General features: G+C 41.7%; 2 protein-coding genes and 1 long non-coding RNA gene across 7 annotated transcripts; 1 reads left to right on the top strand and 2 right to left on the bottom strand.

Moving 5' to 3' along the window:
* Positions 1-26,602: 26,602 nt before the first annotated feature.
* Irak1 (interleukin 1 receptor associated kinase 1) lies at positions 26,603-36,077 on the bottom strand. 5 transcript variants are annotated; one of them, XM_034485380.2, is made up of 15 exons: positions 35,818-36,077; positions 35,574-35,741; positions 35,277-35,408; positions 35,060-35,163; positions 34,684-34,875; positions 34,370-34,434; positions 34,033-34,147; positions 33,111-33,229; positions 32,492-32,699; positions 32,039-32,104; positions 30,422-30,672; positions 30,206-30,320; positions 29,436-29,817; positions 29,024-29,173; positions 26,603-28,007 (listed from the first exon to the last, which is right to left on the bottom strand). In XM_034485380.2, the coding sequence occupies exons 1-15, from the start codon at positions 35,951-35,953 to the stop codon at positions 27,946-27,948; spliced, it is 2,265 nt and encodes a 754-aa protein (XP_034341271.1). In that variant the 5' UTR covers positions 35,954-36,077; the 3' UTR covers positions 26,603-27,945. The 5 variants fall into 5 exon arrangements, with proteins under 5 accessions (XP_034341271.1, XP_034341269.1, XP_034341267.1 ...); XM_034485378.2 differs by lacking the exon at positions 30,206-30,320 and having other exon boundaries at positions 29,436-29,736; positions 30,436-30,672; positions 34,684-34,872; positions 35,818-36,076; XM_034485376.2 differs by lacking the exon at positions 30,206-30,320 and having other exon boundaries at positions 30,436-30,672; positions 34,684-34,872; positions 35,818-36,075.
* A 2,935-nt stretch (positions 36,078-39,012) lies between these two features.
* Mecp2 (methyl-CpG binding protein 2) lies at positions 39,013-101,686 on the bottom strand. Its single transcript, XM_076918362.1, has 3 exons — positions 101,518-101,686; positions 49,450-49,800; positions 39,013-48,977 (listed from the first exon to the last, which is right to left on the bottom strand). Exons 1-3 carry the CDS (start codon positions 101,622-101,624, stop codon positions 47,897-47,899), a joined length of 1,539 nt encoding a protein of 512 aa, XP_076774477.1. The 5' UTR covers positions 101,625-101,686; the 3' UTR covers positions 39,013-47,896.
* Positions 101,687-104,508: 2,822 nt separating this feature from the next.
* On the top strand, positions 104,509-112,831 carry LOC143435447 (uncharacterized). Its single transcript, XR_013105768.1, has 2 exons — positions 104,509-105,576; positions 111,908-112,831. It is a non-coding gene; the product is annotated as an uncharacterized LOC143435447 (long non-coding RNA).
* Positions 112,832-144,179: the final 31,348 nt, after the last annotated feature.

The raw sequence follows: 144,179 nt of genomic DNA on the forward strand, positions 1-144,179 counted from the left end.
GCACGTGGTAAAGAGTCTTCAGCTGTGTTCCCCTGCTTGTGCTTATAAATACCCAGGATTTTCTTGCAAGGGAGTGAATGGGAGACAGTAAACGAGACTTGACTACACACTCTGGTTTGTCTCCATTCTTCGAGTCTCTTCCCCTTCTTCCCCCCCCTCTCTCTCTCTCTTGCTAGACCCTGACCCGCGGACCAGAGCAGCAGAGCAGTCTGGGGCATTTTGGCCCCCAAGCGTAGGGCAGCTCGGGGCGGGACAAAGCTCAGACCTTCCCAACTCTTTGTTTGTTTGTTTATTTGTTTGTTTCAAGACAGAGTTTCTCTGTGTAGCCCTGGCTGTCCTGGAACTTGCTCTGTAGACCAGGTTGGCCTCAAACTCACAGATCTGTTGGGGTAGAGGATGGGTTATGCCAGCCATGCCCTGTAATAGGTAGGGACTGAGGGATTCTGGGAGAACCTGGCAGCCAGGTCCATTTTGATATGTTAAATAGGCATCTCAGACATTTGTCCCAGGGTTTGAGGCTTAGCATTTTACATATACAAATGTTTTGCCTGCATCTATGTATATGCACCACATTTGTGCTTGATGCTCACAGAGGTTGGAAGAGGGCATCAGATCCCCAGGAACCAGAGTTAAAGGTAATTGCAAGCCACCATGTAAGTGTTGGGAATGAAACATAGGCCACTGAAAAGAATAGCAAGTGCTTTTAACTCCTGAGTCATCTCCCCAACCCAACATGGCAGTTTACTTCAGAATATGAGCTAGTGTATTTAGGGAAGAGCTGTCTTTTCCTATTGGATTTTCTTCATGAACATGACTACTGTTCCAGGAAATTCTTGTCTAGGAAGAGGAAGTTTCAATTAACTTCCTAAAATACATTCATTCATCCAAACATCACATTATTCATTTCATATTTACCTGGGTAACAACAGCTGTCTAGAACAGATTGCTCAATGTAGCTTTTCAAGGTGATCTTCAAAGTGGTCACCTTGCCGGGCAGTGGTGGTGCACGCCTTTAATCCCAGCACTTGGGAGGCAGAGGCAGGTGGATTTCTGAGTTCAAGACCAGCCTGGTCTACCGAGTGAGTTCCAGGACAGCCAAGGCTATACAGAGAAACCCTGTCTCGAAAAACAAAACAAAACAAAACAAAACAACCCAAAAAACCCCCCCAAAACCAAAGTGGTCACCTTGTTTTATCCCATATCCCCTAATTGAAAGGCCTACTCTAAACTGGACCTAAAAAAATACTATTAAAAAACTACCATGCTGGGAAAAAAAAAAATATATATATATATATATATGTGTGTGTGTGTGTGTGTGTGTGTGTGTGTGTGTGTGTGTGTAAATAATAAGGGATGAAGAGATGGCTTAGCAGTTAAGGGCACTGTCTGCTCTTGTAGAGGGCCTGGGCTCTATTCCCAGCACCTACATGGCAGCTCAAAATCAGTTCCAGTAATTCCTGTTCCAGGGGATCTGCCACCCTCTTCTGATCTTTTTGAGCACTGCATACATATAATACACATATCAGACAAAAAATTCATAAACATAATATAAATAATTTAAAAAATAAAAATACATATTTTACAAAGTAAAAAGAGGGCTGGAGGTGTAAGTTAGAGCTAGAGTACTTTCCTAGCATTCTTGAGGTCCTCAGGTAAAGCCTCAATATTACAAAAGAAAACAAAACTATAAACCTGTAGTGACATTTTTGAGAATTCTGAAATTTTGGTTTCTTTTAAAAACACAGAAATATTATAAGAATATGCTTTTGTTTTCATCCCAGGTATAGGGATCTGGGGCTGCTTTGGACTGTCTGCAGTGACTATGATTTGCTTCATGTTCTAGCAGGGGCATGATTTTGCCAGCTTCAGATAGTTTCTGCAATTGTGTGTGACATTTGGAATTCTAGGCATTTTTCAGAATGTATGTAAATGCTAGAGGCCCATAGGCAGAGTTGGTGGTTGGTGGTCATTTGGTGGTGGTTAGTTGTGGTTTGTTTGTAGTCATGCTCAAAGAAGAAACAAAAGGAAAGAAATTAGATTCAGAGATCTCTTTTTCTCTCTTCCACTCTCTCTATTCTTATTTCTCTTCTGTCTGGTGAGAAATAGGGGAGTGAAATAGGTGGAGATAAAGAGTGGGAAAAAGAAGAACCCACAAAGTAGCAAAAGCCAGCTACAATGGAGGCTGACCTTGAACTCCTGATCTTTCTGCCTCAGCCTCTAGAATGCCAAGATTAAAAGCATTCACCACATGTTTACTTTCATTTTTAAAGGGTATTTTACTGGATCTAGAAATCTAGGATGACAGTTTTTTCAGCACATTTAAAGACATCTATTACCTTCCATTATTTCTCTTGAAATGTTAGAGTCTTTCCTTCCAGGTACTTTAAATAGTTCCTTGTCTTTGATTTTCAATAGTTAAACTGTGATGTGACTAAGTGTGGTTTTCATACTTATTTTGCTTAGTGGTTGTAATCTGTGGTTTTGATATGTTTGGGGAAATTCTCAACTAATACTTCAGCAAATACTGTTTCTATCTTTCTATCTTTTCCTTTTGTGTTTGGAGGAATAAGCATGCCCCTGCTAGAACATGAGGCAAATCATAGTCAGTCACTGCAGACAGTCCAAAGCAGCCCCAGATCCCTACACCTGGGATGAAAAGAAACACACATTCCTATTTCTGTGTTTTAAAAGAAACCAAAATTACAGAATTCTCACTACAAAGGATCACTTCCCAAAACTAATCTTTGTCCTTCTTATCTCAGATGTTAAACTCCCTTTGAGACAGGTCTGGCCCCAGTCAAAGCAGAACATCGAATCAAACCTATGCTCCTTAGTTTTTCAGTTGAATTGTTTATTCCTAGGGTTCAGGTTTGTTTGTTTGTTTGGTTGGTTGGTTGAGACCGAGTTGGCCAAAACTGGCCTCAAACACTCATGATCCTCCTGCCTCTGCTTCCTAAATGTATGCACCACCTCACCTGGCTTTCTGACTTTAAAAATGACTGATAACTCATCAACAGGGCCAGTAATGTTTTAGTAATATTTCATTTTCTCTTTCTTTCTTTTGTTCGTTCTTTCTTCTTCTTCTTCTTCTTCTTCTTCTTCTTCTTCTTCTTCTTCTTATTCTTCTTCTTCTTCTTCTTCTTCTTCTTCCTCCTCCTCCTCCTCCTCCTCCTCTTCCTCTTCCTCTTCTTCTTCTTCATTATTCCTCCTCCTCCTCTTTCTTCTCCTCCTCCTCTTCTTTTTTGAAAATCTAATGTGGTCTATAGGACACCAGTTGCTGTAACTGTCTTGAACAAACCTTTGTAAAAGAAAGCTTGTTTTACACTGTCAGCAGGAGGGTCTAGAATGAAGCTGTAGTCAGTAGAGGTTGCATATTAAGTAGAGATAAGGTCAATCTGGCCCTGGAAGGGGCTGTTAATCTATGGGAGGACAGGAGAGGGGAGCTACTCTGCTCACTTAGAAACTGTAGAAACTTAGAATTAATTAAAAAAACTCTGATTTTGGTTTTAAACTCAAACATTAACTTCCCCCAGGGACACATCCCAGGAGAAGCACATTTCAGAGGCTCAACAAACATTTCAGAGGAAGAAAGAACCAAGATAAGAGTTTATTAACCCTTAACACAGTAAAACCTGGGTAAATAGAAGCTACTTAAGCTGACCTTCTTTGTTAGTTACTTAGCAACTGAGCCTGACAACTGCTGTTGGAGTTTGGCCTTTATGGTTAATGTTTAAGAAGTAATTGTATAACTGCCTTTATGAGCACTGTGAATATGGTATAAATACTGCCCTCAATTTTGGCTCAGGGTTCTTCTTGCCTTCATACAAGGGAACCCCTGTACTGGCTATTATCGATTCATCAATAAACCTCATGTGATTGCAGCGAGTCCCTTCTGTGAGTATTTCTGGGGGAATGCTTCCCATGGGTTTGGATCCTCAGAATCCAACAAAACCAGAAGGGAAGGACTGCATCTTTCTACCACCTTTACTCATTTTTAAAAATCATAGCATCAAGAATGCAGCTGTCACACTGGAAATATGCCCTCACTGTTGCTCTTCTCAGAGAGAAAGTCAGGCAAAAAGCAGTGACTGGAAGTCTCCCTCTTGGATTGGGTTTTCTGCTGAGTCACTGTTTTAATGGCTGCTGGAGATAACTGACTCCCCCTCTCCCCAGCTTGTTTCTAAGGCAACCATTTTGAGCAAGACAGCAAGACAGCAGCAGTGAAGCCAGCTTGGGTCAGAAGCAGCTCCTATGCTGCCACCATGTTGCCTGCTTTCTTTTACTGTCCAGAACAAGTATATGTTTAGGAAAGAGAATGCTGGCTCTTAGTAGATGTAGCTATAATGGCCTCTAAAGCATTAGACATTACCAAAAGGATCAACCTTTGCAAATCTAGAAAGTTAAAAAGCACATTGTTGTTATTTATTTGCATTTTATTGAAAGGGTTAAAAATTTTCAAAAACTTCTAACAGGCTGAGCAGAACCAAGAGTGCAGGTCAGGTTGGTCGTGAGCTCTGTGTTTCAGAAAGTTGGCTGACCACAAGATAGATGGTTGAGTGCGAATAGGCTCTTGAGAATAGCCTATACAAAATGTTCCCCATGACTGTTCCTTGGACCCTGTCACAAACTGAATAATGGGCTGGGACTTTCCACAGGTACTCTCCTTCACTCCCCCTGGGTTGTGATTACCTCCTGGGTTGTGGGTTTTTTTCTTGTGGTTTTTGCCTTTAAATTTTCTCTATCTCCAAAGCCCAGGGGTCAGACACCACTGCCCCTGCCTGGGTCATGGGTCTTGACCTCAGCATACTGATCAAAATATACCTCTTGCTGATTACATAGAGTTCCGGTGTCTTATAAGTTATTGGGTGGCCACAATACATTTCCTGAGGCTTGCGTGAGGTCCTCCCTTCCTGGGGGCCTTACATTATCAGGGGTTTGGGCATTCCCTCTCCCTCCCCTCCCTCTTCCTCCTCCCCCTCCCTATCTCTCTTCTCTTCTCTTCTCCTCTCTCTCTCTCTCTCTCTCTCTTTCTCTATCTCCTCCCCTCCCTCCCTTTCCTTCTTCCACTCCTCTTTTAATCAGCTTCCAAAATAGGAGGTGTAAGTGGGCATAGTAACATTCCTTTAATCCTAAAACTCTGGAGGCAGAGGCAGGTGGATCCCTGTGAGCTTGAAGCCAGACTGGTGGTCTACAGAGGGAGTTCCAGGACAGCCAGGGCTATACAGAGAAACCCTGTCTCAAATATAAATAAAAAATAAAAAGTCAGCAGGTTTCCTTGTGGCATTTTTATTTATCCTTGCCTTTTTGGTGGTTGTTTTGAGAAATGGTTTCCTTGTTACCCAGGCTAGCATCTAGCTTCTTATGAAGCTGAGGGTGACTTTGAAGTTCTGATTCTCCTGCATCCTTGAGAATGCTTTGTGCTGCCTGGTTTGTGCAGACTGAGGGCCTTTGAACCCAAGGCCTTGTGTAGCTACTAGGAAGCACTTTCTGAATTGAGCTACATTCCCAGGTGAAGTGAAAACTTAAGGGTTCTTAAGAAAGTCAGTTGTGTTAGATGGTGTTTTGCTGGGGCAAACACATGGAGTGTTTTCCTGAAGCAGACACAGGTGAAAGGCTAAGGCAGACTTGTGAAGGAACGTTTAGCTGAAGCAGACAGGAAGAAGTATGTTCTGCTAAAGCAAGCACATGAAAGGACATGTGATGAAGGATTCTTTGCTAAGAACACACATGTATTGGTCCGCCTTACATTGTGTAGTTGAGCTGCATTTGTCTGGACTCCACAGAGAGAAACACACCACAAAAACTTGGGATGGTGTGCTGCAGTTTGTTGCTACTTCCAAGGACTTAGGATGATTGGCAGGCTGAGAGAGTCACAGCCTAGAACTTATCTTGGTGTCCTTTTTCGTCCTTCCTGCTGATTTGTGTCTAGACAGAGGCCTGGTTGTCTCTGCTAGTTCATGTCACCACTGTTGCTAACCTCACTCTACTGAACTGTACTGCTAGTGTATCTGTGAGGTGTTTGCAAGTGGATCGATCTGCCACTGCCTGCTAACCTGTGAACTGAACTGCTGATTTCCAGACAACACAGACAGGAGTTGCTCCAAAGAACCTTTCTAAACAGGTCCATTTCCCCTTTCTTTTCCAATACATCTGGTGGGGTTTGGGCTAAAAGATGGGTTAAAACATTTAAGAACCATCATTTAAAATAAGGTTTAAAATAATTAAAATGACACCGAGGTTCCTTTCATTGTCTTCACTGTTACATACTTAATACTTAGTCTGATTTTCCTTAGTATGCACTTTCTTCTTAATAGTGGGTCTAGTTCTTTCCATACTTTCAGATCCATAATCCTGAACTATGCATATATGTTGAACTATTCTCTTCTGATTGGTAACATGTCTTTGATACTTTCTACATAAAAACTAATATTTAACAGCTCTGGCCTGCATACCTGGCTTTTAAAAGCTTTTCTGTACTTCATGATTATTTTATTTCTTTATTTTTGATTAATTTATTTTTATTTTATGTGTAGGTCTATGTACCACATGCCACTATGTATGTCATGCCTAGTGCCTGCAGAGATTCATTTACAAGGGAGATTCTTTTCCATTTTCAGCAGTAGATTTTCCAGGGAGAGGTTATTTATTATCTTTTCTTGGTTAATCTGGTTTTTTTTTTTTTGTATTTCAATGATAATTTGATAATGCTATCAAATTTCCAATTCTTACAATTTATCAGCCTTTTCTTTATGGTCTACCATATGATATTACCCTATTTCATGTATGTTTGAAAAAGTGTGTTGCCTCTGTTAGATATAGTTCTCCATGTGTATCTATCAGTCTGATGCTCTTCTGCAGAAAATATGTTTAAATTTTTGGTGCTGGAGCTTGAACCCTGGATTCTATACATGTTAAACATACACTCTGACACTAAGCAACACTCCCGTCCCTTAGAAAACATGAGTGGCTTTTTAAAACAATCATAAGAGTATTTACTGTTATTACAGAGGACCTTAATTCAGTTCTCGACACCCACATGGTGGCTCACAACAATTTTTAAATAAAAATATTAGATGCTAGCCATTTATGTCCATGAATGCCTGTAATCCTAGCATTTGGGATGTAGAAGGAGTTCAAGACTAGCCTCAACTACATTAGACATGCCTCACCAAAAAGAAAACAAACCTAAATACTGTGTAACTGTATACCAATACATTTGAAAACCTGCATTAACTAAACAGCTTTCTATGAAAAATAGAAAACTTCAAAGTCATGAGGATCTATACAAGCCTGGCATAGAGGTACCTGCCTGTGGTTGCAGCAACCCAGGAGGCTGAAGTAGGCAGATGATTTGAATCTAGAACTTAGACATCAGCCTAGGCAACACAGCCAGACTCAGTGTGGAGAAAGGCCAGAGAAGAGTAGAGGAAAAACAGAATACAGAAAAAGCAATAACAAAACACATACCTGTTAAGGGCTTCTACAGGGTCCAGGCACAGCCCAAGGAACAGGCACCTTTTTTAGTCCATTTGCTTTTTCTGATTTTTTTTTTTCCTTGAAACAGGGTCTCATTCTGTATCCCAGGTAGGCTGGTCTCCAAGTCTTAGCAATTGTCCTTAAACCTTTTCAATTCTGGAATTTCAGGCCTGAACTTGAAGAACAGATTGTTTTTATATTGCATGAGGTGATGATGGCTTTCACTTACACAAGCTATGTGTCTCTCCCATTTCTGAGAGGCCCTGTGCTGCATCTGCCCCTACTCCGTGTCATCAGGTAGATTTGGACTCTATTCTGTACTTGGCAAAATTATGACTCTATTAGTAGCCAGCAGAGCCACTAAAAGATGCTGAAGAGGATCCACCCAATCCTCTGTTTCCCAACTGAGGTCTTAACTGTAGACTCTCCAAAATGACCATCAGAAAGGCCTACAGGGGCTGGAGAGTTGGCTCAGCAATTAAGAGCACTGAATGTTCTTCTAGAGGACCCAGGTTCAATTACCACCACCTACATGGCAACTCACAACTGTTTATAACTCCAGGATCTGACATCACCTCACGCAGACATACAAACAGACAAAATACCAATGCACATAAAATAAGAATAAATAATTTAAAAAGAAAGAAAGATCTACAGATGAAGCCAAATAGTTGAGCTTATTGGATTCACATCTACAGGAAAAAAAACACAATTTACAGCTGAGGAAATCACACTAGTAACTGCCTAAAGCTTTTGAGAAGTAGGTGGGATTTTGAGATGGGTGAGACCTGAGGGAGGTGGTGTTTCTAACAGGAGTGTTTTGAATTGGTCCACCTAAGCCTTATTTTTCCCCAGAAGAATTTTCTGGCCCCTGAAGCTAATTTGCTAGTTCCCAGTATTGTTTTGTTAACCCCACCAAAAGAAAGTAAAGACCATTACCTAAAGCCTTAGGTCAAATTATACAAATTTTTTTTCTTTTTTCTAATTTATTTTTTATTGGATATTTTATTTACATTTCAGATGCCATCCCCTTTCCCCATTTCCCCTCTCTAGAAAACCCCTATTCCATGCCCCTTTCTCCTTTTTGCTTTTATACAATTTTTTAAAATGTTAACCAAGGGCTTTATAAAGTTTGGTAATGCTCAATATCAATCAGAAGTGTAACCTAATACCCAACCTAGATATATCAACTATCTTTGACTGGTGGAGACATGTGAACATCTGCCTCCATGTCTGCCCCCCTTTCTCTCATCATCTAGCTTCTCCTCTCCTTACTCCAACTCTTCCTCTCCATACTCCTCCCAAGTTAGCTCCTCCTACATATATCATCTTTCCTGTTAAAATAAAACTTTTCTCTCAAAGTACAATTAGAGCATAACTATGCCAATTTGTGTCAGTAAGGTGCAAGATAGACCTTGTTCCTTGCGCCTCCCGTGTCCCCTTTCACCCGCGGAAGAGAGACACGAGAAACGGAATTCGGGTAGTTACCACAGCGAGGGTTTAATCGTATCAGCAAACATGAAAGACCGCGGAAGGGCCAAAGACAGGAAGAGGCACAGCTTAAATACACCCTAGAGTGACGTGTTCACTTCTGATTGGCTGTTCACTCATCACCCCATATTACGCCCCGGGATGGGCAGTGACTTTGGCAGGCTTTTGCCTTTTTGCACCTGCACAGTTAATTGTTTACTACTGGGAGGACAAGATGCCCGCGCCATCTTGGAATGGCGAATTATATCACCGCTAACAGCGGCTTCCTACATCTCCCCCTGTTTAAATTATTAATATGGAACAGCCTTTTGTCTATTAAGCGCAGCACCAATCAAGATTCGAACTCAAACCCGATCAAGCAAACTCCATCTTGGGGGAATAAGCGATCAAGAGCTTATAGCCCGAAGATTCTCCCTTACCCTACCAGGTGCAATGGAAACAAGTCCTCTGGGTGCAAGGGCTAAGGGGATGTAAAGAGGAATTGACACCCGTCCCTGTGCAATGGAGTATAGCTCCCAGGAGTGCAAGAGCTGTCAACCTACTATTCAGGTACCACAGCTATTTAGGCAAGGGCTGGCTGGACTTAGACCTCTCATCGACCCAGTGCAATGGGCTGAACCCTTGGGGTGCATCGACTGAGGGTCTCAGTCATCGGCTACTTTCTTAGCCTAGATAGTCAAATTTCAGGGGGAGATCTTTGCTCCAAGGCTGCGAGTGCTTGGGTGCTAGCAGCCTTGTCACGTTTTTGTTGGGCTCTGAGCTTACAGACCAACCATCATGAACACTAATCCACAACATAGGGCTGTACCAAACAGGCCTATCCCCACCATTTAAGAAAGAAGGAAAAGGCAGAAGAAATTCAAGAAGTAAAATCGCCAGGGGTAATGAGGTCCATCCGCACTTCATCAAGGCTCAAGATCCGGATCTGCAATTGCTGTTGCACCTGGTCCAACTTCCTAGTCCAACTCCCCTTTAAATAAGCAGAAAGATTATGGCTTTGAATAAATGTATCATTTACAAATCTCAGAGGTGTAATACCTAGATGTGGGGTTGCTGACAAGCAGCTTATTTGAGCCACATCCGTGAGCTGCTCCACATGGGCTTGGAGCAAATCAACTCTCTGATTGACCAACAGGATGCCTGATATGCATCCACTTTCTGTAAAATGGTCAAAGCCTTAGAGGTCTTTTCTGAAATTTGATTAACAACAGTAGCTGCTGTAACTTGATTAACCATGGCTAGGTCTAGTGATCTATTCCAGCATTGTGTCAAAAGGCATGCAACATTCTTACAATCTAAGATATCAGAATTATTCTTAAAGTTGGATAACATAAAGAAAAATGGGGGGGGTCCACACACACTGACACCGGTTGTGCAGATGCATTCTTAAACACCTTATTAATTTTAATGTTATTCAAATGGCTAGAGATATTAAATCTTGTAGCCGAAACATTCAGCACTTCATGAAGCACACCATTCAACAAAACAAAGGCAGATACACCCTTTTTAACATTCTAAACAGTGGCTACAACACATAATTTAATTGTGTTGAAGCAGGATAAACTCAAGAAAATACACATATGATTTAATTTAGGACTTGTATCCCTTTGAAAACTTTAGGTCTAGCCTTTAACGGCTGAGCCATTTCTCTAGTCCCAATTTGTCTCAAATATTGAAAAGACACTGTCTTTGAATCCTTTTTTGGAGTAACAAGTACTCTAAAAATTTTTAAAGCTCGTTATATTGGAGCAATGGCTTGCAGAAAAAACTTCTTTAAAGAAATCCACTAATAAAGTATCACACAATGAATAATACACACCAAAAGATTTAACCTCTTAATTTTTTGTATTAAAGCAACAACAATATTTATATATATAAAATGTAAAACAATTAACCATTTTTTGAAGCAATTATTTCTAACAAATATCGCTTCATGGGCTCTTAAAAATTATGAATAAATTTACTGCCTGTAAACCTTTCACCTTTACCAGAAATGTAAAGGGATGGTATAAAAAACATCTTTTATATAAGCATTTACTGAAATGGCAGCTGGAGTAGGCGAGTTAGGCTGTATAAATCTTAAATTTGAACTTTATTTTGGATTAAGTTAATAACCAATCTTTTTAGTCCCATGAGAATATCAGATAAAAGCCAAACTTATTCTCTAATAATTGTTGCATACATTAGAGGAATCCAAAGCATCTCATTTTTAACAACTTTAAATATAAAGGAATTAAAACAATTTGAACCATATTTTATCAGTAGGTACAGTTATACTCATGGAGGGAAGTAGACATAATTTTGATTTCTCCAGCATAATCATAACTTTTAGCCCACAGACTGTGGTAAAGTCTTTGGGTTTTAGATTTACCCCTCTTCTCACAAGAAACAATGAGGACAAAAGACAAATTCCGGTAAGCACATTTCTAGGACCAGGTTGTAAAGACCCAGGACAAAAGGGAATGCTTAGTACCTGGGCTTCTGCAGCTAAGTCTGCATTGTCTTAATTCAAATGTAAATGTAACCTCCCTCCGGCCTGTTCTCTGAGGCTTGGCTAGTCCTGAACTGTGTGATTTTGACCTTAACTTTAAACCTTAAATTTAAACTGTAAACCTTAAAAGATACGTGTTGTATCTTTTCTCTATAAACATAGGCAAATCAAAAAACCAATCTTTAACAATGTAAGCAATCTATTTTTTCTAAAATCAACACCAAGTAGATTACCTTTATGCTGTAAAGTTTTGCTGCCACAAAACAAAGTGTAAAATTTAATGGAAAACTTGTAGCATTGTATAACTCAGGCTGCTGGAGGGTGTGGATGAGGCTGGGGCAACCAAGTAACACTCAATAGCTGTAAACAATGGAGGTGCTTCAGCATTTGAATGTACTGGCAAGGGAACAGGCCAAGATCTAATTATGCCCCATAGTGGTATACTTATCCCCAAATCGAACATCAGTATCAGGAGAATCAGGGCCGTAATCTTGCAATCTAGCTTCATTCTTCACAATCTGCACCAGCCTCTTAGGGACCCAAATTGAATTGTTTTCACCTGTGGAATAAGCACAAACAGCCTCCCACCCCGGGCCACATCAGGCCCTCAGCCAATCTTGTAGCCTCTTGACTTACGAGGGACAATGGCTGCACGGCATTCAGCTGTGGTATTTTCAAAGATCATCTGTTCTATCACTGGCATTGTTTGCTCTAAGCTCGCGGGGCACTCCCCGTGTGCCTGTCGGCGGTATGCTGTTTCCCAGAGCAGACTGTCTCCCTCCTCTGCCTGCCTTTCGCGCCACGCTCTCTTGCTCTCGCTCTGCCGGGCTGCAAGCCGCTGCACGTAGCAGAGCGCAGATGCTTCCCCAAAGATTCTGTCATAAAGGAGGATCCTTTTGTCCTCTGCTCTCTCTCCACCCGCCGGTGAAGGTTCCTTAAGCTTAATGAGCTCTGCAGTAGCCCTTGTTCCTTTTGAGTACTCAGTCTCCCTAGGCTCTCTGGCCTGATCCCCAGGCCCTTTGGCCTGATCCCCAGGCCCTTTGGCCTGATGCCGGCTAACACGCCCTGGTTCTGATAGCCTGGAGCGGACCAGTCTTGAAACCTCTTGACTTGCACTAATAGCTGAAAGCAACGCAAACAAGAGGCTAGCTATTGCTGCGGTGGCAATGGGTGTATATCCACCCACAATAAAAGCTTCTACCCCAGGCATACCTTCCAGAAGTGTACCTCGATCCTGTAGTCTTTTAACCTGCCCCAGAACTTGGGGGGGCCTTCCGCCAGCGCCTTGAAATTCTTGGGTTTCGGCTCCAGTTGTTCCGCGCCCCTCCCGTGTCCCCTTTTCACCAGTGGAAGAGAAACACGAGAGGCAGAATTTGGGTATCACCACAGCGAGGCTTTACTTGTATCAGCAAACGTGAAAGACTGCGGAAGGGCCAAAGACAGGAAGAGGCACAGCTTAAATACACCCTAGAGTGACATGTTCACTTCTGATTGGCTGTTCACTCATCACCCCATATTACGCCCCGGGATGGGCAGTGACTTTTGGCGGGCTTTCTGCCTTTTTGCAACTGCGCAGTTAATTGTTTACTACTGGGAGGACAAGATGCCCGCGCCATTTTGGAATGGCGAATTATATCACCACTAACAGCGGCTTCCTACAAGACCTAATACCCAGTCCATCATTTTGTTGACTAAGCAGAACCTCTGTCATCTCTCCTAACTAAAACACTTAGTTCTGAACCTGGCCTTTTTTTCTTGGCTTTAGAATGAATGTCAGCTGAAAACCATCCTCTTAAATCTTTTCTCTCAAAGTAAATAGCAAGGATTGGCTATGAGACTGTAACTTTTCAACCCCGCAGAAATCCAGAATGACTGAGTTAACTGAAATTATGGGAAGCACAAAGCATAGCTTCTAAAACTTAGCCAATTTATAGAGACTGCTGAACACCTGGACAGTCCCTATACTACAAAATGTGAGCATCTGATCTTCAGCCTTCTGGCCCAGGAACATCTGACAGACCTTAGTGATGCAGAATTATTAAAGACTGATTACTCTGTCTTGGCAGAAATAATCAGTTGACTATTCTTCAAGTGTGTCCTTTTCTGGACAGTAATTTGTATGTAGATGGAAAGAGGCAATTCTTGTCTAGTGGCTGTCTCACCACAACTGGAGTAACTCCAAAGATGCTCAATTTCTTCTTAGAATCCAAGGCAGGAAGCTGTCAGGAGCAGACAGGTCTCTAATCAAAATGAACATTACTACAGAAATGTTTGTAACATCAATTCTGTGGACTTCTGACGTTTTGAAAACCAACTATCCATGTAAGGTAATCTGGACTATTGTCTGTTAACTCCTCTCAGCTATTTCTAAATAAAATATAGAAAACACCCTAACAATAAACTCAGAGCCATGAATTTGCTATAGGCCCTTAACTCACAGGCTAACCATATCAAATCAGTTAAAAAAGTTAAAGAAAGTTTGGGTCTAAGCCTTGTGTGGGGAGCTGACAGAAGGCGGCTATCGTCCTTGCAGCCATCTTGAGCCTTATACTCTGACAACAGACTTGTTTATAATAGCCTACAACAGCCGAGCATACTCTGATAACATCTTGATTAGATACCCAGGATTTTCCCTTGGGTGTGTGAGATTTAAGGTGTGATTTTGAGATCAGACCTAAGGGCCTGACTTAAAGGCGTGACTTAAAGGTGTGGCTTAGAAGAGAGACATATAAAAGGCGAGAGGCAGACAGAAGAAATTATTAATAATTATTAGGTATTAGGCACTTGGAGAAGAACTTGGAATTAGAGTAGGCACTTGAGACACTTGGAGGCACTAGGGACTAGGAACTCAAGACTTGGGACTTGGACTAGGAAGAGAGACTGAAGAATAAACGGGATTGAATCACACTCTGTCTGGTCTCCATTCTTTGTGTTCATCCTCATTCTCTCTCTTGCTGAACCCCAACCCGTGGACCAGAGCAGCTTGGGGCAGTTCAGGCTTTAATAATTTAGCCCCCAAGGCTTTTGGCAGTGCGGGTTCCAACATTGACAGAGCGGTCCGTGACATATTGGCCCCCCAAACTTGGGGCAGCTCGGGCAGCAACAGCCTTGTATTCCTAAATGTGTTATACAGGCACAATGCCTATGATAGTAACAATATTTATCTCACTTTTATATTAATAAGAAGCTCATAGCAATAAAAACCTTAAATTTGAAATCAAAGTAAATTTTGTACCATTTAAGAAATTATAACTTCCAGTACTATATTAAATAGGTGAGAGTGGGCAGCCTTGTCTAGTCCCTGATCTTAGTGGGATTGCTTCAAGTTTCTCTCCATTTAGTTTGATGTTGTCTACTGGCTTGCTGTATATTGTTTAGGTATGTATTGTGAATGTTTAGGTATGGGCCTTGAATTTCTGTTCTTTCCAAGACTTTTACCATGAAGGGATGTTGAATTTTGTCAAATGTTTTCTCAGCATCTAGTGGGATGATCATGTGGGGTTTTTTTTTTCTTTGAGTTTGTTTATATAGTGGATTACATTGATGGATTTCCGAATATTGAATCATCCCTGCATTCCTGGGATAAAGCCTACTTGATCATCATGGATAATATGTTGTTGGATTCGGTTTTCAAGAATTTTATTGAGTATTTTCGCATCAATATTCATAAGAGAGATTGGTCTGTAGTTGTCTTTCTTTGTTGGGTCTTTCTGTGGTTTAGGTACGAGCGTAATGGTAGCTTCATAGAACGAATTGGGTAGTGTTCCTTCTGTTTCTATTCAATGGGATAGCTTGAAGAGGATTGGTATTAGGCCTTCCTTGAAGGTCTGATAGAATTCTGCACTGAAACCATCTGGTCCTGGACTTTTTTGATGGGGAGACTTTTAATGACTTCTTCTATTTCTTTAGGGTTTATAAGACTGTTTAGATGGTTTATTTGCTCCTGATTTAATTTTGGTATCTGGTACATGTCTAGAAAATTGTCCATTTCATCCAGATTTTTCAATTTTGTTGAGTATAGGACTTTGTAGTAGGATCTGATGATTTTTTTTTTAATTTCCTCAGTTTCTGTTGTTATGTCTCCCTTTTCAGTTCTGATTTTATTAATTTGGATACTGTCTCTGTGCCCTTTGTGTTTTTTTTTTAACTTTTTTTTCCCCACGAGACGCGGAAGGAGGCAGGCAGGAGCGAGCAGGATTCGAACACACACACACACAGAGAGAGAGAGAGAGAGAGAGAGAGAGAGAGAGAGAGAGCGCACGCGCGCGTGCAGAGGGACCTGCGCCACTGTCGGTTCGCTGCCCTTTGTTTAGTCTAGCTAAGGGTTTATCTATCTTGTTGATTTTCTCAAAGAACCAGTTCAGAAATATTACTTGGAGTGGGATCAAGCTTTAGGGGGTTGAAGAGAGAATAGAAAGAAGTAAGAAAACAGACTATAAAAAGGAAGATCAGTTTGATCTATTCTGCTTTCTATTGCTCTGATAAATACAGGACCAAAAGCAACTTGTATATGAAAGGATTTAGTTCATTTTACAACTCCCAGATTACAGTCTGTCCGTGAGTGAGGTCAGAGTAAACTCAAGGCAGGAACATAGAGGCAGGAACTGAAGCAGAGGCCATGAAGAAACAGTTTTACTAGCTTGCTCTTTATGGCCTTTTCAGTTTGCTTTCTTATGCAACCCAAGGCTATTGGCCCAGGGGTGGTACCACCCATAATGGACACCACCCTCAACTTTCTTTCTTATACAACCCAGGACCACCTACCTGGGACTGGCACTTCTCATATCAATCTTAAACAAGAATATATCCCAAGACTTGCCCACAGGTTAATCTAATTGAGATAATTTCTCAATTGAGATTCTCTCTTCTCAGGTAACAAAAGTTGACAAAAACTAATTAACACAATGGACTATTTGTCAAATTGATATACCAATAAGCAATAATCTTTCCTTTCTTATCTCCAAGATCTCATATTATCAATAAAAGATAAAACTGTTACAAATGTTCAAAATTTAAAATATTTTAAAACTCAAAACACAGCTATATGGCAATGGCATATGCCTTTAATCTGAGCACTTGGGAGGCTGGTGGATCTCTGTGAGTTCCAGACCAGCCTGGTCTACATAGCTAGTTCCAGAACAGCAAGGGCTACATAAAGAAACTGTCTGGGAAAAACAAAAACAAAAACTAAAAAGAAAATAAAAAATTAAAACCCTTTAAAAATCTTGTTTCTCAATTGTGGGCTCTTGCAAAATTGTGAGCTCACGTACTTTTTTACTCCAAGAAGTAAGAACCAAGGCACAGCGGATCAATTCAAAGCAAAACTAAACTACAACAGTGTAGACTATGTGATGTCTGATGTTCAGGATTCAGAATCCAGGTACCACAGGGCTTAGGAAGCTTCACTTCTCTAGTTCTGCCCTCCACAACACACACAGCTTGTCTCATAAGCTCAAGCCCGAATCAATTCCATACCTGTCATTGTCCTTGGTGGTCATTCCATTGTCCTTAGAATCTCCAGTATGCTAGTGTCTCCACTGCTCCTAAGGTAGTACCTTCACCAATAGCCTCACCTACATTCTCTTCAGGGACTCCAACACTGTCACATAGTGAGTCCCTTATACATTAGCAAGTTGGACTGCCAGCTTGAGATGCTCCATCTGGACCACAGCTTTTGTTTGCTGACCTCAAGGAAATACTTCCCAGATTTAAACTCACTGATGCTAGTCTCTTCTTAATCATAGCTGATTCTTTAAACCACACATTCTGTTTGTTGGTTTGTTTTAAGACAGTGTTTCTGTTTTGTCTGTTTCAGCCAGTATAGCCCTGGCTGTCCTGGAACTCACTCTGTAGATCAGCCTGGCCTCAAACTCACAGAGATATGCCTTCCTGTGCCTCCATAGTGCTAGGATTAAAGGCATGTGCTACCATGCCTGCCTTAGCTTTTGAGTCTCACAGAACAGCCCATTAAGCTTTGAGCACTCAATGACTTTCTAGCCCAAAGTTCCAAACACTTTCACAATATACCCATAAACATCATGGTCAGGCCTGCCACAGCAGTATCCCATGAACCTGGTACCAATCTCTGTTCTAGTTTGCTTTCTATTGTTTTGATAAACACCACAACCAAAAAACAACTTGGGGAAGAGAGAGTTCATTTCAGCTTATAGTCCACCAAGAAGAGAAGTCAAGTGAGAACTCAAAACAGGAACCTGAAGGCAGCAGGAGCTGAAGCTGAAAAGTTCTGTTTACTGGCTAGTTCTTCATAGCATGCTCAACTTGCTTTCTTATACAATCCAGGACCACCTACTTGCCCGGAGATGGCATTGTCCTCAGTGGACTGAGCCTTCCCACATTATTATTGGTTAAGAAAATGTTCCACAGCTTTGACCATAGGCCAATCTGATGGACATATTTTATCAATTAAGGTTCTTCTTCCCAGATAACTCTAGTTTGTGTACAAGCTGACAAAAAAAAACTAATGAGGAAAGGGTATTTTGTCAGTGGAGTTCCTCCTTCTGACTTTCCCTTTTCTTCATTGTCCTCATCTGTTCCTTCTTTCCTTCTCCTCTCTCCTTCTGGAACTCAGCTATGCCTTAGGAGTCCTGCTAGTACAGTGGTTCTCAACCCTTATGAGGGGGTACCCCTCAGAAAACACAGATATTTATATTACAATTCATAACAATAGCAGAATTACAGTTATGAAGTAGCAACAAAAATAATTTTATGATTAGGAGTCACTACAACATGAGGAATTGTATTAAAGGGTAACAGCATTAGTAAGGTTGAGAACCAGTGCCTTAGAGGATGCTTCTGCATCCTACACCCATCCCTCAGGTATACACTCTCCCCAGGGATTGGGTCCTTTGAGGGAAATTCTGAGTGCTTTTGACATAACTCCAAGGTTTCTTGTCTTGTTGTTCTTTAAAACATGGTGTAGCATTTACTTCAGATTACCATTATTGCTTGCTGATATTATTCAGTTAAATTCTCAAACTATCCTTTATATTCCTTTATGGAAAAACAAGTTTTTGTCATGTGTGGCTTATTCTTCTGATTGTATACGACTTGTATTCTTGAGAACTTTACTCAGGTGACTTTAACTCTGAGAATAAAATGTCTGAGGTGCTGCATAAAGTTGGCTATTGCCTCTAGAGCAGTAACAATGATCCTCCTGCCTCTACCTCTCAAACACTGGGATTACAAGTGTGTGACATCATACTTGGCTTAAATTTTTTTTATTTTATTTTATGTGTGTGAGTCTTTTGCCTACATGTTTGTTTATGTATCCCACTGGTGACTTCAGATGCAGAAGAAGGCATTTGATCTCCTGGGACTGGAGTTAAAGATGATTGTGAGCCACCTGATAATTGCTTAGTATTGAACCGTGGTGCTCTGAAAGAATAGCTAAAGCTCTTGACTACCAAGCCATATATTCAGCTCTGTTTTTTTAAAAACCTTTTTACCTTTTCACCTTTTCAGAGACAAATCTCAAATTTAAAAGCTAGCCTAGCCTTGAACTCTTGGTAATCATCCTTCTTCAACATCTCAAGTGCTGACATTGCAGGTTTGAGCCACTGTGCTTGGTCATAAATGGTCTTTAAATATAAATACACAAATACATTAAAATGGGGAAAGTTAGGCTGATGAGATGGCTCAGTGGTTAAGAGCACTGACTGCTTTTCCAGAGGTCATGAGTTCAATTTCCAGCAACCACACGGTGGCTCACAACCACCCATAATGAGATCAGATACCCTCTTGTGGGTGTCTGAAGACAGCTACAGTGTACTTACAAGCAGGCTGGAGTGAGCAGGGCCCAGGGCAAGTTGGGGTCAGAATGAGCAGAGCCGGAGCAAGAGGGAGAAGGGAAGCTGGGGAAAAAAGGAGTAAAACAAAAAAAAAAAAAAAAAAAAAAAAAAAAAAAAGGAAAATTTATACCATAAAAAACCCTATATCTAAGAAAAGTAGAGTAGCCAAGTGGTGATGACATACACCTTTAATAGCAGCACTCAGGAGGCAGAGGCAGGAGGCACTCTGAGTCTGGTCTATATAGTGAGTTTAAGGACAGCAAAGGCTACACAGAGAAACCCTGTCTCGCCCCTCCCTCCAAAAGAAAAGAAAGCTAGAGTGCCAGATAAAGCCAACTTCTGAAGGGACATTACCAGGGACAAAAGGGTACTTTATAACAATAAAAAGATAAATTAAGAATAAATATATTCAATATATTCAGCTTCAAAATACCTGCAACACAAATCTAGCAGAGTGGGAAGAAATGTGAACCAATAGTTACAGATAAACACTGCAATAACTTTCTCAGTCTGTAAGACAAAATGGGGAGATGGAAAATTATTCAGGATATTAAGACTTGTATTGCTCTAAGAAGTACTTTGACATACTCAACACAGAACATGCTACTCAACTACAGAATAGGGACTCATCAAACACACAGGGCACCTTGCAAAACTGACCATATGCTATGCTATGCCTTAAAACAAGTCTTAATTAAATTAATAAACTGTAACTACAATGGAATCATATGAAAAATCAATAGCAAAAAAATAATTTGAAAACCTTACAGCTGTCCTTCTGTATTTATAGTTTCATATCAATTGATCCAACCAACCAACATTTCTTTTGAAGCTTCGTGATACTTTTATAATATAATTGTATTAGGGTTTAAAAATTTTCAGAGCAGGCAAGATATAAATTTCAGCAGGTACACAGAGAATAGAAAAGAAAAGACAGGTATTTCAGTTGAGTTAAGCTAGCTTGGAAATCAAGTACATGGTGGACAGATAGTCACATGGCCAGGAGAGGAGCTTTAGAGAAAAAGTAAGGAAGCCCAAAGTACAAGAAAAAGCATATGTAAGACCTAGCCAGTATCCAAAAGAAAGAGACAGAAAAGAACTTATGGTTCGGACTCAGAAAGGTGGGCAAAGCCAACAGGGTTATGTGGCAGGCTGTAAGGACTTTGCTCAGAATGAATATATATATTTCGGTTTTTCGAGACAGGGTTTCTCTGTGTAGCCCTGGCTGTCCTGAAACTCACTCTGTAGACCAGGCTGGCCTCGAACTCAGAAATCCACCTGTCTCTGCCTCCCAAGTGCTGGGATTAAAGGCGTGCGCCACCACTGCCCGGCAACAATATTTTTTTTTTAAATCTCATTTATACTACATTTTCTCCTTGCTATTATTCTCTATACAACACAATATAAATAATATTTTCATAGCACTTACATTGTATTAGGTATGGTAAGCAATTTAAAGATGCTTTCAACTGTAAAGGAGCACTACTAAGTCACTCACTCATACTCCAGAGAACAACCCTCACCAGTGCTCATGCAGGTAACCTTCATTAAACCCAGTAGAGTATAAAAAGCCAACAAAACAAGTCAAGTACCAGGGCAGAATTCCATTTTCTGTGTTCCCTCCTTTGTCAAGACTATCAATTTGCTTTCAATTTGAATAAAATTTGGTTTGCAAACCTTTCTTGCTTTCCTTTTGAAACAGGATCTCCCTGTGTAGCTCTGACTGTCCTGAAACTGTAGATTATGCCAGAGATCGGTCTGCCTCTGTATCCCGGAGTGCTGATATTAAAGCCATGTGCCTCCACTGCCTTGTCATTCCTGACTTTTTAAAAAGAAGGAAGTCACAGAGGAACTTGTTGGTAAGAAGGGGTTCAGCAGTAGTGGGAGACAGAAGAGAGGAAAATGGGGGTGAAGTGACAAAATTGCATTATAAACTGTAGGCATAATGTTGTAAAGATTATCCTTGTATTATTCAGTAACTATAAACATGTATGAAACTGTCAAAGGATAAAACAAAAATAAAAATGGAGATTGTTAGTTAAAATAATAATAAAGTCAAGTCCCCATGGTAAAAAATATTGTAAAGGATGATGTGTATACATTATATGTCTGTTTATAGCATTTTATACAAGGACATTTTTTAAAAAGACATGTATTTAAAAGACATTATATCGCAGGCTCCCTTCAAAAAACTACCTAGCTGAGGATGACCTTGAACTTCTGATCTTCCTGCTTCCACATCTCAAGTACTAGAATTACAGATGTATACCACCAGGCCCCATTTATGAAGTGCCTAGGACTTTGTGTATGCAACTGAGCTTCATCCCTATATAATGGACTTAACCTTCCATGGTTTTCTTATCCACAGAGTGTCCTGGAACCAATTTTCTGTGGATGCCAAAGAATGGCTGTACTTGTAAATTAAACACTAATGCTTCTAAGCAAGTTATTGGTTAAAAGAGAAATTAGAAAATATTTCAAAGTGAAAACAGAAACAACACATTTAAATGTGTAGAAGATAGTTGAAGCTATGCTTAAAAGTGAAAGATCTAGCTTTAAATGCTTACATGAGAGCAAAAGCTGTGGTGGAAGTACACAGATACAGCCTCAGCTAGTTGGGAGACTGAGATGGAAAAACTGGTTAAACCCATAAATTTGAGATCACCTTAGGCAATATAACAAGATTTTGTCTTAAAATAACACCTTTAAGGCTGGGTGTGGTGGTCTATGCTGCTTATCTCAGCACTCTAGAGGCAGAGGCAAGTTAATCTTTTTGAGGCCAGCCTGATTTACACAAGTTCTAGGTCAGGCCACTACATGGTGTGTCAAACAAACAACAAAGAGTTTTAAACGACAGGTAAAATGGTAAGTGGTTCTTAATCAGTGGGTCATGACCCCTATGAGGAGAGTCAAATGACTCTTTCACAGGGGTTGTCTAAGACTGTCAGAAAACAGACATTTATAATTCATAACAGTAGCTAAATTACAGTTATGAAGTAGCAACAGAAATAATTTTATGGTTGGGGGTCACCACAGCATGAGGAACTATTAAAGGGTTTGAAGCAGTAGGAAAGTTGAGAACCACTACAAATTGTTTTCTGAGTCCCACAACTGTGCTGTGGCTCAGTTGCATAATACACCATCACCACTACCACAACCAAAACACCCAAGCAGGGGGCTAAAGAGAAGGATGAGTGGTTAAGAGTGAATTCCTAGCAATTCCTAGTTGAATTCCTAGCACCTATGTCAAGGTGGCTCAAAACTGCCTCTAACTTCAGCTCCAGGAGGATCTGATACTTCTGGCCTCTGAAGGTACCTGTGTTCACATGCATATACTAGCATATAGACACAAGAATACATAATTAAAAATGTAAAATAGGGCTGGAAATACTGCTTAGTGATTAAGAGCACTTGTCACAAGTCCTACATGGTGGCTGTGGTGGTTTGAATAAGAATGGTCCCTATAGATTCATGTATTTGAATGCTTGGCTCATATGAAGTGGCACTATTTGGAGGTGTGACCTTGTTGGAGTAGGTGTGGCCTTATTAGAAGAAATCTTTCAGGTAGAGAAGGGCTTTGAGGTCTCAAATGCTCAAGTTATGACCAGTGACACAGTCTCCCACTGCTGCCTGTGGATCAAGAAGTAGAACTCTCTCAGCTCCTTCTCCAGCACCATGTCTGCCTGTGTGCTGCCATGCTTCCCACCATGATAGTGGACTAAACCTCTGAAACTGTAAGCCAGACCTAATTAAATGTTCTTTATAAGAGTGGCCTTGGTTATAGTGTCTCTTCACAGCAATAAAACCCTAAGACAGTGGCTCACAACTCACTGTAACTCCAGTTCCAGGGGATCCAACGCCACATTTTGACCTCTTCTAGCATTAGGTAAACACATGGTATACATACATGCATTCAGGCACTCATAAAATAAAGACAATATTTTTTGAAAAATAATAGTAAAAGTAAAATCTCAAAACCACAAGCACTTTTAAAATCGTTGAGGCTATACCCAAACTAACTGGGGAAAATGACCAAATTATACTAAAAAAAAAAAAAAAAAAGCTAAAAAAAGAAAATTAACAGGAGTTATTTAAAATTATCATTAAAATTGAAAAGCCTTTATCTTAGGATGATTGAGAAAATAAGGAAGATAGGTACATTGGTATACCTGTAGTCTCAGTTATTGGGGAGACGGGGTTAGGAGGACTTGCTTATGCCCAGAAAATAAAAAAAAAATAAAAAAAAATAAACCAGAATGAAAGAAAAAGAAACATTACCAGTACTTGGAATGACAGCTATCACAACAGAGCCCATAGATGCTAAAAGGATGAGTTGATATTCCCTTTATTAAATGAGATGGACAAATCCCTTAAAAGAGGTTAAGTATACAAACATAACCCTGACTTAAAACACAACCTGAATAGCCAAATATTTAAAGACATTGAATTTCTTTTAATTTTTTTTTACCTTTTTTCTTTTTTAGACATGTTCTCCCTAAATGGAATTCTGTAGGCAAAATGTTATTGTGCACTATGTAAAGATTATTCTGGTATTATTCAAATGCTGATTTCTCTGCTCCCATATTTAGCTATAATCTGGTCATGGTATTGTAACACTTATTCTAAGAATTTCTCATCTCTTGTTTGTGTAACTTTAATTTTTTCAATGTCTTAATGATGGCTCTTAAATGCTTTAACCCTCCTTTTATTCCACCACCCACCAGAGGTAGTGGGAAAGAAAGAATACAGGGTAAGGGTGAGGGTGGGCTTGTTTAGAAAGGTTCTTTGGAGCAACTCTCATCTGTGTTGTCTAGAAATCACCAGTTCAGTGTTGGGAGCTGACTTTTAGCAGAAAGCGGCTATCATCTTTGCAGCCATCTTGAGCCATATACCCTGGCAAGAGACTTGTTTTCAACAGCCTACGACAGCTGAGCACACTCTGATAAACATCTTGTTTATCCCACATATCTTGTTTTGTTGTTAGTGCCCCCAGCTGCATGGTGCACGTGGTAAAGAGTCTTCAGCTGTGTTCCCCTGCTTGTGCTTATAAATACCCAGAATTTCCTTGCAAGGAGAGACACAGAAAACGAGACTTGATTACAGATCCTGTCTTGTTTCCAGTCTTCACGTCTCTTTCCCTTCTTCCCCCACTCTCTCTCTTGCCAGACCCTAACCCACGGACTGGAGCAGTAGAGCAGTCCGGGACATTTTGGCCCCCAAGCGTGGCGCAGCTTGAGCGGGGCAGTTCAGTTTACAGGTTAGCAGGCAGTGGCGGCTCAATCCACTGGCAAACACCTCAGGGATATACCAGCAGTTCAGTTTGGTAGTCGGGTTAGCAACAGCAGTGGCACTACCTAGGAGAGACAGCCAAGTCTCAGCCTCAGCTTGAGTCAGCAGGAGGGACCTGGAGGAACACCAGTTAAGTTCTAGGCTGTGCTTCTCTCAGGGAAGCGAAGAACAAAGAAGACCCACAAGTGTTGCACAGCTAGCTCTATAAGCAAGCCAAGCTCAGCCTCTGTCACTGTCTGTAGAGTGCTATGTATACCTTCCAAAAAGCATGTGTCCTCCATGGGTCTTGCCTCAGCACGTGTCTCTGTCTCAATTGATATCATTCTGCCAATCAGAGTCCTTAGAAGTGGCAAGAAACTACAGCACACCACCAGAAGTTTTTTGGTGCATTTCTCTCTATAGAGTCCTGACAAATGTAGCTCAACTACACAATGTAAGGCAGACCAATACATGTGTGTTGTCAGCAAAGAATCCTTCACCACATGTCCGTTTTTTCTTTTCTTTTTGTTTTTTTTTGTTTTTTGAGACAGGATTTCTCTGTGTAGCCCTGGCTGTCCTGGAACTCACTCTGTAGACCAGGCTGGCCTCAAACTCAGAAATCCGCCTGCCTCTGCCTGCCAAGTGCTGAGATTAAAGGTGTGCACCACCATTGCCCGGCCATCATGTATCCTTTCTTGTGCTTGCTTTAGCAGAACATCCTCTCTCCTGTGTCTGCTTCAGTGAAATGTTCCTTCACGAATTGGCCTTCACCTTTCACCTGTGTCCACTTTAAGGAAACGTTCCTTCATGTGTTTGCCCCAGCAAAACACCATCCAACCGACTTTCCAAAGAACCCTTACGTTTCCACTTCAAGTTTGTATAGATATTGCTCCCCATTTATTTTCTTATTTGTCAATAAAAACTAAGCAGCCAAGAAGAGGAAATAGGGTGGGACTCTGCCAGCCAGAGGGAGAACAGAGAGTGGAAGAGGGAGGATTGAGCCATGAGGAGAGGGTCATGACACTATGGAAAAACATCCGAAGCAGAGAGAGGCAGAGCAATACTAAAATTGCAAGTATGGGGATTTTGGCTGGGAGGTAGCCAGATTATTTTAGAGGAGTAAGTTAACAACTGCTCAGCTAATGTGCTGTAAAGCTTATAAAATAAATCTTATAGTCTGTCTCATATATTTGGGAGGCAGCCGGGATAGAGAAAATGTATCACTTTTAAAATTACATATTCAGGCCGGGCGGTGGTGGCACACGCCTTTAATCCCAGCACTTAGGAGGCAGAGGCAGGCAGATTTCTGAGTTTGAGGCCAGCCTGGTCTACAGAGTGAGTTCCAGGACAGCCAGGGCTATACAGAGAAACCCTGTCTCGAAAAACCAAAAAAAAAAAAAAAAAAAAAAACCAAAAAAAAAAAATTACATATTCAGAATTCAGCGAAACAAACAAAATCAGAACATATGGTGACTAAGCCAGGATATGCATCGAATTTAACATTTCAAAACCAATGTGACCGACCATTGCATGAACAGAATGAAAAGAAATTCCATGTTTATCTCAATAGTCTCAGAAGCATCATTTGGAACATTCTGTAACTCCTCTTCCAATTCAACCTTTACAAGAAAAATAACAAGGATTTTTTTTAAAATAGAGCAACACAGTGAGAAGCGGGCTAGTGAGATGGCTCAGCGGCTAAGAGGCTGCTCTTCCAGAGGTCATGAGTTCAATTCCCAGCAACCACATGGTGGCTCACAACCATCTATAGGGGGATCTGATGCCCTCATCAGGCATGTGGATGTATATGCAGCAGAGCACTCATACATTAAATAAAGTTTTTAAAAAGGTGAGAATGGGTAGAGTTCCCCACTTGCATTGAAAATTTACAGGCCCTAGCCAATGCAATAAATGAAGAAAAAGAATAAAAAGTCAAGTTGATCATGATGGAACATGTCAGAGGCAGGTAGACCTCTGGAGTTCAAGGCCAGTCTGATCTACATATCAAGATCAAGGATAGTCAAGGCTACATAGTTAGTTCTAAAAAGAAAATTAAAAGGCATATAGGTTGGCAATGAAGTAAATTTGTCTTTATTTTCAGATGGGATGATTGTATACAAACTATCCCAGAGTAATCACCCTCAAAGCAAGTGGGACTAGTAAGTGCACTTAAGTAAGGTCACAGAATAAAGATCAGAATCAAAACTTAATAAATTTCTATATATGATTGATGAATAATTCAGACATGAAGGCTTCATTTCCAACAGCATCAATATCCATGAAATCTGTAAGACATGAAAGCAAGGGGAGCAGCATTGGGGATCTATCCCCAGTCTGGGCTTGGCAACAGAAAAAAACAAATGCTAGGGGCCTGAGTTTTGGGTGGACACTTAAGAACCCAGACATATAAAGTATTAGGAAAACATAAAGCTTTTAGCACAACAAATTCCACAAGTTTAACCAAGCAGTGAAATGTATGCTTTTATTACTCAAGGACAAATCGGAAGTCACCAATTTCACAGGGGCATGTAGTGTGACTCATGACTCGGACACAAGTAAGCTGGGGCTATAACCCTGGATTACTTGTGAAGACCTTTGGTTACACAAAAACTTGTTTCTTAAAATGTAACATTCCTCCCTCCTCAAATACTTAGCTTTGCTCTCAGTTTCTGCTTTCTTGGGGCTTCTCATTGTCTGGGTGCCACAAAGCTTGGCTTTGCTGGACCTTTCTGCCATAAGCAGAACCTTGGTTTACAGCTCAACCTGGGTATCCACAGTCAATTTGCAGGGTATAGAGACAGCCTGCCTTGCAGGCAGTAGTCATATGAAACTAGCTTACTGGTATCTGGCAAGGCTTGCATATACCCACCCAAGATGTGGAGGGGGTTTTACTGAACTCTTGGGAGAATCTCAGAGTGCTCACTTTTAGCTAGTGGATGAACTGTAAGACACTTTTTTTTTTTTTTTGCAATTTACAAGCACAATAGCTACTTTCTCTTGGGGTTCTAGGGAAGTTCAGAGGAATAGACTCATAGTTAGGCTGCAGATATCTGGTCTAGCTCTCAGGGGAGCCAGCTCCCACCATACAAACAGACCCACTTGTGTCTTCTGGGCCTTGTATAGCTAGCAGTCTTTTGTTGTGTACTACCCAATCCTTTAGGTGCTCTGCTTGCCTTGCTCACAAATGCTGGCCAGACACTTGCCTGCCTTATCAGCTTCTATCAGGTTCTTCAGCTAGCCCTGTCTGTGCTCACATTCTGAGAACAGCAGGGTCCACCACCCTTTCTCCTTTGTCAGGGTGGGTCCCCACACCTGATGCCTTTGGGCTACTGAGGAGTTTTCACACCATGAGAACTTCCAACCATGAGAACTTTGACATCTGAGTCTGAGGGATTTGTCTGGGTAAACAAATCAGCTTTGAAATTCATCACTTTCTTCAGGTCCCTGTTTCTTTTCAGGTTCTAAATCCAAGCCTATGGAAGAAAAAATATCACTTAATAAGTTGGGGACAACTTCTTGTCTTCCAAATACCCTGAAATGAACCATGACCACAGAACTTAGAGGGCACCCTCCCACCTCCAACTGAGCATGTGGGAGGAGACTGAAACTCAGGGCCTTTTGCTTGCTAAGCAAGTGCTCTACCACTGAGCCAAGTCCCCACCCTATACCACACCACCCAACCATTTTTTGAGACAGGGTTTTTCTGTCTGGTTCCCTTGGCTGTCCTGGAACTTATTCTGTAGACCAAGCTGCCCCCAAACTTAGAGATCTGCTTGCCTCTGCCTCCCAAGTGCTGGGATTAAAGGCGTGTGGCACCACTGCCGAGTTCAGGGCAGTCTTTGGAGCCAAGGTTTTCTTTGTTTGCTTTTTGAAAATAAGGTTTTTACTTTTATATATGTGTATATATGTGTGTGTGTGTGAGTGAGTTTTATATGCACCATATGTATATACAAAGGTTATCTGTGGAGGCCAGAAAGGGACTCAGATCCCCTGGGGCTGGAATTACAAGTAGTTGTGAACTACCTAATGTGGAGTCTGGAAACTAAAGCCAGGTCATCTGCAAAAGCAGTACATGGCCTTATCCACTGAGCAAGCTCTCCAGCCTGCTAGTTTGGATGACCCTTTACAGGTATACTCTTATCCTCAGCTAAGGCATTCTTTTTCTAAACATCAGCTTTTCATTTAGTACCTGCAGTAGAAAATTCCTGCTGGAACTTCACATTTTCTGGGAGCATGTAGGAGGAGACTGGTACCCACAGATGAAGGGAATGTGCTATTGCTGGGAAGTAAGGGATTGAGCCAAGCTGGGTCCTATATTCTTGGTGAGTGGGGACCTTAATTGTGCAGCCAGAACAAATGCTCTGCTGTTTAGGGTTAGCATAAGGAATTGTGCCTGTGTACCCTGGAGCTTGTATGCATGTTTGTACGTGTGTATGACAGCAGTGGGAGGCTCTTCTGGGGAAGCTGAGCTAGAGCTATCCGAAGGTACCTGGGAAAAAGTCTGATGACAGCAGTTGCAGGCTATCCAAGACCCCCTCCTCATACAGGGCCAGCTTTTGTACCATCTTCTGTCGGGCTGGGTTGATGATGATCTGTGGTGGCTCTGATGACAGCAGGGATGAACTGCCTGTGGATGAGCCTGGGCAGAGACAATAACTTCTTAGTTGTCTCTGGAAACCCTAAGTGACACTCTAGCCTCCAGAGTCTTCCCAACCCCTACTGCCTGTGATGCTGGTTGCAGGGCAGAATTCTCCAGTAAATTCTGGGGCCCAGGCTCGGAGGGATTAAACCACAGACAAGGCTCCCAAGCTGCCTAGACAGAGTCCAGAATTCTATACTTTTGACTGTAGGCATAGGGTAGGGAGAAGGGCTAAGAAGGGAGATCCTATCCCCAGAGTTACCTTCCATGGTTGTAGGCTGGAAGCCTGGGCTACTCCTCAAACTTGATTCCCTGGTAGTGCCTCCCTGGGTACAGCTAGCCTCTCTGAAGGACACCGGGCTTGGGTGGGAACCTGGAGTCAAGTGCCAGGAATGCAGGGTAGCAGAGAGACCAGGAACACTCTCATCACTCTCCACTGGCTGGTTGGGACTTCTTTGGAGTTGCTGGGCAGCCTGGGCTGGGGTTCTTGTGGTCACTACCAGAGGCTGCCATGGTTCATCCCCACTCTGGGCACTGCCAGTGGTGGACATGTAGGAGTTCTCCTGTGGGGAAGGGGAGCCATGGCCGGCAACCTCTAGCTCCCAGGGAGGCCCTGCCTGAAGCCCTTCTAGTCTCTTGTATACCTGTGTGGAGAGAGAGGCTCTCAGGATGGGCAGAGCATGGGTTCCTGGCTGGGCAGGGCAGCCCAGACCTGACACCCTGTGATCAAGCCACACAGCTACTCTGCTGCTCTAGTTTGGCCTAGATTTGCCTGTGTTCAGGTTAACACCATAGGCCCATACAGCCATAGGAATGACAGATAACACAAAGCTGGTGCACTCTGCAGCTGAGAAAACATTGTCCTTTGTTCATCTGTGTCATCTCAAGGACTGTTGAGATTCATGGCCACCAAAGCCAAGAACTATATTATCAACCATCACCGGAAGAGGTGGAAAGTCAGAGAAAAAGACAAAGGTAGTGAGTGGCACAGTACCCCCACTAGGGGGCATGATCAGAGCCCTTTCCTTCTACCTGTTCCTGGGATCTGAGTCCCATCCAGCAAAGCAGCAGCCCTTTACCACATAGTTCCACAGAGCACCTCCCCAAACAGAGCCAAAAGGCAAGCAAGGAATGTTGGGAGTTTTGCCTTTGTAAAGAGATCAGGTAGGATCTTTGTAGCTATTGCTATCAAGCAGGGCAAGTATGCAAGTTTTCTTGCTGGCCACTATGTCTCCATGGGTAGCTGGCCTCCTCAGGGCTACCTGGGTCATGGGGGGCCTCTTCTTGGCCCGACGATGCATGCAGCAGCAAGCTAGTTGAGCCAGGGCCAGGCCCAACTGGGGTGGGCAGGGTCCAGGTCTGGAGTCCAGGTGCTTCTTATAGATCTGGGCAGCAATTGGAGCAGCCCAAGCATCTGTGGCTACACCCACACACAGAGTAGGCTGGGTGCTTTTCAGGGCCACTCCGGCCTCTTCAGCCTCATCTTCAATCAGGTCTTTCTGTAGAACAAATACTGTCAGCATGGTTCTGTCAAATCTTCCAGGCCACTGCCACCCAGTCCTATGGTCTTCTTTCCCTGGGTTCATTAAACACCTACTGTGTGCCAAGTGCTGTCTGGGGCTCTACTGATAACAGCTACAAACCAAACACTCTGGGCCTTGTTTTATAGTCCTGACATTCCATTGCAGTGGAGGAAATAGATGCCAACAAACCTACTAGTTTGTTAGCAAGATTTGTGGGGCCTGAGCAAATGGTACTTGAGTTGGGATGTGCTAATGGATGTAGAGGGTTAAAAGCAGGAGGGATCGGTAGAATCTGGTTCAGTTTGTTGGGTGGGTTAAATCCCCCCACTGAGCCCAACAGTGGACAAAAATAGGCTCCATCCTGGAGAAGTAATGGGAGATGTATAAGTCTACAAAAGGTGACAATCCAGCATTAGCCAAGCATGTTCTGGGCCCAGGAATTGCTGGAATAGTGTTCATGTGTTAAAGTCTGTTTTCTATATGGGAAACCGAGGCTCAATGAAGAGTAGGAATTTGATCCATGGCCACTGTGTAGATGGGACTAAAACCCAGGTCTCTTGTCTCTTTTTTGTATGTTGTTTGTTTGAGACAGGGCACCAAATAACTTACTCTGGCCTTGAACTTACTATATAACTAAGGATAACTTTGAATTTCTGACCCCCTCTGCTTCTACCTCCCAAGTGCATGTGCCACCACAATCAACTAATTTTGTTATTGTTTTTGATAGAGGGTCTTGCTATATAGCCCCAGCTGGCCTCCAGCTCCCAGCAAAATTTCCTGCCTCAGATTCTTGAATGTTGGGACCAAAACCATGTGCTCAGATGCTAAGCTTTAGGTCTCTTATTCCTTAGCTCTATCTCAGTGCACAGCAAGGTAAACAGGAATATAAGGGTATAGGGCAGGATGGCTTGGAGCTGCCACTTTAACAGTCTGCTTATCTCTCACTGCCTTTCTTTAAGTTCCACTGCAGGTTTGGTCCCAGTGTATCAGGAATAGCCCCTTCTCTGTCCCCAGCCCAAGGCAGAGGAGGAACCTGTCAAAGTTCTTTTTTCCTCTTTGATGGAGATGAAACCCAGGGCCTTGAATGGAATAAGGTAATCACCCTACCACTGAGGTTACATCCCTAGCCTCAAGGCCTATGTACAGAATAAAGACAGGTTCTTCCTTGCAAGGTAAAAGAAACTGCTTGGGGACTCATCCACTTCTAAAGATGAGGCAGCAGCAGCAGTAGCAGGCTACTGTGGGGCACTGTAAAGGATCTATATCATGCCACCCTCTGGGGCTGTACCCATTGGTTGCAGCTGCCCCTCCCTCACTCCATGTCCCACCCTAGGAGTCTCACCAGATACTTGGTCTTTGCACCTTGTGTCCTCACAGCCCTCTGACCAGCAAGGGTCTCTAGTATTACCTAGAGTGGGTGGGATGGACAGCATCACCTTAGCAGGAAGAAACTGTGTGCAGAAAAGAGGCTTGTAGCGTGGTATGGATCAGGGCTGATGGGGAAGCAGTCCTGGGACATGCAGGTAAAGACTACCTCCCAGCAAGGACAGTGTTGTTATGGGACTGAAGCTTAAGCAATTCAGAGTGGCTATATGAAGCAAAGGATGCAAATTACAACACAATTTAGTGTAAGGGAAGAGGGAGGTGTATGAGGCAGGGTGAGTCCCAAGGCCAAAGCTATGCTAGCTTTTCACTAGGTTTACCTCTGCCCTATGCCTAGAATTCTCTAGGCTTTCCTGCCTTTACTTACTGGTGGTTTTCCCTCCCCAAGCCAACAGAAGGGCTGGTGTCTCACCACCCCAAAGCTGAAGGTATCCGTGTCCACAGCCAGCCGGCCTGTCTTGATGTACTCCTCAGGCAGGTAGGCGAGGGTACCTCGAACTGTGCAAGTCCGGGCCACAGTACTACTCTGGCTTGGGTTGGCCCCTGCAAAGCGGCTGAAACGAGCCAGGCCAAAGTCTCCCAGCTTGGGCATCAGTCTCTCATCCAGAAGCACATTAGAACTTGGAAAGGGAAGAATGGTACCAGTTCAGGTCCTACTACTTTTTTTCTGTTCCCCACACCTAAATGGTCCTGACAAACTGGATTAGAGGCTATAACCCTGGCATACTGCTTATGGAAAGTGGCTGGCATTGCATCTCAGCTGTCTGAGGGCCAGCAGCCCCCAAACCCCTTCACATTGTTTAGCTTCTGCTCACCATTAGGGCTTTATTTTTATACCTGCACCATGTAGGGGTGCTCATAGCCCTAAGTACTCTCAGCTCTGAGATCCCAGACAACCCCTGACTCCATGTCCAAAGGACTGGGCAGGAAGAATATCACAGGGACTCTCAGAACAGAGCTGTTCATTGAGCAGGAGGTCATTGTCTCCCTGGCCATAAGACTTTCTATAGCTCTTCTGAGCCCCTCCTCACCTCTTGATGTCTCCATGGATAAGGCTGGGGCTGTCCTGATGTAAAAATTGAATAGCCCGGGCTGTGCCAAGAAGAATGTCCAGTCGTTGAGGCCAGGAAAGGGGGGAGCAGGCCTGGGTCTGGATTGGCAAAGACAGAAGCACAGGGACAGCTCCAGGCAGCTGTTCTTTGAGCCCCCAACCTCCCCTCACCCGTCACTCTGTGGGTTGGAGCAAGCTATCCACTTTATTCTGAGCCTCAGTATCCCTTTCTGGAGAACAAGGAGCAAGACTGTCTATGACTTAATTCATGAGCAAGTGGTGGCTAAAGCTATTCTGAAGGTTTTGGCAAGCACTCTACAGCTGGGATAACAGCTAAGGAACATTTCTCAAGACTCAAGACAAAATGTGATGGGCCCAGGTTCACCTGACTGCATAGGAAGTGCTAATGCCCTTCTCCCTCTCCTTTCCAAAAACAATTTGAGAAGGAAGTTCTTATCCTGTATATGTGGTGGCTTGTGAGTATGACACTCAGGCATGGCTCAAGCTTGGGTTCAGTCTGACAGCCTGCCTCCACTGGTCCCCATTACTCAAGAGCTACATGGACTAAATCCTTTAGCTATTCTGCTTGCAAAGCCAATAATTCCCAAAAGAGGAACAGTGGGGAGAGGACAGAGGAAAGAATTGTGTGGCAAATCTTGGGCCAAGCTCAGCGTACATGCCTATAATTCTAGCATAGAGCAGGCTGAGGCAGGGGAATTGCCAATTTGAGGCCAGCCTGGGCTGGGTAATGAAGCATTGTCTTAAACAAATAAGCAAATAAAAAGGAAGAAAGAAAACCCTGGGCCAAACTTTTGAGTTTGAGGGGGAGCCAGAAGCCCAAGTCCTGCCTAATACAGGCTAAGGGGCTATGCTAGTAAAGGTGCCAGATCAGCTAGGACTACCTGAAGGTGGAGTTGATCCTCCAAGGAGCCATTGGGCAAGAAGCCATAAACAAGGCAGTAGAAGCCACTCTCTGCACAGTAGCCAGCAAAATCCACGATATTTGGGTGACGAAACCTGTTACAAAGAGTGGAGTTTGAGTTCTTTAGTTTTCTGAGTTCTACCATTTTTCATCAGGCCAGGCTGGGTGGTCAGCACTTGATGTTCCCTCACCTGGGCCTGGCAAGGCCTTGAGGGCCCAAGGGAGCCAGATCTTGTGTTAGTGCAGTCCTAAAGACTGATGAGGCCCTGGTGTGGCTCTCCTTGTGCCCCTAGACAGGAAGGAACCCCAAGGCTCACCTTGATAGCTGTTTCACCTCTGTTAGGAAGCTCTGTTTCACCACAGTCCACTCTAGGTCAGCCTCCTGTAGTCCAAGGGACGGTGGGGAAAGAGGTAGGGAATGTAGGCAGCATGAGCCAAGCTTTCAAGTTGTTTCCAGGCCCATAACAATGGGAAGCTTGGGGTCCTTGAACTGGAATCAAAGGACTGAAGGAATTGCTTGGGAAGGCTGGAGGCAGGGAACTGCAGAAGTGAGGGGCTGATGGAGGGAGGAACTGGGCAAACAAGGACTGATGGATTGTCTTCCAGGTGGTTACCTCACTGTTACACCTACCTCTTTCAGTCTCTTCACAGCATATGTAGTATTTCTCATGACAGCTCGGTACACACACCCAAAACCCCCCTCTCCAATTCTGAGTTCTTCAGAGAAGTTGCAGGTGCCTTGGGAAATCTCACAGAAGGGCCAGCAAAATGGGGAGGCATGGGCTTTTTGGAGGCCAGACACTGGGCTCTCTGGGCTTGGCTGCTGGAAGAGACCATAGATCAGATGAGGACCCTGTCTATTACCCTTGGTCCAGGTTGAAAGCTCCCTTCAACACTAGTTGTCTCTCAGATGACCTGGCTGTGCTGATTTGGGCTCTGTGGTACACCAAAAGTTAAGTTTCTTCCTTTTTGTCTGGAAATTTCCCTGGGATTTAAGGGACACCTACCTTGGTGGAGGAAGGGGCTAAAGATGGTAGTGGTGGCCCGAGAAAAGCAGGGAGTGGAACCTGGAGGAGCTCTGACTCAGAATGGGTCTGGGAGCCTGGAAAAGCTTCATAAAGATGGCAGTGAGAGGCAGAGACTAGCAGCAGTCTACACCCATGTCAGCAGTCATGGTGGCCTTTTCCTCAGACATATCAAGCCCCACACCCAGGTTCTTTTTACCTGGGGAGAGGAAGGTGGAGGCAGAGGACTGCAATTTCCGGGAGCTCCAGTCCTCGGCCTCAGAGCCTGCAGAGATGCTGCTGGGCCTTGGGGCAGCGGTGCTTGGGGGCACAACAGGGGCAGGAGGGTGCCCTGCGATAACAAGGAAGGAAAGGAGGGTTGTGACTCAGAGCTCTCTATCTCTATGTGTAGGGGGTGGGGATGGGAGCTCCCATATGGTCCCGTGTCTCAGGAAGCTCTGTACCCGTCCCCTCTTGGGTTCCCATCCCTAGGGTCCCTGGGGCTATGCTCGCTCACAGGCTGTGATGATGTCCCGCGCACGCAGCAGCTGCAGGTGCGTGAGGATGTGAACGAGGTCAGCCACGCGTGCGTTGCGGTTGATCCAGGGCCACAGGACACTGGCAGTGCGCTGCTCGGACCGCTCGCACAGCCGCAGCTCTGTCTGGTCGCGCACGATCAAGGCCGCTGTGGGATAGGGAACATCAGGCTTCAGCTCCAGGAGCCTGGGTCCACCACCCCACGCCGGCCTGCAGTCACCCACCGAACTGGCACCAGTCGGCGGGCTCCAGGGCGTCCATCACTTTGTAGAAGCGGCACATAACCCAGGGTGGCACCTCGTACAAGAAGTGCTGGGCGCCAGGAACCACAGGCTCCCCGGGGCCCGGCCCCCCGGCCATGGCCGCAGCCACCCCCGCCGCCTGGCCGAGGCCTCTTGGGGCCTCGGCGGGCGCGGGCCTTAGCCGGCCGGGTCCGCGGACACTGACTCACTTCCCCTTCAAGCCGGCCTCGTGCATCACCCGGCAGGGCGGAAGAGGCGGTGCTCGGCCCGCCGCCATCTTGCCCTCCGCGGCCTTCCGCCACATGGGGGCGTCCCGCGCCGCCCTTGACCAGGGAAGGAGCTCTGCTAGGTAGGAAGGAGGGCGTCCCTAGTGGGAGAACCGAGGGCTGTGATTCTACAAGGACAGCGGGCTTCCAGCAGTGGGAATCATCTGAATAGGGCTGAACAGGATGAAGAACGACTTCCAGTTCTGGAGACAAAAGGCATGATATTTTTTTGTTTTGTTTTGGTTTTTTTATGTTTTTTAGAGACAGGGTTTCTCTGTGTAGTCCTGGCTGTCCTGGAACTCACTCTGTAGACCAGGCTGGCCTGGAACTCAGAAATCCACCTGCCTCTGCCTCCCAAGTGCTGGGATTAAAGGCTAGCTGGGATTAAAGACTAAAGGCACGATGTTTTACACGATGTTCTACAAAGGCAGTTTATGCCAAGCCATGTGAAAGCCATGGAGAGGCTCCCCTCGGCTTTAGTTGGGGAGCAGTGGAGAGTCAGCCAAATTGTTGGTCAGTCAGGGTCAAATGTGGGTTACAAAATGGCCCTCTGGCAGACTAGTCATTTGGTGGTAAGGATAGATGCCCTGAGAATGGTCTCGAAGAGTGTATACCATGCTGTTGCTTGTGTGCTAGATCCCCATGCCCTCACCCCTGCCTCCAGGAACCTGCCAGCAGCTGGGCCATCGAGTTTTAGATCACAGAATCTGCCTGTGCAGGATCCTAACTAGCTTGCCAACTAACACATTTATGTCTCTTAACATACATACGGTGTTCAACTCTAAATGTCCTTTTCCTTTTTTTGTCACACTTTTATCTTAGTTTGCACTTCTCCCCATAAGGACACTAGGGTCTAGCAGCTTCTCCTACCCCTTTCTAGAGCAGTTGTTGGTGACACCACCTGTTGTGACTTTTAGCCACGTGAGTGTCTCTTGCCTACTCCTCTACTGTTCTCCATTCAAGGATTTCTTTGGCCTTTTTGGTCACTTTATGGCACACATCTCAGCACACACTACTTTCTCATTATGCTCTCTGAAGTCCTCTTCACATGAGTGAACTACTAGTAGTGTTAACCATTGCCACTTACCTGAATGGACTGTATGGCTTGGATTGGGCTCACTGCTCAGGTGGTCTTCCTCAGGTACAAATCGCCAAAGCCCTCAGAATCCCAGCTCTTTTATGGCTGTTAGGAAGATGGCATAGCCAGTTTCTGACCACCCGCCTGAACTTGTATACAGCCTTAAGCCAGTTAGAACTCTTTAGATGTTGGGCTTTGGTGATACGCCCCTTTAATCCCTGCACCCAGAAAACAAAGGTAAGTGGATTTCTGTGAATTTGAGGTTAACCTGGTCTAAATAGTGAGTTTCAGGTCAACCAGGGATACAAAGTGAGACCCTACCTCAGAAAGACCAAGACCAAACCCCTAAAAAAACTCTCTTTAGTAGGTGTCCTGAAAAGCACTTCTCATTCTGCTCTGAAATTAAGTTTGCATATACACCCCAGCTGTAGCCCTTCCTGACAAGACTGAACATAACAGCTGTGGGGAAAGCTTCCTAAACCCAACTCCCCTCTTGGACACATCTTGAGCTGAAGTTCTGTATCTTTGAACTTGTCTCACTTCCCACTGCCCAGGGAAGATCCACAGGCAGCAACTTGGCATTTCCTGTTTCGCCAGCTGAAAGCATGCTTGTAAAATGGCAGCTTTCTCTTCTAACCACAGTTTCCCCAACAGACACTTTTTGTCGTATCAATCCTAACTGCAAAGGGTTTCCTCTCACTGGCCTGTCCTCTAAGGAACTTATAGTATGTTTCTAGAAAGGTCTACACAGATCCATGGCTGGCTCCCACTGGGGCCTCTTCTCTGAAGCCATAATTATTGTGTCCACTCTCAAGATGAGGTTAAACTAGATGTGGTGGTACATACCTGTAATCCCAGCCCTCCAGAGGCAGAGGTAGGAAGATCACTAAAAGTTCAAGGCCAGCTTAGTTTACAATGCATAGTTCCAGGCCAGTCAGAGCTACACAGTGAGACCTTAATATAAAACAAAGCTTGGCATTGTGGCTCATACCTATAATTTCAACACTTGGGAGGCTGAGGCAGATCACCCTACAACTCAGTTCTAGGCCAGCCTGGAGTAGAAATCTGACCCTGACTAAAACAAAACAAAACAACTCAAGAGGTCAACCATATGCCGAGCTTCCAGTGGTTTCTCATGGGCCAGTCTGTATTAAGATATGCCAACTCCAATATCTAAAATTATCATTCATACACACACACACACACACACACACATATGCTAAACTATATGAGCAAGGATTTAGTCATTTTTATGTACTGGGGACTCTCAGGGTCTGGTACAGACCTGGTACACAGTAGATGCTCTATTTCTACAGGTTCAATCTTCAACTTTCATTTAACATGTAACATTTGAGGCCAGAACTTTAAGGTAGCTTCTACTAGGTATGCCCATAATTACATGTGACATGCCATTATCCTCTCCTCAAGGGCGTATCAACCTAAGGAGTATATGGCTGCAGAAGGCTTATATTCTTACAGGAAGCCAATGAAACAAGGGCTCCCTTTGGGCAGTTCCTCATAGTTGGGAAGAGTGTTAACAGTGGCACACCAGAACCTAGCAGCCACCCCTGCCACACTGGTCAGGAGAGGGAAGTTCTAGGCACATTTGTGTCAGGCCTTCCTGTTGCATGCTGGTGTAGTATGCCTGGAAAATATTGACACAGAGCAAACTAAGGATGCCAGGAAGGCCAATATATGAAATAGGCTTTTCTTCCCTCCCACACCAGTCCTGAGAGAGGTTACTGAGGTTCAGGGATAGCTGAATCAAACATACCATGCTGTCAGGTGAGCTGGAGGGGACTGGTGACTTACAATGAAAGCCCAGACCTTGAGTCACTTTCACAGAGAGATTTATCGAGAATGCTAACAGCACAGGATACAGTACTTCCCAACAAAAGGTGCAAACGCATCACTTAGAAAGGCATGCTGAGTATTCTTTGCTTTCACATGTATTAAAAAACTTACAAAAATAAAATGAAACTGCGTGCTGCCCATCTTTTCAAATAGTAAAAGAACCTTATGAAAAACCACTTGATTTTACAACAAAAGACACAAACGGACATTTTTATGTAAATTTATAAGGCAAACTCTTTATATAATAAATAGGTTACAGGGGTTCAGTGGGGTGTGTTTTTGAAACGTATACAGGTACATTCAGACAGGTTTACTGAAATGGTACAAATTTCCTTAATAAATTGCCTTTTGTTTTTAAATATATCAGTGCTTTCAGTCATTTGGCTATACACAAAGAACCTTTTGTTTTGAACACTACAAAAAAGCAATCAATATTTTGTTTTTAAAACAACCTACTTATTTTCTAAAGTAATTGTCCCAAAGCACAAAAACTGAAGGTGAATATGACAGAGGGCTTTTCAAGACCCCTCCAGCTATGTCTGTCCTGGATCCTTCTGTCTTATCCGCCTGCTCCCAACTTTAGATGGGTTTTTGAGCTGGTGCCAAATACAGGGTGGCTTGTCACTGGCTACACTATCCTACAGGTCTCACCCCCATCCCCTTGGCTGGCAGAGGGGAGTACAAAATGGATTTTGGAGGGGGCATACACCCTGTCTTGTTCTTCCAGCTAATAACATAGGCAACTGGTCACTACAGGTAGCACTGTCCTCACATGAGGCTCCAGGAGAACACAGGTCTGTTCTTCTTACATGAGCCTGGAACAATCTGTAATGAGGATAACACTTTACTGAGGATGTTTGTCATAGAAAGAGAAGGTGGTATCCCATGTCCAGATTTGTTGGGAATCAGATCACATCGAAGGAGAAAAGCCTCTGCTATCATTTTATCCCCCAGGAATGGTGGTAGCAGAGATATCAGATTAGTACTATATATTAGGGGACAGCATGGAGTGTGACAGAAGTGTCCTGATTAGTCATATCTCTGAAAGATGCTTTGGAGACAATAATGTCCATGGCCTTGGCTTATCTATTAAGAGGTATTTCAGGCAAGGAGAAGCTAATTCATCTTCTGTCCTTCTCCCTGTGTCCACAGTGGTGTATCCTCCTGAAAACTCAGGCCAAGCCTTTCCATACTCAGTGAGCTCAGCTCTGTTTTCATACCCCTTTCCTTCCTGGCACTCCAGGATTATTACAATAGTAGTAATAATCTGGGAAGAGGAAACAAAGAATCAACTGGCTAGAAATGCTGTTTTTGCTTTGACTTTGAAAATGGCAACACATCAGTTTCAGTCTCTTGACTTGGAATGGAAATTCAGTGCTTAACTTTTGGGTAGCTTCTGGCTGATCAGGGCAGGGGTCATCTCTTTAGATTGCCCCTCTTGTCTTATTCACCACTCCCCTCCCTTCAAATGTTTTGTTTGTAATCCAAATGTATCTAGAAGCATTTGTCTCTGGAACAATTACTTTAAACATAGTTACAATACAGACTTCATTTCAAACACAGAAGAGATTTACTTAGCAAAGTTCCTTTCACCCACCAAAAATTACACAAATAGAAGCCTCAACACCACAGTTAAAGAGGACCAGTAGAGAGAACCTCATGTTTGGAACACAAAAGGAAGAATAAAACCAAACCAAACCCAAACAGAAAAACCCCAGAAAGACAAGGAAAGGGCCAAGGACGGAAGAGGAAGGTGAGCAAACACAGCACACATTACAGTGTCCAGGTACACAGGGAGCCCAGCACAAGGAAAGGGCTCGGCACACGTTGAGTAACAGTCCTGGTGATATTTGGTCATATATTCATCAACTACTGACTCTGGAGCGGCTGTTATTGATTGAAGCAGTGACAAATCAAATGGAAAAGGAGGCCATGCTAGCAAGGTAAGGAAAAGGCTTCAAGTTCTGTAAGCCTTTCACACTCCATTGTCCAGCTGCCCAGAAACATTGAACTAGATGGCCTGCTCCATCCAGGCAAGGTTAGAGGTCACCAGGTGAAACTAACTTGGGTGCTGATCTCACATCAGCCGTAAAGCATGCATATGGACATACATGGTCACCTACCTGTCAGTGGCCAAGTAAGTAGCAGTGGCAACAACCCTTTGGCCTCTTCTGCCCCATCCCAAGCTGGCTGGGGAATAATGTTGTGACATTCTACTAATACTGATTACTCCCTAGGATAGGGTCTCAGAGGCTTCCCCAGCCCATCTTTCAAGAGCTCCAAGGCTAGCCCAGCCATCCAAAGAGCCTACAAATATCTCTGCTGTATTCTGGCCTCAGAAGAAGCAATGATGGGATGGTGTATAGGTGTGGGACAGATTTTGGCCCTGGTGATTATAATGCTCTCTGCTTTGGAAGAACATGGTTCTGGACTTTTTTTTTTGGGGGGGGGGTTAATTATTTAAGAATGACCCTTTTGCAAAAGAACTGTTACTGCTAAATTTTCTAGCAGATATTGCTCATTAAGAATTATAAAAACAGCCGGGCAGTGGTGGCGCACGCCTTTAATCCCAGCACTTGGGAGGCAGAGGCAGGTGAATTTCTGAGTTCAAGGCCAGCCTGGTCTACAGAGTGAGTTCCAGGACAGCCAAGGCTATACAGAGAAACCCTGTCTCAAAAAAACAAAGAAAAAAAAAGAATTATAAAAACAAATGCAGTTACTCATGCGAGCAGGGAGAAGAGAAAGGGATGTTTCTGGAGTCTTTACTACTTTCTGAAGGAGACCCATTGGGCTGTTGGATATGATTCTGGGCTCCCTGGCATTCTACCTGGTACAGCTTACATGGTTTGGAGACATATTATGTCTCTTATCTCTTCTCTAGTCCCTGGACTCAGCAAAGTTTGGAGGGTTTTGAAATGTTCTATGCCCTGTCAACTGGGGAAAGCCTGTCAGACTTACTGTACACATGCTCTCCCTGGCCAGGGAAAGGCGGAGAGAGTTGGGCCACCCCCACACATGCTAGTTCCCCATCCTTAGAGGTGAGGTCTAGGCTATTGCCCACTAAGTTCTAGACTTCAGCATGTTAAGGGAGTACTCTTGTCTCCTGACCTCATGCTGAAATGAACTGTCCTGTACCCAGAATCTTGGGGCCCCTTTTACAACAGAGAAGAAACAAAGCACAAAACCTGGGTGCAGCCTGGAGCTTCTTTCACTTAGCACAGGGAAGCCTTTGAAAGAAGTGAAGATCACAGATCTGCTTGGACTGAAGAAGTGACCAGCAGACAGATGTGTTTTTTTTTCTTTTTAAAATTTTTTCCCTTGTCCTACTCTATGGTTATCAGAAATATTGTAATTAAGCAACAGGTATAATTTAAAAAGGTTTGTGTGTGTGGTGCCACAAGCAAAATGAGTTTATAATTGTGCAATATACAGATATATATATATATATATAAATAAATTCAACTGCTTTGTGTGTCTAGTTGGTGCATAAAATAAAAACAGGAAAACTAAGAGCAAAACTGAAAAACAAATCAAAAGCCCAGAATAGAAGACTCAAAGCAGACCTATGCATACAATCTCTAAGTTACTGGATATAATCAGAGTCACCAGGAAGAACAGCTTTGCCAATTGACACACAAACACTGCAGGGAGAAGGACTATTAGTGGGCAGGAGCCAAACCTCTTTCCCTTTTCACCAGATTGCCCAAATGTTCTTAAACTCAAAGATGGCACTTAGTTCCCATGAGAGGCTGAGTCCTGCTTGTGCAAAGCCTGGGGGCCTGTCTTTCCTCCCAGAGCCTTTTCACTACCTGCCTGCCTCTTCCTCTCTTCTTTCTCCTCTCCACTCTATGGGCTCTAATACTTCTCCAGAAGGCAGGCAGGCAGGCAGGCAGGCTTAAGAAGGCAGGGAGAGGCTCTGGGGTAAGTTTAGGAGGGCATGTCAAAGTGCTTGCCACACAGCCATTTCATATGTGCCAAGATCCTGAAGGTGGGGTAGGTAGAGTGCAAGGGACGGGAGGCCCCAGGGAGGAATGCTCTGTAGGAAGCAGACCCTCCCTAATTTGTGCAGTAGTGCTGGGGCAGGCTCAGTTAAGACAAGAAGATAGCAGACACTTTGTGCTGGGCCTTCTAGGTTACTGAGTGTTCAAATTGATACACCAAGAGCTGGTCTCATGCAGCTTTGGCATCTAGCAGACCACTAACCTCCATACCAAATGACAAGGTCAGAAGTGGTATTCTGGGGTCAGCTACTCAAAGAGTGGCTTTCTAATGCTAAAACACCTCGAATCTCAAGAGGCTCCTGGTTCTACCTACTCTGATGCAGGAGGCTTCAACCTTGAGTTCCCTTTGGTCAGATCACTCATTAGACACCTCAGGTCCAAAATTAAGTATTTATAGATCCAATTTTTTTTTTCAAAAGCCTCCTCTTATTCATAAACATCAAAATGTAATTTTTTGTTAAATGTTTTTAAGGTTTTCCTTCTAAATTGTTCAGAACTGGTTTCAGTGTTCAAGTTTTCCCCTTTAGCATATAATTTTAGACCCTGGGGGAGGCAGTATTCTAGCAATTTATAACAATTAGACTAAGCTTTTTTTTTTTAAAATAGTACCTAAAAGAGAAAGACATAAAAATGGAGAGAATCAACAAATCTCTTCAGAGTGAGGCTGGTTCACTGAAGCAGAGAGCAAGAAGGAAGAGCCAGAAGAGGATGTGGATGGAGCAGATGGCTTGGCTCAGGCATGGGGCATGCTGCATCTGCCTTAGCCCCCTTCAATTTTTGGACTTTGCTGTACCACAGTCCACAGGGGCTTTAGAAACTGCTTTTTTTTTTTTTCTGAGTCTCAGTCATCTGCCCTAGAATCTGTAGTGTTAACCTGAATCAACAAACAATCTGGGGCAAAGATATAGGCTATGAACTGATGCACAAAGGTCTTCTTGAAGAACTGGCACCTGTGATGTCTCCTCAGCCTAAGAGCCTGGCTGGAATGCTCTGGAAGGAGACTGTAGTTAGAGAAGTGCTGCAGAGTTCTGACAGGTGGACTCCTCCACTTGGGCTGCATGAAATCTGGCTGGTCTCATCTGGTCAGTTCCAACCCTTTTGCTTTTCCCTGGATGGGTTTGAGCCACTTATTACAACTTATTTAAAATCCAGAGGTCTTGTCAGCTAAGGAAATTCCTTTCCCTGCCAAACCTGGCAGTCTGTTTCTGATTACTGCCTTGTTTTATCACTGCCAGAGCAACAGAAAGCTGAGTAGCAGCAGCAATTTGGGTTGCTCTGGTTCCCACGTCCAATGTTCATGGCCTCTAGTCTGTTGTGATAGCACTGAACAGTTGTCAGTACCCATGCTGGGATCATGGGCTTGTTTGGCACTGATGGACTGGGGGAGATGGTATTTCTAAATCTCCCCTGTGCCTTTTAATATGGAAATACAGCACCAGCAGAAAGGAGCTGTACTACTAGAGCCTGGCTGTGACCAAGAGTCCTCAACTTACTGCACAGCAAGGGCAGCAGTTCCACTGGTTAAGACAGACTCAAGAAGGGCAAGCTTGGGCCAGGATGATCATAGTTGGAGGATATACAGCAATATATCTGGGAGAGGTAGTAACTAACAACTAGAACAGGGTAGGGAAGACTGGATGTGACCTTAGTGACCTAGCCACAGATATCTGAAAGCTGTCGGTCAGTTTCTGTATTCTTCACATATTCAGTGAAAGATACCACCCATACGTCACAATGTTCAAATACAACAAAATAAAGGTCACACTCCAGGTCTGAGTCAGACACAGCTGGTGAGAATCCCATGACTTAAGGCTTTTCCCTCCAACCTCCTGTCAACCTGACTGCAAGGCAGAGGCAGCCTGAGCTATACAGGGTCCCTGGCTTCCAGGGTAAAAACCCCACCAAAACCGCCTGCTTAAAGGAGACTGACTTGTGATGCCCTTATGTGTGGATAAGGGAATGGGGGAAAGAAGCAGGAAGTGAAAAAAAACCCTAAGGAGCTGCAGGCATCACCACCTGCAGTTTTGAAATCAGTTCTACATACAGGAAAGTGGGGGTGGGGGAGTGAGGGAGCTGCAGATAAAGCCCAAATAAAAGAAAATGGCATCCAAAGTGCTGCAATCCCAACTGTATATGTCTAATCAGCCCAGGTTGTCTTCCAAGGATGAGGGATCCCCAACTTAGGAGTCCATTTTATTGAACTAAGTAAGCCTAACAGGCAAAATCCCAAGTGGACCACAATATACAACTTGGTGTCAACCTGGCTAGGTGCTGTGAGGGTATGGAAAGGTGTCCTTGAGGAGTGCATGGGGGCAGGATGGGGTGGGAGGCAGCAGGGGCCTTTTGTCATTGGAAGAAGCAGGAGTTCAGAAGGAGATATCCTGGACCCTTCAGAGTTCCTCTTCCAAACCCTCCTCCCTCTCTAGGGAGGAACCAGAAGCAAGACTAAGAGGATCAAAAGCAGAGCAGGCAAAAGGCCTGCCTGACAGAAAGCTGGTTGCAGGGTTTGCTTTTATAGCACAAGGAAATGGATACAAATACGCTAGAAAGTCCAACTATGATTCCACAAACAGAACAGGGCAAGATCTCCCACTTAGTTCTAACCATTCCATAAGAGACAAACATGGTTTTATCTTAAGCTATCAATTGGAACTGTCAACTACGGTTCCTGATCACTAAAGACGGGCCAGGAAGTGCTAGACGATTTCTATGATGTTTCACTCTTCCATGATTACACCGCAGGAAGAAAGCTGGGGAACGTTAACAAAAATACACAAGACAACACACACTTGACAGTTCATGGCAGCAGCTCACATGGGACGTGCCTGTGGGTGTTTCTGGAAGCATAAGACTGCTGTCTCATTTGCTACTTTGATAAGGTACTTCTCAGTCAGACAGATTTCAATAGATATGAGACATCTCTGTAAACACAGAAAAGGATATACCAATATGATGAAGATATGCAGCTAGATAAGGACTTCCTGAATGGAGGTTAAAACTTTGGGGTCCCAAATGAAAATTGACCAATTAAAATTCCACAGCAAAGTCAAGTCTATAAAATTCACCACTATACTTATGGAGCAGAGTTTGAAATATGGGATGTGCTGACGCTGCCCAGTCCCCAGTGAGCAAGAGGTTAAGAATTCCACTAGAAAGACTTGGGGTGTGTGTGTTTGTCAGAAGAAGGGCCAGGGGCTCTGGTGTCACTCCCTGCTCAGGTCAGCATCTGTCCTGACAGGTGCCCTGCCCACACTAAGCTTGACATTAGACTTCTGAATAGGGTCAAGGGTAGTGAGCATGGAGCCTCTGTTGGACTATGCAATGATTCTGGCAGGCCAAAGGGGGCCTCTGTATCTCCTTCAGCTACCACATGTGACCCAGATTCTCTAGTCCACTTTTTTAGAGTAGAAGGTGAAAAGGCTCATTGTTTAGGGTTTGAAAGCCTTTTGATATTTTTCTTAGCAAGAGCAAGAACTTCCTACCCTCTTGTTCTTCGCAGAGGCTAGGGAGGGCTCAGAAGAGCCCAGAACTTGCTCGAGGTTAAACATGATACCTGGCACTGGCAATGGGAAATTAAAGGGCAGGAAGAATCCTAGGGCTGCAGCTGACTGCTGTCAGGTAAGCACATGGTTCACCACTGCAGCTGCCTACAACAGAAGAAACAACTAGAAGCTAGGGGAAGAAATGGAAGGATAAAAGAGAAAGCAATCAGGAAGTCCTTATAAAATTGCAGCAAACACTTAGAGTTTCGGAGCTTCGTGGGAACCCTATGTGCTGAGCCCACTTTAAAACAAGCGCAGGTATATACAGATACAGGTAGTTCTGAACACTGCCATGTCTGGTGGCTTGTGGGACAGTGTCACCATTTCAAGCCAGTTTGCTTTCAGAGCATCTGTTTGTTTTGAAGTGGGAACATGAAGACTCAATAGTGCAAATAATTCTAAACTGTCCCTAAAGGAGAACTGCAAAGTAACTGGAAGAATATTTTCGTTTCTTCCCCCTTAATTACTAGTCACAGACTGCTCTCTTGTTCTGTGGCACTAGGCCTGGCTTGACTCCACCTAGCCTGCCTGTACTTTGTCCTGCTGCCTCCATGGCACCTCTTTATATTTTCTAGGGGAGCATGCCTTGTGAACAGATGATGACACTTCACTCTGGGCCATCCTCTTCTGTGGCTCTGGCCAGTTTATAAGCCAGCAATTTAGGACTCACCTCTAGCCATGCCAGAGCTGGATCAGAGAGGTGCCACTTGCCTTTTTTGCAAAATATCCTTGTCAGTTTTGGATTGGGTTGGTGTGGAGCCAGACTTGTGCTACCACAGTTGGAATTACTGGGCCTCAATCACTGGCCAACTCCATAGTCTTCTCCCAAGAGTCCCATAGTTTCTCCTGCAACACACCTCCCAGTCCCTCAGATTGGGAGTTGGGGTGGTGTAAAAATCAGGGAAGCTATGGACAGGGCATCAATGGCACCAAAAATGGGAGTGTCCTCTCAATTGCCCTCTCTAATGAGCACATGGGGGAGGGGGTGTTGTTGTTTGTGGGGAGTGCCTGATCAACAGCTTGTCTGGTCAGTAGTATCTGCAGCAAGCCTTGTTGAAGGAGCCTAGTTTAGAAAAGTGCAAAGCTACTTCTGGCCCTGGTTAGGTCTTCAACCTGACTGTGCTTGTCGGTAAGAAAAACATCCCAATGGTCCAACTACTCCCACCCCGAAGCCACGAAACTCTAAGTTTACTGAAAGAAAAAAAAATATTTTTTATTTCAGTTAATCGGGAAGCTTTGTCAGAGCCCTACCCATAAGGAGAAGAGACAACAGCTGCCTTTATTCTTGTTGGTTTGCTTTGCAATCCGCTCTATGTAAAGTCAGCTAACTCTCTCGGTCACGGGCGTCCGGCTGTCCACAGGCTCCTCTCTGTTTGGCCTTGGCATGGAGGATGAAACAATGTCTTTGCGCTCTCCCTCCCCTCGGTGTTTGTACTTTTCTGCAACTGTGGTGGTGGTGGCGACCATGGGCTGAGTCTTAGCTGGCTCCTTGGGGCAGCCATCACTCTCCAGTGAGGCTCCTCGAGGCATCTTCTCTTCTTTGCAGATGCTGCTGCTCAAGTCCTGAGGCTCAGGGGGGCTGATGGGGTCCTCAGAGCTCTCAGGCTCAGGTGGGGGTGGTGGTGGGAGCAGTGGCACAGGGGCCTTTGGGGACTCTGAGTGATGGTGGTGATGATGGTGCTCCTTCTTAGGTGGTGAGGAGGCACTGCTACTGCTGCGCCCCTTGGGGCTGCTCTCCTTGCTTTTACGCCCAGGGCTCTTGCAGGTCTTCAGTCCCTTCCCACTCTTCTCACCAAGGGTGGACACCAGCAGGGGCTTCACTACTTCCTTGACCTCAATGCTGACCGTCTCCCGGGTCTTGCGCTTCTTGATGGGGAGCACAGTCTCATGCACAGACCGTATGGAAGACTCCTTCACGGCTTTCTTTTTGGCCTCAGCAGCAGCAGCTGCCACCACACTCCCAGGCTTTCTACCTCGTTTCTTAGGAATGGCCTGGGGGTCAGCTTCAGCTTTTCGCTTTCTGCCAGGGCGTTTGATCACCATGACCTGGGCAGATGTGGTAGCCCCACCTCCCTCACCCTTACCCCCAGGTGATGCTTGGAAAGGCATCTTGACGAGAAGTTTCCCAGGGCTCTTCTCCAGGACCCTTTTCACCTGAACACCTTCTGATGTTGCTGCCTTTGGTCTCCCAGTGCCGCTCCCTTTGGGGCGTCCCCGACCCCTGCCAGTTCCTGGAGTTTTGGGAGATTTGGGCTTCTTAGGTGGTTTCTGCTCTCTCCTGGAGGGGCTCCCTCTCCCAGTTACCGTGAAGTCAAAATCATTAGGGTCCAAGGAGGTGTCTCCCACTTTTTCAAAGTATGCGATCAATTCTACTTTAGAGCGAAAGGCTTTTCCCTGGGGACTGTAGAGACAGAGAAACATAAACAATAGTCAGAAGCTTTTTGACAATATAGAGACTGAAATAGAAAATGTACTGACAAGCTTTCTTCTAAGACATTGTAAGTGAACAAGGAACAAACTGGGGCACAACTGGGCCAGATATATGGGTAGAAACCATGTTACAGCTTGCTGAGAAGCCAAAACAGCTGGATCTGAAAACAGAGGAGCCTGCCTGCCTTCAAGCCCACTCCTCTGTGCTCCCTAACTTCTTCACAATCCTGAAACAGAAGGGGTAAGGCCTGGTACTTGGGGATCATCGGGCTGGGCCAAATCTGTTGGTTGGTACCCAGACCTAATCTACCACCAAAACTAACCAAGGCATGGTGTCTAGCCTCTTTGGGAAGCCATTTCAGTGCAATAAAGCTTTTCCATCCTAGCCTTCCCACCCACCTGGCCTTCCCTGTTCTGTAGACACAAGACTTGCTCTTACTTACTTGATCAAATATACATCATACTTTCCAGCAGAGCGGCCAGACTTCCTTTGTTTAAGCTTTCGTGTCCAACCTTCAGGTAAGGTGGGGTCATCATACATGGGTCCCCGGTCACGAATTATGGAACGCCGCTGTTTGGGGGAAGCAGAGGCTTCTGGCACTGCTGCAGCAGAGCCTGAGCTTTCTGATGTCTCTGCTTTGCCTGCCTCTGCTGGCTCTGCAGAATGGTGGGCTGAAGGCTGTAGTGGCTCATGTTTGCCCTCTTTGTCTTCCTTCTTGTCCTTCTTCGCCTTCTTAAACTTCAGGGGCTTGTCTTTGAGGCCCTGGAGATCCTGGTCTTCTGACTTTTCCTCCCTGAAGTATTAAACAAATATGTAAGTATTACAGAGAACATAGCTGTCTGCACAGTAGTGAGTATAGGTGAGCTTGAGTACCACACATGAGACCCCTGACTGCTGCATACTCTCTCTGATTTTGGTAACTTCCTTAGGATAATGTATCCTCGGGCCAAGCTGGAGCCCAAAGATTTCTTTAGCAGCTTTAGGTTGCTGTTGATGTTGGTCAAACACATTTGATCTTTATCATACTTCTCCAAACCCTAGTTCTAGTGCTGTTAAAGTGGCACATGTATTTTTTCTGGAATATAAGCACTGTAGGGCTGGCTTCTTAACATACCACTGGCAGAAGTCAGTTTATAAGTTGCACCTAATGGTCACCTGGGCTTGCCACATGACAAAACACGTAAGATAAATAAAATAAAATGGCAAAGACAGAAGAGGGGGTTGGATCCTGAGGGGATTGGATCCCTTGGGGCTGAAGTTACAGATGGTTGTGATCCACCATGTAATTGCTGGAAACTGAATCCAGGTCTTCTAGAAGAGCAGCCGGTGCTCTTCTGAGCCATTACTCCAGCCTTCTGACTTTCCAATTCAAAACAAGGACCCCAGCAAGAGATTTCAGCAGTGTAAGCCCCAGTGTCCTCATCTCAACAGTAGCTAATCTCATTCCTGAGGTATTCTTTCTGTGAGAATTATGGACAAAAGGTCCCAAGGTATTGTATAACTATTGCTAACTCAGGCAAATAGCAATTGCTGCCTAGGGTTCCAGTATATGAGAAAAAAGGTATCTTGGGTCCCATGGGTCTTTACCACAAGATATCCTCCTCCCCACCAATAAACCCTAAATGCCCAAAACAAAACTGGAGGGGGGAGAACACAAAAAACAAAAACAAAACCCTATCCTTATCAGAAACAGAAGAAAAAGAAAGGTGTAATAGAACAGTGTATAGAATATGGCAACTACCATATTCCAGGACAGGACACCTGCTTGTTCTTTCTTGTGGACAGAGATAGTCTCCTTCTACAGGTTTTGGTTCTTCTTTGAGGGGTCCCTTCATGTACTTTAGGGTTCAAAGCCTCTCTCTGATGCTTTAATTACCACTGTAGGGAAACACAGTGAGTCTTTCTCTGACTAGAATCTGGCCACACTGCACTGCACCTCTGAGCTACAGGCCAGATTGAGGAAGGTTTGGAAAGAAGTAGCAGCTGCCTATTGGTCTAAAACTAAGAGAATTAGGTTAGGGCTGTATTGTGTGTCTGGAAGCCTGTGGTCTGCTCACAGTTCAATCTTCAGATTGGCATTTTCAGAAGCTCTCAGTGACAGAAGAAAAAAAGGGGGTACTCACCAGCAAAGCTGGCAAGACAAAGGCCAACAGGTACTTGCCATGTGCATGTAACCTCACAGGCCTCTTTTGAAAACCAGGGCTGCTCCCCTGATTCTGAACTTGAGTTTGAGAAAACTACTAGACTAACAGGGCAGGATGGCTTCTTTGGAATTCTCACTTGTATTCTGAAATATGTTAATCACCACCAAATATAAACTACATGAGCAAAGGAACACCTTCTAGAAATCTAACAACAAAAATTTTATTTTCACTAGCTAAGAATTCGGGCCTCTCTTCACCAAGGAGACTTGGACAATCAACTACGTGATGCTTACATACTGGAAGGCTGTGCAGCTAGATGAGTATCATGATCTTTTTTTGATGTAACAAAACAAAACAAATTGCAGACACATTTCCTATATGGATCAGCTAGCTGTACAGGACTGTAGGCTAGCCTAGAAACTAATGAAGTCTAGAGTAGATAAAAACAAGGTAAGAGCTCTTGTTGAACACTTCTTGGAATATATTTCTGTCTAATGGATCACATAAATATTTACATAACTAAAAAAACTATAATGCATGCAAACAGGAACAAAGGAGCTTAACTGTTACTATACAAAAAAGACTAACTTTTGACCATAGTACTTCTGTAGTGGGACATAATCCAAAGCTAACAGTAATATTCCAGGGGGAGTATATACACTAAACCAGCTCAAAGGTGAAATGGGTGACTCTGATTCTGGGGCATCCTGTAGTGCCAGTAAAGCTAAGGATGGGAGTACAAAAACAGTGGGGGTGGGGGAGGGGGAGTCAAGAAAAACTTTTAGCAATAGCCTAGGCAGGGCCAAGGATGTAGGCAGTAATGAATTTGGGATCTGTATAGTGGGGGAATCAAGAAGGCAGAACTAAGTTAAGAATTGTGGGCAGACAGCAGTGCCAACTACTGAGAAAGGGAAGTCTGGGTGAGGAACAGGCACTCAACAGCATTTCTGCAGCTACCAGCTACAAATGTGAGAGCCCCAGTTGTACTGTATCAACTGAGTTATAGCCTCAGCCTTCAGCCTTTGAAATTGAAAACATTTGTAGCAAATAACAACTATATGGTGATTTTTAATTCTGTGTACTGAAAGAAACATGAATGTTTGGGATGTTATTTTCTCATTGCTACTTAAGGAGGAAAGAAAACGGAAGAAGAAGAAATATTGATATTGGTCTATTAGTGAATCACTCTGTAGCTAAGACCAGACCTTGACCTCAATTTTCCTCAGTGCTGGGATTACAAACAAGTTCCATCATGCCAGCTATTTCTCTATTTAAAAACAAGTAACAGAGCTAGAGATATGGGTCAGTGGTTAAGAGCACTTACTGCTCTTGCAGAGGAACCAGGTTTGGTTTTCAGCTTTCTAGCAACCATATGACTACTTAGAACCACTTCTAACTCCAGTTTTGGGGGATCTGAGACCCTTTGCTGCTGGCCTCGCTGTTGGCTCCTGCATGCATGTGGTGCACATACAGACAAGCAGGAACACATATGTACATATAAATAAAAAATTAACAAAAACCCACAAAGCAGCCTGGATTATTTCTGGATGTGGAATGAAGGTAAAAAGGATACAAATGATGCAATTCCAATGACACTTGTTTAAGGGCCTGTTCAGTCCTAGGACGAGTGGCCATCACTATAGGATCCAAGGGAGAAGGGCTAGGCTGTGATCCAGGTGACTTCCCAAGGTTGTCCTCCAAGAGGGTCTGTGATGTTTAGTGAAGTACATTTCCAAAGAAACCAAATACCCTTTTATCTTCCCTCTCATCAGACTATACATGTATTTTTTTTTTTTTGTTGATCTCTAGTCCCCAATTCTTGTCCCTCCATCTTTCTATAATTTTTTTGAAGAACCAGTTCACATGTTTACATATTTCAAAGTTGGAAGTATCCTCAGAAAAACACCATGTCCAACTTTGGAATGTTCACAGATAAAGGAAAAAGGAAGCAACTACATAAAGGAACTTGTCTGAAGTCACTGTCCAGTTTATGACCAGGTAAGAGGACTTACAATGGATTTAGTATCACTATAAATCACTATCAACTGCCTTTGTTATTGTGTCTTATACTATTAATCACTGTGATGTCCTTCCTCAGAAGAAAAAGTGACTCATGGTATTCTCCATGTATCAACAGCAGCTTTAGGTTTGCTTTTTCCTGCCATTTCACTTGGAGATATTTCATCCTGTAGATTAAGGTGGCACTTCGCAGAGGACTTTCCTGCTTCTGCCTCTCTCATCGAGTGCCCTGGAAGCAGAGCACATTACCCACTATCCTCAATGAACATGAACATAAAATATACCACTGCACACACCAATTCCCATCTTCCTGCTCAATGCTCAGCAAAAGAGTAACTCTTAATAAACATATGCCATATGAACTCAGGGCACAGACTATGTGCTACATTTGCTTTTTTAAAATGTCTGTATCTCTGACCAGAGGCTAGGTTGGTACTTCAGATAGGCTTTGACTAAACTAGCAATAGCATCTTAGACAACAGTGGCTTGGAATTGGCAGAAGATGAGGTTGGGGAGGTCCCTGAGGGTTGTGGAGTGACAGGATGGTAATATAGAAGATGATTACAACAGTAGGACTGCTCAGTTTCCAGTTAACATTGAAACACCTAAAAATGCTGAACCAAACAAATATCCTAGAGAAGACATTACTGAATGTTTTAAACACACCTACAAGGAAGGAATATACAGACAAAAGTGTAAGAAGACTAAGAAGAAACAACATTTGAACTCAACACACAATCCTGGATTGGATTCTAGTTTTAAAGACACACACACATGGCATTAATGGGACATTCTGGGAAAGGTGAATAAGGCTCTACATTAGTTTATTACTAAATTTCTGGACTGTTGTAACTTAGGAAAGTCAGCCATAAGTATTTATAACTGAACATCATGATGACTTCCAACTCTCGAGGGGAACATGATTCAGGGGTGGAAGGGATATGTATAGTGTCAATGTTATAACATGTTTCAAAAGAGGAAATGACATCAATATTATCAGAAACTCTACTAGTTTATGGCAATTAAAAAATCTTTTGAGACAGAGTCCCTTTATTAGGTAGCTCTGATGTTCCTGGAACTCACTATGTAGATCAAGCTGGCCACTAGCACACAAAAAATCCCCTTGCCTTCCAAGTGCTGGGATTAAAGTGTACATCACCTGATGGCATTTTTTATGGTTATGGTAGGCAGTGCTCTATGACTGAGTCATATCCTTAGCTCTAAGAGTAGTATTTTGAAGTAATAATAAGCAAGCTTCTTAACAAAGAGATTAAGTGCCTTTGTGTTACAAGAAAGCAATAAAAGAAACAACTGGACATAGAAATCAGATGCAAGAGGATCACTGCAAGTTCTAGATCAGGCTGCATATTACATACATGATGAGTTTTAGGCTAGCTAGCACTACAGATCCATACCCTGTTATTTACTTTTTGTTTTGTTTTACAAAACAGGGTCTTATTATGTAGCTCTTGCTGTCCTGAAACAAAATATGCAGACCAGGCTGGCCTTAAATTTACATAGACCCACCGCCTCTGCCTCCCAAGTGCTAGGATTAAAAGTCTGCACAGATTGATTGTTTGTTTAAAAGCAAAACAAAAAGAAACACATGGAAACCTCAATGAAGCACTTTCTTTTAGTAGCTCAAACAGCCACAAAGCCTAACCACAACACTACACTGTACATGGTGAAGCTACCACGTGGGGATGAAACAAATATAAAGCTACAGCCTTCATGTTTAAGAAAAAAAGCATTGCCAAAGGTGGCCTAATCTGGGCTCCAAGAACTTGCCTGCCCAGGAGCAAATGACATCCAGGATCTTCTGAAGCAACATGAAAAAACGAGCAGGCTGGTTATGAGAAGGGATGGCTACACTGTGCAAGATAGGTTCTCACAAAGTCCAGGTTAGCCTGGAACTCTTGATCCTCTCCCCCCCCCAAGTGCTGGGATTATAGGTATATACCATATCCAGCTTTGTGACTATTTTTAAAAATGCTTGTATGTGCGTACGTGTGTACGTGCGTGTGTGTGTGTGTGTGTGTGTGCGCGCGCGCGAATGCACACACGAATGTGAAAGCCCAAAGACAACTTCATCTTCAAGTGTCATCTTCAAGAATGCCACCTACCTCCTTTGAGATCTCTTACTGGCCTGGAACTTATCAGTTAGGCTACTCTGGCTGGTCACTGAGTACCAAGGATCATCCTTTCTTCACCTCCCCAGTGCTGGGGTTTCAAGAGTGTAGCATCACATCCAGCTTTGTATGTAAGCTCTTGGGAATCAAACTCAGGTTTTCATAATTGTGAGGTATCTCCTAGCCCCTGTAAGCAACATTTTTAATGGTTTCACTAGTGAGCTCTGGTTACCAAATCACATGTTTGTCGTGGTTCCACCCTAGCCTTTCCTTTGAGCTGGGTAAAGCACTTGCCTTTTATGTGTGAGGCTCCTGGTTTAATACACAGCACTGAGAAAAAAAAGAACTATTTCCCTATCCCCCCAAAATGTACATACCACATGGAACAGGAAGTCCTTCTTAGATCTTAAATATCTATAAAGCACAAAGTAATGTTCTTGAGTAATAAAACAACATTCAATTATTCCACAGCTAGGGTGTAAACATTAGGTCAAAACCGTAATTGGATTCAGCAAAAGAAAATTAAGACTTGGAGAAATCTTATTGCACTTGGAGGCCAAATCATTATATCCCAAGGAGTTGGGCAGTAAGAATTACTTGCATTTTTAGTAACAATTATCTATAGTAAACCCTGAAAGTCAATACCTGGAGGCCATGTTCTGTACTCTCTTCACATTAGTAAAATTTATTATTGAGACGAAAATGAGTTGAGTGGATGAAAGTTCTTGCATATACGATAAATATAAGGGATCATGAGTATATCAGGAGTACAAAGCATGAGTATAAGGGAGTTGTCTAGTTGTCTTCATTTAAACATATTTAAGTGACTCTTAAAGACTATTATATTCAAATATATATGAATTCAAATAAATACTCAAGTAAATATAAAGACTAAAGGAAACCAATTCTTTATAGTATATCTCATTTTTAGAGGTATATAAAATGAAAGCCCAAACACAAATCCACTATGCCAGTTAAAAAACAACAATAATAAAATCCCACTCCTATATGAGTGGTGACATGCACCTGTATGTAATCCTAGCACTTGGGAGGCAGAGATAAAATGACTAGAAGTTCAAGGCAATCCTTGACTACACAGTGGGTTTGAGATTGGGCTGCCTCAAACAAACAAAAATAAAACAAAACAACACAAAAAGTTCTGTAGTGAAAAAGACTTGACAACTCTGAGGCCAAAATGTTACATACAGAGTTCCTATGACCTAGCAATTCCATTTTGAAGTACAGATTCCAAAAAAAAAAAAAAAAAAAAACAAAAACCTGACAATAGGCCTGCAAACAGATACTTATATGCTAATGTTTGCAGCTGCCTGACCCCTAACAATCAAAAGGTGGAAGCAATCCAAGCGCCTACTGATGGATGAATTGAGAATAACCTCTCAGTACAATGGAATGTTATTTAACGTTAAAACAGAAAGGAATAATCCTGATATAGCATAACATGAATAAGTCTCGAGAAAACATTCTGTGAAAGAAGCCAACACAAAAGTCCACACAATTTGATTCTATTCAAATAAAATGTACAAGCAAATCCATAATAACAGAAAGTAATTTGCCAGGGCTGTGGGTAATAAGGAGTGATACAAATGGATATGAGGGTTTCCCCTCCAGGGTGGTGGGAGATGAAAATGTTTGGGAATTACTATATATGATGGTTCCACAACACTGTGAATATACTTGATACCACTGAATTGTATACTATATTCATTTATTTTTTGCAATGTTGGGGATTGAACCCAGGCTTTATTTGTGCTTAGGCAAGCACTCCACCAATAGCTAAATCCCTAGCTCTTAAAAAAATTATGTTGAGATAGGGTCTCATAAAAAGCCTTTGCACGTTTCTGTAGCCCAGGCAGGCCTTGAATGTGTAATTCTTCTGCCTCAGCCTTCAGAGTAGCTGCGATTTCCATCCTGTGCCACTAGGCTCAGATTGAACTATACTTTTACGTATGTATGCATGTGTGAATGTATATACATAAGTTATGATGACCTTGAATTTCTGATCCTCTTGCTTCCATCTCCTGAGTGCTGGGATATAGGTGCATGACACCATGTCCTATTTATATGGTGCTGAAGACTAAAATCAGGACTTTATGCATGCCAGGAAAAACACTCTACCAATTGAGCCACATTCCCAGTCACATTTTTTTAAAAGACAGATTCTTGCTATGCTTTAAAGACAGGTTAACTGCAATTTATGATCCTCCTGCTTCTGCCTCCCAAGTGTTGATACAATAGGTATGTACCACCATTGCAGGCCCGCCCCTGCCCCCCAGAAAGGAATTTAGTTCAAGAAGTTTAACAACTAGGAGTTTTGGTCAGGTTGTAGATTATTAGCTAAATATTCTTAGGGCAGTTCATTATCACAAAAACTGTGGCAAAATAAACACAAGCATAAAGCTTACCATTAGTTCCATCTGGTAATCATTACTATTCCTGCATATTTTGGTAACTCTCAAAGGAAACCCTGTATCCACAGGTAGTTACTAACTTTCTAATTCCTTTCAGTCCCTGACAACCACTTATTTCTTTTTGTTACTGAATTGGCCTATCATGTATATTTCATAATTCACAGTGGCATCATAAACTTTGTGGCTTTTTGTGGCTCATGGCTCTTATAGCATGGATCAGAATTTTATTCCTGTTTGTTTGTTTGTTTGTTTAAAGACAGGGTTTCTTTGTATAGACCAGTCTGTCCTTGAACTCACAGAGATCTTCCTGCCTTTGCATGTTGGTAATGGGGAGTGGAGGTATACAGATTCAGGAAGCTCACTGATAAACTATGTTTCAAGGGAGAAAGGCAGAAAGTGACAGAGCAGGACACCTGACATTCTCTTCTAGCTTCCACACATATACTCAGAGCCACATAGACCTGAACACCTACATAAACATACAGTAATATACTGTGGAGAGCCGTCATGCCCAGAAGATGGCATCTGGCAGGCAGCCAGGCAAAAGCTTGCACCTGTAAACACAAGCCTTATTAGGAATAAACAATTTGCAGCTTTCTCTAGTAGTAGAGTACCTACCCATAGTATTATGCCACGTGGCAGAGAATTGTTGGCTGGCCTTAAGGGGATATAAGCCAGACGCGGAAGGAGAGAGTGTGCTATTTTTGTATCATAAGCTTGAATAAACTGCTTGAGGAAGAACTCAGGAGTTGCGTTTTACTTTCTGCTGGTCAGAAAGGAATAACAGCAACAATATACCATATATACACAATTTAAAAAATTCCCTGATTATCCATTGATGGGCACAGATTCTTTTCATCCTTTGGCTATTAGGAATAGTGTTTCTATGAATACTCACATACAAGTTTTATGTGAACATACATTTTAATTCTCTTCTAGCTATAAACCTAGGAGTGATTGTTACAGTATATGGTTACTCTTATGTTTAACCTTCTGAGAAGCTGCCAAACTGCTTTTCCTTTAGAGGTACTTAAAATGTTCTGGAACTAGACAGAAGTAAAGTGGGGTGACAGAAATGCTTCTTGAATGCTTAGTAGCTAGTGGCAGGGTTTAAACAGAAGTCATCCTAGAACCAGGGCATGGTGGTACATGCCATTAGTGTAAGACTTCCAGGAACATTATGTGTTGCTCCATCTCACTCACTTAACTTACTTGCTCATGCATTATCCAATGTCCCTTAAACATCTACATATCTTGTTCATGCCACACTTGGGCCATCAATAAAACTCTCTACCTGCATGAAGCATCTGCTGCTGCTTTTTCTGGTATGGTTGGTGTTCCAAAATGGCAGCTTTGATGAACATAAAAGATTGATGCCAGGAGCTAGGGAAGACTCATCAAGTAGCCAGAACAGGGATGAAATGGCTACTCTAGGACTCACTGGGGAATCAGGTCAAGATTACAAACTTGGTAAAGTCAAAAGATCCAGATAGGGTGTCTTTCCCACAGACTGACCTCATAAATGAGATAAGAAGAGAGAAAATGTCAGAGTCACTGTTATATAGACATTTTCCTTCCTTCCTTCCCTCCCTCCCTCCTTCCTTCTTTCCTCTGAGAAGTCTATATTGTAAGCAACTTTTGTTTCGTTTCCTCACTTTCCCTTGGGCCTTTGATTCTGTGTTCTAGCAGGCTTCTCCTCCTCTTCTGGTAGTCCAGAGACTGAGGGAAAGGAGGTCCAGTGACAGGCCCAAAGTGGGATCCAGCTCAAGAGGAAGCTCCAAGGCCTTACACTATTAGGAGTGTTCACAAAAAGGGGCCTCTTATGGCTGCCCTCTGAAATGCCCAACAAGCAGCAGAAAAGAGTCAGATGCAGATATTTACACCTAACCAATGGACAGAAGCTGCTGACCCCTGTGATTGAATTAGGGAAAAGATGGAAGAAGCTGAAAAGGAAGGTGACCCCATAGGAAGACCAGCAGTCTCAACTAACCTGGACCTCTGATATCTCTCAGACACTGAACCACCAACCAGGCAGTATACACCAGCTGATATGAGGACCCAACACATATAGAGCAGAGGACTGCCTGGTCTGGCTTCAGTGAGTGAAGATGCACCTAATTTTCAAGAGACTGGAGGCCCCAGGGAGTGGGGAGGCCTGGTGGATTGGGGACATCCTCTAGGAGACGGGAGGAGGAGGAGGAATGGGATGAGGAATGGTGGGAGGGCATACCAGGAGGGGGAACAACTGGACTGCAAAAATTAAAGATAATAAATAAAAACAAATGTATTTATACATATGCTCATGTTTGGGTTTGTGCATGTGTGGCTGGCACTGGATTCTCTGGAGCTGGGGTTACAGGAGACAAAAGCTGCCTAATGTGAGTGTTATAAATTGAAGTCTGGTCCTCTGCAAGAGCAGCAAGCTCTCTTAACTGCTAAGCCATCTCCCCCACCCTCTTCTTGGTATTTTTACGACAACAGTCTCCTTAACTCTAACCCTAAAATTAGTCAGTGAGCAGACAAACTCTAAATCCTTCTGCCAATATGACCTCGGTAAGCTGGCCTTGTCTCTGTAACTCTGCTTGGGGGAAACACTGGGCAGAACTTTGGCTTGGAGCTCATCTTTCTGGCAGCCTGCCCACTCTTCAGGTGAGAAACACTGGCTGAGTCTGATCCACATCCTTGCACAGGACTCAGGAGCTCCCCCCCCCCATTTTGTTATAATCATTCAACTTAAGAACTGTAGCAGGGACAACAGACAAAAAACAATGCATGAAGGAACGGTTGAGCTGAGTTCCAGTAGAATTTTATATGCAAAAACAAGCAGTGGCAGCCAGGATGGTGACACATAACTATAGTTCCAGCACTCTGGAGACTGAGGCAGCAAGATCAGAGGTTGGAGACACAGCAAGACTGTCACAAATAAACCAAACCAAATCAGGCAGTGAGCCAGAGCTAACTCTTGGGATGTGGTTCACCAGCTGCTGTGTTAATTGAAGAGAAGCTAGGTAAACAAGCAACTGGCATTTTCAGTGATTATAGAGGTTATTTGTCCTCCATTCAAACTCCTAAGGTGTGGTAAGAAGTTCTCCAAACACAAAATGTTACCTGGAGACTGTGGAGTCCCAGAAGAGGTATAAGATAATAGTTTTCTAAAGGACTGAACACAATGCCAAAAAAGAAAAGGACTTGTTACTGGCCATAACAATGTGAAGGTCCACTGGAGACTGCTAAGGCCACTTCATGGAACACAGGAGTGTTTATATACCTTTATACAGTCAATTACAGGAGGTGAGCTGTGGGTCCACGAGCAGAGAATGCTGGAAGAGTTTGATTAAAAGGGGATGTAGAGACTAGACAGCGGCTGAAGAAGGTTTGCATGGCTAAACAGGAAATTCTAAAACACATTTTTATGGTGATGAGTGTGATTCATGAGAGGAGAGAACACAAAGGAAGTCCCAGGGACATGGGACAGCAGTACACACCACAAGCTGGACAGACAGGAAATCCTTGTCATCATGAGGTCTGCTAGGCTCTGTGGGTGGAACAGGTTTTAGTCGTGACAAAGTCCAGTCCTTGAGTATGGGGATGTGTGGCTGAGATCACTGGAAGGGAGGTGGTCGAGGAGATGTAAAGTCTGACACTAGGAAGGTTGTTAACATGTGCAATATAGTCACCTTCAGGATGAGAGGGGCTGAGACAAAGAGATGGAAGCTGTGGGTGTAAAGATGTTGACAGTCATAGCCCTTCTGTTTCTAAGGTACACAGGATAGGAAACAATCAACCAGCTGCTGTTGGAAGAGGGGCAGATTTGGCATGAAGTGTGGGTGTACAGAGTTGGAGGAAATCTAACCTGAATAGGGAAGAGTCTAGAAAGAAAGGCAAGAGTCACATTAGGGGCCTTGATGTCATTCAAAACCAGAAATGTAGCACTTGGTTTCAAAGCAGGGGAGAGATCAATCTGACTACAGAGATTGTATGAAAGACAGGTATCTGTAGGAAAGCTTACAAGGTCACAGGAATCCTCAAGAGGGTGTTTAATTCAGGACAGTGGTAGAAGGGGTCAAGGAAAAGATGGGAAAAAGAGAAGGGCACAGCTTAGCAGCTCCCTGAATATTGATACTGTAGGGAAAGGGCAGAAGACTCTTGAGCGTACAGTCTGCAGGACTGAAAGCAGAGCTCATGCCATCTGACTGTGTGGTCTTCTTTTTTTAAATTGGATATTATATTTACGTTTCAGATTTTATCCCCTAACCCCCCTTGCCCCTGCCAGGAACCCCCTATCCCATCCTCCCCTCATGATTCCATGAGGATATTCCCCCACTTACCCCCCTCACCTCCCCACCCTTGAATTCCCCCCCCCCCCAGCTTGGTGCTCAGCCTTCATGGGACCAAGGATCTTCTTATTTACCCAGTTTGTTTTGAAGAAGGCTGGTGAGTGGTAGGGCAGGCAGTGAGTTGAGAAGAGGATGAAGAGTACAAAACAAAACAACCCCAAACCAAAAATTCATCAGGTACTATTTTTGGGCCAAGGAGAGGCACAAGGAGGAAGGGAAAAAAGAGAAGGTAGTGGGGGAGAAAGATAACAGGCATATAACATATACTTATATAAAAATATCATAAAGAAACCCCATTATTTTATAAAATTAATACACACTAATAAAATATTGGTAAAATCTGACAAAATGCATACTTCATGTTAGCCTCTTTCTACCATAAAGTCAAACAAGTCCTTGGTAATTTCAGTGTTCTCTATCACCACCTAATGGGATGTCAGCTGAAACCCAAGCCTCACCAGGGACTGACAAGAGGCTGAGGATGGTAGCCAGGCCCATGACTATTTTATGTAAGGTCACAAAGTAGTTATCAACCAATAGCAAGGACTGGCATCACTATATTAGGTTCTCTGACCATGATGCTATTGAGCTTCTAAATGTTGGTAAAGACAGAGGCAGAAAAGAACCCTTATAAACTTGTCATAATTGGGGTTTCTACTGCTATGAAATTTATTGCACTGTGCTACCCAATGTTAAGACTAAGATTTTTTAAATTATAATTTCTAAAAATATGATAGAAGTAATGAGTTAATTCATTAGAATGGTAATTTCTTCTAAAATGTCTTAGGTTCTTAAATGTTTAAAGATATGCCTGTATATACATGCAACACCACACACACACCAGACTCTGGAAACAGCTGCTACCTGCAAGGGTGGAGGATGGTGGCATTTTTGCCTTTCCTCTAGTCTAGAAAGATGGGTGCAATAGCTACACTATCCTGGGGATGGAATATACCTATTGAGGGGCTTTACTTTGTTTATACCCACAGAGCTACTAGTGGGCTAGGAAATTTACCTCTAGATATTATGGTACATGAATGATAAGTGCAATATCAACTCCTAATTCTGTTTTTAGGCTAAGTAGACAATGGAGAAATGTCTTAAAAATTTAATTATATGTACCTTCCTTTCTTTCTTTCCTTCCTTCCTTCCTTCCTTCCTTCCTTCTTTCTTCTTTCTTGGAGACAGGGTCTCTACATAGCTCTGGCTATCCAAGAACTTGTATATGTAACCAGGCTGGCCACTAATTCACAAAGATCCACCTGCCTCTGCTTCCCACTTGCTGGGATTAAAGGCATGCCAACCACCATGCCTGGCAATTAGGTATCTGTGTGGGGAATGTGCAAGTGAATGGAAGTACCCATGGAGGCCAGAGGTATCAATTGCCCCTTCCTCTAGCTGGAGTTACAGGAAGTTGTAAGCTACCAAGCATGGTGTTTAGAATCAAACTCAGGTCCTCTAGAAGAACAGCAAGTGCTGTTCTTAATGACTGAACCATCTGTCTTAGTTGCTTTTATACTGCTGTGACAAAACACCAAGAACAATGCAATTTATAAAATAGTGTTTAGTTGGTTTATAGTTTCAGAAGATTAGATGATGGTGGAGGAAGGCACAGTGGCAGGGACATCTGAGAGCTAACATCTTGTTCCACATATTAGAGAAGAGAGGACTCTATCTCGCTAAAACTGTAAGTTTCAAATTACCTGCTTTCTTTTATAAGTTGCCTTGGCCCTGGTATTTTATCACATGAAAAAGAAGACATAATTTCTATTAGTCACCCTCCACACACACTTTTTGAGACAAGGTCTCATTACACAGCTTATCTCACCTAGAACTATGTGGACCAGTCTGGCTTTGAATTCACAAAGATCCACTTGCCACAGCTTCTCGAGAGCTAGAGTTACAGACATGTACTACCATGCCTAGCAAAGAATTCTTTAAAAATTTATGTGTATGGCTGTTTTGCCTGCATGCATGTCTGTTCATTCTAACAATACAAATGAGATATCAAGATGAACGGAAACAAAACAAAAGACGGGCATGATAGACCATATGTGAGATTTATTTGCAACACGGCTTTTCCACTTAGATATCACAATTACTATAATTTGACCCACTGGGAAAATGACAAGTGGGAATGGCTCAATGGTTAAAAGTATTTTCTGCTCTTATAGAACTGAACTACCTGAATTTGGTTCCTAGAACCCATGTTGGATGGCTCATAAGCATCTATAACTCTAGCTCCAAGGGATCTGATGCTCTCTCTTCTGATACCTGAGAGCACCCACAAACATGTGGGATATACTCACATAGACACATATACATAGATTAAAACAAAACAAATAAAAAACTGATAAAGTTAAAGATTTTCCTTCCTCTGTATTATCAAAAAAGCCAAAATCAGCTTTTGTATTGGTTCTTAGTGAATCCAAGAAATAAAACAAACCAAGATAATTCAGATTGTACTGTATAAAAATTATGTCTCCTAGGAAGTAACCTTACAGCATCATTTATTCAAAGAAAATATACTTTACTAAAAACTATAAAAAGCTTAAACCTATTAATACCAAACTCTTTCATTTCAATCTTACCAGAACAAACTAAACGTGTTTAAATTGCTGAGACTCAGAAAGTTCATTTAGCCACAGAAAAGAAAACACACTCCCAAGCTACAGCAATCACCTACAAGTGAAGGAAGCAGCTGAAGCCTTGTGATTGAACCTGGACACCAAGCACATGTGACATACTTGCTTAAATGCAATGGTCAGATTTTAAGGAATGACACACAATTTCTGCCTTTCCATTCTCTTAGACATCCTGGGAGTCTCTATTAGATACTTTATTTTCATTGACTAGTTGTTGGGTACCTCAACACACAGGCCCTCCTATATAAGGGAAGCAAAAGGAAATCACCTGTGCACTTCTGTGCTCAAGGAACCCATTAAATATGAGAGCAGAACAATGTGCCAGGAAGGGGCAGTGACAAATGCCTACAGGGGTTAGGCAGGGCCCAGACAGAGTGGCAAATTCCCCAGGGCTGGAGCTGGGGGTAGTCTCAAGTCTCTGTGCATTCATCAGTTTCTAAAGTTCCCTCTAGTGAAACAGAAAACCACAGAGGCTATTCTCATGAGTACTTTAAGTGGTACATCTGTTGGCAAAACACAAATGTTGTTACACAAATATGAAGTCACAGATTGCAGCGGCACCTGATAGCCTTTGAAATTCATGTCTCTTGTTTCACAAAGCTGAACTAAGAAACTGTGCTGTTAAATCATACACTTATATTTAAAAGGAGGAAGAATATGTGGGTGTTATTTAGACTCTCACTGATTTATTCTGCTTTGGGTGACTACAACTCCCCTCAAATAACCCCAAGCTCACATATTTCCCCTTTTCTATGTACCTCTGACTCACAGCTACAGGTTTGATTAACTCATGAATAGTGTACTTGTTGGCCACCCAGAAGCTGATTAACTAACAGCAGTGCAGGCTGTTTTATTCTGTCCAGCTTATTTTAAGACAAAAACCTTAGGGCAAAGTCCCAATGCAGAACTATTCATCCATTCAATTGTTATATCCGAATCTAGGTACTAGAGATATAGCAGTATCTGTATACTTTAATCCCTTGCCTTCATGGGGCTTAGACTGTAGTATGGGGAGGAGAGTACAAACAAAAATATTCAGCTTGTGACAGATGTCGGCAAGCATTAGGATTGGCAGTGAAAGGGTGGAGAAAGAAGACTTTGACCTAGAAAGGTGTGGCCAGAGAAGGTCATAGTAGAAAAGTGAGCCTTGGGAAAAAAAAAAAAACCACAAGGGAGTTAGCTGTGTGATACCAGGAACAGAAGACAGAGCAGGGGCCAAGGACCTAAAACAGACCCTTTTCTTTATCAAACAGGGATGTCTCAGGGTGGATCCAGAAAGCCCTTGTTACTCTCCTGACCCCAATGCAGTGGTTGAATGACTACATTAGATATCTAGCTAGATACATGAGACACATCATGAATCAAGTGGACAACTCTGCCTTAAAGTAGCATATGCTACAATGGGCTGATAGTCCAAATAAGCACTGTCAGCTACATAATGTTAAGAAGGGACAAAAGCTATGGTTGGAGGAAAAGAAGCCCAGTCATAGTTGGCTCCACGAGAAGGTAGACATTCATGAAGATACTTACAGAAGAAAGGGACTGACTTCTATAGACAAATGGTGCTGAAATGTCCTGGAACAGGATAAGCAACAACTGGACCTATAGTGAACAATATGAAGGTCATTATTGGTGAAGCCTTACTGTGTAGCCTGCCCTAGCTTTGGCAGCAAAGAACTTAGGAAAGCATGGAGAGAGACATAGTGTCACTGGAAAGGAAAAGTGAAGTGGTGAAGCCAGAAGGGAGCAGGAGCCAGAAACAGTGCCACTGAGGTGGAAGAAATAGGAACAGATTTCTAGGGAACTGGGGGAGAGCCTGATACCAGAGAGCTCTGGAGATACATCCTGAAACAGAAGCAAGAGTGCAAAGCTGGGGAGTGGGTGAATGTCTCTATCTCTGTCTCTGTCTCTGTCTCTCTCTCTGTATGTGTGTGTGTGTGTGTACTCGCTCAAACAAGAGCATGAGGAAGGGTACAATGCTAGTCTGTGGGCATTCTCTTTGGACTGCTCCCCTGTTCTCTGGAAATTAACAGAGCAGTTACCAGATGAGAAGAGGTATGACAGCCTGTTATAATTGATAGAAAGTATCTATCCCTTTCCAGAAACTTCTTCACTCTCTGGCCAAAGCTTTGATCCTGAGATGGTGGATCCAATTCCTGAGAGGTGACTGAACCATGAGAGCTCTGATATATTTGTAACTTGACAGCATTACTGGGAGGCAGTAGAAATGTTATTAGGTATGATATAGCTAGAAGAAATAAGTCACTGAAGACATGTCTTGGATAGATGTATTTTGTCCTCTACTCTGAGCTTTCCCCTGCCTCCTGGCTACTATGAAATAAGAAGTGCTTCTCTAACACTCTTCTGCCATGATGCTCATCTCACCACAGGTCCAGAAACAATGGAGCCAAGTGACTATGAAGGGAGACCTTGGAAAGCGAACCAAAATACAATCCTCCTTTAAGTTTTCCTCATATACTTGTCATAGTGCTGTATAAGACATGGTCAAAGGAGATGGAACAAACAGAGACATGGGGAACTGGAGTATACCTGCCAAAGAAAGGTGAACATGAAGTTCACCTGAAGTGCATTAAAGAGGAACCATATTCAGTGTGTGTGTAGCGAACAAGAGAGATGACTGAATTTCACCAAAGCTTGTGCTTTATTGACCAAATACAAACAACTGACCATGGCATTGAAACGGGGAAGGAGATGAGTGGGAGGCATGGCCAGATTAAAGATGCAAGCAAATATGGATTATAAATGTCCTCAAGGTAATGAGAGTATTTGAGTTGGGCACTACAGGCAGTAAACTTGAAACATAAGAGGATCTCTGGTTTTGTAAATACAAGATTTGAAAGCCAGTGCAATGGCTCAGCAGGTAAAACACTTGGTGTGATACATATGCATATATGTATACACAAAATAAAATGAAGTGAAAAGAAAAAAAATAACATGAACTAGGCTAAGAAATACAAAGGTAGACACCCCAAAAGGAAGAAATCTCCAATAAAGACAATACGAGACCTACAAACTATCAAGAAAGATATATTTAGCTAACTTCCTCCATGTGAAGCTAATCTTTTCTGGCCTCTGAGGGTCAACTAAACTGCTTCCTCCTAAAGTAGAGTCTGCCTGTCAACCTGCTCTGCCCTTCATAGAACTCCTGCCTTGACTCCCTTTGTAGAGAGACCATGTAGACCCCATACTCCAATCCTAGAGGTTCTTTAGGGCAGGGTTGGAGGCTCAGAGAATCAGCAACATTTGGTGTTGTTAGGGATTTTTGTTTGGGAATCAAACCTATAGCATCACATATGCCAAGCTAGCACTCTACTACTAAGCAAAAGCCCCAGCCATTATTATCAGTTTTTAATTTTGGTCATTCCAGTGGGGGTACAGTGGCGTTTCAATGTGCTTATAATCTACATTTCACTAATTCCCATGTCATGATACAAATATATTTCTTTCATGAAGTATCCATTGAGTTTCCCTTAACTGTTTGCCACACAAATAACCAATGAGGATCAGAGTTTAGATCCCCAGAAATCCACATAAAATACCAGGTGGGTGTGGTAGCCCATCTGTAATTTCAGCCTTGGAAGAAGGTGTGTGATATCACCACCTGTCCATGTTTTCTTGTTTTAAAATTTTACATAAAGCTGTTAATTTATTTTCTTTCTTTCTCTTTCTTTCTTTCCTTCCTTCCTTCCTTTCTTTTTCTTTCCTCTTCTTTTCTTTTCTTTCCTTCCTTCCTTTCTCTTTTCTTTTCTGTCTGTTTTGGTTTTTTTTGAGACAGAATTTCTCTGTGTAGCCCTGGCTGTCCTGGAACTCACTCTGTAGACCAGGCTGGCCTCGAACTCAGAAATCTGCCTGCCTCTGCCTCTCAAGTGCTGGGATTAAAGGCATGCGCCACCACTGCCTGGCTTATTTTCTTTCTAAGTGATAACTTGTGTACATTCCATAAATATTACGTTATTTTCATTGTAATTCACAACTAGAATCTTTTCTAACTTTTGTGGTGTTTTTCCTGACTCATGAGTGAGTAACTTAGGAATGTGTTAATTTTAAAACACTTGAGGCAATTTAATTTCACTCTGATTAGAGAATATACATTCAAGCCTCCAATTTTACTAAAACTTGTTTTACAGTCCAGTTAAGAATAAGGGGTTGAGCTTTATCACTCTTCTTTGGTACCCTTTAGCCAATGAATTTTATTACTCTGTAAATTGTAATTAGGTTAAGGGTGACTGGTAATGCTAAGACCTTTTATATCCTCACTGAATTTTTCTTTCAGTTCTGTCAATTATCAAGAAGGGAATTAAAATTCCCAAACAGAATTATTGTAGATTTATATACTTTCATTAATCTTCATAATTTTCTTTTATTTTTGTAGCTCTGTACTTGAACATGTATACATTATGAATGTTAATGCCTTCCTAATGAATCGACCCTTATCATTTTAAAATGCACCCTTTTTTCCAGTACTGGTATTGAACCAGGGATTTGCACATGATAAGCAAGTGTCCTAATGGAGCCATATCCCCAGCTTTTAAAATACATCTCGTTATCTATGATGCTGCATGTAAAGAAAAGAAAAGAAAAGAGAAAGGGGCCGGGCGGTGGTGGCGCATGCCTTTAATCCCAGCACTTGGGAGGCAGAGGCAGGCGGATTTCTGAGTTCGAGGCCAGCCTGGTCTACAGAGTGAGTTCCAGGACAGCCAGAACTACACAGAGAAACCCTGTCTCAAAAAACAAAAAAACAAAAACACCCCCCCCCCAAAAAAAAACCCCAATAGTCACAAATAATATAAAATACCTTGGTGTGACTCTAATCAAGCAAGTGAAAGATCTGTAAGACAAGAACTTCAAGTCTCTGAAGAAAGAAATTGAAGAAGATCTCAGAAGATGGAAAGATCTCCCATGCTCCTGGATTGACAGGATTAATATAGAAAAAATGGCCATCTTGCCAAAAGCAATCTACAGATTCAATGCAATCCCCATCAAAATTCCAAATCAATTCTTCATAGAGATAGAAAGAACAATTTACAAATTCATCTGGAATAACAAAAAACCTAGGATAGCGAGAACTATTCTCAACAATAAAAGAACTTCTGGAGGAATCACCATTCCGGACCTCAAACTGTACTACAGAGTAATAGTGATAAAAACTGCATGGTATTGGTACAGAGACAGGCAGAAAGATCAGTGAAATAGAACTGAAGACCCAGAAATGAACTCACACACCTATGGTCACTTGATCTTTGACAAAGGAGCTAAAACCATTTGGTGGAAAAAAGACAGCATTTTCAATAAATGGTGCTGGTTCAACTGGAGGTCAGCATGTAGACGAATGCAAATTGATCCATTCTTATCTCCTTGTACAAAGCTCAAGTCCAAGTGGATAAAGGACCTTCACATAAAACCAGATACATTGAAAGTAATAGAAGAGAAGGTGGGGAAGACCCTCGAATACCTAGGCACAGGGGAAAAGTTCCTAAACAGAACACCAATGGCTTATGCTCTAAGGTCAAGAATTGACAAATGGGACCTCATAAAATTGCAAAGCTTCTGTAAGGCAAAGAACACTGTCAATAGAACAAAATGGCAACCAACAGATTGGGAAAAGATCTTTACCAATCCTACGTCTGATAGAGGGCTAATATCCAATATATACAAAGAACTCGAGACATTAGACTCCAGACAACCAAATAACCCTATTAAAAATGGGTTACAGAGCTAAACAAAGAATTCTCAACTGAGGAAACTCAAATGGCAGAGAACCACCTATAGAAATGTTCAACATCCTTAGTCATCAGGGAAATGTAAATCAAAACAACCCTGAGATTCCACTTCACACCAGTCAGAATTGCTAAGATCAAAAACTCGTGATAGCAAATGCTGGTGAGGATGTGGAGAAAGAGGAACACTCCTCTATTGTTGGTGGGATTGCAAGCTGGTACAAACCACTTGGGAAATCAATCTGGTAGTTCCTCAGAAAATTGGACATAGCATTACCTGAGGACCCAGCTATACCACTCCTGGGCATATACCCAAAAGATGCTCCAACATGTAATAAGGACACATGTTCCACTATGTTCATAGCAGCCTTATTTATAATAGTCAGAAGCTGGAAAGAACCCAGATGTCCTTCAACAAAGGAATGGATACAAAATATGTGGTACATTTACACAAGGGAGTATTACTCAGCTATTAAAAATAATGAATTCGAGAAATTCTTAGGTAAATGAATGGAACTAGAAAATATCGTCCTGAGTGAGGTAACCCAATCACATAAGAACACATATGTTATGCACTCACTGATAAGTGGACATTAGCTCAAAAGTTCGCAATACCCAAGATACAGCTCAAAGACCACATGAAGCTCATGAAGAAGGAGGACCAAAGTGTGGGTGCTTCGGTCCTTCTTAGGAGTAACAAAATATTTGAGGGAGCAAATACGGAAACAAAGTGTGGAGCAGAGACTGATGGTGGGGCCGTCCGGGATTGCCCCATCTGGGGATCCATCCCATGTGCAGTCACTAAATGCAGCTGACAGGAGCCTGATATAACTGTCTGCTGAGAGGCTCTGCCAGAGCCTGACATATAGAGAGGTGGATGCTCACAGCTAACCATTGAGGGTATCCGATCCCATTACAGATGGTTGTGAGCCACCATGTGGTTGCTGGGAATTGAACTCAGAACCTCTGGAAGAGCAGCCAGTGCTCTTAACTGCTGAGCCATCTCTCCAGCCCCAAGAAGTCTGATTTTTATTTTCTTGTCATTTCTGTGTATGATATACATGTGTGTATTGGTGTTTGCATGAGTCTGAGTGTATATATCCAATTGTGTAGAGGTCTAAGGTTGACTGATGCTGGGAATCATCATTCATTGCTCTTCTATCTTATTCATTGAGGCAAGGTCTCTAGATAAAAATCAGAAGCCATGGATATAGCTAATCTAGCTATTCAGTTTTCCCAGTCTGAGATAACCATCAAGCAGCCATACCCACCTGGCCTTTAGGTGGGTATGGGGGAACTCAAAGCACTTTAAATACTAAACTATCTCTCCAGCCCAAGCAGTCTATTTTTTAAATTTTAGTAGTTAACATGGTTCAACTCAAACTTCAAACTGTCTTACCTTGGTAGGCAACAAACAGCTGAAGCTTCGGTTTTCCTGCCTTAGCTAGAGTTTGGTGGAGTCTATGTGAAGAAAGAACTGGAGCCTCTTGCTTTTGGCTGATTTCTACCCTCAGATCCTAAGAATGGTAGCAACACTGAATTCTGATTTCTCAATCCAAGACTATGTGTTTCTATTCAAGACAGCGTGTCTTCTGAGTATTCTGACTAAATAGTTATCATGTGAGTAGTCAATATAAGGAGGAAATTCACTCCAATGAAGTTTCCTTCTTCAAATGATCCACTTGGCACCAGCTGCTGAATGTTTCTGATCATTCTCCAGTGTTCTAAGTAGTTATTTTAAATTTTTGTCAAGTTTTTTTTTAGATAGAATCTCAAAAAATCAGGCTGCCCTTAAATTTATTAGGGTAGCCAAGGACAACCCTGAACTTTGGGTCCTTCTGCCTCTACTTCTTGTGTCATATGATTATAGGTAGTGATGTGTAGTGTGGTGGCCATTCTTGGTTGTCAGCTTGACTACATCTAGAATGAACTAAAACCCAAGAGGCTCTGTACATATGTGAAGGATTTTTTTCTTAATAAGTCATTTGAAGTGGGAAGACCTACTTCTTGTGTTTTATAAAAAGATAAAGAGGGCAGGGCAGTGGTGGTGCACACCTTTAATCCCAGCACTTGGGAGGCAGAGGCAGGAGGATTTCTGAGTTCGAGGCCAGCCTGGTCTACAGAGTGAGTTCCAGGACAGCCAGGGCTACACAGAGAAACCCTGTCTCGAAAAAACAAACAAACAAAAAAAGATAAAGAGGAAGGAATGTTTGGTTGACATGAGGTATGGTGTGGGGGAAGGTGGTGCCTCTACAGGCCCATGCTAAGGCATCCCTTTCCCTGAGGGACCAGTCATAATATAGAATAGAGTTTATTCAGGGTATAGGGAGGGGAGTTGACAGAAAGGCAGAGAGGGGTGGAGAGTAGAAGCTGGCCAAGAAGCGGGAGGGGAATGGGGAGAGAGGCAGAGCAGGAGCAAGAGGAAAGAGCAAGAGCAAGAGCGAGAGCAAGATCGAGAGCGTGAGCGAGAGAGAGAGAGAGAGAGGGAGGAGGGGTAAAGTAGTCCCTTTTATAGTGAGTCAGGCACACCTGGCTGTTGCCAAGTAACTGTGGGGCAGGGCTTGGACTAAATGCTAACACTACTTATAATTCGTACTTTTTGAGGTGGGAAGATCCACCTTTAATCCGGCCCCACCTTCTGTTAGCTGACTATAAAGAACAGGAAAGAAGGAAACTTAACTCTCTTTACTGTTTGCTTTCTCTCTCTGGCTGGCAAGTCCATTCCTTCACTGGCATTAGAACTTTTGCGGAATTTTGGCATATACTAATGACCAGTGGAGAAACATCAAGTCTCATGGACTTAACAACTACTGGAATCTTAGGCCCTCTGTTTGGTAGACAGCTGTTGTTGGACTAGTAGGACCACAGTCTGTAAGACATTCTAATAAATTATATAACAGAGTTTTGAGTATTTGTAAGAAAAGTAGAGCAAAATAGGCTACTCTGCCACTAACTCTCAAGAGTTTACCTCAAAAGAAAAAAAAAGTTTATCTCACCTGAGGAAGTAGTCTCTCCACCTTCAGCAGAAGTAGTACTCCCACCCCCACAACCTGAATCTTCACATTTTCTGCCTTTGATTGGGGAAATTGATTGTTCACTGCCTGCTAAACCAGCAATGATTTTTTTTTCTCTGAAGAAAATGCCAGGCAAGATAATATTGATGTCTCTCAGGGCCCACCAATAGTTGCCTCTAGACCGATAATCAGACTAAGGGCTGAGCAGACTCCTAAAGGGGAGACAGAAAGTGTATTCCATGAGGAGGTGTACTATACTACTAAAGAATTTAATGTGTTTGCTAATTCATTCAAGCAGAAGTCTGGGAAATGTGTGGGAATGGATTGTAGGGGTATGAGTTAATGGATCAGGCAGCATTTATTGGTACTGGGCCCATCAAGTAGAGATTCTACATTTAATATGGAAGTTTGCACAGTCAGATTTGTCAAAAGATAGCTTACTGAAAAAGGAGTTGGAGATGTCTGATATCCCTTGGCTTAGTGTTGATGAAGGGATTTTAAGGTTCAGGGAACTTGCAATGCTAGAGTGGCTATGGTATGTAAAACCTAATCCTTCGCAATGTGAAGGCCCAGACGACATATACTTCACTGATCCTATAAGACACAAAACGGAGAGGGGCACAACACATCTGAAGAGCTTTGTTGTTGCCCTTTTCCTTGTGCCAGATCTTAGGGTTAGAGACATTGTTGTTCAGCTGAATGAATTAAATGTGGTGGGTTTAATTGGGCCCCAAAGTTGTTGTAGGGACCAGATGGGAGCACTGAGTTGCTAAAAGCAAAGTGATCATAGTTATAATTGGCAGCACAGGAAAAAGTGAGTTATATAGCGACATGACTTGTATGAACTTTTGGTACTGTCTAATCAAGTAGTACTACTGAATTTTTGTTTGATCTGTATAAGTGGGAAAAAAAATTTCATACAAAACCTATATATTTGGTGGTGGCAAAAGGGAGCCTTGCACCACAAAACAATTTCCAGATGAGTCGGTATGCAGACATAGAACTCCCTAAAGGAAGGAACGTCCAGGTTTTCCCAAGGAAGAACCTTGATGAGATACTTCAGGCCAGCCAGTGGTGGCACACGCCTTTAATCCCAGTACTTGGGAGGCAGAGGCAGGAGGATTTCTGAGTTCGAGGCCAGCCTGGTCTACAGAGTGAGTTCCAGGACAGCCTGGGCTATACAGAGAAACCCTGTCTCAAAAACAAACAAAACAAAACAAAAAGATACTTTGAAGTTTTACTGTTAGCCTTACTTCAGTCCTTTCCCAGAGGGACCTATGGTCTTTAACAAGGGTAAATTTACATTGGGAGAAGGAAATAATCAAGACTTTACAGGATACTAGATATTATAGGATATCTATTGGATACTGGTTCTGAACTGACTCTGATTTTGGGAGACCCCAAGAAACATCATGTCCCTCCAGTTAAAGTAAGGGCTTAGGGATATCAGGTGATTTACAGAGTTTTGATGAAGTCTGACACACAGTAGGTCTAGTGGGTCCCTGAATTCATCCTGTGGCTATTTCCCCAGCCTCAGAATTGGGATAGATATACTTAAACGTTAGCAAAATTGGTTGGCAAAAATCTCACATTGGTTCCCTGACCTGGGCAGTGAGGGCTATTATGGTTGGAAAAGCTAAATGGAAGTCTTTAGAGGTTCCTCTGCCATGGAAATAGTTAATTAAAAACTATATCACATCCCTGGAGGAATTGCAGAAATTAGTGCCACCAAGGAATTGAAAAATGCAGGGATAGTAGTTCCCACATCTCTTTTTAAGTCTATCTGGCCAGTGCAGAAGATAGATGGATCATGGAGAATGACCATTGACTATCAAAGACTTAATCAAGTAGTGACTCTACTTACAGCTGCTGTACCAGATATGGCATCCTTAACTGAGCCTATTAACATATCACCAGGTACAAGGTATATAAAATGCCCTTTTGGTACCTGTCCATAAAGACTACCAGAAGCAATTTGCTTTCAGTTGGCAAGGTCAACAGTACACTTTTAGTTTTACCTCAAAGGTATATTAACTCTCCAGCCTTGTGTCATAACTTATTTTGAAGGGATGTTGATCTCTCTCTTCCACAAAATACACATTGCTTTACTATATAGATGATATGTTGGTTGGACAAAATGAGCAGGAGGTAGCAATAACCTTGGACTTGTTGGTAACACATATGTGCAATCAGAGAATAGGAAATAAATCCATCCAAAATCCAACGGCCTTTTACCTCAGTGAAATTATTAGGAGTCCGATAGTATGGGAATGCAGAAATAGTCATTCTAAAGAAAAGAGTAAGTTATTGCATCTGGCCCTGCCCATTACCATATAAAAGCCAATATTTAGTGGGCCTATGTGGATTCTGCAGACAGCACATTTTTCACTTGGGTGTGTTGCTCCAGCCCATATACCAACTAACTCAGAAAGCTGCTAGCTTTGAATGGGCCCTGGAATAGAAGGCTCTTCAACAGGTCCAGGTAGCTGAGCAGGCTGCTCTAAGACTTGGACCATATGAACTAGCAGACCCGATGACACCTCTGTATCAGTGGCAGATAGAGATGAATTTCTGGAGTCTTTGGCAGACCACTATAGGTGAATCACAGAAGAGACTTTTGGGAATTTGGAGCAAGGCTCTACCACTATTATTCTCCCTTTGAAAGACCGCTTTTGACATGCTATTGGGCCTTAGTGGAAGCTGAATGTCTGACAATGGGCCATCAAGTTGCCATGTGTCCTGAGGCTGCCCATCATGAGCTGGGTGTTATCTGCCCAAACAAGTCATAAAGAAGAATGTACATAGCAGCAACCTATAATCAAATATAAGTATATATGTGATATATATACATACATACATACATACATATATATATATGTCTCACATATATATCACATATATACTGAGCAGGTCTTGGATGCACAGGAAAGTTACATAAAGAGGTTGCCCAAATACCTATCATTTTTAATCCCATTATAATTCTGTCTGCTGCTAAGCATGCCTTATGAGGTGACTACTGATAGCTCTGCACATTATGCAGGCACCACCCAGAAGTTGACAGCTATAGCATTACAGACCCTTTCTAGGACAACTCTGAGAGAGTTGAAAGAGTGAAGAGAAATCGTCACAGTGGGCAGAACTCAGGGCAATACACATGGCCATACATTTTGTCTGGAAAAAGAAATGTCCAGATGTGTGATTGTTCATGGATTCATGGATTGAACTGATAGACTGACTCAATGGTCAGGAACTTGGAAAGAACATGATTGGAAAACTGGTGAGAAAGCCATCTGAGAAAGATGTGGATAGATCTCTCCAAATGGAAGGATGTGAAGATACTGTATCTCATGTAAATGCTCATCAAAAGGTGACTTCAGCAGAAGAGGAGTTCAATAATCAAACAAGTAGATAATATGCTCTGCTCTATGGACAGTCAGTCTCTGTACCCAGCCATCCCTGTCATTGTTCAATGGGCACATGAACAAAGTGGCCATGGTGGCTGAGATGGAGGTTATGCTTGGGCTCAACAACACAGACTTCCACTCACCAAGGCTGACCTGGCTACAGCTGCTGCTGAATGCCAGATCTGCCAACAGCAGAGACCAACACTGAGCCCCAGATATGGCACCATTCCTCCAGGTGACCAGCCAGAAACCTAGTGGCAGGTTGACTACATTGGACCACTTCCCCCATGGAAAGGACAACATTTTGTTCTTACTGGATTAGAAACCGTTATTCTGGTTATATTCCTGCTAACCTAGAAGTTTTGGATCCTGAGTTGGGAGTGCTCCTGTCTTGAGACTTAACAAATAATCCATTAAATTGGAAGTTCAGACTTCCCTCTGGCCATTTTGGACTTCTGATGCCCTTAAACTAACAGCTAAGAAAGGAGTAACAGTGTTAGGAAGGGTGACTGGTTACCAAGGGGGATTGGATTGTTTCTCCACAATGGAGTTAAGAAAGACTGTTTCAAGTGCTAGAAATCCTTGAGGGCATCTCTTGGTGCTACCAAGTCCTGTGATGAAAGCCAATGGCAAAGTATAACACCTAATCCAGGCAGAATGATAAAGGGTACAGACCCTTCAGGAATGAAGTTATGGGTCACACCTCCAGGAAAAGACCTGCTGAGTTGCTTAATGAGGAAATACAGAATGAGGTAGTAGAGGAAGGAAGTTATATAAATACCAGCTAAGGCCACATGACTAGTTGCAGAAACAAGAATTATAACTGACCTCAGTGTTTCTGTCAAATCGTTATGTCTTTGTATAGATGTTTGCATTCTTTCCTGTTTCTTTATCATGTAATGTAACATCAATTAAGAGAATATTAGTGGCTATACTTAAGTTTGAGATACTAAGAGTATCTCTCAAGGGACATTGGCCCCTATTCTAAAATTTATAATGCATTTGGGATTGCAGAAGAGATAGTTATATCATAACTATAGTTAGATATAATTATGATCTGGTTATTGTTTTCATTTAGAAATTAAGCATGACTTAAGGAGATATGACTGAATGTCACATTGATAAGAAGTGGACTTGCGATTGATCTTCTTGGTTGTCAACTCGAATACATCTGCAATTAACTAAGCAGCTCGGCATAACTGTGAGAGATTTTTTCTTCATAATTTTATCATTTAAAGTGAGAAGAGCCACCATTAATCTATATCTTTGAAGTGGAAAGATCCACCTTTAATCTGGGACATACCTTCTGCTGGCAGCTTCTATAATGAACATGGAAGAAGAAAGTTTGCTTTCTTTGCTTGTCCCCGCTCTGGCTGGCAAGTCCATTCCTTCACTGGCATTAGAACTTCTGCAGAATTTTGGCATATACTAATGACCACTGGAGAAACATCAAGCCTCATGGACTGAACAACTACTGGATTCTTGGACTTTCTGTTGGTAAACAGCCATTGCTAAATTAGCAGGACCACGATAAGACATACTAATAAATTAAATATATATGGTATATCAGAGTTTTGAGTATCTGTAAGAAAAGTAGAACAAAATGAGCTACTCTGTCACTAACAAAAGCAAGCATTCCAGGTGATTTTTGTTTTAAAACAGGGTCTTTCTATGTAGTCCTGGAATGTACTATATAGACCAGGGTAGTCTCATATCTACAGAGATCCTTCCACCTCTGTGTCCTGAGTTTTGGGATTAAAAGCCTGTATCACCACAGCCCAGGCAGGTATACCAGGTAATTTTTGTGTATAAATCCTGACTTTACATCCTTAGTAAGATCTCTAACAGAAAAAAAACCCACCCCTGATGCATCAACTTTTGTTAATACTGTTATTAGTTTTGCAATCTTTTTATTTTTTAATTTATATATATGAATGTTTTACCCATATGTCTGTCTGTCTGTCTGTCTGTCTGTCTATGCATCCATCTCATGAGTGCTTGAAGCTGGCAGGGGTCAGAAGAGGGGTTTGGATCCACTGAAATTGGAGTTACAGATGGTTGTGAACCACCATGTGGATGCCAGGAACAGAACCAGGTCTTCTACAAGAGCGGTAAGTACTCTTCACCACTGAGCCATCTCTTCTAACCCTTGTAATTATTTTATATTTATTACAAAACAAAGCAAGTAAGTGTATATATTAGCATTGTTATAAATCAACATTTTCAGTAAAGAAAAAAATATGGGCATAAGTTAAAGACCGCTGAAAGCTAAAAAACTATCTTTGAAGATTTCATTATACAATCATGATTTTTCTAAAAAAGTTAAATAATCATGATTTTTCTAAAAAAGTTAAATAATTTTTTTTAGCTTTGCTCACCTTAAGAATCTAGATGTGCTGTTAAAATAAATCACATCTGGCATACACATTTGGGGGTCACTATAATGAACCAGAGATTCTTGCAGTCAATTCTGAGACACAAAAAGCACACATTAGGATGCAATATTTGGTGTTAGAAAACAAGAGAATTGCTCAAAGACTAGTTAATAAGAGTGTGACAAGAGAGCATAGGCACCAATATAAAGAGGTTCTTCAATGTCCAAATTCAGAATAATTTGGTGACAAAACAATGACTGTGACTGTAGCTGAATTCTAAAATTTCTAATTTTTTTCAAGACAAGTTTTCTGTATAGTTTTGCCCTGACTGCCCTTTGCCTCTTGAGTGCTGGGATTAAAGATGTGTGCCACCATAGACTGGCTGAATTCTAAAACTTCTAATAAATATAACTTCAGGAGTCCATATCAACATGAAAAATATAACAACAACTATGTTAACAACAATAATCAGTAACTCTGTTTTGAAATTTAGTAATTAATGCAGTAATTAAAGGCAAAGATTAGGAATCCATAACTTTTGGGGGAAGAAATAGTTCCTCCTTATGGATAATTCTTTACAGAGGGTTGGCAATTGAAAGATGACAGAATTAGATAAACCATAATTTTGCAGCACATAGTAAAATAATGGATTCAGGCAAAGAATGCTAAAGTCATCAAGTGAATATCTTTTAGAAACAAAGATATTTGTGTGATGCTAAACCACATAGATTATTTGTTGGTTACAACAGAAAAATTGTACATTTATAAAGAAGAGATTTGGCAATCATCATCTATGTTCAGTGTGTGTATGCACACTGTGTGCCTTTATGCTTTGCTTATTTTCAAATAGTATCTCTCAGGCTAGCCTTGAAGTCATGACCTAGTCTCTGCCTCTGAGTGCTGGAATTACAGGGGTTAACCTCCCTTGACTAGTTATCTCCTTTAACCACTTAGTAAAATGTAACTTCATATACCACATAAGACAAGCCATTAAGTGCTTCTTGATCTGATGTGAGATGAAGCACCCTACACTACCTGTAAGAAAATCTTGTTGTAAACGTTTAACCCAGACAAACCTGCCGACCTACTTTCTCACAATTAATGCAATGAATAAAAGTCAAATTCTATATTAAGAGAGAAATCTAAAATGTGAGTTGTCTGGGATGGTTGCTTCAAAAAGTCAGTGTTGGGGGCTGGAGAAATGACTTGGCAGTTAAGATTAACTGTTGCTCTTGCAGAGCACTTGGGTTCAATTCTCAGCACTGACATGGCAGCTTAAAACCATTCAGAACTCCAGTTCTAGGGGATCCAATACCCTCTTCTAACCTCTAGGGGCACAAAGCACATACACGGCACACATACATACATTCAAGCAATAGATTCATACACATAAAATAAAACAAATTATCTAAAACAACAATAACAAGTTTTTAAAGACTCATTGTCAAAAGGAAAGTATAGGCAGGGAGGATGTTCCTGTCAAAATAGACAAAGGAAGAAAACTTGAATGCAATGTAAATATATAAAACTTAATTGCTTTGTGTTGTGGCCTGACAGAAATAGAGACATTTGAAGGGAATTTGAAATTGGAGTAGGTGCTTGATAACATATAGAGTTATTAAATGTTTTAGATGTAACACGGGGCATTGTGCTTAGACTGGAAAACATAATAATTTTTAGGAGATGTACTTAAGAGTAAAGTGCCAACGTATCTGTGAATTCCTTTCAAACTATCAGCAAAGAAGTATAAAAATGCACCAATCTATGTAGACCTGGCAAATATGCCATTATGTTAAAAACTGTCAATTCTAGGCAGTGGGCATACAAGATTCAAAGTAAAGAAAACAGGTTAGAATGAAATAGAGCATTTAACAGAGGCTCAGAAAATGAAGAGAGCGTTTGAATTTTAGTGCATACTTCAATAAATGAAAATTAAAAGAAAAATTGAGAAGTCAGGTGGTGGCACACACCTTTAAATCCCAGCACTCAGGAGGAAGAGGTAGGCAGATCTCTGAGTTCCAGGCTAGCCAAGCCCACAAAGTGAGTTCCAGAAAAGTTGATACAGGAGCAATCCAAGGTTCCAAAATTAAAAAGAAAAGAACAGAGTATATATTTGTTTTTATTTTAATGTGCATGACTGTCCTGCCTCCATGTAATTGTGCCACATGCATGCAATGCTCATGGAGGACGGCAGAGGACATTAGATCTTCCTGGAACCAGAGTTACAGACAGTTGTGAGGTACTATGTGGGTACTAGGAATAAAACCTGGGTCCCCTACAAGAACAACAAATGCTCTTAACTACTAAGCTATTCATCCCTCTGGCCCAAGAAGTTAATTTTTTTAAAAGACAACAATAGACAAAAGTGTTCTGATTGAGCAATCCCTAGAACAATGACGTGAAAGACACAGTCCCTTTAAATTTCAGAACACAGAGGATAAAGAGAATATTCTAGAAATCTAGGGAAAGACAACCAGCAATTGGGGTAACTGTGGATAACAAGGTGGTTAATATAACCAAATTTTTATACACATGAAAATGTCATAATTAAACCTATTATTTTGTAAATTAAATCTCAATCCCGAATAACCTTAACCCTCAAGTTTCCTACTGATGTCAACACCCAAAATCTGAATGATCCAGTTGCTGTCATCTCTCTGACCACTTCTCACCATTCCCCCATACTTTGCTCTGCTCTAGCCAAACTCTAAACCTTTATTCATGCTTTTTTTTCAGTGTAGAGAGCCATCCTCTACTTTACAACTTGCCTGTTTCCACTCAAGCACCAGTTCCAAGCTTTGTTATTGTGCCTCCTCAGGAAAGACTTTCTTAACTCACTCAAGGCTGATCTCTTCCAACAGTATAAAAGGATAGTGAGTCATACTTGTCCTTCTAAGCCAGTGGTTTCCAACCTTCCTAATGCTGTGACCCTTTAATACAGTTCCTCATGTGGTGGTGCCTGTCAACCATAACATTTTTTTGCTACATCATAACTGTAATTTTGCTAGTTATGAATTGTAACATAAATATCTGATATGCAGGACATATGATATACAACTCCTATGAAAGGGTCAATTGACACCCCCTAGAGGTCACAGCCCACAGGCTGAGAACTACTGTTCTATGCAAAATTAAATATTGTATAATTATTTTATGTCTGCATATGACACACTACTAAAGCTCTATGATCATCCTATCCACTGCCTAAATCAGTGTTTGGGCCATTACAGACATTTCACTCCATTGTGGGATAAATGAATAGTGGTAACTTAATGTACTACATATGCTTCAGCATGGAGTATGCAAAAACTTCATTATGTAAAAACGGAGTTCCAGTATAACCAAGAGACCTATGTTTCATAAAGATGTCAATGAGGATGCTGTTTGACATGTCATCCAAAGTACTGCTGTATCCATCTGAGAGAGGATTTGTGGCTTGGACTGAGATCTTGGCAGTAAAAATGATGAGACGCAGCTTGTCTCATAGTAAGTGCTATTAAAAATGGTGATGGAAAGAACAGAATCAAGACTGACTCTTTGAGTCTGGATTGAGTAACTGGTTAGATATTGGTATTATTTCCTAAAATGGAGTAAAGAGCAGAAGAAACAAGGTTAAAGAGGAAGTTAAGAATTATGTTTAGGCTGACCACATGAAGCTCATGAAGAAGGAAGAATGCCTCGGTCCTTCTTGGAAGGAGTGACAGAATGCTCAAGAGAACAAATAAGGTGACAAAGTGTGGGACAGAAAGTCAAGGAGGGGCCATCGGGAGACCACTCTACCTTGATATCTGTCCCATGTGCAGTCACCAAAGACAGATGGTGATATGGATGTCAGGAAGTGCATGCTGACAGGAACCTGATGCAGCTGTCTCCTTGAAGGTCTGCCGGAGTCTGACATATCCAGAGGCGGATACTCACAGAAACCCATTGATCTGATCAAGGGTTCCCAATGAAGAAGTTAGAGGACTGAAGGAGCTGAAAGGGTTGGTGTCCCCAAGAGGAGAGCAATAGTGCCAGCCAACCAGAGCTCTCCAGGGTCTAAATCACCAGCCTGGGAGCACAAAGGGAGGGACCCATGACTTCAGCTGTATACTTAGGGGAGGACGGCCTTGTCGGGCATGGGTGGGAGAGGAGATCCCTGGTCCCATGAAGGCTGAACACCGAGCAGGGAGGAATTTGAGGGTGGGGGAGTAGGTGGGGTACACCCTTGTGGAGGCAGGAGGGGGGACGGGATAGGGGGGTCCTGGGTGGTGGGGTGAATGGGGTGAGGGGATAAAATCTGAAATGTATTTTAAAGAAATAATATACATACATATATATGAATTATGTTTAGGATTTTAAATTTAATGGGCAACTCAAGTGTCTCTAAAGAAGCCATTAAATTTGAGACTCAGGAAGGCTTGGGTACAGGCAGAGTTGGTGCCACTGGCTTGCTGATACATTATCATTCAGAGTAATGAAAAGGCAGAAACAATAGAAATGTCACTTACTGAAGGCATAGTCTTGAAAAGTTATAAAATAACATTGAAATGTTATGTGAGGACTAAAAATAGTGCTATAAAAATCTTATTCAGATGTTATCAACCAATCTATGGCAAATTTATAGACAACATCTACTTTTCCTCTTTCTAGATTTTATGAAACTTTTTTTATCAAATACATATTATGTTTATTTTTAGAGCCAGGAGGATCACAAGTTCAAATACATTATTAGAGTAAGAAAATGCAGTTGAGCTATCTTTACTCTAGGGGAAAGTGCTCATGCCATCTATTTTACTGCTGTGCAGATACCAAAACATACATTAAGAAAAGAAGGCAGATTACAACAGCACATGTTAGATGATCTTACTCCCCAAAACGTTATCTATGCAGGAAGGAAAAGAAAAACTAGAAGAAAATTTAAAATGACAACAGCACTTGTAATTTCAGAACTCAAGAGGCTGAGGCAGAAAGGTTGTAAGTTTGAGGTCAGCCTGTGCAGCACATTAAGATCTGTTTCAAAGAAGGAAAGAAAAAAACAACAAAAATCCACCTAAGATGTCAAGGGCATAGGCTATTAATATAACCTTTTAGGCTATTAAATATTAAGTCACTGATGTGGCATTAAGTACTCAAAACAGATTTTTGGGCTGCTGAGGTAGTTCAGCAGGTAAATGTACTTGAAACACAACTCAGGATAGCAAACTCAGGATAGCTGATTCCTATCTGCAGCAGTGGTACTACCTAGCAGAGACAGGCACAAGTCAGCAGGAAGGAACCGGAGGGATGCCAAAAGAAGTTCTCAGCTGTGTGTCTCAGTGAAGACTTGAGACCAACAAGTGTGGTACAGCTAGCTCTCTCTATAAGCAAGCCTAGCTCAGCCTCCATCACTGTCTGTAGAGTCCTATAAACATCACATGTCTTTCATAGGTCTTGCCTTAGCATGTACATCTGCCTCAGCTGACATCACTCTGCCAATCATTCTGAGTCTGTGGAAGTGGCAAGAAACTACAGCACACCATAAGAAGCTTTCTGGTGCAGTTCTCTCCATGGAGTTCCAACAAATGCAGCTCAACTATGTAATGTAAGGTGGACCAATACATATGTATCTTTCATTACATGTCCTTTCATGTGCTTGCTTTCAGAAAATCCTTTCTCCTATGTCCATGTGAACAAAACCCTCCTTCATGTGTTTGCCCCAGCAAAACACTATCCAACACAACTGACTTTCCAAAGAACCCTTAAGTTTCCACTTCAACACAGTGAGGCACTATCTCAAAATAAAAAGATGAAGCTTTAAATTTCATTTTGTATCTTTAAAAAAATATTTATTTTTAAAATTATATTTATGAAGTAGGGGATAGAGGTAATGTACGCACGTGAGTATGAGTACCCACAGAGGAAAGAAGAAAGCATTTGGAGCCCCCTGGAGATTTATTTAAAGGTAGTTGGTGAGCCACCTAATATGGATGCTGGGAACCATACTTAGGTACTCTGCAAGAGTAGTATGTGCTCTTTTAACTGCTAAGCCATCTTTCCAGTTCCTTTGCTTTTTTTTTTGTATACCTGTGCTTTTTCCTATATAATTGCTTAGTTGGGTGCTGATACCAATTGTAGAAATATTTAATCTCGGCCTGGTGGTGGTGGCGCACGCCTTTAATCCCAGCACTTGGGAGGCAGAGGCAGGAGGATTTCTGAGTTTGAGGCCAACCTGGTCTACAGAGTGAGTTCCAGGACAGCCAGGGCTACACAGAGAAACCCTGTCTCAAAAACCAAAAAAAAAAAAAAAAAAAAAAAAAAAAAAAAAAAAAAAAAAACCTCAATTCAGGGCTTCTATCCTGCCTTTGATCATTCAGTTCCCAGATAAAAGGCACATGACTTTTATGATTTACAATGAGCTTTAATCCGCACTAGAGTTGGGCAGCTATCTACCCTCTATGTTGTTAGAATCTACTTTGCTATTGATAACTCCAAATTATTATAGTTACTATGTTTCATCTGAGCTGTTCTTAACTCCAATTGGCCAGTCCTCATGGGTATGCTTTCTTGACTCCTAACTCACGGTATCTTTCTCCTCTGTCCTTGTGGTCTGCTCCAACCCCAAGGCCATAACACCAAGCCCTGCTTATCTCAATTCTGACCAGCTATAGGCTGTAGACATCTCTATTCACCAATCAGAAATAAGTTGAGGGAAAGGTCACATAGTTTCACTTGGGTCTACATGTGAAATCTCTCATCTCTGAGACAACCAGGTCTTGGGAGCCCACACTTAGAATTATAATACACAATAACAGACCAAACTTCAACACATACCTTAACTTTAAAAAAAAAATTATTTTTTTAAAATGTGGAGTGAAAGCACCCATGGACGCTAGAGATGTTGGATCTTCTTGGAGCTAGAGTTATATGATGTTGTAAGCCACTTAACGTGAGTGCTGGGAACCAAACTTGGGTCCTCCAATAAGAGATATAGGTGCTCTTAACTGCTAAACCATCTCTCTAGCCCACCGATAAAATCTTTTTTACAAGTTTTACCTATTTATCATGGGTACACATGGGTATGTGTACACATACAGAAGTAAGAGGTTAGCATCTAGTGTCTTCCTCTATTGCTTCCCAGCTTATTTTTATTATTTTAAAGGACTATTTTATGTGCATGTGTGTATGTACATATATCATGGATATGCAGGTGGCCAAGGAGGCCAGAAGGTGACAGATATCTTGGTTCTAGAGCCACAGTTGGTTGTGAGCTGCTATAGATGCTGGGAACTGAACCAAGCCCTCTGCAAGAGCAGAAAGCACTCTTAATCACTGAGTGTTCTATTCAGCATCCCTACCTTATTTTTAGAGAAAATGTCTATCGCCAAACTTGGACCTCATGGACTGACTAGCTAGTCAGAGAGCCCCTAGGATCCTATTATTCCTATCTCTGCCATATCTGTTTGTTGGTGATCAGAACTCAGATTCTCATGTGTATACAGGAAGTACTTTACCCAGTGATCCTAAAGTTTTCTTGGGGTATTTTCAAATTGAATGGTCATTTAATTAATTACTTACATATGAGGTCCCAAGTTGTAGGTTATAGGTATGTATCACCAAAGCTGACATGATTTTTTTCATGTTTATTGCTGCATGGGATAAAAAACACAACAGATATATTTCCCCACCCCATCTCCAAGATTTCAGTACTGAACTCAGGACCTTACAAATGCCAGGCAAGCATCCTACCAATAAACTACACTTTTAGATGGGCATTCGTAACCCCCCCTTTTTTTCTCCCAAGAATCCTTTTTGTTTTCTGGATTCCTCCTCAGGAAATTATTTTAAATACATAAAATATACAGATACCGATTTATGACTTTTTAAGAATTTGTGCTAGAATAAAATGTGCTTCTTTAGTAAATCATTAATCAAATCCAGAGGTAGATCTAACTATCAAAGTTAGAAACAGTTATGAACACATATGACATTTCAAATATCTACAATAAATATAGTATAATCTGAAAAGATTTTTATTCTCTTCTGGTGATAGTCACATAATTTACTGGCAATAGAGATCAAATCCAGGGCCTTATCCATGCTAAATATGTGCTCTACAACTGAGCTACATGCAAAAGCTAGAGCTATTCCCAATAGTACCATGAATGATATACAATTGTCAGTGAATAAAAATGAAATGTTTTCCCCATCAAAAGTCACAAACTCCTGAATTGTTGAGCTAAGACTCAAAGCCCTTAATCTAGAAATCTAAAAAGATAAAATTCCTTATGGTACTGGGGACTAAACTATGGACTATGACCATGTTACTGAGCTACTACCTTATCTCTAAGCACATGAACACCAGTTTCTTTTGGTGAATTACCAGAATTTTTTTACTTTTGTTGTTTTGATTTTTTTTTTTTTGAAATAAGGTAGTATGGCTACCTTTGTAGTCCTAGCTGTCTTGGAATTCACTATGCAGATCATGCCAGCCTTGAACTTAAGAGATCCATCTTGCCTCTACCTCCCGAGTCCTGGATTCATGTTCCACTATGCTCAGCAGAATGTTTTTTTAACTTTTTTTTTTTTTTTTTTGAGACAGGGTACCTCTGTGTAGCCCTGGCTGTCCTGGAACTCACTCTGTAGACCAGGCTGGCCTCGAACTCAGAAATCCTCCTGCCTCTGTCTCCCAAGTGCTGGGATTAAAGGCATGCGCCACCACTGCCCAGCATTTTTTAACTTTTAATCTTTGTACCTATATACATTTTCTAAGTTTCTTACTATAACACTCCATTTTTATAATTAAAAATAAAGAGCTCTGCTTTGTGGGGTCATGTCTATAGTCACAGCACTTGTAGAGGAAAGAGGCTCAGAAGTTCAAGGTCATCCTCAGCTATATAGGGAGTTTGAGATCAGTCTGGGATACATGACATGCTGCTTTAAAAAAACCAGAGCTCAAAAAGCTTAAATGTATCATCTTTCTGTTTGTTTTATATTAATCTGAAAGAACATCTAAGAAATATCATATAAGTACTTATAAGCTACATTAACATTTTTAATAAGGTAGTAACTCTTTAAAACACATCTTCAGGGCTAGAGTTGGCTCTGGCTAATAACACTGGCTTCTCTTTTAGAGGACTTGGGTTCAATTCCAAGCACCCACATGGCAACTCACAATTGTCTGTTACTTTAGCCCCAGGGGTCTGAAACCCACTTCTGGCTTCCTCAAGGAACCAAGCCTGTACACTGTGTACAGATACACAAGCAGCCAGAACACCCATATACATAAAAAATAAATAACTATTAAAAACACAACTTTTAACTGTCCTCTAACTATTTGGATTTTATCATTCTCATAGTTCTTACAAGCCTAAAAGAAAATTACTGTATTTATTTATCTTGGAATTTAAATGAATAAACAAAAGCCAAACTGTCACAACTTGCAGACATTTGTCTAACTTTTTTTTGCCAAGTATAATTCAAAAAGCAGCTAAAAATATTAGAGCAAATTAGTCCTTAATATGTTCTAATAACTTCTGCTGTATACAAAAACAGAAAACCTAGAAACACATGGAAACTTATATTTTAAAAATAAATGACCAAATATGTATAGGAAAAATTAGAATACAACACATCAAAGCAATGCTAATACATACCTCAAGCAATGTATTTTTCCCTTAGTAGTTTGGTATACTGAATCTTCATTTATAAGGTACAAACAAATGAAGATATAGGATTATCAAGAATTGGACAAAGATGAACATCTGTTAATTACTAAGCAAGTAAACATAAGGAACACTAGTATATACTGTTCAAATCATTTACAAAAATTCATCAGATCTGGCCCCAGGTTGGAGGAGAACACCAAGATGTTATTAGAAGCCCCAAACAAGCCAAAAAGTATTTCAAGATTTTCAAAATTGACTTACATGGAGAAAATTAAGATCGTGTTGCAAAAGTATTAAATTCATGGTTTAGTACAGATATAGAGGGTTACAAAGGTGACAAGGAGGTAAGTCTAGATATGGATGCCATTTTTGTATGTGTGTGGAAAGATTTTATAAACATAGAAACGAAATAACTTCTCGTTAACAGAACCAAAGGATGCAGACATAAACCAAATGTCAATCCTTGTTTCTATCTAATCCATTCTCAGTGAAGACTCTGATTAGATTTCTGTTACAAAATGTTTCCATAGCAAAAGGAAACACAAATGAAGAAGGTCTACAAAGATCAAAATAACCATACTTGTAAAAAAAATAGAGAAAGGAGTTGCATACAATAGCATTCTGCACTGTAGAATATACTATGCTATATGTACAACATAAACCTTGCAGGGAATATAATGTGTAATGTAATCCTGATCAACTTTAGCAGACTAGCTAGCTACCTTGGGGAGGCAGGGAAATTACCATGAGTTGGAGTTTAGCTGGGACTGTTTCTGGTTTCTACATAAAGAGGATGACATGAATATGCAGATCACTTAATACTTATGTCTGTGTCAAAAAGTACTTAGGTAGCTACCACATAGGTAGGGTACAGAGGCTATAAAGGCTAAGGGAAAACAACTGCAGAATGACCTAGGGAGAACAGAAAAGCAAAAAGCTCAGAGAATCTGGGAGAAGGTTCTAGTTTCAGTCCCTGAGCCCAGAATGGGAGAATTAGAGGAATGCTGTTAACATTGGCTCATCAGGATGGACCTAGTCCGTGACAAGAAAGAAACAAGTTTGCTCATACATTTCCTTTACTATCAAAGTCTTGTTCAAAAATTAATAAAGCCAACTATGGTTACACACACTTCTAATCAAAGCACTTGGGAGGTAGAGGTTGGATGACTAGTAATTTAAGACTAGCCTCAGCTACATCGTGATTTTAAGGCTAGCACGGGCTATATGACACTGTCTCAAAAACAAAAAATAAAAACAAATAACTGGGCATAGTGGTTCCCACCAGTAATCCCAGCACTTGGAAACTAGAGGGAGAAAGACTGCCACAAATGCTAGGCCAGCCAGTACTACACAGCACAACTCCATCTCAAAAACAAAAATAGTTAAAAACAAAAACCCACTGGTGAAAATCAGTAAGGGTTTAAGGGCTGCAAGTATGAGTTAGTGGTAATGTATTTTCATAGAATAAAAAACAATCAAGAGAACTAAGTATCATTTAATGCCAAAGACAGCTTCTGCTCCTGTACAAGCTCTGGACCACCTCATAGGCTGGCACTATTGAGTGTTATGTTAATAGAGAATATGTTGGAAGGAGAAGCCCTGTCCTACTTAACTGTCTACCAATATCCTGGGACAAAAGTATAGGGAGAAGGAGGTTCTGTAAGGAGATCTATAATGGGAATCCTGAAGCTCTAATAGGTGGAATGGGAAGGTTACAGAAGTTGGTCTTAGAGTAAATCCAGAACAAATTCATTGTGGATATGGTACAGGATGGACAGACAGAGCACTGCTTGGTGCCTCTGAGGAAAAGAATAATATCGTAAAGAGTATGATGTAGCTTGCCTGGTGTGCCTGGTATACAGCTGCCTGAACATCATACTACATGCCCCAAAACACTAGAGTTCCCATCTTCAGGCCCCAGCTGCTTATGTCTGTGACCTGAGCCAGACACATATTCTCTCTTGCCTCAGCTACCAGGCATCCTTGTCTATCTTTAAGACTCATCATCTTTTCCTACCGATGCTTTCTCCTGGACTCAGCTAAAGTTTCCTTATTGTGCAGATGCTGTCATTTAAGAAAAAGACAACTAAACTGTTCTCTGCCTCCATCCCATAAATCTAACATTTTATGTGCTCTCTCAATAGCAGATACTTTTCACAATCATAGTTGTCCATCCCTTGGAAAAAAAAAATCACAGCCCATTTGCCCATCTGTACCTACATTAGGCCAGGATAAGGACAGTCCCAGTAGCTAGCACAGTTACCCCACATAACAAATGCTCAATTAGTAGAGGTTATATGAATAAAGTACTGTTATATACACTACATTCATAAATAAATGAAGTGACAACAACTTGTTCCCAAATACTTACAGTATATTCTTTATGCAAATTAAAACAGGATATAGGCAGAAGGTCCAGCATCTGAGGGATATTCTCCAGCCAAGAATCCAAAGGAGCTACCATAACTTAGAACAGTACAAAATAAAACCATTCCATTTTCTTCAAGATTCATAAATAGGAACTAGTGGAAATTCCCCTCACCAAATAAAATGTCTTGCCAGAAATGCCCTGCTCACATGAGATCATATTTTATGAAATGGAAGCTTCCAAAATTTGGTTTCTAGTGCTAACTGCTAAAAACAACTTCCTCCTAGCCCAACTACATTCTAATCTCTAAAAATAGTACTGTAGTCATAAATTCATGTGTTTATCTATTCATAGTTTTCCTCCTAAAAGTCTACAACTAAATGGCTACCCCTCTGTTTAGCAATATTTCGAAAATTTAAAATGTATATATCCTCTGACCTAGCAAGTTCCACTTCTAGAACTTTATCTTACAGATAAACTTGCCTCTGAACTAAATAGTATTTACAGGAAAGAATGTATAGTATGGTAGTTTGAATAGGTTTGGGCCCTATAGATTTATATGTTTCAATGCTTGGCCATAGGGAGTGGTTCTATTAGGAGGTAGGGCCTTATTGAAGTAGGTTGTGTCCTTGCTGGAGGAAGTACATCACTGTGTAAGCGGGCTCTGAGATCTCCTATGCTCAAGCTCTGCCTGATGTGGAATTAGTCTCTTCCTGGCTGCCTTCTGATCAAGATGTAGAACCCTTGGCTTCTTCTCCAGCACCATGTCTACTTCTAGGCTGCCATGCTTCCTGCCATGATTATAACAAACTAAACCTCTGAAACTGTAAGCCAGATTCAATTAAATGTTTTCCTATGGAAAAGCTGTCATGGTGACCATGCAATAAACCCTATTTAACAGCAATAAAACCCTAACTAGGACATAGAGCATCAACATTTTGAGGTAGATAAAGTTTTGCTATGTAGCTCTGAATGATCTGGAACTCACTATGTAGAGCAGGCTGGCCTCAAAACTACAATGATCCTATTGCCTCTGCCTCCCAAGTACTGGAATTAAAGGTGTGTACCACCATACCACAGTAGGATAAATGACATTTTAACAATTAGAAACACAAACATCCATTAATAGAAAATCAATTAAATGTATTATAGCATATCCCATAAATAGACTATTTTATTTCAGCAGTTAGAATGATAGAGTTCTTCTGTATAAGCTAATTCCAGATAATCTCCAAGATACATTAACAAGAAGGCAAGCTTTGCAACTACGTGCCATATTTTATGGTTCAGGTAAAAGATATACTCCCACATACTTTTTACATGTGTAAACATACAAAGTACATAAAACACACATGTATAAACATTCAGAGTAAGGCACTAGGTGGTATTGACAGCCAGTAGGATAGTGATATACCAAAGAATAGGGATGAAGCAAGAAAGTGGGAATTAGTGTTCAGTGAGCATAGAACTACAGCTTTATAAAAGAAAAGAGATCTGGATGTGAATGGCAATAATAATAATTTGAAAAATGAATGACTAGTTCACCAAACAGCTAAGACAAACCCAAGCATACTCCAGAAATCATCTCACCTCAAAGTTAAATATAAAAACCAGTATTTGGGAAAACACAGGGCAATCTTAAGGGGAAATAGGTAATAAAATACATATGACATGAAACCAGAAAAGGGGTGGTGGTGGTGGTTCTGTAGAGAGGACCAGAAGGACAAGGCAGGAGAACAAGAAAAGGAATGGGGAAGAATGTGCAACAGAACAGGGTATATATGAAAATACCATAATAAAACCATCACTTTGTAAGCTAACTTAAAAAACTACCTAAGGGCTGGAGAGACATAAAGAGGCATACCACTAAGCCTAATGATCCCTTACCCTAACACACACACACACACACACACACACACACACAATTTTAAAAACCAATTTAAAAAAGAATGTGGACAAACAAGAACTTATGGTACATTAAATATGTATACATTGGAATATGTATACAAATATGTATACATCTATCTTTTCAGAAAGAAAATGAAAGCATCAATTAACTCTTAGAAGAAAAAGATTTTCTTGTATAAAAACTTAATGTGTTTTGTCTAGTGTAAGCTTATGTACCACATGCATGTGTGATGCCTGTGGAGGCCAGAAGAGGACACTGGATCCCCTGGAACAAGAGTTACATACCCTTGTGAGTTCTGGGAACTAAATCCAGGCCCTTTGCAAGAGCAGCAAGTGTTCTATGTTCTTAACCACTAAACCATATCTCCAGCCCCCAGAAAACACTTTCTAAGAGCAAATGAAATCCTAACATATTTTTTAGTGTCCATGTTACATGTGTGCTACAGTCTAAGGACAGTTTGTGGGAGTCAACAACTTGGAAGAGTTGGTTCTCTCCTTCTACTATGTGGCTTCTGGAGATCAAATTTAGGTCATTAGGCTTGATGGACGCATCTTTAATTCACTAAGCCAATCATTGGGCTGCCTGAGATTTTATAACATAGAAGGACAAACAGGTTAAGTATTCAGTTCAGTGGCTCTAGAATGTACAAGGTCCTGGCTTCTTACAGATCCACTTAAGAAGAAGTATCTTGGGGGCTGAAGAGATGGCTTAGAAGCCAAGATCACTTGTGGCTCTTGTAGAGGACCTGTGTTTGGTTTTCAACACTCATGTGAGGTACCTTACAACTGTCCATAACTATAGCTCCAAGAGGATCTACCTCTGGCCTCTGCAGGTACCTGAACTCATATGCACCCCTCACCTTCCATGTGTACCCCACAGACACAGAAAGACACATACACACACAGAATTAAAAATTAATAAAAAAAAATCCTGATGGAATAATGAATACAAAATATGAACATATAATTCACATAGGCCAGATACAAATGGCCAATAACTACTGAGGTTCAGCTCAGTAATAACAAAAAGAACACTGATTTAAAAAAATAGGTATCTAATAATGATCACATCCCAAGAATTTTGAATGCTATTTGGAAAAGTGATGTGCCAGTACCTACCAGTACCTCCAAGTCTACGCAGCCGTTCTTCAAAATGACTGGCTCATGAAGAAGTTCTACTTTAAAGTTTTATAGGGTTTTCTTTTTGAGACAGGGTTTTGCTATGTAGCCCTGGCTAGCCTGAAACTCAATATGTAAACTAAGCTGACCTCAAACTCACAAAGATCCATCTACCTACCTCTGTGTCCCAAGTGCTGTGATTAAAGTTGTACACCACCATGCTTCGCATTTTTTTTTTTAAGAAGAAAAGTATACACTTTTCTAGAAAAGACAAATTCTATTGTTTGAACTGAAATGGTTGTTTTTCTCATTTGTAAGTAGTAAGAACTTTTTCTAAAAAAAAAAAAAAAAAAAATCCACCCTCTCTTTGGAGAAACATGTATAGTGTCATTACTGCTTTTTTTCCTAAAGTCATTCATAAACTGAGAAAAAGATTTTAAACACAAACCACTCTCAGCTGATCATCTACCAGAAGAAACCTATCATTGCTTCTATTACATTTAGTAGAATTCCATATTTAGTAGCCATATAACTCCCACCATAAATATGTGAAACACAAAGAACAATCAGTGAGGTCTGGCGCATACCTCATCACAGTAAGGAGAATGACAACTGAGGTCACAGAATCAGGAGCAGAATCAAATCCAGAACGTAGGGGCAGTGCTATGGTCTTCATTTCTTTTTATTCTCCTCCACTGAAAACTTACTTCCCCAGATAAATCAGCTATTTGTGTGTGTGTGTGTGTGTGTGTATGTACAAATAGCTTTATGAGATATAATAAATCTAGAGATACAGAAAATGCTAACTGGGGATCTCCGCTAGAATCACAATGCAGCATGTATGAATAGTCAACATTTTCTTTTGTAGAAAATAGGAAAATTCAATTGAAATGATCTATTTTATCACAAAAATACAGGTGACAAAATATCAAATATGGAATAATTACTAATTTTTTAAAAAGCTTGAGAGGGTTGGGCCTGATAAAGGATAAGAAATTATGGAACAATTCACTCTTGCAAAACTAAACTCCACACAATGGTACCACAGTACTTCACACTGCAGCAGATCTGTCAGATATAAAAATGACTTGGTTTTCCAGCTTTTCCAAAAGCACTTATCCTGCTCTAGAATCCCAAGAGCTGCACATCTGTCTGGATGCACTCCATCAGAATTCAGCAAGCAAGCACGATTAACCATAGACTCCATTGTGCTGTGACACTTTCAGAAGGGTGCTCTTCTAGGGGACCACATGCCAGTTCCTATATCTGAAAATGCAGTAGACCATTGTTTGCTAACACTGACCTGCAAGATATTTAGCCCAAACCACATCAAAGAAAGCATCATGCTGAAGACCACTAGGTAAGAGCAGCAGCACAGGTGAAGAGCTCAGGACAAGCACTCTCCTGCTTCAAGGTGAACTGAAGCTGCAGATCACCAGTTCCAGCTCTAATCTGACACCCACCCCCCAGATCACATTGTGGCTACCAAGTAACTCTACCCAAACTGAACTGAACTTTCAGGGCTCAGGGAAGTGACTTTTTTTTATTATATGGCACAGTTTGGCCCAGTTATATTTTTTGTCTTTGGGGTACTTTCAATACTGTCCAAGAATAGTATATTTTTTTTTCCTTTTTTTTTAAAAACAGATGGCCAAACCAGGACATATACTAAAAAAAAAAAAAGGAAGGTTACTTACCTGAGCCCTAACATCCCAGCTACCATGGAATCCTGTTGGAGCTGGTCTACAGAAGCAAGGTGTATTCTGGGGAGTCACATGTCACATCAAAGCAGGAACTGGTGAGTCTGTATTTTTATGGAGCCTAAAACAAAGAAAATTGTAAGTTGAAAGTCCCCATTGAGCTGCACCTTTTTCCCAAGGCTTTTTGGAACATTCTGAAGATAAACACAGACAAAGTACTATGTTACTTCCCAGCTCAGCTAGTTAGAAGCAAAGAATAAACTGCAAATTACTGCCACATAACACAAAATGCTAAAATAAAAACAAGATTTATGGTTGTCAGAATTGACTCTATCAGAGGTCTTTACACCTCTGGGGATCACTTTGAAACTACAATGCATACCACAAGTGGTGATTTCTGGTTAAGTATTTCTTCCACCACATTATACAGGAAAAGTCAAGGATAGAATGAGTTCAAGAGTTTTTTTCGACAGAAAAAGAAAACAACAACAACAAAAAACAATCCCACAGCCCCCCAAACAAAAAAACCAAAACCAAAACAAACAAACAAACAAATAAAAAACCCCACACATCACCTCAAAAAGAACACAACCAAATCCAGAGTCAAAAGTCTCTCTTCTGCTTCCAGCAGTCAAAGCTGCAAGGAACTGCTCTAACACATCACACAAAGGGGTTTTCACCTTGAGATAAAAGACAAAAAGCACTAGGAGATCCAAAGCCATCATCCAAACTTGTAAGTCCTTCTCTAACCAATTACTGTAAGCCTCTCAAATCAGTAAATCTAAATGTCTGTAACACATTAAGTTGATGGTTCTTTTGACTATTTTGTTACCGTTTTTCTTTAAAATTTTTGAGATTTTATTTATGTTTACGTGTATGAGCATTTGTCTGAATGTATGTCTGTGCACTAACCACATGTAGTGCCTGCTGAGGCCAGAAGATGGATCCTGGGACTGGAATTAGACCACTGTGAGGCTCTATGAAGGTAGTAGAAGATAAGCCAGTGCTCTTAACTGCTGAGCCATCTCTCTCTCCCCATTGTTGTTGCTTTTTGAGGCAGTCTTGTTAAGTAGTTCAGGCTGTCCTCAAACTCAGATCTTCCGTTCAGCCTCTCTTGTTTTTGTTCAAATAAGGCTGTTGCCATTAAGCTAATTATCGTTTCCTTTTAAAAGCCTAACTGCCTAAACACCTAATTTCAGACACCTGGCTTTCCCAGCAATAACACTTTTATCTTTACACTAAAAGAAAAGCTTATTATACTATACAACTTAAGACTAAGTCACTCATGGGGTCAAATCCAGAGGAAGGGCAACAGCAACCAATTCCTTTGCAGCTGTATGCTATTTCCGTAGATGATGCTTACAGTTATCTTTTAAGGCTCAGCAAAACTTCTTCATGCCCATAGTTTCCTTAAATCATAGAATTAAGTCATGGAACAGTTTGAAAATCCCAAAGTTAATTATTTTTTGGATATCAGCCTAATAAAAAATCAAACCAGTGCCTTGTTTAAGAAGGCCCACAAAATCACCACTTCTCAAGACCACAGTTTTACCTACCTGTAATTTTATTTTTTGTAAGGATGGAACTGAAATCAGTGCCTTGCTCATGTAAAGCAAATGTTCTACTACTGACTGAGTCCTATATCTTCAGCCCTTACTTCACTGTAATCTGAACTAAGCTTTATTCTAAGCTCTTAAAAATTTTTGAGATTTCATGAGGAAAAAAAGCTAAAAATCAATATAGTTAGGTGAAAATTCAACAAAAATGTTTCATACTAAAATACCCCCCCCCCCGCTCCTAGGAAAAGATAAGCACACTTTTACTAAGGCTTGGCCAGTAACAAGAGTCCAGACATCCATAGTACCAGCAGAGCTAGGTGAGCAGACATTCACATGCTAGCAGAGTATCTAGGAAAAGGTCATACTTCCCCCCCCCCCACCCTTTAACATGGGAGTAGGCATGCCTGCCTTCTCTTGAGTCTTGCCACTACTCAGACATTCCATATACTATATTTCCCATGAAAGTTGTTGAAATCAAACTTTCAAAGGAAAATGTTCCTTGGAAGAGAAAGGCAGAAGAGAATTGTAGAAAGCAGAAGAGCACACACACACCTTCTGTATAAGCAAGCCCCAGAAGTTGGGAGCCACTGGACTCGCATTGGTCCGCCCTGAAATGATGAGCAGGTGCAGTGTTCTGACTGGACAACAGCAGAATGATTAAAAAAAGGTTGTGATGGGTACTGAGGATAATGTCCTTCCCTTAGAAGAATAGTTTTCTCTACTTAACTAAAAAGATTGCTTCTGTCTGAACAGATGTTACCAGAGCAGGTAATTAAAATGAGGTATTCTGCCATATTCCCTGGAATTCTCCAGTCCAGGCTGTGCTTAAAACACTGGCTACTAGAAATGTCATTGTCCACGAGTCTATGCTTCCCAGACATAGTTCACTAGTGGTAAACTGCTCTTAACCAATTAAAAGATTCCCCAATGAGTGACCTGTTTTTGTGGGACTCCTATCAGAGGGAGTGGGGAGCTCTTTCTGACACTTTTGGCTACTTTTGGAATCCCTTTCCTCCTACTCGGCTGCCTTAATATGAGGGCTTGTGCCTAGTCTTACTGAAACTTAATATGCCATGTTTGGTTGATATACCCAGGAGGCCTGCCCTTTTCTGAAGGGAAAAGGAGGAGTAGATGGGGATGGGGAAAGAAGTGAGGGACTGGGAGGAGAGAAGGAAGTGGAAAATGCAGTTGGCATGCAATATATGAGAATAATTAATAAAAAAAGATTCTCACTGACAGTTACCTTTAGAAAAGATAACAGCTTACAAGACATATCATTTGCCATGCAAACAAACAAGTTTACCACTGCTGCTCTTTACTCTAGGTTAAAAAAAAAAAACTTCTCAGGAGTGCATGAGTGGAGTTAGGGCACTGGAACCGGGGATTTAGCCGTTTTTTTCCTTCAAACTCCATAGCTTTGCCTCCCTGTCTCCAATATATTAGGCTTCATAGAAGCAGATCACGTAGAGGGAACAACTCTATCTGGAAAATACACAGATTGCAAAAATGTATCATAACCTTCTTAAAATCTTTGTGGTCTATGTGTGGGCTTTGTGGTCATATGTGCCTCAGCAAACAGCACAGAAAACAGAGTAGAAGGCTAATGATGTGGGGTGATTGTCTAGCATGCATGAGGTCCTGGGTTTGACCACCAGTATAACAATAACAACAAAAAGAAAAAAAAAACAATCCTTAGTGTACAAGGGACTACATGATGCTTTCTTCTTCAGTGAAACAGGGACCTGTTACTGTAGCTTTAAAGCACTCAAGACACATTCTCATGGAAAGGAAATAGGCATATGTGATAGATCAATACTAGCAAGAAAGCCATACAGTTTCTTCAAATTCTCAGGACACACTAACTTCAGATGTAACCAGGCACTTTGAAAGGAAACTGTTCTAGAAGTTGTTTACAATGTTTAAAGAGCTATGGGCACAACAAATAGCTAACTGGAGGGGCACCTGAGGAAGCAAACTTGTTGTAGAATATGAAAACAAAGTAAAGGTTCCAACTCTAAGCTCAGGCTCAGATGTACAAACCTCAAAATTTTTTGACAAGCAAGACTTGGGGGTGTGTTTGTGAAAGTGAATGCACCCTGCCCATCAGCCACTTTGCTTAATGAACAGGTCATGCATATTAACTCATTTTAGATCATTTGTACTTTTAAGGTGTTTGGATTCTTTAAGGTTCTGTAACGAAAAACCAAAAGCCTATAAATAAATATATTTTTCCAAATTCTTGGTGGAAATTCCCCAAAGACCTAACAATCCAAACTTTATCTTTTTATAGAGATCCGACATATTTCAAAGAACCTAAGATATAAGCTTAATCATGTTATTAATTGAAATTGCTGAGATTCACAAGATAATTCTAACCACGAACCCAAAATTATCCTCTACAGTAATAATTACCTATTAGTGAAATTTTACAACCTAGGCCCAAATTGGTTTCATTTATGTAGTATAAGGTATCTAGAACTTGTGAGAGTTCTACAACATCTCAGCCACTTAGCACTATAAATTAGTCCATTCTGTTTCACGATCGACATCAACCACTCTGTATCTGAGCCTATTGTCTCACTGTTTGGGGTAATGATTCCAAACACTGGAGACAACATGCAAATGACTCAACAGAGCCCATTTGTGTTCCTGGAAAATTAACCAGGAATACATATCTGCCTGGCTGAGTCAGGAATATCAATTTTGTGGTGGAGCCCATTTTTGTTTTGATCAACCTACATACAACTCGAACATACACGGAACCAGCACAGGGATATTCCCTAGCAAGCCTTACCCTGCCGGAGTCCATACTTAATAATGTCATACCAGGGTCTTTCTTGGGAGATCGAATCTTTTTAGACTCCATGATGACTTAAAGCCTTTAGTGCAAAACCTCAGAAACATTGCCACTGCCACATAAAAGTCACCTGTTTTTATTTTAAGTGATTCAGCAATAACGAAACTAAAAAGGGAATGAGCTTTCAGAGATAATTGACAGGAGTCACAGCGATGCGATGAACTCGTCCCCATCTGGTACTGGCGATCCTGAGCGCTCCAGGACGAAGAGAGCCCAGAGAGCCCGTTACATACAACGTCCCATTCCACTTATGTAACTGGATGATGGCTGGCGAAGGGAGGGGAGGGAGGGTGGGAAGACGCTCATATTCCGAAGCCACAGCACAGCATCCCCAAAGAACCAGAGCACCCTGCGGGCATGGTCTCACGGAAGAGCTTCAAGTGCTGAGGAACGCACAGTCCCTTGCCCACGGTGCCTGATGAGAACTACAACCATCTCTTTATGATGAGTTGTGGGACCTAGGAACATAATGTCTAGTCCTTTTTGTGGGTGGACAATAACCCCCAACTTGTTCCTGCCAAGTGGGGAATGGAGCTGATGGACCGACTCGATTGCAGTGGGGGCAAAAAGTCATGGAATGGGAAAGGAGGAGGAGGGAGCAAAGCCCAGAGATGGGGGTAAGAGCTCAGGAACCCTTGTGGCGCACTCGCCCAACGGGAGGTGGACTGCGCACGCGCGCCAGTATGTGCGTGAGGGGGGAACGTGTAACGGGAGTGGGGGCGCGCGAGGGAGAGGGGACAGCGCGATCCAGGGAGAGGCCGGGACCGCGGGCGCGCGACAGTGCCGCGGCCCAAAGCCCCAAGAAGGGCAGGAGCGCGCGCAGCCCCAACTGGCGAAACCCAGACGACAAGGGCGCTTGCACTGCTGGGGCCCAGGATGCGCACAGAAGGGGCGGGCAGCGGGAGGGCGTCATTCGAAGGTGGCTCCAGGGAGATCGCACCGAGGACCGTCGCTCGCGATTGCGGGAGACGAGTGAAGAAAGCCACCACCGGCGGCAGAGGGAGGGGGAGGGTAGAGAGGAGGGACGCCATCCGCCAGCCGTGTCGCCCGACCCGCGGGCCCCTCCCGCGCCACGTCCCGCCCCTACCCTCCGCCCCCCAGCAAGGGTGCCCGCCCGCGGCCTTGGCGGTCCCACTCACAGTCTCTCCTCCTCGCCTCCTCCTCCTCCTCCGCTCGGCGCGGCGGCGGCGGCGGCGGCGGCGGCGGCGGCGGCAGCGGCAGCGGCGGCGGTGGCGGTGGCGGCCATTTTCCGGACGGCTTTTACCACAGCCCTCTCTCCGAGAGGAGGGAGCGCGCGCGCAAACGATGCCGGGACCCCGCACGGCCGACGTCGCGCCCCGCCCTCCCGGCCAGCCTGGGTGCTCCTGCACCTGCGCGCCGGAGCCTCACTGCCTGCGCTTTGTCGAGCTTAAGCTCCATTGGCTGTGGAACCCAGGCTGGGGCGGAGCCTTAGCGGTGATGCCCTCAATTGGCAGGAGTTCCTGTCTGTTTAAGCAGGAAAAGGAGTGGACCCCATTCAGCTGCAGATTGGTGGAGTTCTACTGTCACTTGGAGAAAAGAGGCAGCTATGGCACAGAGGGACTGGTTTTGTGGGCAGCATTTGAATGTTGAGGATTAACTGGGCCCTCCTTGTGGACTAAAGCGCTTAAAGAACTCTAAGCTCTTGACCCCTTTTAGCGCCGCCCTGCCGAGCAGTTGACCTCTGCTATAAGCATTTGACTGCACCAGCACTTTCTTAGTATCATTTTATGTAGAAGCAAAGTTGCCTGTTGAGAAGCTTGACGTTCCAAGCCAAGTGACTTGTTTTAAAGGGTCTACCGATTGTATTATTCCACTTAATTAGTAGGTGTCGCACTCTTAAGGCTGGCAGTAAAATCAACATATCAAACCCTGGTCTTTGCAGACTTTTATAATGGGCAGATGGCGCATGCCAAGCCCATAAGAGATCTGTCCGCCATTGTTGAATCAGATGGTTTGATGGAAGTATATATAAAAGGGAGTGAGCCCAGAGGAAGCAGCACTGCTTTGAAGACCTGAGAACCAACTATCTGGATTTAAGAGTATGAGGGAAGGTTTAGGTGACGTTTGTCAAAGCAACCTTACCCTGATACCAGTCAGCATCTAATGCTCCTTGTGCTAATCAAATGCTCAACAAGAGACTTTCTGATTCATATTTGGCTCCCCTCTCCATTCGTTTATTTGTTAGGCATTGTTTTAGTACTGAACAAGGAGACAAACTAGAATCCTGGTAAGGAAGAGTCATACTAACCATGCAAGTAAGTAGAACTTAAAATTTTACATAGAGATAAAGACTTTGAAATAGAGCAAGGATGAAAGGAGTGCCATTATGATATCCTCTAGCTTTTGTCCTCATGTCATCCCCCAATACAAGTAACTGGGGAAAACATTCTAGGAAAGTTTAACCACCCTAAGGAAGGACTATGCCTGCCTTACTAAGGAGGCCAATGTGAATGGAGAGAGACCCAGGCCACCAAAAGAACTGGGAGATTATTTTGAAATGAGAAGCCCTTGATAAATATTTGAGTCACTAGCTGGCATCATAAAACCTATGTTGCCAGTCAAGAATGAAGAACTGGCTGGGCAGTGGTGGCGCACACCTTTGATCCCAGCACTTGGGAGGCAGAGGCAGGCAGATTTCTTTGTTCGAGGCCAGCCTGGTCTACAGGGTGAGTTCCAGGACAGCCAGGGCTACACAGAGAAACCCTGTCTCGAAAAACAAAACAAAACAAAACAAAACAAAAAAAAAAAAAAAAAGGAGAGCTGGCCAGTCCAGAAGTCCTGGCAACAGTTGAAGAAAGATAGAGAGATATGATGATGATGTCTTTAATTAGGACAGTAGCAGTTGAATTCTGTTAACTTGTAATATTTAAGATTTATGTTCAAAATTGAGCCAAAAATATTGATTATCAGATGGAAAGAAAGAAAGAAAAATAAGGATGATGACTGAGTTTGGGGCGGGATCACCTAAGTAATGTTTTTTACTACAATGGAGAAATCTAGAGGATTCTCAGCACCCATAGGCCACTCAAAACCATTTGTAATTCTAGCCTCAGGGGCTTCTGTGCGTTCTTCTGACCATAGTGAGCACCAGGCACACATGTGCTACACATGCATACACACAGGCAAAGCATTCATACACATAAAGTACTAAGATAGATAAATGTAAAAAACAAGTGGGTATAATCTTAGAGTGGTAGAATGTGTGTGTGTTGGGGTGTGAGCATGCAGATATTTGCATATGCAGAGGATAGGATCTGAACTTGGGTCCTCTGCAAGAGCAACAAGCCACCTCTCCAGTCCCACTTCCAGGTTGAGTTTATTCCATGAATATAAGGATGGTTTAAAATTATAAATCAATTACAATTTTAAGAACAAATCATGTGAGTATCCCAATAAATTCAGGAAAAAGCATTTGATAAAATTCAATACCTACTTGTGATTTTAAAAACATCTAAAAAAATTATAATGAGAATGTCCTTAATCTGATCAAAGATGTCTACGAACCTGTAGAGGAAACATGATATTTAATTGAGAACAAAGGAAGAAACAGATCAAGATCTACAGTGCAATATCATTCACAAGAAATAAAGTACATCATTTTCCTACTATAATCTCATAATTGGCCCTTCACTATGAGGAGAAATGGTCATTAGTCTAAGTTTAGTATTAGGGTGCAGGCATGTAAACCTAGCCAGTAATAAACTGTTGCCAACTATAATGGGAAGGTTAAAGTCTAGAAATAAACTTACTAAGAAATATGAAAAACTGGGTCTCTGAGACAGCTCAGCAGATAAAAACACTTGCTGCCAAGCCTAATAACCTGAGTGACACCTAGGACACACATTATGGAGGAAAAGAACTGACTCTCAAGAAAGTTGTCCTCTGATCTCCATACTCAGACTGTAGCATCTGAATGCTTGTATACATATATACACAAGAATAAATACATGTAATGAAAATGTTTAAAAAATAATTAATTAATTAAAAAAAGAACTTGTTTAAAGAAATGTTAAAACATATAAAATTTTACTGAAATAGTTAAAAGATGTGAAAAAAGTCAACTACCATATTCCTGGAATGGAAGAGTCAACATAAAAATGTCAATAGTTCTTTAACAAATCTGGAAATTGCCCTGATCAAAATCTAAGAGTTTTGAGCCTAGCATGGTGGCTCATAATTTTAATCCCAGCATTTGGGAGACAGAGGCAGGCATGTCTTTGAATTTCAGGACAGCCAGAGCTACACAGAGAAATCCTGTCTTGAAAAACTAAAACTAAATTAAGTCCCAAAGTTTTTATGGGCTGTAACATGATAATCCTGAATTGAGAAGAGTAATGTACAAAACAAGAAGCCAAGACATTTTTGAAATTTTGTGAAGAGAATCTTAAGTTCCTTAAACTAGATAAAAGAGATTTAAATGACATATTTTATATTTGCACTGAAAGATAGAAAAAATACTATACCAAGAGTATTTTACTAGTAGAATTAAAAAGAGCCATTTTAAAATGAAACTGTGGCATTTAAAAATAATATCCCTTTAAAATGGGGAGATAGAGTCTGGGGATAAAACATAATGGTAGAGCACTTGCCTACCACTTATAAAGCCCTGGATTTAATCCTCAACATAAAAAATTGGGGCAATTACAACCAGGAAAACATACAACATACCTCACCAAACTGAAGAATTTTAGCAATATGGAAAATAGAACACAGAATCCACTCTGTCTTTCTAAAAATCTGTGGGAGTGACGGGAAAAAGATATTTTAAAAGAATGTGGGAAGCCGCAGATCAACGCCATTACAAAATGGCCAGGATCGCAATCCGAGGCGGCGAGAACAATCGATGCGCACATGCGCAAAAGGGCTAACTCGCCAAGTCACTGCCCATCTCGGGGCACGCAAATGAGATTCTGGAAGCAGAGCCAATCCTGTGTGGTCACGCCACTCCTAGGCCTATATAAGAAGCGCCATTTTCCGGGCTCGGGGTCTTTCGCTCCTGCATTCAAGAGGCTCTCCAATAAACATGTGCGGAAGAATCCTGTTGTAGCGTCTTTCTTGCTGGTGAGTCGGGCGTCCACAAGTGGTGCCGAAACCCGGAAATTGAACATCGTCAGGCACAAGCGAGGACCCCCTGCTTCAGGGAGGATTCAGAACTGCTTCACGGGAGAGAGAGTAAGGTAAGTCTCTGAGAGGTATGCTTTCTTTTGGGGTGGACCCGCTGTTCGTAGCTATCGCCCTTCCGTTCATTGTCCTTTTTGCCTTGGTCGTGTGTTTTTGTCTTAATTGTCATAGGCCTGGACACGAGTGTATTTGCTGGGAGTAAGACCGGCAGTCCCCTTAAATTGTAGGTAGAAAGGAGCAGCATGGGTGTGGGACAGTCAACCCCACTGATACAAGCCTTACAGGCTCTGCTGAAAGAACGTGGCCTGAAAGTGTCCGAAGATATTTTAAAATCATTTCTTAGAGAAGTCAATAGAATTGCCCCTTGGTTTGCCCCGACTGGATCACTAACGACTCCCAGCTGGGAGAAATTAGGGACAGACATACAACGGGAGGCCGAGGAAGGGAAGTTGAGGCCAGGCACGCGACCGTTATGGAAGCTAGTTAGGGCATGTATACAAGATAAAAAATGCGAAAGGGTGGTAAAGGAGGGACAGCGGTTGTTACAGAAACATCAGGAAAGCATGTCAGAAACAGAGAAAGGTAATAGAACAGAAGCACGCAGAAAAAATAAAACAGAGAAAGGAAAAGGGAAAGAGAAAGGAAAAGGAAAAGAGAAAGGAAAAGGAAAAGGGAAAGAAAAGGAAAAGGAAGATACTAAAGAGGGGGATAAGTTAGGTTCTGAGTCCCTTTATCCTCCACTAGCCGACCTTGAGCTACTAGAGCTCTCTAGCTCTGAAGACTCAGAACTTACGTCGGGTGAGGAGGAGGACTTAGAGGAGGCTGCTGCTGCCTATGAATCAGAGCATAGCCCAGCGGGGATAATGTCTAGTGCCCCTCCTCTACCGTACACAAAGAAAACAGGAAAGGACTCAGGATGTGGACATTCCTTTTGCACTCCAGCAGTGCGAAGAAAGTTGAGTCAGATGTTTCCAGTGCTTGTAGATCCAAACACTCAGAGAAGGTTTCATGAGCCTGTTGAACATAAGCAAGTGAAAGACTTGCCCGAGTCCGTAAGGGCCTATGGAGTTAATGCGTCTTTCACACAATCCCAGATAGAGAGATTTGCTTACAATGCTATGACACCTGCAGATTGGACGAGTACGGTCAAGGCATGCCTGACCATGGGACAATATCTAGATTGGAAATCTATATGGCATGACCTTAGTGCTAATCAAGCCCAAGCTAACACGGCTGAAGGACAGCCAGCATGGAACTTTGATATGCTTACGGGACAGGGACAGTGGATAAATAATCAGACAGCCTATCCCATACAAGTGTATGAGCAGATTAATAATTTGGCTATAAAATCCTGGAAGAGCCTTCCAAATAAGGGAGAGGTCTCAGGAAACTTAACAAAGATTATTCAGGGTATGAATGAGCCATTCTCTGACTTTGTAGCTAGAATGATGGAAGCGGCTGGACGGATATTTGGTGACTCCGACGCCGTCATGCCGCTGGTGGAACAGTTGGTCTATGAGCAATGTACCAAAGAATGTAGAAATGCAATAACACCTTGGAAAGGGAAGGGCTTGCAGGCTTGGATGAAGGCATGTAGAGAGATTGGTGGGCCTTTATCCAATTCAGGCTTGGCTGCTGCCGTGTTATCAGCACAGAATTCCAGGGATCTCACTTGTTATAATTGTGGACAGAGAGGGCATTTACAGAGGCAGTGTCCAAAAGGCAGAAGGAATAGATCTGAAAAGAAAATACCAGGAATTTGCCCATGGTGTAGTAAAGGCAGACACTGGGCAAATGAATGTAGATCGGTCAAAGATATTAAAGGGCGACTGATTCCTCAAGATACACCACAACAGCCAAAAAAACGGGACAAGGGGCCCACGTCCCCAGGGCCCGCAAATGTATGGGGCAATACGAATGCAGATATCCATGAGACCATCAACAAGCCGAGGAGAGCCACTCCGGGTTCAGCCGGATTGGACATCTGTGCCACATTCAGAGTAGTCCTGACTCCTCAAATGGGGTGTCAACCTATTCCCTCAGATTTTAAAGGTCCTTTTCCAAAAGATACAGTGGGTCTGCTTTTAGGCTGATCCTCTTCTGCTTTAAAAGGATTGATAATACACCCTGGAGTTATAGATTCTGATTATGAGGGAGAAGTTAAAATCTTGTGTTCTGCACTCCGGGGCATTGTCTCTATCTCTCCTGGGGATCGCATTGCCCAATTACTAGTTCTTCCTAGCTTGCATAACATGTTCCCTAGTAAGCAAGATTCACGAGGAAATAAAGGATTTGGATCCTCGGGAACGACCTTTTCATATGTCTCTCTTGATATGGGAGATCGTCCTACCTTACAGCTGAATATAGAAGGTAAATTATTCCAGGGCATCCTGGACACAGGAGCAGACAAAAGCATTGTGTCTAGTTTTTGGTGGCCTGCATCCTGTCCTGTTAACCAATCATCACATACCCTACAAGGGCTGGGATATGAGGCCACTCCAACAATAAGTGCTAAATCGCTAAAATGGACAGATACAGAGGGTCGGACGGGATCATTTCAACCATATGTGCTCCAGTTACCTGTAAATTTATGGATGAGAGATGTGCTGAAAGCCTTGAATTTTATATTAACAAATGATTATCCCAGGCAAAGTCAAATTATGATAAAAGATGGGGTTCCTTCCGGTCTGGGCCAGAGCACTGAGCAGACCTTGGGTGGCAGCTCTGCCCCCAACATCCAAGAACCCAGAGGAAGCAGGGATCCCAAATGCTCGAACTCAGGCAGTATCCTAGGTAAGCAGACAGCAGGGCCCGCCCTAAACAGGGAGTAACTGGGAACCAAAAGGACCCAGGAAGTCACTCCTGGCCCGGAACACTGGTTCCTTCCTGTCTGGGCCAGAGCACTGAGCAGATCTTGGGTGGCAGCTCTGCCCCCAACATCCAAGAACCCAGAGGAAGCAGGGATCCCAGGTGCTCGAACTCAGGCAGTATCTTAGGTAAGCAGACAGCAGGGCCCGCCCTAAACAGGGAGTAACTGGGAACCAAAAGGACCCAGGAAGTTACTCCTGGCCCGGAACACTGGTTCCTTCCGGCCTGGGCCAGAGCACTGAGCAGATCTTGGGTGGCAGCTCTGTCCCCAACCTCCAAGAACCCAGAGGAAGCAGGGATCCCAGGTGCTCTAACTTGGACAGTGTCTTAGAAACTAGTTCTCAGATCTGAGGCCTAGATCAGACCTCTGCCAGGTCTGCTGTTGTGTGGACCCCGGATTCCACCTGAGACATACTGGAAGGTCCACTCAATCCAGAGCCACAGAGGAACAAATGAACTCAGAGCTTCAGACAACATATCCTGAGATATTCTAGAGGAGACACTGCACCCAGAACAACAGACACCTAGCTGGACTATTACCTTGGAGGCACCATATCCTGAGGCATCCTAGAGGTACCACTGTAATCAGTGCAGCTGGAAAAGATCACAGAGACATCTGGACCCTAGGAGATCAGACACAAGCTAGATAACTAGAAAGACAGGCTTCAGTCAGAGACAGCAAGTACAGGCAGCACTAGAGTTAACCAGATGGCAAAAGGCAAGAGCAAGAATGTAAGCAACAGAAACCAAAGTTACATGGCATCATCAGAACCCAGCTCCCCTATCAGAGCAAGCCCTGAACACCCCATCACACCAGAAAAGCAGGAATCAGAATTAAAATCACTTCTCATGATGATGATAGAGGGCTTTAAGAAAGACATAAATAACACTCTCAAAGAACTTAAGGAGAGCACTGGTAGACAGAAGCCCTTAAAGAGGAAACACAAAGAGATGGGTTATATACCCGGATTAGGAATTGGAAAGAAGTTACAAGGAAAGGCCTTACCGATAGAGACAAAAGGGAAACAAGATAGAAAAGGGCTGGATTTTTCCTAGGGGCTGCTGAGGAGCCTCTGCCTATACCTTGGCGAACGGAGGACTCGGTGTGGGTGCCTCAGTGGCCTTTGCCCTCCGAAAAACTGGCTGCAGCACAAGAATTGGTTCGGGAACAACTAGAACTAGACCATTTAGAGACTACCCAATCTCCTTGGAATACTCCAATATTTGTTATAAAAAAGAAGTCAGGCAAGTGGAGGCTCTTACATGATCTAAGGGTTATTAATGCACAAATGCAGGTGATGGGTCCTGTCCAACACGGGCTTCCGCTCCTATCTGCGCTACCTAAGACATGGAAAATTATAGTTGTAGACATCAAGGATTGTTTCTTTTCTATCCTGCTCAATGAGAGGGATAAACCTCGCTTTGCATTTACCTTGCCTTCTATTAATCACATGGAACCTGATAAACGCTATCAGTGGAGGGTTCTACCACAGGGCATGGCAGATAGCCCCACCATGTGTCAGTTATATGTAGGGAATGCTTTACAGCCGATTAGAGACAAGTTTCCCTCTTTAAAGATTTGTCACTATATGGATGACATAGTGTTATGTGGACCTGAGGAGAGTATTATACAACAGGCCTATTGTGAACTTGACAAGGCCTTGAAACAGGTCTTTTCATAGCCCCTGAAAAGGTACAACAATCAAGCATCAGTCATTTTCTAGGAGCCAGAATTACACCATAATATGTCACCCCACAGAAGATTAGAATACGGAGAGATCATTTAAACATGTTAAATGATTTTCAGAAATTACTGGGAGATCTTAATTGGATCAGACCGTATCTGAAGATCCCCACTTCTGAATTAAACCTCTATTCCAAATTTTAGAGGGTGATGCGCATATCACCTCATTGAGACAATTAACAACTGAAGCCTCTGAAGTTCTTAATAAGGTAGAGGAAGCCTTACAAAAAGCCCAGCTAAACCGCATAAGTGAGCAAAAGCCTTTTCAGTTATGTATATTACAAACTATGAATTTACCAACAGCAGTGCTATGGCAGGAAGGCCCTCTGCTGTGGATACATCCACATGCTTCACCAGGTAAAACTGTAGAACATTACCCCACTGCAGTTGCAGAAATTTCACAAAAAGTAATTCGGAGTTCTATTACCCATTTTGGAAAATTGCCCGAGAGTCTTATTGTTCCATATACTGCATTTCAAGTACAAACACTCTGTGCCACCATAGATGAGTGGGCCATTCTTCGATGCACATATCTAGGATCTATTGATAATCATTTTCCAAAACATCCCCTGTTACACTTTGCATCGTGTCATCCTGTGATATTTCCTAAAATAACAGCATCTGCTCCTATTCCCCAAGCTATAGATATATATACTGATGGTTCAAAAACAGGGTTAGGCAGCTATGTGTTGAATGAACAGCCTGTTACGATACAATTCCTACCTAATGCTCCTCAATTAGTAGAGTGTTTGGTTGTTTTGGAAGTTTTTAAAAGGTTTTCTGATCCTATTAATATTATATCTGACTCCCATTATGTTGTTAATGCTGTTTCCCGTCTTGAAACAGCAGGTATGTTTAAAACAGCCAGTCCAGTAGCAGGGATCTTTGAACAGATCCAGACATGTATTTTGAGTCACTCCCAACCATTTTTTATTCAACATATTAGGGCGCACTCATTGTTACCAGGCCCTATGGCAAAGGGAAATGCCATTGCCGATCAAGCTACCAGAATGATGGCAATGCTGACCCAACCTCCAGTAATGACAGCCACTGAGCTTCATTCATTGTATCATGTTCCTGCCTCTACATTAAGGCTGAAGTTTAATATTACCCATGCAGAAGCACGAGACATCATCCTCAAATGTGCCAAATGCGTGGAATTTCTTAATGCCCCTTCAGTGGGGGTTAATCCTAGAGGTCTTCGACCTCTGGATGTGTGGCAGATGGATGTTACACACTTTCCAGCCTTTGGTAAACTGCAATATGTCCATGTTTCTATCGATACCTGCTCTGGTGTCATACATGCCTCTCCTATGACAGGAGAAAAGACTATTCCAGTTATAGCTCATTGCTTAGAAGCATGGGCTGCATGGGGTAAACCCTTGATGCTGAAAACAGATAATGGTCCCGCATATACCTCCAATAAATTTCTTCAATTTTGTAAACAGTTGCAGGTGAAACATATAACTGGTCTCCCTTATAACCCACAGGGACAAGGCATCATTGAAAGAGCACATAGGACCTTGAAAATGTACTTGCAAAAACAAAAAGGGGGAATGGAGGCCCCGACGCCACGCATGGCATTGTCTTTTACTTTATTTACACTTAATTTTTTAAATTTAGACACGTATGGCAAAGCACCAGCCGATAGGCATGGCCATTGGCCAAAGCCACCAGCTGAGGTGGCCAAATGGAAGAATGTGTTGGATAATCAATGGAAAGGCCCAGATCCCATACTTATCAGATCCAGGGGAGCTGTTTGTGTCTTTCCCCAGGGTGAAGACAATCCAATTGGGTCCCCACTCGGTTGTTGCGGATCATGAAGAATGAAGCTAGATTGCAAGATGACGGCTCTGATTCTCCTGATACTGATGTTCGATTTGGGGGGAAATTGGATAAGAGAGCTGGACCAGATGCAGCAGCGATTGCAGATCCAGATCTTGAGCCTTAATGGAACACGAGTGGACCCTGTTACCCTTGGCAATTTTACCTCTTGGCTTACCTCTGCATTTTCTTACTTTAAGGAATGGGTGGGAATATTTCTTTTTGGCACAATTATATGCTGTGGATTGGTGTTTCTGCTATGGTTGGTCTGCAAATTCAGATCTCAACAAAGACGTGACAAGGTGATTGTTGCCCAAGCACTTATGGCTATTGAACAAGGCACATCCCCTGAAGTATGGTTGACTATGTTGAAAAATTAACAGGCACCTGAGCACTCAGCCTTTGCACCCCAAGGGTTTAGCTCATTGCACTGGGACAGGTGAGGCTCCTTTGGCTTGATTAGCCCTTGCACATCACTAGGATATGTTGCCCATTGCACGCGATAGGGTGATCTTTGCCTGCCTGTTAAATATCCTCCTTGATCGTCGTGAGCTGATGAAGTTCATGACTAGATCGTTGGATTAGGCCAATAAAAAATAAAAAACGGGGAGATGTGGGAAGCCGCAGATCAACGCCATTACAAAATGGTGAGGATCGCAATCCGAGGCGGCGAGAACAATCGATGCGCACATGCGCAAAAGGGCTAACTCGCCAAGTCACTGCCCATCTCGGGGCACGCAAATGAGATTCTGGAAGCAGAGCCAATCCTGTGTGGTCACGCCACTCCTAGGCCTATATAAGAAGCGCCATTTTCCGGGCTCGGGGTCTTTCTCTCCTGCATTCAAGAGGCTCTCCAATAAACATGTGCGGAAGAATCCTGTTGTGGCGTCTTTCTTGCTGGCGAGTCGGGCGTCCACAAAAGAATAAATCCAAAACGACAAAGAAAAATGAGAAAGATGACACAGTTCAAAATACTGAAGGCACATCCCATATGATGCTTCACAAATACAAACACAATTTGGCCTTTGGATACTTATGTAACATCTCCTAAAACCATTCAACCATCATACACACCAATAAACTGCCCCAGAAGCTGGAAGTGTTGTTCAGTTGTAAAGTGTACATGTATGTACTAGCATGTACAAAGCCCTGGGATAATTCCTAGCATTACGTAAACATGGCATGGTGGTACACATTTATAAGGCTAGTACCCAGGAAGTAAAGGCAAGAAGATCAGAAATTCAAAGTCATCCTTGTCTACATTATGAGTTCAAGGCGAGCCTAGGCTACATGAGATGCTGCCTCATAAACAAAGCAAAACCCAATCCTTTTCATACAGGAAAACATTCATATTCATAAAATAAAAATAAATACATATTTAAAGGTAAATTTAAAAAGACACTAACAGCCAGGACTACACAGAGAAACCCTGTCTCGAAAAACTAAAAAATAAATAAATAAACAGTAAATTATGCCTGTATGTACATGCTCTCAAAGCTTTCCTTCTTTACTCTTAAAACTACTCAAAAAAAAAAAAAAAAAGTGCCAGGGCTGTCAAGATGAGTTAGTGGATACAGGCCCCTGCTGCTAAGCCTGATGACCCAAGTCCAAGTTCCAGTATCTAAAACTGACTCACATAAATTGTCCTGTGACCTTCATTCACATGCATGCTATGGCTCATTCTCTCATCCCCAATCCAGATAGGTAGGTAGGTAGGTAGATAGATAGATAGACAGATAGATAGAATTTAGCAATGAAAGAAAAGTGCCAACAATTAAAAGGAAATAAACAAACTTTGGTGAAAGTTCTGTTGGCAAAGTGTTTGATGGTGCAAACATGAGAACCTGATTTCAATCTTCTGAGCATTTTTAAAAATTTAATCATGGAGCCGTGTGTTTGTAATTTTGTAATTCCAGTACCGGGGAGGCAGAAACAAGCAGAATCCCGAGGCTAGCTGGCTAGCCTAGCCTACTTGGTGAGTTTCATGCAAGTGATAGGCCCAAACTCTTTAAATCATCTTTAAATAAGATGGATGTAAATGGCATGCAGTCTTTGTGCTCACAGACAAGGACTATAGAAACCAGGGATGTGAAGCATGCAGGCAGGTTTGTCTCATCAACAGAAGAAACGTATATGTCTCTTTTCTACCCAGAAGGCTGGGAGTGGATATTGTTAATAGCCCGGTGGTCTGTGTTACCTATGGGGTAAGGTCACACTTGAATCCCCTCGTTTGTCTCAGACTCTCCCTCCCTAGATCTTCATCCTTAGTTTTGTTCTCAGTCAGTAGAACCCTTTCTTAGGGGAGATGTCAGAATGTATTTTATAGCCTGGTGACCTCAACACTATCTGCATGACTTAAAACACACCCTAAGCTGTAGCATGCATCCTTATTGTAGAGGTTGCCTACACTTTGCAAAAGGCTTTCCATGTAGTTAGGCTCAAATATTCATTCTCCACACGGAATTGAGATAACTGTTATCAGGGAAGTTTTCTTTCCCAAAATTGCACTGTACTTAACTATGTCTAAAATAAACTGCCTGGGGTCAGACTCTAGAAGTTTGAACCAACACTGGCTAACTAAGACCTATTGGAACAAATTTTGTTCTTGCCCCCTGCAGTTCATTTCCCTGCCTACAGTAGAGCTTGCAGGGACACCCATGATGGTTCCTGAGGCCCAACACTAGAGGTTGTCTCCTGTCTCCATGCACATGTAGACATGCACCCATATCCACATGTATACCTGCACACACACAGAGAGAGAGAGAGAGAGAGAGAGAGAGAGAGAGAGAGAGAGAGAGAGAGAGAGAGAGGCGAGAGAGGAGAGAGAATGCAGAGAAGAATTACTTGAAAAATAAGGTAGCTGAGAAAATATAGTTGAAAATATTTGACCAGGCAGCTTCAGAAAAGATAGGGGATAGTTTGCAGGTTTAACAACAAATAGTATGAATCTGGAGGCATGTTATAGAAAAAAATGAAATAAAACAACAGTAGACACACAGGGATTCAGTGAAGGCCCCAGTGCAGGATGATGGTTTCAGTTGAAACACCCCTCTCCCCAAGCAGACAGCTGAACTGGAGCTGGCACGGGCCTACCGAGAAAACATCTGACTGTTCTATGAAGAAACGGAACGACATCTGCAGAGAGGCTTCCAGCATGGATGCTGACAACTCCTGAGTAATTTCTTCCTCATTTTAGCCAGTAGAATCTATGATCTCCACTCCTCCAGCTCCTGCCCTCATAGAGGTCGTTTGGATCAGAAAAACAGATCTCCAACAGAACATTAAATCCACAATAGCTATTGAACTCTTCTTTATTAATTATAAATAATTACGAAGTATCATAAAAAATTGAGAGAAAGAGCTCGGTGTGGTGTCTTATACCTGTAATCCTAGCACTGAAGAGGTCACGAGGCAGGAGAATCACCACAAGTTTCAGGTCAGCCAGAGATATATTGTTAGAACTTGTCTTCTTAAACATGAAAAAGAGATAGAAGAGAGCCTTCAATACACACAAAAATTCAAGGTCTTGTCTAAAACGTACAAAACATTGGCTTTAATGCCCAATACTGAAAAAAAAGCATCTGGAATCTTATGAAATATAAGATTATATATATATATATATATATATATATATATATATATATATATATATAATTAGTATATTCAGAGAACTAAGAGAAAATATTGTATCCATAAATACGAACAGAACATTATATAAAAGAACAATCAGAGACAAAAAGGAATTCTTAAAAATTAAATTTGATTATTTGGCTGGAAACATAGCTTAGTGGCAGAATGCTTATATATTTGCACAAGTCTCCAGTTCACTCTCTAGCACAACAAAAGTTAAGATTAAGTTCAAATTCTCACATGGATTTTAAGGAGGAAGATTCAAGAAGTTAACAGTGAAATAGCAAAGACAAAACTATGAGAGAAATAAACTTTTTAAAAAGAGGGAGAAAACTGATAACTTTGAGGAGTGTTCTGGAAGTCCATTGCCTAACAAGACTTTGAAAATTAAAAACTGAGGAAAACCTAGAAAGTCTCAGACTCCAGGGAAGCCAGAGGCTCCCAGGACTCAATGGCGATGACTTTAGCCAAAATATCCAACAAAGGGGAGATACAACCTGTAGAGACCACCTCCAGTAGATAGGCATGCCCCCCAGTTGAGAGATGGGGCCACCCATGCATCTCAGACTTTTAACTCAGAAATGTTCCTGTCCAAAGGAATGACATGGACAAAAAAATGGAACAAAGACTGAAGGAAAAGGCCATCTAGAGACTGCCCCACCTGGGGATCCATCCCATCTGCAGACACCAACACCCCCCCCCCCATTGCTGATGCCAAGAAATGCTTGCTGACAGGAGCTTATCATGGCTGTCCTCTGAGAGGCTCTACCAGCACCTGACCAATACAGAGGAGGGATGAGATGGGAGATTGTGGAGGGGTAACCAGGAAGGAGGATATCATTTGAAATGTAAATAAATAAAATGATTAATTTAAAAAGATGAGTGAAAAAATAAAAACTGAGGAAAAGAAACAGTCATGAGACTAGCACCAGACAAAACATAACAGGGCAACATAGACAATAGGGCAAAGCTTTTAAAATTGTAGGAAAGGCAATCCATTGTTAGGGATTCCTTTTTGATCCAGGAGGTTATTTCTCAAAAAAACCTTGCTTGTTACCCCCCAAAAATTCTAAAGGAACATGATTGTCAGGAAGTAATAGTATTGGGTACAAGTCAAAATGCCTATCATGTGTAACAATGAAATAAGGAGTTATAGAGATATATGAGCTAATAAAATTTCTTTCAGATACATTTTCTTAAGAAGCTACTCAAGGATGTTCTGAAGCAAAACAAAGATATAAGCCAAGAAGAAAATGGTGGGATCCACATGGTGGGGGTTCATAGGGATGCCAACTGGGCACAAGTCCTGGCTGCTAATCGGAAGTGGAGAATGACAGAGAGAGAGAGAGAGAGAGAGAGAGAGAGAGAGAGAGAGAGAGAGAGAGAGAGAATTAAAAACAAATTAGCTATATGTTTGTGAATTCAGTGTATTAGAAGGTATGATTAAGAGTAAGAAGCTGGATATGGGTTTAGGATGTGGTTTAGTTGGGAGACATACAAGAAACCTTGAGACTAATCTCCAGTTTCACATGAGTTGCAGTGACTGTACAGTACAGTATAGCACTAAGGGCGTGAAGTTAGGAGGACCAGAAGTTCAAAGTCATTCTCAATCTTAGAACATACCAAGATCAATATCAGAAGCAAAGTAAAATTTATCATAATTTTCTAATTGATGGCATATAAGAAAAGATAGCACAATGGGACAATGCTATCTTTTTAGGTGGTCCAGGGGTCATCAAATTATACTCATGAAAATGCAATACAACTCTGATATGTCTCCTCCTTCTCCTTTCTCTCCTCCTCCTTCTTTTGGGCCTTTAAGATGATGTCTCTTCTCTCAGTCTGTAGCCCAGAGTGGTCTCAAACTGACAGCAATGCTTTCATCCTCAGCCTCCCAAGTATTGAGATTACAGGTGTCAGCCACCATGCCCAGCCTTATGTGGTTATCTTTAGTTGTTGGTAAATTTAAACAACACACTTTCATTTCTTATGCCACTAACTTTCAATAGCGATATTACATTTGACAATTTTGTACCACCTAGACTTTAATTTTATATTGTTGGGGTTAATATGTAATAAATATGAAAAGATAATCACCAAAAAAAGAACAAAAAAAAGTAGAACAAAAGGATATTAGAGTTTGAGAGACCTTGATAAATGATACCCACTTTCCCCACTGAGTTTTGGTGGAACTTAATAAGCAAACACACACACTCAGTTCAGCTAAGAATCCCTTATTTAAAGGTTCTTCAGTAAACACATACAAGTTCAGTCAAGAAGTGAAACTTTCCTTTAACTAGATAATTTAAAACACTGTGGAAATAGAGATGAAACAAATCCAGGTTTGTGGTCAAAACAGCCAGCCAACAGAAACACATGGATTCTTAAAGGGAGCCAAGTACAGTGTGAACAGCTCCAACAGCTTGTTGGCCAGCCCTGCTTCTATTCCCTCACCCACTAATTTAGCCTGGAGAAGGCAGAGGATGTCTGGTTATAAGTCAGTCAGCCACCAAGCATGTTTTGAGGTCTTGTGAGATTAGATATTTAATCAATATCTGTTATTTTCCAGCTTTGGTTTAAATATTTCTTTCTCTGGTTATTGTTTATTTGTTTTCTTGCTTGCTTAGATGGACTGCTATTTTCTCTTTATGTCTTCGTTCTATGTACTCAAAAAAACCAAGTTTGGTATTAATTTTCTTATCTCTGTGTTCTGACTTGGTACTTCCTCTGCTTTCACAGTTCCAGTGTTCTACATATTTTCAAACTTTGATTGTTTACAACTAAAATTTAAATCTAATTCTAGTAGCTCTCCTTTTGGTTCATTGTTTCTTTTCTATTTCAAAACTTCTTCAGGGTCATTTTGGGGCTTAATATTAGTTTCTGGCTCTTCTATGAGCCCCCTTGCCACTATGCTAAGCAGGATCTACTATCTAGTGTAGGCCACCCTGAAGGATATGAGATATGGGTTTTAGAGTCTTTATTTGCCTACCATGAAGAAAACCCTGGGTTTGGTCCCTAGCACCATATAAACAGGGAGTTGTGGTTCCAGCTCTCCAGTGGTGGAAGCATGTAGAAACTCAAGATCATCTTTAGCTTTATTTTTATTATGTTTTTAGATTTATTTTTAGAGTAGCAGAATGTTGATACCAAAATTGAGAAGAGGTTACCAAAAATTCCCGTGTACCTTCTGCCCCAACAACATGCACAGTTTCCCCATTAGCAATACTCACTAGAGTGAGACTGCCATATATTCAATGAAACTACACTGACACATCATTATCATCTTGCTTTTTAAATGTATGTGTGTGTGTGTGTGTGTGTGTGTGCGTGCGTGCGTGTGTGCGTGCACACACACACGCGTGTGCTTGCATGCATACTGGTTAGTCTTATATCAACATGACACAAGCTACAATCATCAAAAAGGAAGGAGCTTTAAATGAGAAAATACCTTCATCAGATCCAGCTGTGGGCAACCATGTAGAGTACTCTCTTACAGTGATACGAGAGGGCCCAGCCCATTGTAGGTGGTGCCATTCCTGTACTAGTGATCCTGGGTTCTATAAGAAAGCAGGTTGAGTTCATGCTTTCAGACCAGACCAGACACCATTTGACTTCATACACCACTCTCTGTGGAAATGAAGCCATGAACAAGCATCTGCATAGTGGAACTTGGCTCGAGAACTGTCCCCTGAGCATCATTGTCTAGATCTGGCCTTGCTCCTTGGTCTGGAGAAGTCTTGTGGGACCCCAAGATCATCCTGCCTCCCCATGGAAACATTTGGAGGCCCCAAAACTAATCAGCTGGGAACCCTGCCTGACTACCCCATCCTATTTGGATTTGCCTGACACTCAAGCTGGATCTGACTGGGACACACCCTGCAGAGTAGGGTCCACCCAAAACAAAGGTTGCAGAGTGGGGTCTGCCTGAAACACAGCCATCAGGGTAGGGTACCCTGACCTCCATTTTCTATCCCATGTCTCCCCTCCATCTTCCCGTGAAGTCGTACTGCCATCAGGATCATCCTGCCAACACCAGGGAAAAACAGGTGCCTAAAGGGCAGTGAAAGAACACAGTCAACAAGACCCAGGGCAATATGGCACCACCAGAGCCCAGCTATCCTCTACAACAAACCATATTCTAATGAAACTGGAGCACAAGAGGATCTCAAATCCAATTTTATAAAGATAATACGGGCCTTTAAAGAGGACATAAATAATCCCTTAAAGAAACACATGAATATACATTCAAATAGATAGAGGTATTAAAAGAGAAAGCAAGGGGCTAGAGAGATGACTCAGTGGTTAAGAGCACTGACTATTCTTCCAGAGGTCCCAAGTCCAGTTCCCAGCAACCACATCACATGGTGACTCACAACCATCTGTAATGGGATCCAATGCCCTCTTTCTGGTGTGTCTGAAGATAGCCACAGTGTACTCACATAAATAAAATAAATCTTTTTTAAAAAAAAAGAGAAAGCAAATAAATATAAAGAAATACAGGAAAATACAATCAAGCAGGTGAAGGACATGAATAAAACTTTCTAAAACCTGAAAAAGGAAATAGAAGCAATAAAGAAAATACAAACTGAGGCAATCCTGGAGATGGAAAACCTAGGAAAGAGAACAGGAACTACAGAGTACAGAACTCCTGTACCATCAGGAGATGGAAGAGAGAATCTCAGGTGTAGAAGAAATCAATATATCACTCAAAGAAAATACAAAGTCTAAAATGTTCATGATACAAAACATCCAGGAAATTTCGGACAGTATAAAATACCAAACCTGTTATGGCTAAAATTTAAAATGGAGGCACCCAATCTGGCTTGTTGTTAACAGGCCATCATGTTCCTGACTAGGCAAGGCCTGAGGCCATGAGCCTCTGCTCAGCTCAGGTCACCGGCTCAGGTGGGCCAGAAGCACCAGCCTTGGCACCCATGAGATGCCAGTGTGGATAGAATTCTAGAATTCAATGAAAATGAGGGCACAACATACCCAAACTTAATGGGACACAATGAAAGTGGTGCTTCAAGTAAAACTCATAACTCTTAGTGCCTCCATAAAGAAATTAGGAAGTTCTCATACCAGCAATTTAGAAGTACACCTGAAAGCTCTAGAAAAAAAGAATCAAACACACCCAGAAGGACTAGATAGCAGGAAACAATCAAGCTCAGGACTGAAATTAACAAGAAACACAGAGAACAATACAAAGAATCAAAAAACCCAAGAGATGGTTCTTTCAGAAAATCAAAGAGATAGACAAATCCTTAGCCAAACTAACTAAAAGGCAGAGAAACAGCACCAAATTAACAAAATTATAAATGAAAAGGGAGACATAAGAGTAGACACTGAGGAAATTCAATGAATCATTAGGTCTTACTTCAAAAGGCTGTACTCCAAAATATTAGAAAATGTAAGTGAAATGGATGGTTTTCTAGACAGATACCAATTATCAAAGCTAAATCAAGATCAGGTAAACTATCTGAATAGTCCAATAAACCCTATGGAAATAGAAGCAGTCATTAAAGTTCTCCCAACCAAAAACAAACAAACAAACAAACAAACACCCAGGGCCAGATGGTTTTAGTGCAGAATTCCACCAGACTTTCAAAGGAGAGCTAATGCCAGTACTCCTCAAACTATTCCTCAAAATAGAAACAGAGGGAACACTCACAAACTCATTGATGCAAAAATACTCAATAAAATAATAGCATAGAAAAACTAAGAATGTATCAAAGACATCATCCACCATGATCAAGTAGGCTTCATCCCAAGGATGCAGGGATGGTTCATTATTCAAAAATCCATCAATGTAATCCACCATATGTACCCATCCCCCAGCCATGAGCAGGCCTGAGAGACCTTGCTTACCACAACAGACCAAGTGATAGGATCTAGGTGGAGTTACCCACCTTAGCTGCACAGAACTCAGAAGCAGAACTGCCTCTGGGCTTGCCTTGAGATATCTCCGGCCATGACCTAGAACGGATTATGAATTATCCCACTCATCTCGGGCTGAAACCAGGAGGGGTTTTGGGTTGGGCCTTCCCCTTTAAATTGAGAGCTGAACATTAAAGCTTTGAGCCTTGATCAGAGAACTTTGTCTTGGCTTCATCTCTTCTTGCCCTCTGTCCCCTTTCATTCCCAGCCCCCTTTTCAGGTGAACCCAGTTGACTTGTGGCTGCGGGAGGCTACAAACTTGACTACATCTGGAATAAAGGATAATCCAGAAATGTTTGTATGACAAAGACTTCAAGTCTCTGAAGAAATATCAGATAGAAAGATCTCCTTTGCTCATATATCAGAAATATCAATATAGTGAAAATGGCCATCTTACTAAAAGCAATTTTACAGATTCATTGCAATTCCCATCAAAATTCCAATGCAATTCTTTACAGACCTTGAAAGAGCAATTTTCAACTTTATATGGAAAAACAAAAGTCCAGGATAACGAAAATGATCTTGTACAATAAAAGAACTTTTGAAGGTATTCCCACTCCTGAATTCAAGCTGTACTATAGAGAAATAGTAATTAAAACTACATGGTATTGGTATAGAAACAGACAGATTGATCAGTGGAATCAAATTAAAGACCCAGAAATAAACCCACACATCTACAGGTAACTGATTTTGACAAAGAAGCCAAAACCTTATAATGGAAAAAAGGAGACATCTTCAAGAAATGTTCCTGGTCTAACTGGATATCTGCCTGTAGAAGAATGCAAATAGATCCATATTTATCACCCTGCACAATACTCAAGTCCAAATGGATTAAAGACATTAACATAAAACCAGAAACAATCTAATAGAACAGAAAGTGGGGAAGAGGCTTGAACTTGTCAGTACAGGAGACAACTTCTTGAACAGAACACCAATGGCTCAGGCACTAAGGTCAAGAATTAATAAATCGGATGTCATGAAACTGAAAATCTTCTGTAAGTTAAAGGACACTGTCATCAGGACAAAAGGACAGCCTACAGATTGGGAAAAGATCTTCACCAACCCTACAACAAACAGAGGGCTAATATCAATATTATATATCATATCAATATTAATATATATATATATATATATATATATATATCAAGAAGCTAGATACAACCCAAATAACCCAATTAAAAATGGGATACAGTGATAAACAGAGAATTCTTAACAGTGAAATCTCAAATGGCTGGGAAGCACCTAAAGAAATGATCATTGTTTTTAGTCATCAGGGAAATGCAAATCAAAATGACTCTGAGATTTCACCTTATAACCACCCGAATGTTATAACCATCTGAATGGCTAAGATCAAAAACCCAAAGGACAGCACATGCTGGCATGGTTGCCGACCAAGGGGAATCCTTCTCTACTGCTAGTGGGAATGTAACCTTGTACAATCATGCTGGAAATCAATTTGGCAGTTTCTCAGAAGTCTGGGAATAGCTCCACCTCCATACTCCACCATACCACAAGGACAGTTGCTCAACTAGGTTCATAGCAGCTTTATTTGTAATAGCCAGAAAATGGAAACAACCTAGATTCCCTCAACTGAAGAATGGATACAAAAAATGTGGTACATATATACAATGCAATACTATTGAGCTATTAAAAACAAGGTTATCATGATTTTGCAGGCAAACTGCAAATACCATCCTGAGTGAGGTAATCCAGGCCCAAAAGGACATGCATGGTATATACTCACTTATGAGTGTATATTAGCCATAAAGTACAGGATAACTGTTTTAGTTAGGGTTTCCATTGCTGTGAACAGACATCATGACCAATGCAACTCTTATAAAGGCTGTCTTAGTTAGGGTTTTACTGCTGTGAACAAACACCAAGACCAAGGCAACTCTATAAAGGACAACAACTAATTGGGGCTTGCTTATAGTTTCAGAGGTTCGGTCCATTATTATAATGATAGTAAGCATGAAAATATCCAAACAGGCATAGCACATAGCTGAGAATTCTACATCTTATTCTGAAGGCAAATAAGAAAAGAGTATTGTCTTTCAGGCAGCTAAGAGAAGGGTCTCAAAGCTCATCCCACAGTGACACACCTACACCAACAAGGCCATACCTCCTAATAGTGCCAACTCCCTGGGCCAAGCATATACAAACCATCACATTCCACTCCCTGGCCCACATAGGCTTGTTCAAACCTGAGTCTATGGGGCCCACAATCTAGTCAAAGCATTTTTTGTCCAACTTCAAAAGTTCCATAGTCTAAAAAAATTCAAAATTCAGTTTTTTCTGAGATTCATTAAATCACTGAAATATAATCCCCTAAAAAATCAAGATAAAAAAGCAGATCACATACCTCCAACATCACAGGATATACATTACCATTCCAAAACGGTATTTTGAGGAAATCCTGGACAAAAGCAAAACCAAAAACCAGCTGGGGAAACTCCAAACTCTACATCTCCATGTCTGATGTCAAAGTACTCATCAGATATCTAACTCCTTCTGCTTTGATGACTGCAACATAGTTTTTTCTTTTAGACCAGTTCCACTCCCTGTTAGAAGCATTCCTCAACAGGTATCCCATAGCTCTGGCATCTCTATCATTTTGGAGACTCTAAAGCAACTTCAACTTTACACCTTCTTGTTCCAATCTCTAGGTTCTACACACGATCTTCTGGGCTCCTCCAAAGAGTTTGAGCTCTGTCCAGCTCTGTCCTCTGTAGCACTCCAGGGTCTGGTGGATTACACTCCACTGCTGCTGCTGTTCTTGGTGGTCATCCCATAGTACTGGCATCGCTAACACTCTGGGGTTTCTCAATGCAACTAGGCTTCATCAATATCTCCCTTCATGGTGCCAAGCCTCAACTTCTTTGCATGACACCATCTGTCCTGGGCTGTCAACTGCTGAGGCTGCACCTTCACCAATGGCCTTCCATGGCCTCTCACAGTGCCAAGCCTCAGCTGCTCTCCATGACCCCTTCATGCCTTCAAAACCAGTACCACCTGGGTGACTCTTACACATTACCAAGTACAGCTACAGCAGGAGGTACAACCTTGGCTATCTCTGGAAAACAGCTTCTTCGTGCTCTCAGAAAACATTTCCCAGAAGATTTCACCTCAGTGATGCTGGTCTCTTCTTAATCACCACTAATTTCTTACCTCCAGCTATTCAGCATCAATTGTCCCAGTAGTCTCCTACTCTTGTTTCTAAAACCAGAGCCACATGGCTGAAGCTGCTGAGTTCTGCTTGCTGGGCTTGGAACATGGCACCCTTGATCTATTACATTATCACCAGCTTTCTGTTTTCCAACTCCTTCACTGACAATGAAATGCTTGGCTGTTCTGGGACTTGCTCTGTAGATTGATCTTCAATTCAGAGATTGGCATGGCTTTGCCTCCTGTTATGCTGGGATTGAAGGCATGTACCACCATGCCTGGATGTAAGCTTCTCATGGCCACTATTCCTCAAGATCTGGATCACAGTTGTACTCTGCATTTTTGGATTGTAGTTCATTTCAGATTGAAAGTCCAAGTGAGGCCTGGCTCAGACCCCTGCCCAGTCTGCTCCTATGTGGTCACCAGACTCCTCCTGAGACATCCTGGAAGGTCCACTCAACCCAGAGCGGCAGAGGTACCACTGAACCCGGAGAGGCAGAGGAACAACTGAACTCAGAGCAACAGATAACATATCCCTAGACATCCTAGAGGAGCCACTGCACTCAGAACAGTGGACACATTATCCTGAGACATCCTAGAGGAGACACTGCACTCGAAGCAGTGGGCACCTTATCCTGAGACATCCTAGAGGAGACACTGCACCCAGAACAGCAGACACCTAGCTGGACTACTACCTTGGAGACACCATATCCTGAGTCATCCTAGAGGTACCACTGTACTCAGAGCAGCTGGAGAAGATCACAGAGGCATCTGGACCCCAAGTAGATCAGATACAAGCAAGATAACTGGAAAGGCAGGCTCCAGTCAGAGACAGCAAGTACAGGCAGCACTAGAGTTAACCAGATGGCAAAAGGCAAGCACAAGAACGTAAGCAACAGAAACCAAAGTTACATGGCAACATCAGAACCCAGTTCCCACATCATAGCAAGCCATGAACACCCCATCACACTGGAAAATCAGGATTCAGAATTAAAATCACTTCTCATGATGATGACAGAGGACTTTAAGAAGGACATAAATAACACACTCAAAGAATTTAAAGAGAACACAGGTAGACAGATAGAAGCCCTTAAAGAGGAAACACAAAAATCCTTTAATGAATTGCAAGAAAACACAACCAAAGAGGTGAAGGAATTAAACAAAACCATCCAAGGTCTAAAAATGGAAGTAGAAACAATAAAAAAATCACAAAGGGAGACTACCCTGGAGATAGAAAACCTAGGAAAAAGATCATGAGTCACAGACACAAGTATCACCAAACGAATGCAAGAGATAGAAGAGAGAATCTCATATGCAGAAGATACCATTGAAAACATTGACACAACTGTCAAAGAAAATACAAAATACAAAAAGCTACTAACCCAAAACATACAGGAAATCCAAGAAACAATGAGAAGGACAAACCTAAGGATAATAGGTATAGATGAGGGGGAAGACTCCCAACTTAAAGGACCAGTAAATATCTTCAACAAAATTATAGAGGAAAACTTTCCTAACTTACAGAAAGAGATGTCCATAAATATACAAGAAGCTTATAGAACTCCAAATAGTTTAGACCAGAAAAGAAATACCTCCTGCCACATAATAGTCAAAACATCAAATGTATAAAACAAAGAAAAAATACTAAAAGCAGTGAGGGGAAAAGGTAAAGTAACATATAAAGGCAAACCTATAAGAATTACACCAGACTTCTCACCAGAGACTATAAAAGCCAGAAGATCCTGGAGTGATATCATACAGACTCTAAGAGAACACAAATATCAGCCCAGACTACTATACCCAGCAAAACTCTCAATCAATATTGATGGAGAAACCAAAATATTCCATGACAAAACCAAATTTACACAATATCTTACCACAAATTCAGCACTTCAAAGGATAATTGGTGGAAAACTCCAACACAAGGAGGGAAACTACAACCTAGAAAAAGCAAGAAAGTAATCTTCCAACAACCCTAAAAGAAGATAGCTACACAAACATAACTCTACCGACAATAACAAAAATAACAGGAAACAACATTCATTTTTCCTTAATATCTCTTAATATCAATGGACTCAATTCTCCAATACAAACACATAGACTATCAGACTGGATACATAAACAGGACCCAAAATTTTGCTGCATACAGGAAACGCACCTCTGTGACAAAGACAGACACTACCTCAGAGTAAAAGGATGGAAAACAAACTTCCAAGCAAATGGTCCCAAGAAACAAGCTGGAGTAACAATTCTAACATCAAATAAAATCAATATTAAACCAAAAGTAATAAAAAAAGATAAAGAAGGACACTTCATACTCATCAAAGGAAAAATGTACCAAGAGGAACTCACAATTCTAAATATCTATGCCCCAAATGCAAGGGCACCCACATACATAAAAGAAACTTTACTAAAGCTTAAAGCATACATTGCACCTCACACAATAATAGTGGGAGATTTCAACACTCCACTCTCAGCTATGGATGGATCATGGAAACAGAAACTAAATCGAGACACAATGAAACCAACAGAAGTTATGAACTAATTGGACTTAACTGACATCTATAGAACATTTCATCCTAAAGCAAAAGAATATACCTTTTTCTCAGCACCTCATGGTACCTTCTCCAAAAGAGACCATATAATTGGTCACAAAACAAGCTCAACAGATACAAAAAGATTGAAATAATCCCTTGCACCCTATCAGATCATCATGGACTAAGGCTCGTCTTTAATATGGACAAAAACAATGGAAAGCTCACATACACGTGGAAACTGAACAATGCTATATTCAATGATGACTTGGTCAAGGAAGAAATAAAGAAAGAAATTAAAGACTTTTTAGAATTTAATGAAAATGAGGACACATCATATCAAAACTTGTGGGACTTCATGAAAGCAGTACTAAGAGGAAAACTCATAGCTCTAAGTGCCCACAAAAAGAAACTGGAGAGAGCATACACTAACAACTTGACAGCACACCTGGAAGATCTAGAATCACTACTGCTCTGTAGTACAGTTTGAGGTCAGGGATGGTGATTCCCCCTAGAAGTTCTTTTATTGTTGAGAACAGTTCTTGCTATCCTGGGTTTTTTCTTATTCCAAATGAATCTGCAAAATTGCTCTTTCTATCTCTATGAAGAATTGATTTGGAATTTTGATGGGGATTGCATTGAATCTGTGGATTGCTTTTGGCAAGATGGCCATTTTTACTAAATTAATCCTGCCAATCCAGGAGCATGAGAGATCTTTCCATCTTCTGAGATGTTCTTCAATTTCTTTCTTCAGAGACTTGAAGTTCTTGTCATACAGATCTTTCACTTGCTTGGTTAGATTCACTCCAAGATATTTTATAGTATTTGTGGCTATTGTGAAGGGTGTCATTTCCCTAATTTCTTTCTCAGCCTGTTTATCCTTTGAGTAGAGGAAGGCTACTGATTTGTTTGAGTTGATTTTATATCCAGCCACATTGCTAAAGTTGTTTATCAGGTTTAGGAGTTCTCTAGTGGAAGTTTTAGGGTCACTTAAGTATACTATCATATCATCTGCAAATAGTGAAATTTTGACTTCTTCCTCTCCTATCTGTATCCCTTTGACTTCCTTTTGTTGTCTAATTGCTCTGGCTAGGACTTCCAGTACTATAGTAAATAGGTAGGGTGAGAGTGGGCAGCTTTGTCTAGTCCCTGATCTTAGTGGGATTGCTTCAAGTTTCTCTCCATTTAGTTTGATGTTGGCTACTGGCTTGCTGTATATTGCTTTTACTATGTTTAGGTATGGGCCTTGAATTCCTGATCTTTCCATGACTTTTAACATGAAGGGATGTTAAATTTTGTCAAATGCTTTCTCAGTGTCTAGTGAGATTACCATGTGTTTTTTTTCTTTGAGTTTATTTATGTAGTTGATTATATTGATGGATTTCCGAATATGGAACCATCCCTGCATTCCTGGGATAAAGCCTACTTGATCATGATGGATAATTGTTTTGATATGTTGTTGGATTCGGTTTGCAAGAATTTTATTGAGTCTTTTTGCATCAATATTCATAAGACAGATTGGTCTGTAGTTCTCTTTCTTTGTTGGGTCTTTCTGTGGTTTAGGTATGAGCGTAATGGTAGCTTCATAGAAAGAATTGGGTAGTGTTCCTTCTGTTTCTATTCGATGGGATAGCTTGAAAAGAATTGGTATTAGGTCTTCCTTGAAGGTCTGATAGAATTCTGCACTGAAACCATCTGGCCCCGGACATTTTTTAGTAGGGAGTCTGTTAATGACTTCTTCTATTTCTTTAGGGTTTATAGGACTGTTTAGATGGTTTATCTGCTCCTGATTTAATTTTGGTATCTGGTACCTGTCTAGAAAATTGTCCATTTCATCCAGATTTTCCAATTTTGTTGAGTATAGGACTTTGTAGTAGGATCTGATGATTTTTTTTTAATTTCCTCAATTTCTTGTGTTATCTCTCCCCTTTCAGTTCTGATTTTATTAATTTGGATACTGTCTCTGTGCCCTTTGTTTAGTCTGGCTAAGGGTTTATCTATCTTGTTGATTTTCTCAAAGAACCAGCTCCTGGTTTTGTTGATATTTTGTATAGTTCTTTCTGTGTCTACTTGGTTGATTTCAGCCCTGAGTTTGATTATTTCCTGCTGTCTACTCCTCTTGGGTATATTTGCTTCTTTTTGTTCTAACACTTTCAGGTGTGCTGTCAAGTTATTAATGTATTCTCTCTCCAGTTTCTTTTTGTGGGCACTTAGAGATATGAGTTTTCCTCTTAGTACTGCTTTCATGGAGTCCCACAAGTTTTGGTATGATGTGTCCCCATTTTCATTAAATTCAAAAAAGTCTTTAATTTCTTTATTTCTTCCTTGACCAAGTCATCATTGAGTAGAGTATTGTTCAGTTTCCACATGTATGTGGGCTTTCCATTTTTTTTTATTATTAAAGACCAGCCTTAGTCCATGGTGGTCTGATAGGGTGCAAGGGATTATTTTGATCTTTTTGTATCTGTTGAGGCCTGTTTTGTGACCAATTATATGGTCTATTTTGGAGAAGGTACCATGAGGTGCTGAGAAAAAGGTATATTCTTTTGTTTTAGGATGAAATGTTCTATAGATATCTGTTAAATCCATTTGGTTCATAACTTCTGTTGGTTTCATTGTGTCTCGGTTTAGTTTCTGTTTCCATGATCTGTCCATTTCTGAGAGTGGAGTGTTGAAATCTCCCACTATTATTCTGTGAGGTGCAATGTATGCTTTAAGCTTTAGTAAAGTTTCTTTTATGTATGTGGGTGCCCTTGCATTTGGGGCATAGATATTTAGAATTGTGAGTTCCTCTTGGTACATTTTTCCTTTGATGAGTATGAAGTGTCCTTCTTTATCTTTTTTTATTACTTTTGGTTTAATATTGATTTTATTTGATGTTAGAATTGTTACTCCAGCTTGTTTCTTGGGACCATTTGCTTGGAAGTTTGTTTTCCATCCTTTTACTCTGAGGTAGTGTCTGTCTTTGTCACAGAGGTGCGTTTCCTGTATGCAGCAAAATTTTGGGTCCTGTTTATGTATCCAATCTGATAGTCTATGTCTTTTTATTGGGGAATTGAGTCCATTGATATTAAGAGATATTAAAGAAAAATATTGTTGCTTCCTGTTATTTTTGTTATTAGAGGTGGAATTATGTTTGTGTAACTATCTTCTTTTGGGGTTATTGGAAGACTACTTTCTTGCTTTTTCTAGGTTGTAGTTTCCCTCCTTGTGTTAGAGTTTTCCACCAATTATCCTTTGAAGTGCTGGATTTGTGGTAAGATATTGTGTAAATTTGGTTTTGTCATGGAATATTTTGGTTTCTCCATCAATATTGATTGAGAGTTTTGCTGGGTATAGTAGTCTGGGCTGGCATTTGTGTTCTCTTATGGTCTGTATGATATCAATCCAGGATCTTCTGGCTTTTATAGTCTCTGGTGAGAAGTCTGGTGTAATTCTTATAGGTCTGCCTTTATATGTTACTTTACCCTTTTCCCTTACTGCTTTTAGTATTTTTTCTTTGTTTTATACATTTGATGTTTTATTACTATGTGATGGGAGGTATTTCTTTTCTGATCTAATCTATTTGGAGTTCTGTAGGTTTCTTGTATATTTAAGGACATCTATTTCTTTAGGTTAGGGAAGTTTTCCTCTATAATTTTGTTGAAGATATTTACTAGCCCTTTAATTTGGGAATCTTCACCCTCATCTATACCTTAGGTTTGTCCTTCTCATTGTTTCTTGGATTTCCTATATGTTTTGGGTTAGTAGCTTTTTGTATTTTGCATTTTCTTTGACAGTTGTATCAATGTTTTCCATGATATCTTCTGCACATGATATTCCCTCTTCTATCTCTTGTTTTCTGTTGGTGATGCTTACATCTATGACTCCTGATCTTTTTCCTGATCTTTTTCTATCTCCAGGGTAGTCATCCTTTGAGATTTCTTTATTGTTTCTACTTCCATTTTTATGTCCTGGATGGTTTTGTTTAATTCCTTCACCTGTTTGGTTGTGTTTTCTTGCAATTCTTTAAGGGATTTTTGTGTTTACTCTTTAAGGGCTTCTATCTGTTTACCTGTGTTCTCCTCAAATTCTTTGAGACTGTTATTTATGACCTTCTTAAAGTTCTCTAACATCATCATGAGAAGTGATTTTAATTCTGAATCCTGTTTTTCCAGTGTGATTGGGGTGTTCAGGACTTGCTATGGTGGGAGAACTGGGTTCTGATGATGCCAAATAACTTTGGATTCTGTTGCTTATGTTCTTGCACTTGCCTTTGCCATCTGATTAACTCTAGTGCTACCTGCACTCACTGTCTCTGACTGGAGCCTGCCTTTCCAGTTATCTTGCTTGTGTCAGAACTCCTCAGGGTCCAGATGTCTCTGTGTTCCTGTGATCCTGAGCTCCAGCTGCTCTGAGTACAATGGCTCCTCTAGGATGTCTCAGGATATGGTGTCTCCACGGTAGCAGACCAACTAGGTGTCTGCTGCTCTGGGTGTAGTGGCTCCTCTAGGATGTCTCAAGATATGGTGTCCACTGCTCTGAGTGCAGTTGCTCCTCTAAGATGTGTCAGGATATGGTGTCCGATGCTCTGAGTGCAGTGTCCGATGCTCTGAGTGCAGTGTCCGATGCTCTGAGTGCAGTGTCTCCTCTAGGATGTCTAAGGATATGGTGTCTTCATGGGAGCAGACCAGCTGGGTGTCTGCCCCAGCGACAAGGACCAGGCAAGGGGCAGAAGGGGAGTGGTATTCCGCAGGGGTGGGGTTTGGGTACCTGGTGGTTCCTGAGCACTCCCTGCTCCCAGTTGTAGCTCTGGGGCATAGGGCAGTGAACAACTCTTCTTACCTGCCTTTCTGAGGTCAGTGGCCTCTCTAGGATGTCTTGGGATATGGTGTCCACAGGGGAGCAGACCAGCTGGATGTCTGTTCCAGCCACAAGGACCAGGCAAGGGCTTCAAATCTTATTTTTAATGATGGTTCTTAAATGATTTAACCTCCCTTATAGCCCACCACCCATCAGAGGTACTGGGAAAGAAAGGATATGGGAGTAGTGGACCTGTTTAGAAAGGTTCTTTGGAGCAGCTCCTGTCTGTGTTGTCTCGAAATCAGTAGTTCAGTTCACAGGTTAGCAGGCAGTGGCTGCTCATTCCACTCACAAACACCCCACAGATATATCAGCAGTCCAGTTTGGTAGAATTGGGTTAGCAGCAATGGTGACCCAACCTAGCAGAGACAGCCAGGCCTCAGCCCTGCCTAGAGTCAGCAGGAAGGACCTGGAAGAATACCAGGAGAAGTTCTTGCCTGTGCCTCTCTCAGGGAAGTGAAGATCAGGGAAGACAGGAGACCCACAAGCATTGCACAGCTAGCTTTGCCAAGTTCAGCCTCAGTCACTGTCTGTTGATTCCTTTTTATACCTCCAAACACCATGTCCTCCATGTGTCTTGCCTCAGCACATGTCTTGTCTCAAGACTGTCTCAGCTGATATCACCCTGCCAATTATCCACAGAAGTGAAGAAACTGCAGCACACCACCAGATTTTTGGTGCATTTCTCTCTATGGAGTTCTGACAAATGGAGCTCAACTACACAATGTAAGGTGGACCAATAAATACATGTGTGTTGTTAGTGAAGAATCCTTCATAATGTCTCCTTTCACGTGCTTGCTTTAGCAGAATATCCTCTCTCCTGTGTCTGCTTCAGTGAAATATTCCTTCATGAGTCTGTCTGCCTTAGCCTCTCACCTCTGTCCACTTCAGGAAAACATTCCTTCATTTGTTTGCCCCAAGAAAATACCATCCAACCGACTTTCTAAAGAACCCATTAGTTTCCACTTCACCATCACTGCAGCCCTGCCTCCGTTCACGTTTACATGTCAACTCAAAACAATTTAAGTCACCTTGGAAGAGGGTCTCAATGAAGGATTGTCTAGATCAGGATAAGTTATTCTCTGCCAGTGAAATGAGCCAATTCAAACCAGATTAGGGTATATAAAGGTGGGTTTGTTGGGAAGCAGCTCTCGGGCAGTTTCACTGGTCCCAAGGAACTAGGCCAGGGAAGTCATCCCAGGGAGAGAGACAGAGGGTATTGGGAAGAGAAAAAGAGACTGAATTCACAAGGAAATAGAAAATGCACAAAGAGACAAAGACGGACATACACAGAGAAAGACCAAAATGTCTGCATTATATAGAGAAGAGCTGCTTAGGAAGGAGAAGCCCAGCCCTTAGGCTGGAAAGTTCAGAGCAGAGGGTAGGGTGTGCCAGGTAGGGACTGAGGGATGCCAAGGGAACCTGGAGGTCAGGTCCCTGATTTTGACTGTGGATGTGACTAGGTAGATGCTTCACATTCCTACCTTGATTTCTCTATAATGATGGGCTATAGTGGCTGATGTTCTTTTGCTAATCCTGTTATGGAAAAAACTGTTTGCAGTGTCCTTGCATGCAGGCTAAAGAAAGCCTGCTCCCAGCTGGATTTGATTGGCAATAAAGAATTGCTGTACAGCGAATGGCTGGGCAAAGGGAGATGGGGTAGGACCCTTAGAGTTGTGTGGGCTAAGACGCAGGAGGAAGGAGAATTGTCCCGATCTGATCAAGAGAGATGGAACAGATTTAGAGTTGCAGAGGGGAAATGATCTGAAATGTAGGAGTAAAGGGAAAGCTGCCCACATATGGGCTGCCCAGAAGTGTCTTAGGCAGCAAAGACCAATGGTCTTCACAGAAGGTAACAGGGCAGCAAAGTTAAAAGTAGAGTTAGAAGGTGTTGAGCCAGGAGTAGCAAAGGGAAGGACATGCTAGCCGTGGGAGGCTTAGAAGTGCCCAGCCATTGCGCTAGTAATGCATGTTAAAAATAAGCTAATGTGTGTGTGCCTTTCATTTGAGGATCCAAAAATAGTTCCTGGGCGGGTGCCCATGCAACCCACTGGGAGCCAAAGTGGTGTAGCCAAAACTCAATGCTACAGTGGACTATAACTTGGAATTGTAAGCAAGTAAATCCTTTTCCTCCTGAGATTCTTTTTCCTAAAATATTTTATTATAGCAACAGAAATGAAACTAGGACAAATATGTTATATTACTACTCTTCCCTGACTTTAAGATTTCTTCTCTCAATGTCCCTTTTCTAGTTCTCTCTCTCTCTCTCTCTCTCTCTCTCTCTCTCTCTCTCTCTCTCTCTCACACACACACACACACACACACACACAAATGTACACGTATGTGCGTGTTTTCAAATTTAAATTTAGGTTCTACATATTAGACAATATATATTTGTGCCTTTTTGTTTGTTTTTAAGACAGAGTCTCACTATGTAGCTCTGGCTATCCTCACTGGGTAGACAAGGCTGGCCTCAAACCCATAGAGATTTACCTGCCTCTGCCTCCAAAGTGCTGGGATTAAAGGCATGTGCTACCACATCATGTCAGTATTTGTCTTTGTTAGTCTGGTTTATTTCCCTAAACATAATGATTTTGAGTTCCATCCATTTTCCTAGAGGTACTTGATTTTATTTTTCTTTACAGCCAAATATGTATATGGACCACATTTTCTTTGTCCATTCATTTGTTGATAGCATCTAAGTTGTTTCTGTTTCTGAATATTATAGTGATAAACATGGATGCACAACTACTTTTGTGGTAAAACTTAGAGATCTTTGGATATTATGTCCAGGACTTGTTTAGCTGAATTGTGTGTGTGTGTGTGTGTGTGTGTGTGTGTGTGTGTGTGTGTGTGTGTGCATTTTAGGGACCTCTGCTGATTTTCATATTTGTTGTACCAGTTTACATTCCCAACAGCAGTAGTTAAGGTTTACTCATTCCCTACATCCTTACTACCATTTATTTTCTCTTTGTTTTTTTGTTTGTTTGTTTGTTTTTGAGATAGGGTTTCTCTGTATAGCCTTGGTGGTCCTGAAGCTCTCTGTGTAGACTAGGCTCTCAAACTCATAGAGATATACATGCCTTTTGCTTTTCAAGTACTGGAATTAAAGGTGCATGCCACCACCACCCAGCATCATTTATTTTCTTAATGATAGACATTCCAACTAGGGTGATATGGAATCACAAAGAAGTCATAATTGCAATTCCCTGATGGCTAAAGATGCTGAACACTTTTTCAAGTATTTATTGGCCATTCGTGTTTCTTGTCTTGAGATCTGTCTATTAAATTTATTAGTATACTTGTTGATTAAATAATTTGCTTTTGGTGTTCCAATTCCTGGAGTTCTTCTTTACATGTTCTAGAAAATAATTTTAAACCTCTGGTGTATAGTTGGTGTGATGGCTGTTCCTGGTTGTCAACTTTGTGCCCTTCCCCCCCAGCCTTGAGCAGGCTTGAGAGACCTTGTTTACCACAACAGACCAAGTGATAGGATCTAGGTGGAGTTACCCGCCTTGGCTTCACAGAACACAGAAGCAGAACTGCCCCTGGGCTTGCCTTGAGACATCTCTGGCCGTGACCTAGAACGGATTATGGATTATCCCACCCATCTCCAGCTGAAACCAGGAGGGGTTGTGGGTTGGGCCTTCCCCTTTAAATTGAGAGCTGAACATTAAAGCTTTGAGCCTTGATCAGAGAACTTTGTCTTGGCTTCATCTCTTCTTGCCCTCTGTCCCCTTTCATTCCCAGCCCCCTTTTCAGGTGAACCCAGTTGACTTGTGGCTGCGGGAGGCTACAAACTTGACTACATCTGGAATAAAGGATAATCCAGAAATGGAGGACACACCTATGATCCAAGTCTTGAGGCTAGAAGACACAGATTTCTGATCTGAATCTTGACATGGAGTTCTTGAGGCATAGTGGCCATGAGAATCTTAGGCCCAAGCAAGGTAGTACACGTCTTTAGTCCCAGGAGACTGAGGCAAGCAGATCTCTGCAACTTTAATTTTTTTCAAAACCTACTTTTAATGATGGTTCTTAAACACTTTAACCTCCCTTTTAGCCCACCACCCACCAGAGGTAGTGGAAAAAAAAGAAAGGATATAGGAGAAGCTGACCTGTTTAGAAATAGTTCTTTGGAGCAACTCCCATCTGCATTGTCTGGAAATCAGCAGTTCAGTTCATAGGTCAGCAGCAGCAGCTTAATCCACTCACAAACACTTCATGGATACACCAGCAGTCCACTTTGGTAGAGTCAGGATAGCAAAGATGAATCAGCAGCAGTGATTCTACCTAGCAGAGACAGCCAGACACAATTCGGCAGGAAGGACCAAGGCCAACAGGAACACCAGGAAAAGTTCTCGGCTATGCCTCTCTTAGGAAAGCAAAGATCAGCAAAGGTTCAAGACCCACAAGCATTGCACAGCTAGCTCTACCAGCAAGCCAAACTCAGCTTGTGTCACACTTGATTGGGTCCTATTTATCCCCTCTCTAAATATCACATGTCCTCCATGGATCTTGCCTCAGCATGTGTCTTGCCTTAGAATGTGTATCTGTCTCAGCTATTACTCTGACAATTGGCCCTAGTCCAAGGAAGTGGCAAGAAGCCGAGGCACTCCACCAGAAATTTTGCCTATGGAGTTCCAACAAATGGAATTCAACTATGCAATGTATGGCAGACCAGTACATACATGCCATTAGCAAAGAATCCTTCATCATGTGTCCTTTCACGTGCTTTAGCAGAACATCCTTTCTCTTGTGTCTGCTTCAGTGAAATGTTTCTTCACAAGTCTGCCTTAGCCTTTCACCTGTGTCCATTTCACATGTTTGACCCAGCAAAACACCATCTAACACAACTGACTTTCCAAAGAACCCTTAATTTTTTACTTCCAGATCTCTGAGTTCAAGGTCAGCCTTGGAGAAAGCAAGTCCCAGATCTAGGCATGGTAATGCACACCTTTAATCTGGGCCGTACCTTCTGCTGGAGACACACATAAGGACAATGGAAGAAGGAAGATTCACTCTTAGCTTGCTTGTACTTACTTGCCTGCACATCTGTTGGAACCAACTTCTTCAGGATTCCAGCTTATACAGAATACCAGCTGAAACAATTAGCCTCATAGGACTGAGCAACTACTAGATTCTTGGACTTCCCATTCACAGCTGTCCATAGTTGGGTTAGTTGGACTACAGACTGTAAATCATTACAATATATTCTTTTAATAAATAGAGATATCTGTGACTCTAAAGAACGCTGAGTAATACAGTTGGCAAATATTTTCACATTACTGTAGGCTGCTCTGTGTTCACTCTACAATTTATTTTCAACTATTAAAATTGTGTTATATGCCTAGAAAACCTTATACTATGACTTCTTCTATGACTATAACATAAAGTTATGTTTCTAGATTGTTGGCTTAACTTGCTGTTACTTTGTTGAGTTTTTTGCATCGATGCCATGAGAAGACTTTGCACCTTTCTTGAAATGTATTTTGGGGGTTTTATTTTGTTCAAAACAGAGACTCTTTATGTCAGCCCAGCTTGTCTGAGAACTTACTATGTAGTCCAAGCTAGCCTCAAACTCAAAGAAACATGATTTTCCTGTCTCAGCTTCCCAAATTACAGACTGGACATATACCTTCAAGCCCAGGTGCTATGGTTTTATTTATTTTTTAAAGATTCATTTATTAAAGAAATAGGAAAAAACCCAAACAGGTAAAAGCCCTTAAAGAGGAAACAAATAAATCCCTTAATGATATACAGAAAAACACAATCAACCAGGTGAAGGAATTGAACAAAACAGTCCAAGACCTAAAAACAGAAATAGAAACAATAAAGAATAATGAATGGAGATAACCCTGGAGATGGAAAACCTAGTAAAGAGATCAAGAGCTACAGATGTAAGCATCACCAACAGAATACAAGATAGAGAAGAGAGAGTCTCAGAATAAAAGATACCATAGAAGATATTGACACATCAGTCAAAGAAAATACAAAGTGTAAAAAGCTCCCCAAAATATCAAGGAAATTCAGAAAACAATGAGAAGACCAAACCTAAGAATAATAGGAATATAAGAGAGCAACAATTCCCAGTTCAAAGGGCCAGAAATCATCTTCAATAAAATTATAGAGGAAAATTTCCCTAACCTAAAGAAAGGATGGTCACAAGAGTATGAGAAGCTTACAGATGATTAAATAGATTGGACCAGAAAAGAAAATCCTCCTGTCACATAATCAAAACAATAAATGCACAGAACAAGGAATATTAAAAGCAGTAAGGGGAAAAGGCCAAGTAACATATAAAGGCACACCTATCAGAATTACACTAGACTTCTCAACAAAGCCAGAAGATTCTGGACAGATGCTATGTAGACCCTAAGAGAACACAAATGCCATCACAGGGTACTAATACCCAGCAAAACTCTCAACCACCATAGATGAGAAACCAATACATTCCATGACAAAACCAAATTCAAACAATATCTTTCAACTAATCTAGGCCTACAGAAGATACTAGAAGGAAAACTCCAACACAAGGAGGGTAACTACACCCAAGAAAAAGCAAGAAATTGGTCATCTCACAACAAACCCAAAGAAGAGAACCACACAAACATAATACTACCTCTAACAACAAAAATAACAGTAACAAGCAATCATTGGTCTTTAATATCTCTCAATATCAACAGACTCAATTCCCAACTCATTATATGAAGCCACAATTACTCTGTTACCTAAACCACACAAGGACCCAACCAAAAAAGAGAACTTCAGACCAATCTCACTAATGAATATCAATGGAAAAACACTCAATAAAATTCTTGCAAACCAAATCCAAGAACACATAAAAAACATTATTCACCACAATCAAGTAGGCTTCATCCCAGGGATGCAAGGTTGGTTGAATATACGAAAATCCATTAATATAATCCACTATATAAACAAACTCAAAGAAAAAATTCACATGATCATCTCCTTAGATGCAGAAAAAGATTTGACAAAATACAACACACCCCCATGTTAAAAGTATTGGAGAGATCAGAAATTCAAGGTCCATACCTAAACATAATAAAAGCAACTTACTGCAAACCAACAGCCAATATCAAATTAAATAGAGATATACTTGAACCAATCCCACTAAAATTGGGGTCAATTCCCTAATTAAAAAACATAGGATAACAAACTGGATACATAAACAGGACCCAGCATTTTACTGATTACAGGAAACACACCTCATGACAAAGACAGTCCCTACCACAGAGTAAAAGACTAGAAAAAATATCTTCCAAGCAAAGGGTCCCAAGAAACAAGAAAGAGCAGCCATTCAAATACCCAACAAATAGACTTTCAACCAAAAGTTATCAAAAAAGATGGGGAAGGACACTACATACTCATCAAAGAAAAAATCCACCAAGATGATCTCTCAGTTCTGAACATCTATGCCCCAAATGCAAGGGCACCCACATTTGTAAATGAAATGTTATTAAAACTCAAAACACACATTAAACCCCACACATTAATAGTGGGAGACTTCAACACCACATTCTCACCTATGGACAGATCATGGAAACAGAAACTAATCAGAGACACAGTGAAACTAACAGAAGTTATGAACCAAATGGGTTGAACAGATATCTACAGAAGACTTCACCCCAAAACAAAAGAATATACCTTCTTCTTAGCACCTTTTGGTACTTTCTCCAAAATTGAACATATAATTGGTCACAAAACAGGCCTCAACAGAACCAGAAGATACCAGAAGATACCATGCATTCTATCAGATCACCACAGACTGAGGCTGGTCTTCAATAATGACAAAAACAACAGAAAGTCCACATACACGTGGACACTGAACAACTCTCTACTCAATGATAACTTGGTTAGGGAAGAAAGAAAGAAAGAAATTAAAAACTTTTTAGAATTTAATGAAAACTAAGACACAACATACCCAAACTTATAGAACACAATGAAAACAGTGCTAAGAGGAAAACTCAGAACTCTGGGTGCTTCCATAAAGAAACTGGAGAGAGCATACACTAGCAGCTTGACAACATATCTGAAAGCTCTAGAACAAAAAGAAGCAAACACACATAAGAGGAGTATATGGCAGGAAATAACCAAACTCAGGCCTGAAATCAACTAAGTAGAAACAAAGAACTATACAAAGAATCAACAAAACTAAGCGCTGGTTCTTTGAGAATAATCAAAAAGATACATAAAACCTTAGCCAAACTAACTAAAGGGCACAGAGACAGTATCTACATTAACAAAATCAGAAATGAAAAGGGAGACATACCAGCAGAAGCTGAAGAAATTCAAAAAATCATCAGATCCTACTACAAAAGTCTATACTCAACAAAACTGGAAAATCTAGATGAAATGGAGGATTTTCTAGACAAATACCAGGTACCAAAATTAAATCAGGACCAGATAACCTATCTAAACAGGCCCATATCCCCTAAAGAAATAGAAGAAGACATTAAAAACCTCCAAACCAAAAAAAAAAAAAAAAAAAAAAAAGCCCAGGACCAGATGGTTTAGTACAGAATTCTATCAGACCTTCAAAGAAGACCTAATACCAATAATTCTCAAACTTTTCCACAAAATAGAATCAGAGGGATCACTACCTAATTCATTCTACGAAGCCACATTTATTTTGATACCTAAACCACACAAAGAACCAACAAAGAAAGAGAACGTCAGACCAACTTTGCTTATGAGTATCGATGTAAAAATGTTCAATGAAATTCTCACAAACTGAATCCAAGAATACATCAAAATGATCATTTACCATGATCAAGTAGGCTTTACCTCAGGGATGCAGGGATGGTTCAATATAAGGAAATCCATCAACTCAATCCACTATATAAACAAACTCAAAGGGAAAAAAACTACATGATCATTTCATTAGATGCTGAAAAAGCCTTTGAGAAAATCCAACACTCCTTCATGTAAAAAGCCTTGGAAAGATCAGGAATCCAAGGCCCATACCTAAACATAATAAAATCGATGTACAGCAAACCAACAGCCAACATCAAACTAAATGGAGAGAAACTTGAAGCAATCCCACTAAGATCAGGGACTAGACAAGGCTGCCCATTCTCTGCCTATTTATTCAATATAGTACTTGAAGTTCTAGCTAGAGCAATTAGACAACAAAAGGAGATCAAAGGGATACAAATTGGAAAGGAAGAAATCGGGTATCACTATTTGTGGATCATATGATATTATACTTAAGTGACCCCCAAAATTCTACCACCCCTGACTATGCTAATGATATTTTACTGTATTTGCAGACAGGGAGCCTAGCACAGTCATTTCCAGAGAGGCTTCACCCAGCAACTCATGGCAACAGATGCAGAGACCCACAGCCAAACATTAGGCAGAACTTGGGAAATCCTGTGGAAGAGAAAGAGGAAGAATTGTAAGAGCCAAAGCAGTCAAGGATACTACAAAAAAAAAACCTACAGAATCAACTAAATTGGGCTTATAGGGGTTCACAGAGACTGAACCAACAATCAGGGAATTTGCATGGGACTGACTTAGGCCCTCTGCACAAATGTTATAGTTGTGTAACTTGATCTTCATGTGAGACTCCTAACCTTGGAAGTGGGGGCTGTCTCTGACACTGTTGCCTGCTTTAGGACCCTTTCCTCCTAGTGAGTTGCCTGTCCAGCCTTAATAGGAGAGGAGGTAGCTAGTCTTACTGCAACTTGATATGCCATGGCTGGTTGATACCCATGAGAGGCCTGACCTTTTCTGAAGGAAAATGGAGGAAGAATGGATGGGGAAGAGGAAGAGAGGAAGTAGGGGGAGGGGAAGGACTAGGAGGATTGGAGGGAGGGCAAACTGATTTTATTCTTTTCTATATCTTCATAGTTTTTTAATTCTATGTTATGTTTTGGGATAGCAGCTTCTCAGATGCTTGGCTTTCTCATCATTCTCCATGTATATGGATTTAATATTCACTGTCATTATTCAGACTGCTCCATAAGTCTGGGTGTGTTAGATATCATCATCTAACATCTTGGCATAGCTCACTTGACATAGGTTGTAGAATGTTTATTGTCAGATAATCACGTATTTCTGAAATGAAAATGATTTCACACAAAGTAGTTGAAATGCCTTAGGCCTGCATAAACTCCAGGGTCTCACCATTGTAAAGAATGGCTTAGCTGATCTGTTCCTCAAATTCAATTAATTGAACTGTCTGAATTCTTTAGAGACCTATCTGTTCCCTACAACATCCTTTGGTTTGGCAAACACATGTAAATCAATGCACAAATCAATGGAAGAATAATAGCTTCTGACAGAGGAAGACTTGAAGGACACCAAATGATATTAGAAATATAGCTTTTATTTTGAAACAGGGTCTTGCCATGTCACCCTATGCAATCTTTGAACTTGTAATTTTGCTTGTCTCTACTTCCTGAGTGCTGGGATCACAGGTGTGGGCTGCCACATCTGGATCTAGAAAGTATAATTTTGTCAGTGAAGAGACCATTTGGGCATAAAAAGAGAACTGTAATGAATTGTTATGAGTCAAGGAGCCTTTCATTCAAGGAAAAAAAGAATTTGCTGGAATATTTGAAGAAAAGATGGACAAAAAATTGACAGAGCCTTATTCTTGAGGCAAAAATTAGGAGAAAGATATAAATTGGCTAAAATTACAACCCAAGGCTTTGATTTTATATGTGCTGTGTCCACAATAGAAAATGCATGTTTTCTAGTTCCAGTGAAAAAATTTACCAAAAAATGACATTCAATTTATTATTCCACAAAAGAAGTTGGGACAGTTCCTTAATTGTCTCAGCCTCATTCACTTGACTTGAAACAGAAGGCATCACTGTTACCATCACTACTTGTTATACTTACCATTCATCTTTGCCTCTGTCTTAGTGAGGGTTTCTGTTGCTGTGATGAAACACCATGACCAAAAAGCAAGTTGGGGAGGAAAGAGTTTCCTTACACTTACACTTCCATCATTGAAAAAAATCAGAGCAGGAACCTGGAGGCAGGAGCTGATGCAGAGACCATGGAGGGATATTGCTTACTGGCTTGCATGGTCAAGACTTGCTCAGCCTGCTTTCTTATAGAACCTAGGACCACCAGCCAAGGCCTGACTCCACCCACAATGGGCCCTTCCCTACTGATCGCTAATTGAGAAAATCCCTTACAGCTGGATCTGACCAAGGCATTTCCTCAACTAAGTCTCATTTCTCTAGGATGAGTGCAGGTTATGTCAACTTGACACACAAAATAAGTCAGTATAACCCCTTTTCCATGAAGTTACAGAATTTTAAAGTATGTTTGTTAAATATTCTGCAGGTATATCCACTTTTATTTCTCTACTGAAAGGGAAAGAGCCTCAGCCAGGCATGGTGGAACTAACTCTTTTCTGTCTTTGGACTCTTCTGTTTCAAACTGCCTGCCTTCAAGCCTGGGGCCTCATTCAAGGAAAATCCTCACACTGGGTCCCCCTCACCTCTGACCTCTATGGAATGTTAGATCTTAGTAGCCCTTGTCTTCCTTGGCTTTGACAGGACATAATCTCCAATTCTTCAGTAGTACCTCTAGAAAAAGTGATGGGATATATTTTTGAGAACTATTGGATGTAGGATTGGTGAAGATCTTTTCCCAATCTGTTGGTTGCTGTTTTGTCTTATTGACAGTGTCCTTTGCCTTACAGAAGCTTTGCAATTTTATGAGGTCCCATTTGTCAATTCTTGATCTTAGAGCATAAGCCATTGGTGTTCTGTTCAGGAACTTTTCCCCTGTGCCTAGGTATCTGAGGCTCTACTCCACTTCCCCTTCTATTAGTTTCAGTGTTATCTGGTTTTATGTGGAGGTCCTTTATCCACTTGGACTTGAGCTTTGTACAAGGGGATAAGAGTGGATTGATTCGCATCCTTCTACATTCTGACCTCCAGTTGAGCCAGCACCATTTGTTGAAAATGCTGACCTTTTTCCACTGGATGGTTTTAGCTCCTTTGTCAAAGATCAAGTGATCGTAGGTGTGTGGGTTCATTCCTGGATCTTCAATTCTATTCCATTAATCTTCCTGCCTGTCTCTGTACCAATACCATGTAGTTTTTATCACTACTACTCTGTAGTACAG

The sequence above is a fragment of the Arvicanthis niloticus genome, chromosome X, assembly GCF_011762505.2.
Source record: "Arvicanthis niloticus isolate mArvNil1 chromosome X, mArvNil1.pat.X, whole genome shotgun sequence".
NCBI classification, from domain to species: Eukaryota; Metazoa; Chordata; class Mammalia; order Rodentia; family Muridae; genus Arvicanthis; species Arvicanthis niloticus.

What these genes read in the sequence shown, in the direction of transcription:
- Irak1 (XM_034485380.2), bottom strand. Translation starts at nt 35,953, where the DNA reads ATGGCCGGGGGGCCGGGCCCCGGGGAGCCTGTGGTTCCTGGCGCCCAG. An exon ending in TAGCCCCTTCCTCCACCAAG is followed by an intron (nt 34,876 to 35,059) that starts GTAGGTGTCCCT and finishes GGTCTCTTCCAG; the next exon opens with CAGCCAAGCCCAGAGAGCCC. An exon ending in GTCATCAGACTTTTTCCCAG is followed by an intron (nt 28,008 to 29,023) that starts GTACCTTCGGAT and finishes TTTCTTCCATAG; the next exon opens with GCTTGGATTTAGAACCTGAA.
- Mecp2 (XM_076918362.1), bottom strand. Translation starts at nt 101,624, where the DNA reads ATGGCCGCCACCGCCACCGCCGCCGCTGCCGCTGCCGCCGCCGCCGCC. An exon ending in GGAGGCGAGGAGGAGAGACT is followed by an intron (nt 49,801 to 101,517) that starts GTGAGTGGGACC and finishes TTAATACTTCAG; the next exon opens with GGAGGAAAAGTCAGAAGACC. An exon ending in TATGATGTATATTTGATCAA is followed by an intron (nt 48,978 to 49,449) that starts GTAAGTAAGAGC and finishes CTGTCTCTACAG; the next exon opens with TCCCCAGGGAAAAGCCTTTC.